Source organism: Equus asinus, chromosome 3 (assembly GCF_041296235.1).
Source record: "Equus asinus isolate D_3611 breed Donkey chromosome 3, EquAss-T2T_v2, whole genome shotgun sequence".
Lineage (NCBI taxonomy): Eukaryota > Metazoa > Chordata > Mammalia > Perissodactyla > Equidae > Equus > Equus asinus.
The window spans coordinates 8,442,631-8,586,809 of record NC_091792.1 but is presented as its reverse complement, the minus strand read 5'-3'; the positions used below and the strand labels follow the sequence as shown (position 1 = coordinate 8,586,809).

Sequence of the window (144,179 nt, the reverse complement as noted above, 5' to 3'; positions counted from 1 at the left end):
TTACACTATTTCAGCATTCAACAGCCAAAGATCTTGAGAAACGAGTGTTAAAATACTTGCTATAAAAAAGAATCCATCCCCAACAGTAATGGAAGCTGAAAATAGATGAAATATTAGATTAAAAAAATGAACACAGCTATATTTATTCCGCTACAGTAAGTAATGTTTACGGTCCCCACCCATCACCTGGAACAGCATCCAAAAGTTTTACAGAAGTGAATTACTTCATGTCCAACACCACTGGTTTACATTGTACTCTGACCTACTATAAATTTCAAGAAAGTGTCTTTGTAACTAGAAAATACATTTGCTCTTTCTATTTATCTCTACCCCACCTCAACCCTTCTACTTTTTTAGGAACATGGACCATAATAATAACCAGTGGCTCTTTTATTTACTGGCTTTTCACATATTTAAAGACAATAGGTGATGGATGTGAAAGCATTGGACAAGTACAGAGAGGCAGATAAAACTCTGAATTATAATGTCAGAGTGGTCCAGAGGTCCAGAGAAGGAATTTTAGAGGATTTGTTGGAACGTGTTGAAAAAAAGAAAGAGTCAGTGACTAGTAGCTGAGAGGGACCTTAGAGAAGAGTAATTCAATATTAAATTTATTTGTGGCATTATTCAAATAATTTATGTATATATTCTGTCTACCTGACCTGAAAAAGACCCACGTTAAAAATCTCCTGCTTTATTTGCTTGTCACTTCTCCCCCTCCCTTACTTTTTTGTACTTCTGATAGTTTTTGCTTTACATATTTTGGAACTATTACTTGGAACATAAATGTTTGTAATCTCTACATTTTAACTGTAGATTGGATATTTCCAAATATATACCATGCTCTTTGACATTTTAAGTTACTTTTTGCCCTGAATTCTTATATTATCTGTTACTAGTATTGCTGTCCCTGATTTCTTTGTGCTTTCAATGACTGGGCATATTAGCAATATTCATTTTAACCTTCTTTTTAGTTCAACATTTCATTAAGTGTGTCTCCTAAACAGTTTGTTGTCGAATTATTTTGTACTTTATTTCTTTTAATAAGATCTTGAACCGAATCGTATTTATTGTAAAAATTTTGAGGGTGGTTATCTATGATTTTATTTTACGTTTCCTTGGCTTTTGTGCATGTGTGTGTAAGGAGGATTGACCCTGAGCTAACATCTGTTGCCAATCTTCCTCTATTTTATGTGGGATGCTGCCACAACATAGCTTGATGAGTGGTACTAGGTCCGCGCCCAGGATCCAAACCTGTGATCCCCAGGCTGCTGGAGCAGAGAGCACAAACTTAACCACTACGCAACCAGGCCAGCCCCTGCTTGGCACTTTTTATGTTTGTTTAATTTTTGTTTTTATCTTCATGTATTGAGCATGGTTTCTTAACTCATGCTTTTTCTCTAATGATTCAGATGTGCTATATCTTGTTTTTAACTCTATTAATTATTTTCATGTCTTTTTAAATGTGAACACGCATTTCTCTAACATTAACAATAAAGAAGCAGTGACTACCGACTCCCTCATTTTAAGATAAAAACTTTATTCTACCCCTAGTTGTATAGGGGTGCATAGGGGAGCCCTCATACTTCTTTTTGTTGTGGTTTTTGTTGGAATAATCCAGGAACTTGGTTCCAGATTCTATTATTACTTTACACTATTTACCTTTACTTGTATAAACTATTTGGTGGCTGCATTATTTTGCAATAATATTATCAACCTCCAGACAATAACTTTGTTTTACTGGTCTCATTGTCTCATTGTCGCTTTCTTTTATCACGCTACACCTTCCCCAATCTTGAGCTCTTTTTTAAAATTTATTTCTCAGTAGGCATAATTTTTCAAGGGTTTCCTTTTCTTTCTCTCATTTCCAGAGAGACTATGAGAGTGATGTTCTTTCTCATTTCACGCATTCCTAAGAATGTCTTTCAATTGCCCTCACGCATGAATGATAGATAACCTTCAAATAATATCTTTCCCTCAAAACTTTGGAGAGATTTTTTTCCAAGGAATTGCATTCAAGACTGATACTAATTAATTCTTTCTTGTACAGGCGATCTTTTTACTGTCTGAGTGATACAAGATTTTCCTCTGCATTTTTTACTGTCTGTCTCTCCAGCCTGCCTATACACGTCTCCCACATATCTTCTGCCCTACTGCCTCTCTTTGGCCGCCATGTTATTCCACACACCAGAAATGTATTCTCCCCATAGAATCACAACTAGTTTTCAAAACATAGTTTATTGTTTCCAATAAGCCTTCTCCTACTGCTTTAGCCTGTATTAAAGTTTACCTGAGTCTGAATCTTCATTATGCTGATTGTTACTTGTGTGACTTTGAGCACATTGCTTAACCTCTCTGTGCTGCTGTTTCCTCATATGTAAAATGGGTATAATATATGCATTTCGGGATTGTTTGAAAGATTAGTTGAGATAATGGAAGCAAGGTGTCTTATTTACTAAAGTGAACTCTGTGATCACCTTCTTATAAGGGGAAATTATATGATAGTCATTATTGCTAACACTATCCATTGTAATAATAATGTCTGGCTATTAAATGGAAATAGAATTAAGCAACTGTAACAAAGACTTGTTGATTTAATAAAATTTAACCTAGTAACATTACCAAAGTAATATAATGTAGGAGTTTGGCTAGGTTGAAGTAATAGCTAAAATACTTAGTGCTATGTGGTATAACGGTGTTTTGTTTTGTTTTATTCCAATAAGAGTCTAACCATTGTGCCAAATAATATGCAATGACAACACTCGGGAACCAGTGCGAACACATATGAATGATGTAAACAGTATGATATTTGAGCCTAAGAAGGGAGGTCATAGCTGCAAGGATGCCTCATCTTCCTGCTCAGGCATCACCAGCAGAGAGGGACGCTTCGTGTTTCCACACTAGAACACAACGTGTCTACACTGCTTCTCTCCTGGCAAAATGCCACCAGACAAATCTGTTTGCTATTTCAAAACGATATGGATATCTTCCCAGAATTGATTTCAGAGAAGAGAATTGAGCATATCCTCAGGTTTTAAAAGATCATTTTCTCCAGTTGGTCATGACCAGATTTTAAGGATACTGTTATAAAAGTCTGCGGGGGGGAAAAATTTTCTCTGAGAAATCTCAGTTTAAAATTACTTCATCTAAAAGAAATCCCACTGCCATATGTTTGTTTGGCCTAGATTTCATTCAATAAGGCTTTCCTCCTTGTACATTCTTCAGAAAGAAACAAAATTAAGAGCAGTGTGGGTGCCAGCCTTTGAATGCCTATGTCCTGTGTCAATTTTTAATCAGATCTTGTCAGTAACATTTAACGGACTCTTGCTTTATTACTTTAAAACTATAGAGAGAGCAACGTGATTAGAATTTAAAAGTGCAAGGGATTCTTAGTCCTTGCTTTTCTTTCTGTAAAAATATTGCCTTCTTCCTTCCTTGCAGAAATTCAAAGTTCCTTTCATGCTCACAATCCAAGTTTGCTTATTTAAAATGCATATGGTGTCTTCTCCTTTCTTGCTTTAATGTTACCTTTGATGATGTGTTTACTTCCTATAGCCTTGGGAGGATTAAGCATTGCTGTGAAAGACAAGATATTTAATAAAGTAATATGTGTGACACCATAGTTCTTGACCCATAGTGTACATTCAACACTGAATGAATATGGAAGAGAGGGGCGGGGCCATACAAAACTAAAGCATTGGGTGAATGAATCGATGCTAAATTGACACTTCTACTTGAAACTAAATGGTGATGGACAAATTTGTGTGTGCGTGATTTAAAACAACTATTGTTTTATTATTTCTCATGGTGTCTGTGGGCTGGAATTTGGAAGGGGTTCAGCTAGGTGGTTGTGGCTCAGGGTGTCTCTTGGGGTTGCAGTAAGTTGGTGTCTAGAGCTAACTGTGGAGCTAGAAAAATGGGAGCCCCACGCAGCTGGGGGCTGCCCATCTTCTTGCAGTCTTGTGGCATCCATGTGGTTTCTCCTTTTGGGCACATTTAGGCTTCCTCACAGCTGAGGAATAGATAAATAGCTAACAGCTGAGTTTCCAGAGATAAATTAACATTACTATAGCTATAACTAATATAATTGCTTAAAACATAATTACTGTAAAATATGTTTTTTAAAGAACTTTGAAAATTGGTACAGCATTGGCATTGAAAATAATGTTTATGAAATCCAATTGCTGTTACTGCTGGGCTGAAGTTTACAAATAAAGCATCGTATTTGTTTGGATGTAAGTTTTAGAATGAGAGGCTGTATGACTTATCATGGCCATAACGATTATGTAATAAAACTAAATCCTATCGTTTCTCCTGAGCCAAGTAGTTAGTCACTGACAGAGTCAGAACTAGAACTCGGGTCTTTTGCCTTCTGATCCGGTGCCCTCCTCCACAACCCTGGTGGAGCCTACCAGTGAGAGGTCCTCTCAGTGTCTCCAGGGCAACTAAGCTCCCTGCATGGTCCTGTGGCATGTTCTAGCCTCACTCCCCTGATGCTGAAGTTCAAGTGTGTGAGGTATCAAGTCAAAGATACCAATCAACACAGAAAGCTGTTCAACAAGAAGTGAATTGAAATTGTAGTAATGAATCATATTTTAGATCTACATATTTCAATGTGATAGGCAAAGCTGTAAATTATTAAGTATCGGACTACATACTGGACTATTTCAAGCGTTTTGCATCAATGCACTCCTTTGCTGCTCACAACAAACCATAGAGTAGATACTCTTATGACCCCATTTTACAGATGTGAAAACTGGAACAGATGATATGATTAATTTGTCCAAGGTCACATAGCTATAAAGCAGTAGAATTAGGGTATGAATGCAAGAAAGTCTGCACAGGAGTATGTACACATTCTTAACCGCTCTTGCAAATTCCCAGTACTTAATCCATATTGGTGAATCAATGTGTCAAATAGATATTGGAGTTGGGGACATCATTGTGTGACATAATCCTTAATTCTTCCTTTCTCTCTGAAGCACACTTATGCTGTCTGGCCGCCGTGAAGGGCCAGGACTTTTCTTGGACTCCTCCATTCTCCTTACACAACCCCAGGCCATAAATACTGAGAATTTTCACCACAGAATTATCAGCTAGAAAGTTTTGGCTGACAATGATAATCCACCATCTTGCTATAACATCCGATCAGCTGTCAAGAGTCAGGGTCCTTCTGGTTTTAAGATTCCCTTTTATTATTAATAAGATCAGAAGCAGCTTCCCTGGGATGTTCTTTTACATGCTCATAAAGGCCTGCACGCTTTTTAAATTTTCTACTTCATTTCTCATCAGGATAATTTGCCCTTATAAAATTGAAATGTTCATAATTAGAAGCTGCCATACCTTGATACACTGAGATATCCCACAGGCATTCTGAAGTTGCATAAATGACTCTGGCACATGGTTTGTGGAGTACTGTAAGGACGTCTCCTGCATATTTCTATAAAACTCTCCTGGATTCTTTGGTGTGCAGGGGATTCAACCTAACAGAGTCGTGTTCCATGTACACTATTCAATGCTGACGTTTAAACACAGAGTGAAATAATCTGGCATTTTGTTAACTAAGAGAACCCAAAACATAATGTGTACTTTTACTCTTCAGAACCCAGGTACCAAAAGCTGGCCTTTCAACTGGGTTAATTATTATCTCTAAACCCACCTAAAAGACAAATGCAGAGGCATGATTTATTTAACGACCCATTCATATGCTATACTAATGCCAAAATACCAGTGATTTGCTTCGGGATTGTCTCTTTAGTCTCTGTTCTAAACACTCTTAGTTGAAAAGCATCTTCCCTGTGTTCTTTAACAAGGATTGAGCAGAAAGCCAGTTATTACCTGCTATCCTCGATGGAATTCTGTCTAATTGCATTTTGAAATTAACTACTAATGAAATGTGCAAATATACGGAGAGGCCTGGAAACAGAAGAAAAATTAAAACTGGGAGGATTTCTCTAAAGGAATGAAGAAAATACGAAAAGTAAGTGCACTCCAGAGGATTATATAAATAAAATATCACATAGTACAATATGAAACAAGTGGTTTATGACCAAATTGAATAATATTCAATGGAATTTAGACCATTGCAAAATAGGAAATGCTTTTTTTACAAAGGATTTTTTCTTACTCTTTCACTGTTCCTTCATTTATAAAGCAATAAAAAAATCATCACAAGCACTGCTTAATGATTAAGATGACCTGGGGAGCTGCTGAGCTCCTGTGGGACAACAGACAATTGCAAAGGAAGAGCCCGGAGAGAGTCACAAGGCAGGGAACAAATCAGATGTGTGAAAGTGATTAAAACACGACGATTTGCGGCAAACCACAATACTCAAAAGTCAAGTGTTGAAAACTTAGTTGATCTCTGAGGGACGTTCCTGACCATTTCTCTAAAATCTTTAAGTTTAAAGAAATTATTTGAGTATTGTGGTTTGCCGCAAATCGTCGTGTTTTAATCACTTTCACACATCTGATTTCATAAGGAAGTTATCAGAATGTCCATTTGGCCTATTGAACTCTTTTATGATGTCAATTCTAAGATGCTTTTTTACATTTAAAAATTCCCCCTTCTGGGGCCAGCCCCGTGGCTGAGTGGTTAAGTTCACCCGCTCCGCTTTGGTGGCCCAGAGTTTCACCGATTCGGGTCCTGGGCACGGACATGGCACCACTCATCAGGCCACACTGAGGCGGTGTCCCACATAGCACAACCAGAGACACTCACAACTAGAATATACAACTGTGTACTGAGGAGCTTTGGGGAGAATAAAAAAGAAAAAAAAAAGATTGGCAACAGTTGTTAGCTCAGGGCCAATCTTTAAAGAAACAGAAAACTCCCCCTTCTGTTATTTCATTGATTATGCTTTCTGTTCTGTATGCTTTACAATAGAATCCTGACAAATTATCATTCTTTTCAGATTTTTAGAAAAAATTTTGAATAGTAATATTAGTGAAAAAACCCCACAACTAGTTTTAAATGATTCTTTTTTTTTTTTTTTAAAGATTTGCACCTAGGCTAACAACTGTTGCCAATCTTCCTTTTTTTTTTTTTTCCCTGCTTTATTTCCCAAACCCCCCCAGTACATAGTTGTATATCTTAGTTGCAGGTCCTTCTAGTTGTGGGATGTGGGACGCCGCCTCAACGTGGCCTGACGAGTGGTGCCATGTCCGCGCCCAGGATCCGAACCCTGGGCCGCCACAGCGGAACGCACGATTAACCACTTGGCTAGGGAGCTGGTCCCCCTAAAATAATTCTTACACACAGATTCGTTTTCATTAATATTTCTGGAAAAATAAGGTGATGCATGTCAATAAGCAAAGACTGGCTTTTGAGAACAATGAATTTTTTAAAATTTTTATAACACTTTCCCCAAAATAAAATCAATGCTATGTGGGATGCCGCCTTGACAAAACACCATTCTAGAACATTCATTCACTCAACACTCATTAAATGTTATTGGGTACCAACTACGTGCAAGGAACTCTTCTAGGTACTGGATGAACAAGACAGAGCCCCTGCTCTAGAGGAAATTACACTCTAGTGAGGGGACACTGAAAAAAAATACAACAAATAAATATAGAATATATTAGTGGTGCTAAGTGGTAAGAGAAAACTAAAAGAGAGAAGACAAGGAGTGCTTGTGGTGTGAGAGGCAGAGGAGTCATCTCTGAAAGGTGACATTTGAGCAGGCCCCTGAGTAAAAGGATTAGGCTATGTGTATCTGGAAAGTAAGCTATGGAGGGAGCTATAGATACCTGGAAGCAGAACATTCCGGGGAAAGGGGGTAGCACGGGATCTGAGCAGAAACATGCTTGGTGTGTCTACAGAAGGCAAGTGTAGTTAAGCAGTGTGAAGGAGGATGCATTAGTTTGCTAGGGTTGTCATAACAAAGTACCCCCGAGTGGGTGGCTCTAACAACAGAAATTTATTTTCTCACAGCTCTGCAGGCTGTAAGTCCTAGATCAGGGTGTCAGCAGGGTTGGTTTCTTCTGAGGGTCTCTCTCCTTGGCTTGTAGATGGCTACTTTCTCACTGTGTCCTCACATGGTGTTTCCTCTGTGTGTGTCTGTGTCGTGACCTCCTCTTCTTGTACAGACACCAGTCATACTGGATTAACACCCGCCCTAGTGACCTCATTTAACTTAATTACCTATACTAAGGCCCTGTCTCCAAATGTGGTCATGTTCTGAGGTCCCGGGGATGAGGACTTGGACATGCAGATTTGAGAGAGACAAAATTCAGCCCACAACGGAGGGGGAGAGAAGAGCTGCTTTTGTCTGTTTGTGGTTTTGTTGTGGGGGGGTGTGTGTGTTGGTTTTGCTTTTGTTTTGCTTTCAAGTGATTATAGTGAGTCCAAGAGGCAAAGGAAGGAGAAGTGGGAGAGCAACTTTGGACAAGTCTTTCACGGAGTCTTGCTGCACAGTGGACCAAAAAAATGGGACAGTAACCTAAAGGCACATGACAAGAAGGGGAGAGCTTTTGTCTGCTCTGATTGAGAAAGAGAAGCGATAACTGTAGGGAAAAAAGTCTTTCGTACACAAGATGGCTGTGGGATTCACGAAGTGTTTAGACTTAAATAGGAAGATGAACAAGTGATTCCTTCTCAGTTCCTGCATTCTTGGGCTTCTCCATCTGTTTAAATGCATCTCTATCTTCTATTGTCTCATGTTTTAAAATGTTAAAAAACACAATAATTTAAAAAAAATAAACCAAAAAATGCAAAGAAGAAAGGAAGACAGGAAGGGAGAGAAGTTGGTTGTTTACTGATTTATGAAGTAGAACTTTTGTCTTACAGTTGCCCCAATGAGTCTTAGGAAAGGAACTGTATTTGAAAACTACCTGTTGGTGGGAGTAGAGCTGGGATTCTGAAGACCAGAACCAGCCAGAACAAAGGATTTAGAGAAAAGGAGTAACTACTATTAGAAAACAAAGGGAGAGGGTCCTTGCAGATTAGAGAAGAGCAGAAACTGGCCACATGAAGGTGGGAGGATAAGAACCTTCAGTGGCGAGGGAGCCAGAAGGCAACTTTTGATGAACAGAGAAGACGTAATACAAGATTTAAATTGTTTTTTTACTTCTTCTGGCCAAGATAGATTAACAGGGACCAGACTTACTCTCCTACCAAAAACAGTGAAAGAACTGGACAAAATAGAAGAAACAAAGATTTTTCAGGGAGTGCGGCACAGTGATCCATGAAAAAGAAGAAGCAAATGAAGTCAGCCCTTATGATTACCCTGGTTATTGACTGTAGAGGACTTTGAGGTGGCAGCCCAGGGAACAGGAGTCCAAGCAGTCCCCAAAGACACCGGTAGGAAGAGACAGAGTCGGGAGTCCAGAAAGGCCACACCAGCATTTGCAAGAAGAGCACTGGAGAGGAGAAAGCGCCAATGGACTCCCTGAAGAGCACGTGCTCATGAGCAAACCACACGCAGCCGGGGAAAGAACCACCAAAACCAACAATCACCAGAGCTCGCACAGGGCCTGGAATGGTTTCTATTCTCACTAGTCAGATGGGAAAAGCCTCCTAATTCATAGGGCACCAGGTAGAGCACCTAAATGGTACAGCAAAATTATCTCTAGACTAAAGGTGGCTCTTGGTCCCACTTTATAAAACAAACGAGCAAGAAAGCAAGCCTCAAAAAGATCAAACTGTTTCCACCTAACTTCGCTCCATCCTAGATCAAAGCTCAGAACAGCCAAGGGAAAATTCTCAGTGTCTGCCATCCAATCAAAAATCACCAGCCATGCAGAAAACTGGGAAACCACAACCCTTAATGAAGAGAAAAACATTCTGTCAATAGATTCACACTCAAAAATAACAGACATGATAGATAAGTGATCATAGACTAGGACATTAACTGAGTTATTATAACTTTTGTGGATTACAAGTGAAAAAGAGTAAAGATGAAGCATGTTAACTAGAGACAACAGAGAGATTAAAAAAGATCCAAATCAAATTTGTAGAGAAGAGAAAGACATCATCTGAGAGAAAAATATGTTACATGGGATTAATATGGGATTAAACACAGATTAGAAACTACAGAAGAAATGATTACTCAACTTTAAGACAAAGCAGTAGAAACTATTCCGAATGAAGCACAGAGAGAAAAAAAGACTGAAACAACAAGAAAAGAGCAGTGATCTGTGGGGCCACTCTAAGTAGCCTAATGTACATGTAATTCAAGTCCCCAAAGGAAGGGGAAGGGTGGAGATAATAGGGACCAAAACACACTAAGCAGTAATGGCTGAATATTTTTGAAATTAAATGAAAGTACAATCCACAGATCTTAAGAAGCCCAATAAATCTCAAGCACAAGATGTGAAGAAAACCATACCAAACTACATCAAAATCAAATTGCTTAAAAACAGATATAAAAAGAAAGCAGCCAGAAGGAATAAAAGACATATCATTTACAGAGGAACGAATAACCAAAGATTTCATGTCAGAACAAAGAAAGGGAAAAACACAGGAGAGCTCTATCTTTAAACTGTTGAAAGATAAAAAATTTCAACCAAAATTCTATACTTGGTAAAAGTTATTTCCAAAAAAGGTGAAAAAAAGACTTTTCTAGATATACAGAAGCTTAATAGACCTGCACTTTATTTTATAATAAATAATATGCTATATATAATAAATATATAATATAATAATAAATATATATAATAAATAATATACTATACAATATATTATTTTATAATTTAATAATATTTACTATTTTATATTTTATATATTATATATATATATATATATATACACACACACACATAAAATCCTTCAGGCAGAAGAAAGATGATAATAGATGAAAGTCTGGGTGCTGAGGATTGTAGAGCAGCAGAAATGGTAAAAATGTGGGAAAATATAAAGGACAAATTTATTTTTATTGAATTTAAAAAATAATTAAAGTTTTAAAGAAAAATAATAACAATGTATTTAGGGGTTTATAACCATCTGTAGAAGTAAAATACACTTACAGTACTACAAAAAAGCCAGCTGTGACCTCTGGTCTTCTGCATAATCTGGTTTACCTTCTGAATCTTTGTTGCGCTCGTCTGTCATATTTATGCCATTCTTTTGTCAATTATATAAAAAGGAAAAAATGTGTTCATACAAGATCATTTCCACACATATTTAACTTTATTGAAAATCTAGGAGTGAGTGAGTGGGTTTTGAGATGTGGTCCCACGGGGTAGTCACAAACAGCAAAACAGCTTTTGTTTCTTTTTCTTTTACAGTTTTATTGACGTATAGTTGACATAAAAAACTGTACATATGTAAAGTGTACAGTTTTATGAGTTTTGACATGAGTATACTCCCATGAAACCATCCCCACAATCGAGACAAGGAGCACATTCAGAGAACAGATCAGGCTGTGCAGGAGTCCGGAAGGCAGCCCTTGCAACTGATCTGTAAATGTGCAGAAAACAGGAGAATTAGGAGTCTGTAACAAATTTTCCAAGATATTAAGGAAAATGTGGCCTCCAACTGACCAACAGATTATTTGAAATAGACTTCAGTTGTTTCCTATGTTTTTCTTTTCAATAAGAAAGAGAATTTTCTTCCAGTTGTCAAATATTGTGAAGGGTCTGAGAATTTATCCCGCTTGTAAGCTAACAAGTCAGCCTGCTGGAATTTCAAGGACATTGGCAGAAGACTTGAGCCTTTGGGGTCAGCGACAAAGACTTGATTACTCAAGACGCTGTAAGCATCACAAGCAACAGCATATTTCATAGCAGTCCCTAGAGTCCCAGTTTCCAGAGGGTGATATGAAGGCTGAATACCACCTGCACACACTGTGGGTTGCAACTCGGGAGAGACACCCTGAGCTTAGGGAGCTCAAATCTTTTATCATGAGCAGGAAGCAAGCCTGCCCTCTGCTCCAGAGGAAGACACTATCTCTGTCTTCCAAGCTATTGCTATACAAACATCCTTATAGAGTCTAGAACAACGGGTAGTTAGTGCCTCTGCTCACAAGATGTTCAGAAATGTGAGACAACCATATCATCCCCCAACAATATCCACCCCTCACTTCTACATCCTCTTGACTTCTGGTGAAATTTTTCATGAGTACACCATTGCATCGGCCACTCCGATTAATCTGACCCAGAGGGGCTGGTACCAAATCCATTAATTTGTTCCACATAACATATAATTAGAGCCTCTATCACAGGAGGAGAACAATCAAGGGCCTTAACCAAGCCCTTGGGGTCCTAAAGGCCAAAGAGCTTAGCAAATTCCATAAGTTCTTGGAGTCTATCTTAGAAAGTGTATGAGTCAGCTAGGGCTGCCAAAACAAAATACAACAGACCGGATGTCTTACAAAACAGAAATTGATTTCCTCACAGTTCTTGAGGCTAGAAGTCCAAGATCAAGGTGTTGGCAGATTTTGTTTCTTCTGAAGTCTCTCTCCTTGGTTGGCACCTTCTCACTGTATCCTTATGGCCTTTCATCTGAGCCTGCACATCCTTGGTGTCTCTCTCTCTTCTTATAAGGACCACTCATATTGGATAAGGGCCTCACCTTAATGGCTTCATTTTAACTTAGTCACTTCTCTAAATATCTCATCTCCAAATACAGTCACATTCTAAGGTACTGGGGCTTAGGGGTTCAACCTACGAATGGAGTGGGACAAGGGGGGCCACAATTCAGCCCATAACAGAAAATAAGGTGGGTTTCTCTTTAACTTTCTGTATTGACCTTTCCACTTGTCCTGAGGCATTAATCCAGGTACAGCAGGATGTATTAGTGATTCTAGCCAATACAGGCCAACAAGGGTAATTCCATCATCTATAGCAATTCTGGCCAGTGAGGTGAGGCTAACCTGAATGACTTCCAAGGCTTCAGCTGAAGCCAGGCACAGATTTCTTAGCACTTTTTCTTTTCTTTTTTTCCCAGCTTAATTGAGATATAACTCACATATAACATTGTGTAAATGTAAGGTGTACAACTTGTTGAATTGATACTTAAATATTGCAAAATGATTACCAGCATAGCCTTAGCTAACATGTCCAGCCTGTCAAATAATTAGTATTTCTTTCTTGTAATGAGAACTTTTAAGATTTACTCTCTTAGTAACTTTCAAGTATGTAATATATTATTGTTAACTATGATCGCCATGCTGTGCATTAGATCTCCAGAACTTATTCATGTTGTAACTGGAAGTTTGTACCTTTTGACTCTAACTCCCAGTTTCCCACCCCCTCCAGCCCCTGGAAACCACCATTCTACTCTGTTTCTGAAGACAAGAAATAACAAGTGTTGGCAAGGTTGTGGATGAAAAGGAACGCTTGTGCACTGTTGGTGGGAATGCAAATTGGTGCAGCCATTATGGAAAATAGTATGGAGGTTCTTCAGAAAATTAAAAATAGAACTAACATATGATTCAGCAACCCTACTTCTGGATATACATCCAAAGGGAATGATTTTGAAGAGATAGCTGCACTCCCTTGTTCCTTATAGTGTTATTCACAAAAGCCAAGATGTGTAACAATGTGTCTGTCAACAGATGAATGGATAAAGAAAATATGGTATATATATGGTATATATATATCTCTATATATAGAGAGAGAGAGATATATAAAATGGAATATTACTCATTTATGAGAAAGAAGGAAATGCTGCCATTGGCAACAAGATGGATGGACTTTGAGGGCATAAGTCAGATGAGACAGATACTGTCTGACCTCACTTACATGTAGAATCTCAGTTCTTTTTCTAACTGGATGACTCACATCACAGGGATAACTGCCAACAGGATACGTGTAAAATAATGAGTCAGTTAACCCTCCAGGAAGCTCCCCAGAGAAAGCGACAGAACTCTCACTTTGGAGAGAACCCCACAGTCATCTGAGGACTACCTGATCTACTGATGGTGTTTCCTTAAATGCTGGAAGGTCTCAGATCACAACCTCAAAGGTATAAGTAGCTGTGCTTTCAAGAGGGAGGCAAATTAATACCTGACTTCCACACAAGAAGTTCAGCCCCAGAGACACACGTGGTGCCCCTGGAAAGAAAGTGTTTACGACTCTTGGGCCCTACATCAGTTTGGGGAGCACAGGTTGACAGTGCCTCTAATGTGACCTCATAACCAGCATGTGGGCCTTAGGGTTCCCAATTTAGTTCCAACAACTGAATCCAGTCCTTTTTTTTTTTGGAGGTGTTGTGTGAAAGCACTCAGTCCAATCTGTGATTTTGCCCTTCACCACCAGCTGGGTGGAATTTGTGTGCCCCACAGAATGACTGCGCAACTGCTACAGGACTGGGGCTGGAACAGCTATCTGGAGGCCCCCGTAGGTGTTTTGCATGGAAGGTTCGGGAACTGGGACCATTCTCTGCTATTTCCAATAAGTTTCTTAGTAAGATTAAGGGAACTGGATTAAGAGGAATCAGATTGTAGTCAGAGTTGTCTGGCAGAGGACAGCTGACCCAGTGGTAAGTTAAACATTATTACAACCATTTGGGGGAGGCTCGTTAGGTCATTTCTCCTTTGTGATAAAGGCTCTGGGACTGATTCTAAAAGAGAGAAGATCATCAGTGTCCTGCCCTCTCCTGGACCATCGAGGGATGGAGGAATTCCATTTCCAGGCGCCAAGGTTATTGTTCTTCCACTGCCACAAAATCGATGCATCCCATTCCAGTAGCTATAACTTTACCTTTTTCCAGTCGTTCCCTAATCATGCCTAGACCCTTCATCTACAAGAGTCAGGCCACGAGGGACAAGAGCATGCCTATAGAACTCACAGTGACCCCATTATGCCCCTTCCTTTGGCCCTGATGAGCCTCTGGAGAAGAACACAGCCAGCAGAAATAATCAACCAAGTATCATTCTTTTTATGACCGAGGACCGTGTCAGTCCCACAGAAGAAGGCAGACGGCTCACCCAGCATTAAGTGTGAATACTCCAGCCCCCTTTCGGCCAAGCTATACCTGGAAATCGTACCAATCAAGTCAACCTGGGGCTGCAATTAAGGGAAAGAAAGAAGCATCACATCCAGGAAAGGTCAGGTTGGAATCCCAAATTTTCAAAATTGTTTATAGAACCCTCCTCCATTCATCCTGGTCATTCTCCACTCTGTTAGTTTGCTAAGGCTGCCGTATGAATGATCACAAACCTAGTGGTTTAAAACAGCAGAAATGTATTCTCTCATGGTTATGGAGGCTAAAAGTCTGAAGTTAAGATGTCAGCAGGGCCATGCTCCCTCTGAAGGATCTAGGGGAAAATCCTTCCTTGCCTCTTCCAGCTTCTGTTGGCTCCTGGCATTCCCTGGCTTGTGGCAGCATAGCTCCACTCTCTGCTGCCACCTTCGCATGGCTGTCTTCCCTGTGTGTCTCTCTGTGTCCGAATATCCCTCTCCTTTCTCTTCTAAAGACACCAGTCATTGACTGTAGGGCCTACTCTAAATTCAGAATTATTTCATCTCAAGATCTGTAATTATATCTGTAAAGACTCTTTTTTCTAAGGTCACATTTTGAGGTTCCAGATAGATGTGAATTTTTAAGGGACACAATTCAACCCAATGTGCCTAGGAAGTGTGCAAGAGAAGATAACCCTTTCTAGGAATAGCCACATTCAGGACCCAAACTGCCTCACAGATACATGGACCAGGAGGAGGTAAGAGGTAAAATCAGAATACATTTTGAGCCAATTTTTGAAGAGGTCAGTTAAATTATACCACTTTAACTTAACCATTGGTGAGCCAGGCTCAGGCGTTTAGAGGAAACTGTGAATTGAGGGCCCCATTGAGCCAGTGACTTTGCTTCAAGAGTCTGAGTAGGAGTAAGCTTTCTCCTAAAGGGATAGTTGTCACTTTTTAATATAAAGCTGAGATGTCCCTGGAGCCAGGCCAGCTGCGGTCTTGGCCATTGCATTTCCACTTGACAAGAGAGGTGTATTGGTCCCTTCCCACCCTGTCAGTCAGAGGCTAGTTTATGCCTGCCAAAGTGAGACATCAGACCAGAGAGTCATGAGGCCTCCCTGGATCCGGCATTCAATTTCTATAAGACCACAGTAGCAAGCTAATAGCTGCTTTTTGAGAGATGGTGACCTGGTAGCCATGTCTTGGAGGTGAAAAATACAAAACCCCAAGGGATGCCTCTGGATGAAGGCTGTTTCCCATTGCTAGAGGCAAAATCAGCACAATAATCAGTCACAGACGCTAGTAGCCGAAAGGGATCACTTGCTCGTGGGGGCCCAAAGGTATTAACGTTTCTCTATGAGCAGCTCTCACTGCCTGGGGCCCTCCTCTCTGGCACCTGGGGAACAGGGATCTATGAGCACATAGCACATTAATCACTGCCATACATTCAGATAGGAATCTACAGCAACAGAACACTGACTTGGCCCCATAGAACAAGACCCACAAAGTCACGTTACCTTCCTGTCACTACTGTGGAACTTGCCCAGACCCCATCAGCTGGATTTGGATGCCCCTGCTGACGTGGGACAGGATAGGATGGAGGTTTGATTGTCTGTCTCCACAAATCTATAAAAGTTGGAGTTCCTCCTGTTTGTGAAGCTCCCCAGCAGACTCAGACAGCTGCATATTGCCTCTGAAACCCTTTAGGGACAGGGAGACCTTGGATCATCGTTCTCCCTAAGTAGCTGAGATCAGGTAAAGGAGAAGGCCAGGGGATGGGAGACGTGGAGGGAGAAAGTGGCTCCGCACAAGCAAGCAAGGCATATTTGTATTCACTCTCACGCAGGGCAGCGGCTGCTCACAGATCCATCAAACAGGCTTCTAGTGTTTGCATTCCACTCAAAGCCCTGTATCAGGAAGCAAGGTCGTCGTTACTGGTACCAGGTATTTAGATTTGAGGACCCTTGACTAAGCAGCCACAGCCACTTTGCTTTCTGGCTGGGGCCACTGGTTTGTGCCCTGTGGCTGACTTGGGCTTGACTCAAACGGTGTCAACTCTTGTCAAGGACTCCATCCAAACCAGGGCTTTTGCTGCCACATTGTCGTGATAACATCTCTCGAGTTTTCATTCATTTTAACATAAGGGATAAGGGAAGTTTGTAGGGCTGCAGATCTGACCACAAGAATCTACCTAGATTCTTTTGGATCAGGTACTCACTTCCCAGTGGTTCACTTTCATCAGCTTTATAAGCCCAATTCAAGGAAGTAAGAGCCCAATTACTACTCGACACCTCATTTATGATTTCCCGTGGGAGTTGACCTAGCTCATAGAAATCTTACCAAGAACACTAAAACTCCCTTATAACAGCCACAACCTACTGCAAAAAAATTCTGAGAACTTATGCTACTGGCTCTGAATAGATCTAAATTTGGCAGGATACACGGTGTCACAACACAGCCCAGCTCTTGCCATTCTTCCTTGACAAGCATTGCATGCCTGCTCCTCATCTCCCAGGTGAACCAATGAAAGTTATAATGATTTGCCAGGTTTTTGACAAGAGAGGTCATGAATTTCCCTCCTGTTGCACTCAGTGTAGGTACACGTCAGATAACTTCTCTGAAAGCGTCTGTATTTGTCAGGGTTCTCCTGAGAACTAGAACCAACAAGTGTGGGTGTGTGTGTGTATATACACGTATATCACTTCTCTCTGTTTCAGAGAGAGACTTATTTTAAGGAATTGGCTCATGGGATTGTGGGGATAGCAAATCTGAAATCTGCAGGGCAGGTCGGCAGGCTAGAGACCCAGGGAAGAGATGATGTTGTAGTCTTGAGTTCAAAGGCATCTGTAGGCAGAATTCCTTGTTCCCTCGGGGACCTCAGTCTTTTCTCTTAAGGCCTTCAACTGATTGGATGAGGCCCACCCACATTATAGAGGGCAATCTGCTTTACTCAAAATTTACTGATTTAAATGTTAATCACATCTAAAAAATACCTTTGCAGCAACATCTGGACTGGTAGCTGATCAGACAACTGGGCACCACGGCCTAGCTAAGTTGACACATAAAATTAAGCATCACAGGGGCAGAACCTTCTGCCTACCCATGAAGAAGCTTTGAACTGGTTGTTACAGTAGGGCAGAACTGAGACTGTCCACCAGATTGATGTGGAAGTCTTCCCACTCAGAGGAGAGTTAACAAGCACAAAGACACGATTTGGTCTGCAATGAACTTCCCCAATTCCTCCTTATAATCAACCAATAAAGTAGAGGATCATGCCACACCACTTGGCCAAGACATTTGCTAGAGATTCCTATGGATTTCTCTCAAATCTCATTAATCGGCCCACGTGGCCCTCATCCTTCTTCCAGAAAGCCACGTCTCTATAAGCACCCCATCTTCACCATCCAAACTGTCAAAAACTCTGAAAGCCATGAGACTTTATCTTACGTGCAAGTTGACAAGTTAGCTTGCTACAGTTTGAGGGGAGAAAAAAGGACTTTACTGCTCATGGCAGCATCTTAGTCCATTCAGGCTGCTATATGACAAATACCACAGGCTGAGAGGCTTATAAATGACATCAATTTGTTTCTTACAGTTCTGGATTTTGGGAAGGTCAAGATCAAGGCAGATTTAGTGACTGGTGAGGACTCGCTTCCTGTTTCATGGCTGTCTTCTCTCTGTATCCTCACATAGCAGGAGGATCAAGGGAGCTCTCTGGGGTCTCTTTACAAGGGCACTAATCCCATTCGTGAGGGCTCCTCTCTCATGACCTGATCACCTCCCAAAGGTCCCACCTCCAAATGTCATCGCACTGATGATTAGATTTCAACACATGAATTTTAGAGGGACGCAAACATCCAGTCTGTAGCACGCAAGTAGGCAGCATAGTAACATATTTGTGCAGCTTCCTCGAGCCCCAGTTCCCACAAGGTAATGAGTGTAGGCGCAGGCGACAACTGCATATGCAGTGGCTTGCATTGTAGGAGCGAAACCTTTAGTTCAGAGAACCTGAATCTTTTATAATGAGCAGTAAACACATCTCCCTTTTACTCAAGAGAGAGACACTATCTCTGTCTTCTAAGACTCACAAGACATGCGAAAAATGCAAGAGACCCACAGAGAATGGTCTTCAGCACCAATGAACAACCTGGACTTTATTTCTTCCCAAAGGTGGGCTATTTTTTCATGACTTTTTCTTCTTGAAGTAAATGTATTTGTAAGCCATCTTGGGAAAGAGTGCCTGTCATGGGCAAAAATGATAGATTTTCTTTCAATGAGTCTACAGTGTGTTAAGGATATAGTATATCGGGTCAAATTGGAAACTGACTTTTTTACTACATGATGAGTATGAAGAACCAGTGAGTGAGCTCAAGCACAGGGGAGAAATGGAATGTGTGAGGCAGATGAACAAGCAAACAATAGACAATAAAACTTTGTGAGGGAGTGAAGATTCAGACTCAAATGTGTCAGAACGTACAGAATTTAAGCCATGACACATAAAGTGGGGAATGAACTCTACCAAACATCTGAGGAAAAATAACATGTATTTGTCATTAGTCATTTGAAAGAAAGATCAATTGTTTCTCTTTCTAAAAATGGAGCTTGTTTTCTATAACTAAATGACACTTGACCTCTGAATTTGGTTGTAATAGGACAGTTTATGAAATACTTCAGCAGTTCAGTCCTGGCTTGAGTTTCATATTATTATTTTAAAATCTAATACATCTGCTGAAACAATAACTAAAAATGAGATACCAAAATATTCCCTCTTGTTCCACTAAAGTTTCTTTTTTAAACATATACATATACACTCACACTTTAATATGCACATTCTTGGTACAATTTACAACACTGAGAAAGAACATTAATTAAAATTAATTTATATTTTATTAATATAAAATAGCAATGAAATATAAATAAATATTAATGACACATTGGAAGAGGATCTTTTTTTTGCCTTTGATCCTTCCTTCCACCTTCTAAAGCAGACAGAGTAAATACCATTTTTTTGAGAAAATGAAACTGAGATCCAGAGTGGCTAACCAGGTCTAATTTCTCTACCAGTTAATCCAATGTTCCAGTCACTATATTAAGATCCTGGAAAATCAATTTATAATCTCACCAGTTTCAGAGGATAAGTGACTAAACATTGATATATACATCAAATGATTATATCACTGATCATATACAGATACATGGTTATTGCATTAGCCCCGCGACAGCTGGGTCAAATGTACAAGGACCGTGAAAAACCTGTCTCACATTAGTGCTTTATGGACCATGAAAATGCAAACACAAGTATATTTTTAGGAATGAATACCTCACAGCAATTTCACCAGCCCACATAGAAAACATTTTTTGGTAAACATTTACTTTTACATTACAAAAACTAGTAAACACCTTTGCCGTAAATTATGAAGTAGAATTTTCTCAAGAACTTCAAAATGAATGTTTTCTATATATTTTTATTTTATAAAACACACAAACATTAACTCTGTCTGTGATCTGATTTTTTTTAATTCCGTGCTTAAAAACATTTACTTTTACTTGTTATTTCACTACTTATGTTTCTCAAGACTATTTTGTGTCAACTCCGCTTTTTTGAGTAAAAATCTAAAGAAATAATTACAAACGTTAAGCTGAATTTACCTTTATTTTTTAGATTCAGTACCCTGTTGCCTTAGAGAGGTCATTACATCTCCTAAATTCATTACTGATGCTTATGCCACCTTCATTTCTTTAAAGCATAGTTTTGGACGTGTTACTGCCCTGCTTTTAAACTTTGAATGGTCCAAAGTCATACACACACACACACACACACACTTTTTGTTTTTGTTTTGTTTTGTCGTTTAATTTGGTATAACGCCTTTGCTCTCTCACGTGGTTCATTAAGAATCACTTCAGCAAGGATGGATGATAATGTTTTAGGTCAAAGGATTCCTGCCCTATGTGACCGATCAGCCTTCATGGTGGGCCTCTTGCCTCAATGTAAAGGTTTGCTTAAAGCCTTTTAACCAGAAAACTCTGCTGATCCCACTCCTTGACATCAGTTTTATTCCGAGTGGGACAATACTTCACAGAATCTGGCACAGCACCTCCCCACCCATTATTAATAAAGGAGAAGAAGGAATAGAGAAAGTAGAAAGGAGACAAGGAGAATGAAAGGGATGCCTGACACATCGTTCAGAGACCTTAAAGGCATTGAACCAAGGCAATAGAAAGTCTTCTTAAAAGCTCAAAGCTGCTGGAAGACCTAAGGAGGGAAGTCTCCTTCAACTTTTGGTGGACGAACCTCTCCTTGTTTTGTCAGCCAGCTAACCTTATACCTCTTAACATTTTAAAATCTGTCCACGCCTTCAGGAGTAAGCATCACCGTCCGGAAAAAAGATCACCACTGCTGCCCATTGCCCTCCGGAGCCCACCTCCTCAAGTGGGGTGTGGAGCCATAGCTAATCCATGAGTGAAAACATAATGATCACACTACCGAAAAGAGCAATCTGATCTATAAAAAGTTCCAGGCAGGGCTGCCAAGATGCAGTTGCATTGACTTTGAAGAAGGCAGTTACTGTATTTTCCATCAAGTGCCATTAGAAGATGCTAAAATTGAGCGAGCATTTCTGCAGTACATCATGAATGTAATAGGTCCTATAAATTTAGCAGAGCATAAGCAATATCGGCTAGACGAAAGACCAAATGTTACCCAATTTAACTACATAAAAATATATATGCCATATTTAATCTGTTAACAATTACCATAAAAATTATTCCAACAAAAAAACATCTATTTTTTGTGGTACTGTAGCTTTGCTTTGTTTTGTTTCTTTTATGGTATTACCACCCAGTCAATTTTAGCTAAGTTACTCTTTTATTTCACAACATACTACATAATTGTTCAAAGGTTTTTCTTAAAATTAATAGTATATAGTAGATATCTGGAGGGGCACTGAGTTGACCATTCATTTTAATAACAAAATAAACTCCTTGAAATATAGTTTTAAATTATAAAATACGTGCTGTCCTTAGAATGTACAATATATTTTGAATGTTAAAGTGTTTCTATTGCTAAAGAATAAATCATTCTACTGACTTTATAATACCATGGATATTTACATACTTAAAATAACAGTTATTGCTTTCTCCAAATGCAGTTTCCACAGAAACAGTACACTTTACTTATTAGACAAAGAAGGACCAAAATTCACTCTGCTACACTAAGTCCTTTTAACCTCTGATTTCACTGAATTCACATTTATGTTAAATGCATTTCAACATTTAATACATTTTGTTTTGAGATCATAAAATAATTTCATATTTTCTTGACAATATATTTAGAATATTTACAACATCTTTAACATGTATACACATTTTTCATACATATTTTCACAAATACACATAGAGGAAGTAGGTTAGATAGGGACAGACATAGGTAATAATGATATGCTTTCCAAGTCTCTTAGCTGCTTTCTAAGAATACGACACTTAGAAATGCATTAATGTAAAAACGCAGTGGTTTTGTTCTGCATATTTGAAGAGCTGAGGTTTTAAGTAATAAAGATATTTTTAGGTGATAGGCAATCTAAAGTTAGAGTACTTGAGTGTACCAATTCTCAATGAATGACATCGAATTCATCAGTGCTAAAGTGACGAATGTAGAAATGACTGATAAATATTTGTGACCTGGAAAAAGTGAAGGTAGGGAAGACATGGAAGCAGCATACTTCATGATATTTTTTTAAATGGCGCTTTGAGTTCCTTTTTTTTTTTATGCTATGACACATCAAGTGTTTACTTGATCACCTGGAAAGGGTTAAGTCAGAGTGAAATCAAACTAACTGTTAAAATCTGTAATATACATTGTTTATGAATATTCAGATGCATTTATCTCCATTCAATCATCGGTCCTTAGTCCAAGCAAAGCTCAGATTATCAATTTTTCACAGATGGAACCACCCTTCCTTTTTGGCATTCTGTACCTGAATGAAGAAGCATCCTGCACTGGAAACAGAGCAGTAAAATAAACAGAAATAGTGATGTAATTTACCTTCTGTCCTAAACACCAATACTTATTAGGAAATGGTTCGGTAGCCAAAAGAAATCTTTGTTTATTTTTAATTTGGTCTTGGTATGAAGTTAAGTAAGAAAAGTGTGTGTATTTGATCAAAAGAATACAAAGCCAAGTTTTTAAGTGTGACAATGTGTAGCTTATCAGTTCCCCTAGGTTAGGAAAAATGGCAAACTATTTAAACTTACAGAAGAATTGGTTCAGGCAAGGCATTAGAATAAATGTCTTGATTATGAGAGTTGTTGAATAGCAAATTCAGGAATAAAGGAAATCATGGAAATGTTGCTGCCCTAACGAGAGGAGCCAAAGGTACATTAAGCGAAGTCTATTTGTGCACCACACGTGGACTTCCATCCTTGACCCTCATTTTTCTATCCCAACCACTTGCGTTTCCCCACGGCTTCCCCATGAGACTCCACCAAGCAGCATACACTGATGGAATCCACATCCCTAATCCATGGGGTGCTATTCTCCAATCAAATTTAACGTCTGGTGAACCGTTCCCTAAGCTTACTCTCCAATTAGAGTGGGTTAATCAGAAAAATACACTAATGATTGCTGATGGCTTCAAACATATTTTGAACTGTTGGACTATGGAAAGAAAAAAAGACAATCTTCTTTCCTTTGGTAAGTGTTCAAGTCTCCCTTTAGATACTTTGATTCTCATAAAAATCCTGTTGTCTGATTTGAATTATCCCTAAACTGCGAAAGACTCAGTTTTGAATGAGATGTTGCTTGTATGCTGGTTGGACTTCTAAAACAGCAAACAATATTAATAGTAAGATGTTTTGTACCAACTCACTAAATAGCAGCCTAAATTCATCATTCTTTACGAATGTCCAGGGACTATAATAGATCTGAGATTTGATAAAACACACATGTTTTAAAATAGGAAGAAATTAGCAAAATACTTGGCCAGATTTTGTTATTTTGCTTTATTGGGTGATGCTATAAAAAAAATTATGGTTTTCATTGTGGAATTAGAAAATGTCCAAAATGATCCAATTTTCATAAGATCCGACAATTTGAAGTCATAAATCAGGCCAAAGAGATTATTTCCTATAAGCACTTTCATAGAAAAAAATTGAAAAATCATATTAGAAAAGACAGGGAGATTTCTATAACAGAAACATAAAACTTTACTTATTGTCTCATTTTATCTTCAAAGGAATAAAAGCAGATTGAATGAAAAGTGGACTGAATAAAAAGTAAAATAAAATACATTGAATAAAAGCAAACCCCATTTATAGGAACTCTAGTCCCTGCCCTGAAATAAAAATCTCAGCAAAGAGTCCACACAAGCACAAGTGTTGGCTTCCACATGTTTCCAAGTTACTAATAAGTTATGCCACTACCTGACATCTGCTTAAATAATTCATGCACAAACAAAGAGGGAATAATCAAAGTCCAAAATTCATTTAGTCAGAATTTTTAAAAAACACATGGGAGAAAAACCAAAATTGATCTCTGATCTTGACCTTAGCGTCTGCCTATCTCTTCTCTCCCCTCTCTGGATGTGTATTCCCTCCCCTTCAGAATTTGTCACTTACCTCATCAACCCTTCTCCACCTGTAAGTCTACCACAAGAGCATCTGGCTCCCAGACAAACCAGAACAGTGCTCCAGTCCTGAGCGTCAGCCTGTTGGGGATATCTAGCTCACAGAGCTGCTGGATTTCAGGATTTGGTTGCACACTGTCCACTCCAGATTGCCTCTCTTTGAGAGTTGGTGGTTCCAACGGTTAAAGTTTCCACCTCCTTTTGTGGGCTTAAGCACCCATGCTTCTCAATCATTTCCCTAAGCTCTGTCACTTTTGATAGAGACTTTTTACCACAGCTGGAGTTTCAATCTCGTGGTGCCCTGAAAGGCTGAACAGAATAGTTCCTACCATGTGTGGCCAAGGATACCAGAGTCTGAGCAGGAAGAGAGAGGATCCAGCATCTGTGGTGACCTACTACTTTCTGGGAACAGTCCTGGGCTCTCTATATGGCTTTCACTCAAAGCAACACGGTGAGTTATGATTCTTATTCCTTTTCAGTTTAAGAAATCAGGACTCAAAACAATAAAGTTTGCCTACTTTATGCTGCTAAACTGTCCATTGGAAAACAGAGGTTCTAGTTTTGCCTCTGCCACTGGGTGACTTTGGTCAACTCATTTAACTTCCTTAGTCCTCAACAGCCACATCTGTAAAGCACTGTCATCATATTGGGCTGATATATTGGAGACCTCATTATCTCTCAAATTTTCTGAAACTGTATAGAAAAAATTTAATTCTGTGCTCAAGATTGTGAAAGCTTGATGATGAGTAATGGGAGTTCATTATACTGTTCTCTCCTTTTTTATATAATTAAAATTTGCCAAAATAAAAAGTTTTTTAAATGGAGTTGCTCTTCACTAAAACACATAAATTAACAGTAATTTGGAAATTATCTTCATCTTCATATTTATTTTTCAAATGAAATAGATATGTAAAAACAGCTACTGATGGTATTTGAGTTTTTCCATCTGTTCCACATTTTGTAAACCAAAATCCTTCCATAATAAAACCAAAGAAGAATATTCTTCTTCATTAAAAACAGCCCCAAATTTTCTTTGTCTTCAACGTTGCAGTTTTCCCTGAGGGGATGCGCAAGCCTTTAATTCCTGCAGGAGCCCGTTCCGTCGTAACTAAACTCTGTTTTATTTACAATTCTGCCAGATCTTGCCCAAATTCCTTTCTTTAAGGGGTGCACTTACTGGACAAGAGTTCTGTGTTCCAACACACACTTTCACCCCAAGTATGGGTGAGTAGAGTTTGAGTCACTGAGAGCTGGAAAATCCACTCTGCAAACCACACCATTTCTGTTAGGGTAAGCAATGTTCACCAAAAATGCTTAAGCAAGTCAACTGAATGACGAGCAACAATTTCCCACATTACCAGGCACAGAACAATGCAATGGTCTTTTTTTAAAGATCAGCATAAGAACAGTAATAATTATCCCACTTAAATATTATTCATTCAAATAAGGAATGCTGGGATGCTTAAAATATCAAGAACTAGCAAAACTCAACCAGATGTTTTATCATGGGTGATTTCATTCGTTTTTTGTAGTCCAAAGTCCCTGAACCAACGAAGGAAGAAATAAATGTTTTTAAGTTTTAAAATGTTTCCTTTAAATTTTCGTTTAGTTGTTACTCTTAAATTATCATATACAAATTCAGAAAAGAATGAGTCTTGCCAATCTTAGGACTATCTTTCTTCTGGAATGTCAATTCCCCTGCACTATTCAGAATTTGATGTGTGGGAAACAACATTTGATTGGTGAGGGGCTTTCTTTGAAGTGAAAAAGTAAAGAAATACTTCTTTATATGTCTTAAAATATTTGTAATCTCAAATCAATTTATTATTTACAGCTTATTTCTGATTCAGAAATAATTGTACATTAGACTTCAGATATATGATTTTGGTATTTCAAAATCTATTAGCTCAAAACCCCACCCAGGAGCTGGCCTGGTAGCATAGTGGTTAAGTTTGGTGCACTCAACTTCGATGGCCAAGGTTTGCAGGTTTGGATCCCAGGTGCAGACCCACAGTCCTCATCAAGCCATGCTGTGGTGGTGACCCACATACAAAGAAATAGAGGAAGATGAAAACAGACGTCAGCTCAGGGACACTCTTCTTCAAGCAAAAAGAGGAAGATTGGCAACAGGTGTTACCTCAGGGCCAATCATCCTCACCAAAGAAAAAAACCCACCCAGAAACATAAGATAGAACAGACAGAACAGGAATGACACCTCCATTCCACAGCCACTTGGTTGGCACCAGCTCCCTCCAACACGTAAATGTAAAACACACATCTTTGGACATAAAAACAAAAATTAGTCAGAAGTACTCTAGTGTAGAAGCAAACAAATGGTTTTAAGAACAGCTGTTGCTGCTGCAAGGAGGGTAAATATTTGATTACATGACACAGAAAACAATAACAAACGAATATAGTTTAAGAAATGGCTGGGATGGGCATAAGGTACTTCCAAGTGGCATCCCCAAATATACTCATCCCACGAACGGAGAGAACAGAAATAATCTCTTGTCAATACTTAAGAGAAAAGACACAGATAAGAGCAGTTTTTAATGGAGAAGAGTTTCAGTCGAATGGTGTTTACCCACACAATAAGATATTAGAAATTAGAGCATTATTTTATTTGTTTATTTTTGCATCTTTAGACCTGGATGCTGCAAAAAGAAGCTATTTTGTAGGAAGGGATTCAGCTCTAAACAAAGAGTTAGAAGGATGGAAGGGGTGGCCCCAACTACAGAAATTCAAAACGGGATAGAAACCCAACTGAGCTCCCAGTGATGTGTGAGAATAGAGGCAGTAAATTGGAGACCAAGATCTGTAGTTAAAAAAAACTTGTAAGATGCTGTGAACTTTATAATTTTTGTTCATTTCCCTCTCTCTATTAGCAGCAATGTACTTAAATCGTGAAACGCCTGTATTCTGGCTATTTTCATTAATCAATCTCCCCACCCATCAAGCACTCCATCCTTATTTATTCTGCTTGTTCCCCAGAGGCTGATCTCTATGGCATCCCCCCATAGCTGCCACCCCCTCTAGCTCCTGGTGGGCCTGGCCCATAGGAGGCACTCCCACATTTGGGAGGATGGAGAAGCATGAGTTCGGGGCATTTATGTATTCTCCCAAGTCCCTCGCTGCTGGATGCTGGGAGTTAGTTCCATCTCCACCGAAGGTCACAGCTTCTGTCATGTGGTCCTCTCCACACAGCTACTCTCTCTGCTTTCAGCTTCCCTTCCTCTCACTCCTTCTCTCTCCACCCTCCTCAAAATACAGCAATCCAAAAGTGATACCACATGCCTGGGTGAATTGAAAATCTTAACTCCATAACAAAAGATTTTCAAAATGCAGGGGAAGTTGATTCATACCACATGTCCATTTAAATAGCCTGTTGGGTTAGTGCACAAGCTTGATAGGTCTTGGAGTGAGTGTGACCAATGACTGAGCATTATCACAAACTTAATCTGCAGTTCCAGGTGAGGAAAAATTACTCCAGTCCCCAGCAGCTAGAATAGAGCTATTGATTTAACCCATTTTTTAAAAATCTAACAAAGACGATCAGAAGCAGTTAGCTTCACAGAGACAAAAGCGTATCTTCACCACTTTGCCTCAGGCTCTCTGTCATCAAATCCCTTTATAGTCTTTATATGCCATAGAACATTAGGCTGGCTCATTCATTATACTGACAATGTTATACTAAGTGCATCTGGTGATCAGGAATTAAGAACCCTAGATGCCTTAGTAAGACCCATGCATGTCAAGAGGATGGAAACTAAACCCAAGAAGTTTCAAGGTCTGCCACATTGGTGAAGTTTCTAAAAGTCCAGCGTCTAGGAAATGTCAAGATATTGCTTAGATAAAGTGAAAAGATTTTCTATACTTTCTATTATCTACCACAAAGAAAGAGGCACAACATTTGGTGGGTCTTTTTTGGATTTGGGGGCAAATATACCAGATTTGAGTTGTCAGTTCAGAGTGGGTTCCACATCAAGAAATGGCTTGCAGGAGGTCCAGTTAACTTTCCCTCACAGGGTTGTTTCAAGAATTCAATGTAATAATCTGTGAAAATCACCTAGTATAATACAAGGCACATAGTAACTCCTCATTAAGATTGCTTGAGAGGAAGCCCCCTAAAGAACGGCATTCGGGATGGGGAGAGAGCTGAGGGCAGGGAAAGAAGTCATGGTGGTTCACAAGCAAAGATTTTTCATGATTCAACTTCCCCAACGCCTTCACTTTACTGTATTCTAAGTAAGCTTATCTATAAGTTGCATTTTTAAGAATTCTTTCAAATGCCAGATGTTTAGTTTTGAATTCAAAAACATGAGTTAGCACAGCCAAGAAATTAATTGCCTATCACCCCCGCATACAAAAATCGAACTCTTCTAGCACAAATATTTTCATTTAATGTACAAGCTTCCAACCAAGTCCCTTTCTCCTACAGTTTTCAACCCTGATGGTTTATTCCACTCCTCTTGTTTTTGTGTATTAGTTAATGGAGTAAAGCTTAAATGAAGTACAGAATATATTTTTGTCAAATTGTTATCATCACTTATTTTATAAAAGGAACATGATTATGAGAAAAAATTAGACTATTTAAGAATTGTAGTTCACAGTATTTTTAATAGTAAAACAAGTCCCACTCTTTTCTTTATTTCTTGGTAGAGTCAACTGTCCTGTAAGCGGACAATCACATCAAGATTGATGTTGTCCACCCCTGCCATCCCCTATGCAATTCTTTACAGCTTCACACCAAAGACAGTGTGTGAAGAAACACTACTTTGGGGTCTGTAAATATTGTGCTTCTGCCAATACTACCATTGGGAATACCTGGGACCCCGGGCAAGTCATTCACCTCACTTCGCATCTGTAAGTGTGAGGGTGGGAGAGACTCACCCACAGTGACTCATCCCTTTCTAGAACCTGCATCATGTATAAGACCTTTCTCTCACGTGTACCACAGGAGGTGTGTACCATGCCTACATGCAGGCCACAGAACATTGACTTCATTTATGTTCACCAAAGAAGATGTGAGACAATTTCAAATCTGAGAAGAAATAGGTAAGTAACACTGCCCTTCAAAGGCACTGAATGACTTATTAAGAACATTCTTTTCATTTTAGCAACAGTGGTCACAAGGTAACAGACTCTTAAGTGAAAAGCAAAGGTCTTGGTCCATTCAGACTGCTGTAACAGAAGTACTGTAGACCGGGTGGCTTATAAACAATAGAAGTTTATTTCTCACAGTTCCCGAGGCTGACAGTCTGAGATCAGGGAGCCAGCCCTGTCAGGTCCCAGCGACGGCCCTCTTCCAGGTTGCAGACTGCCAACCTTTCCTTGTATCCTCACATGACAGAGAGCAGAAAGAGGAGGCCAGCTCTCTAGTGATTCCTATAAGGGCACTAATCCCATTCATGAGGGCTCTACCCTCAGGACCTCATCTAATCCTAATTACCTCTCAAACGCCCCACCTCCTAAGGCCATCACATGAGGAGGGAGGGGAGGGTTTCAACCTATGCGTTTTGGGGAGACACGAACAGCCCATAATAGCAAATACCACTTCCCAAGACACCATCTTGAATATAATTTTGGTATCACCCATTGGATGTTTGCATACAACCTGGAGCTCATCTTTTACCTCTGGCCAGAGCACAAACACACAACAGCTTACACAAGTAATGGTGATAAAGCAGGAGACCTTTGTAATGAAGTCCAGCAAAAGAAGATACAAGTATTCTCTAAAAAATGTGCTTCTAACAATGGTTGTTTTGAATTCGCTGCTATTAATGTTCCTACACAGGGTAGGTATTCACCTTTATGTAAAACTGGAAGTGTTAGAAATCCCAGAAAACTCCTCTAGCAGTATAAAAGCGTCTCTGTTCCATGTATAAAATGATTTGTCCCTGGTGAGCTGAGCTAATGACGCTGTCCATAGCACAGAGGTGGTAAAGAGACAAAGAGACGCCTCCATGGGCACAAAATCACAAGGGGAAAAGAAGAGACAGTTTCTCACTTCAATTGCTGCTTATCTATAACCAAGAAAATGTAACTTCACCTGAGAATAGAACTTGGATTTATTGCACGTCTATGTCCATCTAAAACCCTTATTCGGGGAACGGCTCAGACATAAGCGTTATTACACAAAGTTCTATGATGACAAATAATGTTAATGAGTGACTGACAAGATGTGATGCATTCAAGGTCAAAGTACCAAAAAGAATTTGCTAGTTTTGGGATTTGCATTTATCTTTCGAGGAAAGGAGGACTAAATAGTGGCCTTTCTGCGATAGGATGAGAGTTGGTCCCTTCCTCCTGCTCTCCTCTTTTCCACGCAAGCAAAATTTGAATCCTCAAGGAAATGCTTCAGAGTTCTAAGCTCTAAGCAAAAAGTTAGCTTTCAAAAATTCTTGCTTATGTGACTGTAGGGACTTCTCTGAGGAGGAGAAAGTTCCAGGAATTACCAAGTGAGAATAAAATCAAGGTTCACAGAGCAGCATAAATGAAGGATTTCTCATTGAAGTGAAAAGGAGCTAAACTATCTTTTACCTAATTAAAAAATACTAGATAAATGGATTCTGTTTTTTTAAGACATGATCATGTACAGCTAAGCATGGTTTTTCAGTTCCTCCTAAGCATCACCCTAAAGGTGTTTTTTCAGTTTCTCTCTTGAGTGATTTATAAACACATATATTTTAAAGTGATTTTAATAAAACTAGAAACACAAATTTCTGGCTAGATATAGAGAGCTGCCTAACAATTATTGCTGACTAAAACTGAAACAGCTTCTTTAATGAGGTACCCTCATGTGATTCATATTGAGTATATTTGACCAGTGTTCAGAATGGTCCAGTGGCTGGGAGATTAGACATAAGTAACCTTTAATGTACATTCCATTCATAGCCGCACTTCACAGTAGACAAACAGTAGAAACAACCCAAGTGTTCACCAAGTGATTAATGGACAAACAAATATGGTATAGCCATACAGTGGAATATTATTCAGCCATAAAAAGGAATGAAATATTGACACCTGCTACAATGTGGATGAACCTTGAAAACATGTTAAGTGAGAGAAGCCAGACACAAAAGGTCACATATTGTATAATTCCATCTATATAAAATATTCAGAATAGGTAAATCCACAGAGGCAGAAAGCAAACTGGTGATTCCAGGGTCTGGGGAGAACAGGAATGGGGCCTGACTGATTAATAGATGTGGGGTTTCCTTTTGGGGTGATGCCAATGTTTAGGAACTAGATAGAGGTGGTGGTTGCACAACATTGTAATTGTTCTAAATGTGGCTGAATTGTATGTCCTAAAATTATTAATTTTATGTTATGTCAATTTCACCTCAATTTTTTAAAATGAAAAAGTTACAATTATTAGGACAGTTTGGTATTACAGGAGCAGAAATAAACAGCCCAATGATACAGAATAGAAAACCTAAAAAAATTCATATTCATATATGAAAAAAGTGTACATGAAAAATATTTCATTTCTATGATTCTATGATACACTTGTAAATTAAATTAAAATTCTGAATTAAATTTAGAATTACTGTTGTCATGTTCTCTGTAACAGAAGAAATTAAGTAAATTATATATAAAGTTACTCTGTTGATTTGAAAGAGAACAACTCACATCCCCAAGGTTTTGTCAAAGTGCTAGTGACATAAGCGTGAGAATACAGTTCAGCATGCCTTTCAAATGAGAATTACATATTACATAATTTCTTAAACGTATTGAGGGTCATAAGGGTGAGTTGATGGCCAGTTGTCAATTACCTATGACAGAGGAGTTATAGCAAATGACTTGATGAGTTGATAAGCTAAAAATCATTCACTTTTTGCTTTCAAAATTGTTATGACTACTTTCAGGATCTTTAACTCTGTTCTAAAATGTGTTTCCCTTGCTTTATTGTGGGATGACTCAGATGCTAGCTTGGAAGCAGGAGAAAAACAACTTAGAGAAGCAAACTTACCATGAAAGATCAAAGAGATGCCTGTAATTATTTCATTTGTGCAGGCCATCCCCTTGCCATGTCACCTTCTATGCACATGTCTCTAAGTCTTGCACTGAACTTAAATGTTTAAATTGATAGACCAGTGGTACCTAAGTCTCTTTTCACCTTTGTCTGCTTCAGAGTAAAGTTTAATTCTTCAGTTTTATTCATACAATAAATAATTATAATTGCTAACTAGGACACAGGCATTATTCCATGTGACAGGGACATAGCAATGAAGAAAACAGATTAACATCCTTGCGCTCACGCGTTTACCTTACAGGGGGATGCACGCTGATCTCACCAGCCACCTCTGTTCATCCGAATGTGCCCACTGGGAACTCTGCCCCCTGCCGGGTGGCGGAGCTTCAGTGCCAGGGAAACTTTATGACACAACGGAATGGGCTCCTCCTTCATAGTCAGGACCCGAGTTGGAGTCCCAGCCCCATAACTATAACTTGTGGGACCTGAGGAGATTATCTATCCTGTGTGAGTCTCCATTCCTACAACAGGGATTAACAAGACTAAATTCTCAAGACTGCCAAAGGGATTCAATTAGATGATACAAATGAAAAGAGAGTTTACAAAATTTAAAATTATATATATAATTATATATGAATTATATATAAAATTGTATTTTTATATATATAAAACTTATAGTTTTATATACATACCTCTATTACAGAATTGTTACATTGTATTTGGGACCATTTTACATTTCCATGCCTCTCAAGGCATCAGGTAAATGGAAGGTATTCATTAAGGTTTGAATGAATGAATAAATGATTCACAAACAACATCAAAAACTATGTGAATTATATCTTCAAAATACCAGCATTACCTTTGTTCTCTACATAGTGTCACAGTTGCCTACCATTATGTTTTCAAAAAGGGGCTTTTTAGCCATCAGGAATAGTTGCATCTACTTTTAAACAAAAACAACTACACAATTAAAAAATATGTAAGGCTGCCATTTATGTAGCACCAAAAAATATCAAATACTTAAAATAAATGTACAAAATATGTACAACACTTCCACGTAGAAAATTATAAACCTTAACGGACAGAAATTTTAAAAGAACTACATAAATAAAAGAAAATACTGTGATTATGCATTGGAAGAGACAATATTATAAAGAAGTTAATTTTACCCAAATTGATTTATAATGTCAATACAATCGCAATCAGAATCTCAGCAGGGTTTTTTTGGTTTTGGTTTTTGTGGAGCTAGACAAACTGATCCTAAAACTGAAATGGAAACACAAAACATCAGGAACAGCCAAAGCTCAAACAACCTGCCGAAGACCTTAACAGACACCTCGCCAAAGAAGATCTACAGATGACAAATAAGCGTATGAAAAGATGCTCCACATTCCATGTCATCATGGAAATGCAAATTAAAACAGCAAGGAGATACCACCACACACCTGTTAAAATGGCCAAACTCCAGAACACTGACAACAACAAACGCTGACAAGATGTGGAGCAACAGGAACTCTCATTCATTGCTGATGGGTATGCAAAATGGTACAGCCACTTTGGAAGACAGTTTGGAGGTTTATTTCAAAACTAAATGTATTCTTACCATACCATCCAGAGGTCGCTCTCCTTGGTATTTACCCAAAGGAGTCAAAAACTTATGTCATACAAAAACCTGCACACGAAGATTAATAGAAGCTTTATTCATAATTGCCAAAACTCGGAAGCAACCAAGATGTCCTCCAGTAGGTGAATGGATGAATAAACTGTGGTACATCCAGACAATGCAATATTACTCAGCAGAAAAGAAATGAGCGATCAAGCCATGAAAAGACCTGGAGGGAACATTAATGCATGTTACTCAGTGAAAGGAGCCAATCAGAGAAGGTTGCATACTGTATGATTCCAACTATATGACATTCTGGAAAAAGCAAAACTATGGAGACAATAAAAAGATCAGTGGTTGCCAGGGGAGGAAGGGAAGGAAGAGATAAATAGGCAGAGCACAGAGGATTGTTAATGCAATGAAAATACTCTGTATGATATTATAATGATGAATACATGTCATTGTACATTTGTTCAAACCCATACAATGTACAACACCAAGAATGAGCCCTAAGGTAAAGTAAGGACTTTGGGTGATTATGACGAATCACTGTAAGTTCATCTTTGGTAAAAAGTTGAGCACTCTGGTGAGTGGTGTTGATAATGGGGGAGCCAGGCATGTGTAGGAGCAGGGGATTTATGAGAAATCTCAGTATTTTCCTCTCAATTTTGTTGTAAACCTAAAACCTCTCTAAAAAAATTGTTTTTTTAAAAAAAGAAAAGCCAAAGCACTCTTAAAGGAAAATAAGGTTGGATTTGTTTTACTGAAATCAAGACATTAAAAAGCTACAATAATTAATGCAGTGTTGTATTAGCACAAGGATAGGAAAATAGACAAATGTAACAGAGCAGAGAGACCATAAACATACCCACTTGATTTACGTCAAAGTAGCCCTGCAACACAATAGGGAAAGGATGGCTTTGCCATAAACAGTGCTGGCTTAATTGGACACCCATATGGGAAAAATTGAATCTTGACCTCTACTTCGTACCACACACACAAAAAATCCCAGATAGAGTGTAGAGTTAAATGTGAAAAGGAAAGTAATGCACCTTGATAATACAAGATCGCATATTTAAACCTTGAGTTAGGTAAAGATTTCTTAAACAAGAAGCAAAAAGTCCTAACAATAAGGGAAGAAATGATAAACCACTTTAATATGTAGAAATGTGTTCATCAAAAGATGGCATTAAGAAAGTTATATGCTACACATATAACTAAGAAGGGACCCTTACTCAGAATAAATAAAATACACATTCAAATGTCAATAAGGAAAAAACACACAACCCAAAGGAAAAATAGGCAAGAGACTTACATCCAAATGACCGACAAATCTATGAAAAAGTGGAACAGTACTTGTCATCAGGAAAATTAAAACACAATGAGATACTACTGCATACCCATTAGAATGGGTAAAAACAAAAGGACTTTCAGTACCAAAAGATGGCAAGGACGTGGAACAACTGGAATTCTCATACTCTTTTGGTTAATGTTTAAATTGATACAAAGAATTTGGAAATCTACTTAGCAGTATCCTCTAAAACTGAACATATACATTTCCTATAAGATGTGAGTTCCATTACTTGGATACTCCCAACAGAAATGCTCGCACATGTATCTAAAGAGGCATGTAGAAGAATTTTTAGCATTATTCATAACAGCCAAAAACTGGAAACAATCCCAATTTCCATCAACAGTGAAATGGACAGCTAAATTGTGATATCTCTGTCAGGTGTAACAAAAACAGGAATGACAAAGAATGAAATATTGCTACTCATAACAACATGAATAAATCTTAGAGGCATAATATTGTAAGAAAGAAGCCAGGCATAAAAATATACATATCTTATGATTCGTTTATATGAATTTTCAATCAGACCACACTATAGCAGAGAAGGGAAAGAGCAGAAATTGGGAGTGCATGAGGGGATGGTCCTTCTGTAGTGCTGGGAATTTTCTATCTCTTGATCTGGAAAGTAGATAATTGTTGATCTCCTCATTCATATTTTGTGTACTTTTTGATGAATGGATTACATCTTAAGTTAAAAATTCAAAAACATGATAATTTTTTTTATTAAAAAGTTTGACAGACATAAAATACCATAGGGACAGGTATAAGTTAAGTTCAGGTATGCATAAAAGGTAGGTTTGTTAAGCATTTAGATAAAATTCAGTCTGTGGAGGAATATATTTCTGGTTTAGCAGAGATAAACAAAACTATGTCTGACTAATCTAAGCTATTTAAACTTCCAAAAACCACTGAAAATTTTCCACATCAAAGACTGAAAAAAAAATTCTACCAACATAACTAGGGGTTGGGGAACATTTGTCATGGGTAAGAAACTGGGTCAGAACAGGGGGTAAAATAAAGGGGAAGAACAAATTGTACTCTCTGGATGAGCTAACATAAGAACCTGTGCAATTCGGCATTTTTATAAATAATCCTAATGGGATAAACAACAGACTCTTTGTGTTTACTTTCACTAAACTTTGTTTATCAAAGTCTGCCATCTTCCCTCATCTTTTCCTCAGAAATCTTTCTCTATTGGTCTTTTTGTTCATTTACTTCTTTGTTTATTTGTTTCCTAAATATTTATGGGGAATTATTGTATAGGGTTAGGATGTACCGACACTGTGCTGGGCACTAAATTCTCAGTGGTAAACAAGTCAGCAGATGCCCACACTGATTTTGTGTCCTACTAGAAGATACAGACATATTCAAGAAAACAAACAAGTAAACAAGATAATTTCAGATGGTGAAAACTGCTATGAAGGAAATTAAAATGGTATGGGACACCATTAAAATGGTGAGAGATAGAGTGTAACTTATTCTGGGGTGGGAGCTATCACAGAAATAGGACTTAGGCCTATCTGAAGAGGGGAAATTTCAACAAAGATCTTAAGGATAAAATGTATTCATGCATTTAATTCAGTAAATGCATATTGAACACCTACTCTGTGACAGGAACCATTCTAGGTTCTGGGAAATCAATGAATGAGAAAGACAAAGATGCAAGCTTCATGGCATTGACACTGAAGCCTATAAAAGGACTTTCATTGATTCAACAATGACTGCAAATAATTTGACTGGGGAAAACCTTGATTGGCTTATTAAACTTAAGAGGCTGGAGTGTCAATAACAAAGTGAGCTACTGGGAGAGTGGCCTGCAGTGGATTTGAAGAGGTCGGCAGGGACCAGAGCAGATGTGACTGTTTAGGTCGTGGAAAGAAGTCTGCTTTGTATTCTTCGCATAATTAGACGCCATTGTATGGGTTTTAAGCAGAGGTACGGCATGATTAGATTTCATTTAAAATCATACTTGCTGCTTTGTGGGAAATGTTTTGAAGGGAACAACAGTGTCCTAAAGAAACAAGTTAGTAAACTATACGCCAGGAAAGAAAGGATAGTGATCTGAACTGATAGGAAAGTGGAGATGGAGAGAAGTTGACAGATTTGGAGAATAAATTGGGGATACAATCAACAGAGTTCACTGAGGGGTTGGTACAGTAGGGAAAAGAAAGAAAGAACAAATTACTCTTTTCCTTCCAGGAGAAGCAACTCGATAAATTTTGATGCCATTTGCTAAGGTGGCAAAAAGGAGAGGAGTTTAAGCAGAAAAATCATGAGTTTCTGCTTTGTAATAGGTCATGTTTGAGAGGTATATGAAACGTCCAATTGTGGTTTCAGATAAGGAGTCTGAAATACAAGTCAAGAACTCCAGGATTAACATAAACATTTGAGAGTCATCAGGATAAATATTGAATTTTTACCTATGTCAGTTGATGAGATCACCCAGCAAAAGCATGTTGAAGAAGCAGAGATCTAGGGCCCAGAATTAAGGAACCTGGAAATGTGAAGGCCTGTAGAGGAGGAGTAGCCAGCAGAGGAAACGAAGAAGATATTGCCATTAAGTTAAAGAAAATCAGCAGGATCGTGAAGCAGGAGTTAAAGAAGAAATTAAGGGAAACAAAAATTGTCTACTGTCTCACATAATGACGAGAAATTGAGCAAGATGTAGACAGTAGAATGTTAATACTGACCCAGCTAAAAAATTTTCAGAGAAATGCTGGGCACAGAGTGGTGGGCATAGAAATCCAATTACAGTGAGTTGAAGTGAAAATGGAAAGGGAAGAAATGAAACAGCACAATGATCAACTAAGAGTGAGAGACAAGAAGTTACAGGTGGTTTAGAGAAGAGACAGCATGGAAGTTTCATTGTGAAAGTGGAAACGATCCCATTAGACGAAATGGCAGGATCGATGAGTAGTATCAAGCAGAAGTTTGAGATTTTAGATCACAGAGTCATGTGATCTTTCTCTAGCAGACTTTCCCAACTGAAGTTCAGTCATAAAGGCAAGTGGCAGCATTTTGCAAGGTGATTAAAATGGAAGAACGAGGGACAAAGGACTGAAGGACTGAATTTGCAACAAAGTAGCTATAATGATGGACAGAGAAGGTAGGCTGAACACGCACAAAAATGAACTGTGGAGTTGCCTGCTGAAAAGATGTGAGTAGGGGTTGGAGCCTTGATGTATTTGAAGTATTGTGGCAATAGAGATACTTGAATAAACGTTGCAAAAAAAATAGACAGTGGTTATGGGAGAATGGAGTATTTAAAACCAAGATTTCAGAAGTGGTATATTTTCTGGGGCTGAAAAGACAGGGAGAAAGTGGTTGACCAAGAGAAATGAAAAGAAATTTGAGGATGAAAAGACCAAAGATCCAAAAAGACATCATTTTGGATGATTTATTTATGTGGATTCTGAAGTCACAAAGAAATACAGTGGATTTAGGAATCTATATTCTTCAATAAAGGGCCTTAATAAGAAACAAAATGGTGGAAGCAGTAAAGGTATTCTGTTTGCATATGGAACGTGGGTACATGTCACAGTGTGTGACTCAACTACTACTGAGTGCTTATCAACACTTTTTCTCAATAAACTACTACCTTCATGATATTACAAGTGAGCTCATAACTGAGAAAAGAATCTGCCAGCCAAAATATGTATAAAAGTGGTAGGCCCCATGGATGAGCCTTCAAAAATGATAAACTAAAAATTTAGACTTTGTCTAAATTATCATAGTTGGATTTAAAATTATTATTGTTGATTTATTCCCCCAAAAAAACTGCTACAGTTCTAATATGTATTAAGTACCTAGAAGATCTTAAAATATTTGTTTATACTGATTTGTATTTCCAATAGATTATACTCATCCAAAAATAAAAATTCAAATGTTTCTTCTGCTCTTTAACACACAAAAATTATTTTCATACTCAGGTATATAAGCAACAGTGGCTGATTTTAAAATAACAAACATGCAGAGGTAGAGAAAAAAATGAATTTAAGGGCTTGTCAAAATTTATTTTAAAAATACACAGCAAACACAATAAAAAATTATCACAATTTCAGTAGTACTAGAATATTCTATGAAAGATATCTGTTCCTTGGTTTCAATGATGTAATCTTGAGATTAAACACGTGTTTTAATAAACATTAAAAACCTAGTAGACCATGGAAAAAAAACCTAGAAGAGTCATGAAGAAACTAACAGTAATCAAAACAAGCAGGTTACAGCGTATGCCTTATTCAGTTAAAGTTCAGATAAACCAGCACGCACATGCTGCAAATGTAAGATGTCCCTAGGCATTAGTAACTTGTGTAACTAAACCTTCTGTAGCTGAGTTTTGTTAAGAACTCTAGCATTACCACAGTTTGTATTCAACATACCTTTGAATGAATCTTCTCAATTCTTGCTCTTTTCTCTCTTAGGTAAGTGAGCCAAGAAATTAGCCAAGTAACTGGCTAAAAAATAACTTAAAATGGTATTCATACTTGGTGTTTAAAGGATAAGATCAACACTGAAAGTGACATGTACATTGGGACCTAAAGCTTTAGATATGTTTAACCTCATTGAAAGAATTCTCATTTTAATTGATTTTCTAAGGGTTCATCATTACCTAATCTGTATCTACGTCCTAAATTAAAATGGATATGATAGAAAATAGATGATACATAGACAAATAACATATATTATGGGTTATCTCTAATATATAATTGATAATACACATATATATGCATGTATAATATATAGACACACATACAGAAGTCTTAACCAACAGAAATTTTAGTGGCATTCTTAAAGCATCATAATACTATTGCTTATTTATTTAGTGGTTCCCCCAATTTTCAACTTAGACTAAACTTGCATTTTGAATTAGGATTCAGACTTCTTCCTGCTTGCCTAGAAAGAATAAACATATCCATACTCATGAGAATAGAGAAATTTGTATTAAGACAGGAGGAAGTAAAACTTGCTATACTTATAGAGGGAGCAAAGGGTGGCAAACCTTCCCAGTCGGGCCAATATGAATGACGCCCTGCAAGAACACAGTAAACAAATACATATGATGGACTGGGTTTCCATTTCCATTCATTCCATGCTTATAACGTCATAATACTTGAAAGAAAAGAAAAATCTGAACCACCACTGTGTATTTAAGTTTCCATAATGGTGAATAAAACTTTAATAAAATATGCAGATTTTATTTGATAATTAAGTAGAGTCCATCCAGAACTAACATAACAAAGACAAACTGTGAATGACGCTGTGAGTTACTGTCAGAGAGGTTTCTCTTTGTTCTTGCAAAAATAATACCGATACAATAAATTGTCTAAGCTACAGCTGGTCTACTGGGAAGTTAAAGGCAAAGTCGGGAGAGTGCTCCCTTCAGCATCCTCATGCATCCTCTAAATTCATTCAGCAACTCTCTCAGGAAATAGGACTAATAATAAAAACTATAGTGAGTTCTCAACCGTGTTAGTTGTTGTATTAGTGTGCCAGGGCTGCCATAACAAAATACCACAGTCTGGGTGATTTAAGCAGCAGAAATCTATTTCTCACAGTTCTGGAGGCTGGAAGTCCAAGATCAAGGTGCTGGCAGGCATGGTTTCTTCTGAGGCCCCTCTCCTTGTTTGCAGATGGCCATCTTCTCTCAGTGTCCTCACGTGGCCTTTCCTCTCTGCTGGAGCATTCTTGAGATCTCCCCATTGTGTCCAAATTTCCCTTTTACAAGACTAGTCAGAGAGAATTAGGGCCCACCCTACTGCCCTCATTTTAACCTAATCCCTTCCTTTAAAAACCCCATTGCCAAATACAGTCACATTCTAAGGTACCGGGGATTGGCACTTCAAAATACAAATTTTGAGGGGCACACAATTCAATCCATAACAGTTACTACCGGTCTTATTATCATGACTGCTTTATTAGTCTGTTTAAGAACACTATTTTACTTAATCTTGATAGCTGTACTGAAAGGTCAGTATTTTCACCTCCATTTAACGAAGGGTTCTGAGAGCTTACTTAAGCCTTCTTAAACAAGAAAGTGGAGAAACTAGAATGCCTTCTTTGAAATTGTTTCTTCTGGACAGTAAGTACCAAGAAAAGTTCCAGTGTGGACTGACTTTCCCAGTCGTCACTCTTTCCAGTCTACAGCTAGAAAATTCGAACTCAAAGGCAAAGGGAATGCTCCCTTTAGTCAGGCAGAGCATCCACACACAAATAAACAACCAGAAATTGGTGGTCTAGCAAAATTCCACAATTCTTAGTTTCAAATTCTTTCCCCTCTGCTCAGAAGAACTCAAAGTTTCAATCCTGGGTAACTGGTGAGCATTTGTTCTTCATCACAGGACTTCTTGCATCAGGACTTGGGCTTTCATGTTTGGGAAGGAAAAGCCACCATGTTGAAAAATGGCCAAAAGAGTATCATTAAGTACATGAGACTGAAACACTGATACTTGCTTGGAAGTGAAGTGTGGTTTCCATGGCAACAGCTTTGGGAAGCAGAACAGCAGCTACAGATTTTTTTAACTGTGCTTTTTTTTTTTTGTTTAACATGAACCATATATTCAAATATATCATAAGCTATTCAATTAAGCTCAACAAATACACTTTGGGACCCTACTCTGTGGCCTCTATATTTGGGAATGTCTTTATTTTACTCAGACTAAGCTCTTTTCAGGAGTTCCAGCACTTTCTCAAGTCCACAGGGATCTCTCCGCAGGCCTCTACGTCACGTTATTCTATCAGACCACACAGATGTCTTTTTTTCTTGCTTCTCTTTACGCTCTTTATTTCATTCCCTTCTCTCTTCTCTAAGGAATTAAAGAAAAAAAACAACTTTCTTACATTTGCTCAGGCAAAAATCTATTGAGTTATTTTATTCCTATTTAGAAGCATTTAGATGTAGCCAAAAGCTGTTAAAGAAATACATCAAAAGCCGTGACTAAAATGGTGTATTTCATCCTCTATGTATTTGTGTTTTTTTGAAAGGAGTAAAGACATGATGTAAGAATCTCTAATGATGTAAGCTGGTTAGATATGTTTGCTTGTTTTGTCACATGATGTTTTTGCAAATTCAAGAACTATTAAATGATTTTATTGTTCTCTTGCTCTGAAACGCCATATAATAGAATAAGATTTTGAATTGATCCCTCTTACTGGTATACATGGATGATATCTATGGTATATTTTCTATATTTTTCCAAATGGATGACATTTTAGCAGATAATATCATTTCCTTTTAAAACAATATAACAACAACCAGAAAAACTAATTACAGAAAAACAAATTTCATTTCAAAATGAAAATCAATTCCACTACATAAGAACAAGTTAGGACATTTATGCCCAGTTTACCCATTCTATACTTCCACCACTGTATAAACTGTATCTTGTTCTTTGAGTATAAAAAGAGGGCAATGTTGGAGCCCAAGGTGACTTTCCGAATCTGCCTTGTACCATGTCACTCGTGGTCCCCGCGGCCTCTTCGCATAGCCTTCCTGTGAACTATTTTGTTTTCACACTTCCACCAAGTGACAACTCTAAGGCAGTTCTCAGGCTCCCATGTGGCACCATGCCTTCCAACGTGATTGATTTTTAAACAGCTTATTTGCCAGTTGAAAAGGATCAGTAAATGAGATTAGATCTGGCATATAAAATTTATATATATGTTGGGTTTTATTATGCCTATAAGTTTTCTTCATACTACAAAATAGTTTGCAAGGGAACCAACTAATTCGTAATGAAATTTTATTAGCAACTCTGCGAAATGGGGGATGTTCTTTTTCTACTTCTATGTTGAATTCAACGCTGGCATTAAACTCAATAATGTATGCAAAGATGTAAACTTTGAGGAGGTTATTTTTAATACAAAAACCCATATGCTGACCTTTTAAATTTTTCCAGTTGGTTAGAACATAGGAAGTCAGCAGTAAATTCTTAAATATTGCACAATCAATCTATTGGTAACATGTTTTCATGATTTCTGCCAGCTGGTGCTAACATAAGAACTTTACTCACAAAAACTTTTAAGCGAAAGTTTAGTAAACTTATTTAAAAAAAAAAGAGGTCATTACAATTTGAAGGAAGAATTAATCCATAAATCTTACTAAGTAGAAGTCACCACACATATTCTGAGGATAAAACGAGGCCTAAAAAGGAAAGCTGTGACTTCAAGAAGGTTGCAAGATACCTTAGGGGAGGGGCATAAATGTAAAATATACAAACCCAAAAAACTAATCACTAAATCCCATTATTTTGAGAAATGTGGTATTTGATGGATCAACAAACATTCTCTCATACTCTTTTGTAATGTGTCTTAAGATATGTTTTTTCTAAGAGGTTATCCTACATATGTAAAATAACATCACTCCTAGGCCAATTGTTTTTCCATAAATCTTTAAAAGCACTGAACCTTGGCCTTGCCAGATTTTCAAGACTTATAAAAAAAATTGGCTCAAAAATTTTAAAGAGAATTATAAATTGAAATTATTATTAACTGATAATAAAATGTATACAAAATAGTACATTATATCAACTATTCGACTGCATTGAAACTCAGTTTATTTAATTATATATAAATAATGTTTAATGTGGGATGTGGAAGCATCTTAATGTAGTTGACATAACAGAAACTTGACCTCTAAAAGTTCCTAGATTCCCTGAAGCTTTTAATTGGTCATGCCCCAACTAATGACAAATTAGTTGTCAAACTAATGACATTGCCAAACATTTTGAGTAAACAACATTCAAACAAGAAATCAATCTTTAATTCTATCGAGTACGTATACAATTAAATAGCATGACCTTCAAAGGAAATAGAAGGTCTCTACTGAATTAAAGTAGAAAGAATACAAAAAAAAATTTTTAATTTATAATAATCCTAATGATCTGGACCAGGTGGTAAAATTTCAGTAAATGCAACATCCAAATCAATGTAGCAGTAATATTCTAGTTGTTCCACTTTTATTCACTACCTCCACTTCCACGCCACTAGTAACTCTATTGGTTGACCAGTTCTCTCTCTGAAATGGGACCATCATTCTTACCTCCAAGTCTCAGTTCATGTTTTCCTTACAGGGAAAGTCTTTGCCTTTCTCTCTCAGATCCAAAGCCACCCAATTTTTCGACCTTTGCATTGAGACAAGAACTCCTATGCTAATTAATAAAAATGAATGTCATATGATTGTCACGAAAGACAGATGTATTTCTTCGATTTCTTTTCAAGTTTAAGAAGAATTTCAACTGCCTTGGTATTTTCAACAATTTCTTCATATCATAGCAAGGGAAGCAAAAGGGGAGATCTGTGCCATCCCCTCAGACACGGGGGTCCAGAACTGCCTGTGCTCACCTGAGATCCATAATTATGTGCTCTGCATTGCCTGCTCTCAAACCCTAAATCTAGGAGGGCTGCTCAACAGTAACCTAGTGCTGGACCACGTGCCACACTCTCTGGTGCTGGTCTGCCTTCCTGGGTTCTCATCTCTGCTGCCCAGGCTCTCTGCTTTGGATCTTGACCTAGGGTTCAGGGACTTTCTCCTTGAGTTCTGAATTGGTCCTCTCTCCAATCTCATCCTATTTGGCAACTTGGCCCTCACTCTCTCCACAGTCTGACCTCACTACGTCTTCATGCCTACCCACATCAGTGCCTCCCCCATCACTCAGAACTGCTCATCCACTTCCTCATGCACCATTTTCCTTTTTTATTATATTATTTTCCTCAGCTTCTGAAATCTTCTCTAGTCCTACTTGGCAAAGCTTGTTTTCCTGGTTGAAGGTCTTCATCATATATTATAACATTTATTATCAATCTTAAAATAATGGTTATCCTCTGAGTCACCATTTTTTGACATGTGTTTTACATATGATTTTCTCTACTCTTGCAGCCCTCCCAAAAGCAGGTATCATTTCCCCCTATTTAATGATGAGCAAAATGAGACTCAGCAAACTTGGACCCTGGTTTCTCTGCCTTCAGGTCTGCCCTCTGGCCATTACAATGGTAGCTCCCATACTAGAAAGCTTTGAAAAATAGGATTCTTGGGACATATCCTAGAACTTCTGATTCCAGCAGTTGCAGAGGCCACCCCAAGAGATTCCAACAATGAGACAGATTTGGGAGCCAATCTACTGCACATACTGCCACCACCCTACTGTCACCTCTATCGTTAGGCATCCCACCCCTGAATTGAAACTAGCATCACTTTTGAAACTGGCAGAACTGGCAGTGTGTTCTTACAGATTCATGAGGTGTAATTTTGCTCAGGCAAATTCCATGTTCTAGTCTGCTTACATGAAGAATATGTTACACACTCTAGATTGAATGCCACCCGCATTCTCTCTTCTCCTCTTTTGACCCAGACCTCCAATTTGAATAGCAGTTGCTTCACGTCAGGAGCCTTAGAATGGGAATTTTTCTTTGTAGGTCCCATAGTATTACACAAGAACCAAGATTATAACCATGAGGTCATAATCATGTGGACATCTTTAAGTTTCCATTATGTGTTGGTAAGAAATAATAATAATGTGACAGCATGGTCTTCTATAGTTATTAGCACAAAAAAGTATATGCAATTGTATTGCTCATATACAAAGATCAAACTTTAACCTAAGTATTCTAAAATAAATCTTTCTACTAGAAAATAACCATGAATACTTTTCATGATTTGAGGATATACTTTAATGTATTATACATTCCAACTAAAAACAAGAGGCAAAAAATCATTAACTCTTTCTTCTGAGGCCTTCTAGGCATTTTGCAGCTTGAAGTCAAGAACTAATTTTTAAAAATGCAAATTGAGATATATAGGGTAGTTGCAATTGTTTTTGTTATTTGTATCCTTTACACCAAATGTATAGACGAAACACTCAGAGGTTTTGGAGAAGTAGCCAGTAAATTTTCAGACTGATGGATTAATAAAAATAAGAAAAAAAAGCATCTAGAAAGTTATTTTACCAAACATAGTAGTGACCGTAATTTTTTCCACATTTTTACAAGGGATGGAAATGAGGTATGGCAATATCCAGTAACCCTCTGAATCAATTAAGGGTTTACTGGAAGATACAGGGAGAACACTTAGGATGTGTGACTAAAAATTGTTCACTGGACACAGCAGTGCCCCATGATGCTGACATTCATGTTCCTACAATGCTTTTCCATTGTTACAGAATCTTCTTAGATGTCAACACTATCAATTGTGGTCTTCCTATAAGTCAATAAAATAATTTAAAAACTGATGTTTAAAAGTCCAAAGTAAAGAAGACCAAAGGAGGTACATTGTTTCGGTCTGGTTGTTTTATCTGTGGTAGAGCAAAAAGTAAATGGGCCTGGGCCATGGTTGATCAAGACTTCACATAAAAATTCTAAGGTGAATATAGTTGATTTTGGAGTAAGTCCAAAGAAGGAAGAGGGGTCTACTTCTGAGATGGCAACCCAAGAAGGCATTATGCCAGGAAAGAGTTTAAAAAGCCAGGAAATGAATCAGAATGGTTGTGAATGGAGGGAGTCAAACACATCACTAAATCAGGAGGACCGGGCAGACGGGAAACCAGAAAAATGTACCCAGCTTTGGAAAATGCCCATTACAAATGAGATTGAGGCCAAATGAGCTGATGTTTTACTGGCTTATTTATCCGCCCCATTGTTCTTTTTACCCATAACATGCTGGGCCAGGTTAATTTCTATAAAGCAAGACATACCTACTCTATGGTGTTCCTTTAATAGAAAAACCATGTTTTCAAAATTCTGACCAGTCGTCTGGTATTGTGGCTTTTGTGAACTCTACAAAAATAGGCTAAGAAGGAGATCTCAAGATTTAATACAAATGGCATCTTAAAAAGATGGAAGGAAGGAAGGACCTAAGATGAAAATTTGGCATGTAAGCTAGTGTTGAACTTCTGACAATTATTCATTCACGTCTCCAACTCATGTATTTTCACTCTTGGCAAAGCAGGATGGTGCTAAGAGCTGGGGACTCTGAGCATATTACCACACAGCCGCAGCCTTGGGATTTAGTAATGTCAATTTAAAAGGAACAAGAAGTTCTCTAGTTCTCTACTCATAATCACATTGCTCAGAGCAAGCTGTTGGATGTAAATCTCGGAGATAAAAGACAGACCAATTAATCTATTTATACCTTGGAGAGCTAAGCAAAATGAGAATGTTTCTGATTTGTTTTGTTTTGATAATCTCCATGGGCTTTATGCCTTGTCAAAACACTGCCCTCTTTGTATAACAATCTGGTAGACAGTTTTATAAATCTTACATTTATAGTTTGACATTTGGACAAGGCATTTCTAAGAGGTATTTCAGGATTCTTATCAATTATTTCATAGATCATAAAATTAGTATTTGGTGACTTGCTTAAGATTTCTCTGCAAATCAGCAGTTAGAGTCAAACCCTCACCTGACTTAAACAATACTGTTTTCCTACACCATAAAAATTTTCTAGTTATAAAAAGTACATTTACTTTTTATCTGTCGCGTTTTCTCTACTGCAGGCTCTAGCATTGGTGGTGCTGGGGGAATCGGGACAGACGATGTCCAAGCTCTGTTTCATAAACCTTAGGAAAGGAGTCTGTAGGTGGAAAAACATTCCATTGAGATATTCATGAAACCCAAACTAAATTATAAGTCCCGGCATTGGGGGGTTTATTATTGTTTCTTTTTATTTAACAGGTAGTCCGATAAAGTAATACCTCTAAACCTTTGAAAGCCAAAAATGTGTTTATTTCTCTAACAAAAAGGTGGGGAGACCTGGAAAGTAAGTTTTTTTCTGTCTGTTTGTGTATGTTTAAGGCGTATTTCATTTCCTAATTCTTCAGTTTTCCTTTATAGTTTAATTTCACTGCTTATTATAATACTGTTATATAAAGCACTGAGAATATATATATATATATACTTTAAATCCTCACAATAACCCTACGAGATAATGAATCATTGTCCTTTTTTTATGGATTAAGAAACTAAAGCTCAAAACATGCAAATAACTTGCCATGAATATTATTGCCTTATATTTCAACAGTCACTCATATTCATTGTTCAAACAAGTAAACTATTTCTGGAAGAGTTTTCACATAATATAAAATAACAACAAGGGGAAATTTTCTCCCAATTATTGATTTTTTAAGTTAAAATATAATTCCTGATTTAACATATTCTGATTCCTTGAGGTTGAACAACAAGATGCAATGTACATATGAGTTGAGGATCAAACCTAAGCTAAGCATTTTCATTAGAAATTGACAGATTCAAATAGAAGTCATTTTTTGAGAATTTTTCACCTTATTTTATTTGCATAGATTTTTATATCAAGTGAAAAAGATACAGCTGTCCATCTTCTTCTTTCCTCTTTTCTCTCTAAACCTTGATTTTTCCCTTTTCCAAATGTATTTTTTAAATTATATTCATTGATTTTATTTTAGTACCTGTGAATACTTGTGTAACAGCAACTTCTTGTTGTTAGAGCGATCATTCTCAATGACTATTACACAACCAGATATGGTCTAGGCAAGTCTTTCACTTGTCAGTTTTAAAATAACCCAGTCCAACGGAGGATGTTAATAAGAGCACACCCATCCACCCAGGTGTGGGGGGTAGAGCGTGATCTTTTCCTGAGACAGAGTTTAGAGCCCAATCTTTCACATGGTTCTGTATTTTTTTTTGGCAGTCTTTTCTATTTGCTTTTTCCACAGGGAACAGCAGAATTGCAAGTGTCTCATAACTTTCAAGGTAGATCTTCTCATTGTTTGCAAAAAATATTGTGATTTTAAAAAACTACTTGCAACAGTTTTAGAATATTCCCTCAGAGCCCAGTGTGAATCATAGGGAATCATTTTGTGGCCAAAGGCTGACTCTAATAATCTAACTAGGCTAGTAGGTCATTGAAATTCTTTCCCCTTACTTTAAGCTAATCTTTCCGCGGGGTGGGGAGGATGCCATAACCAAATATCAACAGAATCAGTTTTTCTATAGTTTCTAAGGAGTAGCTAGAGCAAAGTAAGAGCGGCAAGTCTGTGAATTACGTTTTGGAGCTTAAAAAGAAGCCAATGCTTTGCCCATCTTCCTCCAGCTATGCTAGCAATGGTAGTGGACAGATGCTCTTTTTCTGCCCAGGTCCTCCTAACTTACTCTCTTCACTGGACCAATGTACAACGTAGATAAACATACAGCCTCTGTCTTTATTTTCTCATGGTAATGGTGAAGAATCCTCAATTTTCCCCCTGTTGCCCCGATGTCCTTCTGTATTTGTTAGCTCTAAGACTTGTGGGCACTTGGTTTTTCTATCCACACAATTCCATTACGAACATTTGACCCTGTTTGTTCATTTCAATTATTATTCACCTCCCATTTTAAAAATTCTCTATGAAGTTAAAATTCTTATGCTCCTTTCATTTTCAACTAAAAGATAGATAGAATTATTTTTTGAACAAGAGAGGAAAATGTAGCAAAATGTGGTAGAAATTACACCGGACCAGAGGGTAAGGGGCCTGAGACTAAAACGAAACTCATTTATTCAGACGTTGCCCACAGTAAGTGTTTCTAGATCTCAACTTCTGTACCTGATACTGAAATAATAGGTGCACAAAATATTCATTGTCCCTATTCCCATGACAGAATCTGGTGAGGAAGGCAAGAAGTAATCGGATAATCACACAAATCAAATGTAATTACAATATGTGATAAATGCGTCAGGATGTAAGAGAACTTCACTGCACCAAGAGGTCAAAGAGGGCTTCCTGCGGGAAGTGATATCTGACCCAGATATGAAATCTGGGGTGGGCGAGGGAGCAGGGAAGACTGGTCTAGGCAGAGGAAAGAGTTTAAGGGAAGGCCCCGAGGCAACAGAGTACTTTAAATAAGGAACTCTAGGCCTGTAAGGGAAAGAATGACTGTGCCTTATCTGTGGGGAATGGGTTAGAATGATGCAAGAACAGAATCTGGAAGAGACCAATACAGGAATCCAGAATGTAGATTATGGTTTTTCGGACAAGAGGATCAGAGAGGTGTTTAGGAGGAAGAGAGAAAAGTAAATGAATTCAAAATATACTTTATTGGAGAGTAAAATCAGTAGAATTTCATGATAGACTGGATGTAGTGGATGACAGCGTCAGCAGGGTCTGTGGCTTTGGGGCCTGCATGTTACCACCAACTGAAATGGAACATGTTTGCAAGGAAAGATCACAAGTTTGGTTTTAGACTATGTTTGGGATATCTTTGAACCACAGCTTTGACACTGAGGTTTGTAGGGCTGTCTATAAAATGAGAGAGATCATCTCTAAGATTCCCTTTCAACTGTATACTTTGATTTCATTCTGTCTCCCAACCTTACCTATAGGAGAAAGTGGGAAATTGAATGTCCTTGATCCAGTAAGTTTCCTGATGATAACCAGAAAATTTCAGAATTGGGAAAGAAGCAACTTTACCCTAATCTTGACTAAGTGTATTTTCAAAGAGTATTTTAGAGGAAAAGATCTTTGGGGTTCACACTGTCAACTATAGTTTATTGTTTTGGGGTCTAAACTGAAAACGGCATTAAATTCCCTATCCAATTTCTTCGCCAGTGGTTTTCAAAGATCTTAACAGGTCTCTTTTCCATTGGGGTGGGGAGGGGGTAGTGATAACAAAGAATTGGTAATAACACAATACCACTAAAAATAGAAAGGCAGTAAATACATAAAAATAAAAGGTAAATTTAAAATAAAATTAAAAATAAAAGTAAATTTTAAGGTCAAGTTACAAATGTACTAAATAGTACATGCATATCAGCAAGTGTAAATCATAATTAGCTCAAGGCAGCATCACCTTTGCAATGATAACACAGAGTCCTTCCTGAAAATGGCAGGAATCCCAACAATTGACCTGGGCATGTTGGAATTAGGGATTCAGCTACTGTGGTAGGCAGCCTCTAAGATGCCCCCAATGATCCCCACCTCCTGCCATTTCCACCATTGAATGAAAGATGGTCTTTCTGGATGGCACGCCATACCTAACTCCATATCTAACTCAAAGCCAAGAGCCCATCAGAAAAATCTTACTCATTTATACCATATGCATAGCAGATCATTCACTTTTCAGTTGTTCTGCAAAAGATTCAACTATCAGTAGGAAGAAGCAGTACAAACTTCAGCTACAACCCAAAGCACTTAATTTCCTACCCAATAAACATTATACACCCTAAATATACCTCCATGTCTTCTTATGAGAGCATCATTCATTGCCCCCCGCCCCCCCCCGCCTCCCGACAGGAACTATATCTCCCCACCTGAACTTTGAAAAGTCTTGGGAGGATAGAAATAACATGTTAACATGGTAATCACACTTTGAAGCTCCTGTGATATGCCAATTGTTTCACATAATCCTCACAACAACTTTATAAAAGACATTAGCCCATTCATAAAGAATCTGGGACACTTAGACAAGTTAAGCACATTATTCAAGGTCTTATCTAGCAATTGATAGAGCAGGGCCTATATGCATGTCTGTCTATCTGATTCTGAACTGCCGCATTCCCATGGCCCATTTCCACCTCTAAGATGTATTGAAGAAGCAGCACCCAACCTCCCAGGGAGTCTGTATTCAGGTCCTTTTAGATGTCACCAGCTGTCATAAATCCATGTTTCCTTACCGGACCAGCAGCAGATTTCCTTGCATCTTTCAGGGTTGGGGATGTTTCCTATTGTTTTGGAATTCTCCAAAAAGTTTGGATTGTCTTTTTAAAGGATGAACCCCTTCAAAGGATGTCTTCCCAGTGGTACAGAATGGCTTTTCTTTGTACCATCTGTCAATTTCTTCTCTCTTTCTCTTCTTCTGTTGCCAAATACGTATTCCTTTCATATTATTGAAGTCTTCACGTTCTGTTCTTTTTTGGTTTTACTTCCTCCATTAACTCCATCAACTCTTCCATCTCTGGACATGAAGAGTGTGTGGAGAAGTGCTCCTTAAGCCTTTTCCCTCTCCCAAGCATGCTGTGCAGTCTGTTTATGATGCTGGTGTTCACCTTTGGTAGGAAGAGGAACTCATCTGCCAGCTACTCAAACAGCCTTCCAGCTTCTGTCCTCTTAGTTAGGGATGACACTCCTTATGAAAATCTTGTCTCTTGGAGCACAGCTCTTAACAACTTGCTTGGCTAACTCTGCAATAAGAGATGGATACATACATTGCCTTCTATTTAAGTTGATTTGAGCAGGGCTTAATTTTGAGTTTCCACAGGCGGATGGAGCGGTAGGGATGGCAGGGTTATTTTTCCATTTGGGTTCCATATTCCTAAAGAGGAAAGAACCTCTGCTCAGTCAGCTAAACTGCACATTAATGCAGAAACCCGACGCTTTCTGGAAAGGTAACACAGACCTCTCAGGTGAGAAAGCCCTCAAGCAAGGAAACCGGCCTGTGAGCCAATGCGCCATTGCATTCTGCTGTCATATTGTCAGTTGTGAAAGAAGACTTGGCCAAATAGCCAAAACTCCATTACCCTCTATTTGAGTGTTTGCCAAAACATACTTGGAAATGGAAGAGTAAATTAATGAATATTAGAGTTAAGTTATCTCAGTGCACCTGTGAGAGACAGCAACAATTTTTTCAGCCAGACGTTTGATGGAATTTAGCAGCATCAAGAGCTTCTCAACCAATCTCTTATTTCCAAGGGTGGAAGGGGAGGAGATCACTGAGGCGTTTTTAGAAGCTATGAGACAGTATCAAGTATCCTAGGACTTTCATATTCACTGAAGATAATTAGACACAATGTAGGAAGGACCCTTGTTCCATGCAACATCAATTTCCAAGGCCCCCCTCCTTCAGCTAATATTTATTAGGTACTTGCTATGGAACAGGCACTGTGCTAAACCCTGGGCCTGGACTAGTGAACAAAATCTGACATAGTCCCTACTCCAGTTGGGGGGTGACATCAATCAAATACTCACACTACCTTTATAAGCTAAAATAGACATTCTGGACCAAAGGAATATGGGGTAGATGGAGGGCAGGACTGGGACATGACCAGATTTGTATTTTTTTTTAACATAATTGCCGACAGTAGAAAATCAATTGGAGGAAAGCCAAGTAATTACTCAGTAGTAAAATGTTTTGATGTCACTTTGCAAGGGAACCAACTTTTTTGTTTTTAAAGATTGGCACCTGGGCTAACAACTGTTGCCAATCTTTTTTTTTTTTTTTTCTGCTTTATCTCCCCAAGCCCCTCCTGTACACAGTTGTATATCCTAGTTGCAGGTCCTTCTAGTTGTGGGATGTGGGATGCTGCCTCAATATGGCCTGACGGGCAGTGCCGTGTCCGCGCCCAGGATCCGAACCCTGGGCCGCCGCAGCGAAGGGTGCGAACTTAACCACTCGGCCACAGAGCCGGCCCTGGGAACCAACTTTTTATATTAGGTTAATAAAAATATACCTAGAAGAAACCTCATCTTATGTGCACTTGTCAGGAAATTTGTAAAAGAAGGATTACATTCTATGTGGGAAAACATGTAAGCTGGGCAAGGTTTAGGCAAAGTTAGTCTATGTTCATGGTACTTTTGATGTTTTGTGTCTTCTTTTCATGCATGTTGTTTTAACTTGTGTAAGGTCTGAGTGGGTGGCAGGCAAATATACTTGGTTAATACTTGCTCTAATCATTTGCTTTATAAAGTTTCAGAATATGGTTACTGGGGGACTAGATTCAACTAGCTGTTATTTCTGAATCAAAAGATTAGGTCAACAACATGGATCCTTAAAAGAAATCACAACACAAAATATACTTTGTCATAATAGATTCTTCTAGTCTTTTCCAGAAAATAACAACTGACAAGAAATTCAGCTAATAGACATGACACAGAAATGTTAAAATTATAATAGCATGGAAAAATGATACCTTTTTATTCTTTCTGAGAAAGATTCATCCTGAGCTAACATCTGTTGCCAATTTTCTTCTTTTTGCTTGAGGAAGATTCACCCTGAGCTAAACTCTGTGCCAATCTTCCCCTATTTTGTATATGAGTCGCTGCCACAACATGGCTGCTGACAAGTCGTGTAGGCATGTGTCCAGGAACCAAATCTGGGCCGCCAAAGTGGAGCACACCAAAGTGGCCCCCAAATGATACCTTTTTATTGAAAGTGATTTAAATAAAATACATTGCAAAATGTATACTGAGACAACTCTCCCATTTCTATTTTTCCATCTTTATATAATATATATTTGCATATGCATTATCTCTAAAAATTCCATTATTCCTCCATTATTCCTCTACAATCTTTTCCTGTTCAACTTCAGATTATTTGAAACACCACTATTTGTTTATCACTCCCTCTACAGTCTAAAATTACGAAGGTTTTTAACATTATAAAGTATTTACTTCCTTCCTTTGCATTGTGACCTTTTCTACTTCACAAGGTATGAACTAGAAATTCTCTCATTATAAATGTCATCAAAGTTTACAGCAGTTGGGAAAGAATGCTTAACCAAAATCAGAATTATTTTCTACCCATCAATTTATGAATTTAAAAAGCTCCAGTCACACTAGCTGTACACAGAGAACTACTGGTTATTTTACATTAAATTCAAATACATGTAAATTAATTGGATTGTTCCACAGAGAGATAGTGTATGATTAATGTATGATACTACATGGATACAATTTTTTGCTAAAACTATTAACATATCATCATAAAGGAAGTACAGATTCCTTAAATTAATTCATACCAAAAGAAATTTATGAATGTTACAAAACTAGTTTCCATGTGGTATTAAGCTGAAAGAGAGAAAATAAAATGCATTTATTTCTAAAAGTTTTTAAGGTGGATATTTTATAAACTACAGTCAGACTTATTTCTCTGAATTCTCAGTATGCTAATAAAAACATCTGCAGAGAATCTAATTTTTTATTAATTGTGGCAAGTGAACACAAGATAGCCACGAGGGAAAACTTGTCCTATAAAATCGTATTTTTATGAGCCAATCTTTGATATCAAAAGGAAATTATATTACAGTAATGTTTAAAGTGATGAAGTAACTTTCTCATGGGGTTATTTTAACATGAAAATCTGACAAATAACATTTTAAAAATGAAATGAAATATGAAATTTTAGATATGACAATGCATTTTAAAAAAATCTTATTAGCAAAACTAGTGTTCCCCATTCTGGACAAGAAAAATTGCAAGACATCTGCGTTTGTTTTAGTATTGCCGAAAGATGGTGTAATCGCCTCAGTTGACCCAGCGACTTCAAATCAAATGCTTCCGAAGAGGCTGGGGTGGGGGGCTAAGCAGAGAAGAGAAGGAAGGGTGCTCCTCAAGACTTCCATCATAGTATAAGAGCAATTCATTGCCAATTCCACTTATTTTCTGAAAATTAAGTTCCTTCTGAATAACTGAGTGTAAGAATTGACCTCATTAATAACGTACATATTATCGAATGCTATGGTTTTCAATTTTTTCCAAATTAAAATCTTCTAGCATTTAATTTACAAACAAGAAGGAAGAAACTTTAAAAAATAGTAATCAAGAGCATGTCGTGATCAAAAAAGAAAGCATTAAAGCAGAGGCAAGAGGCTGGCACTCTCACTGCCTCTTTAGTCACTGATTCGCTATGTGACCTTGAAAAGTCCACTAACAGCAAAGGGTCAGGATCAATGCAGGCTCTTCTTAAAGGAGAAGTGAGGATGGAAACACCAACAAGGACTAATTCCAGGGACCAAAATGAGAAAATGGGGAGTTGGATGGCTTCTCGGAAAGGAGATGCAAAACTAGAGGGAAGAAGTCTCCTGGGAATATAAGTTATGAGCATAATGTATACGGTGGAAAGTTAATTCTGATCCTTTTTCATAAAATAAAAATGACTTTTTGAAAGAAATCCCTTCAGTACTATGCATACAGAATTTCAGCATATTTTTGGCACATGTCAGTAAATATTTGTGGAAAAGAAGTGAATTCAATGGAGTTTTTTCATTAGGATATCTTAGGATTAATACTCTCCAATGCTATCCACTTTTAAGGAATTACTTGATGCCGGATATTTTTGAGTCACAAACATAATACCATCCTCATAATATCTTGCTTTAAGACAGCACCAATTGCCAGATAGCCTTTTTGCCCCAGAGAACATTAGTTGACCATGGAGAATGAGATGATGCCGTGAGAGTATCATGCACAGTACCTGGCAGGATGTGATATGCTCACTGTAACTAACACTCATTGAATGGCTGACTGGTGCTGGGCCCCGTCTTTGTGTTGTGCATGCATTAACATATTTAATTCTTGCATCAGCCTTATGAGTGGGTAGTATCTTTACCTCCATCTTATAGCTAAGGAAACTGAGACAGAGGGAAGTTAAGTAATTAGTTACGTAGCTAATATATTGGAACAGAAATTTGAGCCTAGTTAGTCTAGCTCCCAAGCCACCTCTCTAAAACCAACAATTTTTTGAGCACTTTCTTATTTCAGGAATCTTGCTAATTTTCCAACAGGAGTCAAGTTCTCTAATTCTCATAGTTTCTCCCTGAGGTACTACTGCAATCTGCATTTTAAAGCAGGTGTTCAAACTGTGCTAGTTTTGTGTCCCTCTTTTTTCTCTTTTTCTCCCCCCTTCCTATTTCTGCCCTCTCTGCTCCTGCTTGTGCAGTGCCTGGAAGAGGGGTTGAGCCCCGGGGCACCCAGCCTTTTTCTGCACACTCTTACGTGAGCTGCCTGGTGCCTCCTTTCTTCTGCTTCATCTAGTCTGCTGATGAACTCCTTTAGCGCATTTTTAGGTTCAGTTATTGTATTCTTCAGCTCTTTGACTTCTGTTTGGCGCTTTCTTATATTTTCTGTCTCATTGCTGAAGTTCTCACTGTGTTCATCCATTCTTCTCCCAAGTTCAGTGAGCATCTTTTTGACCATCACTTTGAACTCTTTATCAGGTAAACTACTTATCTCTGTTTCATTAAGGTTTTTTTCTGAGGCCTTGTTCTTTTGTTTGGAGCATATTCCTTTGTTTTCTCATTTTGCTTGACTCTCTGTGTTTGTTTCCATGTGTTCCACCTCTCCCACTCTTGAAGGAGTGGCCTCGTGCAGGAGATGAACCTTATCATCAACCCTGCCCTAACCCCTGATTGTCTCTTGAACCTTTGTGATTGTCCAAGCAAATAATGTGTGAGCAATTTACACTAACCAAAACTATGAGAAAGTGATCCAAAAATCAGAATGCCATTTTATTATTTTGAACTGGATATAGCTTTTCCGTAGCCAGACAGGTTGCATTTGCTAGTGAACATGACTGCTTTCTGTTTCCTCTTGATGTGACTACTGCTAATTCAAGTTTAAGCAGTAAGAAGCAAATCAAGGCAGACAGATGTAATGATTCTCAGGAGACGTTTCATCCAGGCCTCGATAGAAGCTGAGAGTATGAAGGCTACAGTATGAAATGAAAAACCTAGGCCTGTCATGTTTTCTCTATTAAATTTGGCTGTACCCTTCTGGCAGGAGATCACCACACATAGGCGACAATTATACCACAGCCTATTTTACACTGATTACATTTTAGCCTTCCTTTACTCCCTCTAAAAGCTATGGGAGAGAACCTTCAAAATCATTAAAAGGATAACTAAACAGTGAGGAAGACCAAGCTGAGATTGAATAGCATGAAATTAAGCAGTACTTAGCAGCGTGGAAGCCAAAGTAAAGAAAATAAATAGAACTATTTACCTAAAGTTGGGGAGTAGTTGCACCCACACTGCATTAGGACCCCCATTTTACACTCTCATAGAACATCAACTTCATAGCACTCATCACAGTTGGACTAATCACCCATTATCCATTCTCCCAGAAAACCACATCTCAATGAAAGCATGGACCTTGCTTGTCTTATGCCCTGCTGAGTCTGGCCAATGACTGACCAATTGACCAATAGTGGACCCTAGGTAGGGGATAGTTGAGTGAATATCAAGGCAGAAGGAAGGAAAGAACAAAATGTAAAGACATAGCATATCTTTGAAACTAGTTGAGAGGATGTGATGTGAGTGAGGGAATAAACAATAGAGGGGCCTGCCCACGCAAGTTAACAAAGGAAATGATCATCCACCGAGAGCATGATAACAAATAAAGACATGTTTGGTAGGAATGAAAGTAGAAGAAGGGCATGAGCCAACATTTCCCATTTTAAAGAATTAGGAGGCCCCAGATGAAACTGAGCCTAAAGTGTAGGTAAATAGGAGATTGGGCAATTAAAGTGGTTGATCAATCAAAAGCCAGAGCAGTACAGTAGACCTGGGCAAGACAGGGAGCTGATCTCTGGCCCTCCTCCAGTCCTGCTCCTTCCCAAAGGGGAGGGAGACCACCCAGAGTCTACACAGCCCCTTTTAGATCATATCTGGAATATCTGGGCCCCAAAATTCCATGCAAAGATCCCTTCTGCAGGCCTGTCCTTCTGAGGGAGGACCACATAGCTATAGTATGCTCCCTGGATCAAGGGGAGAGCAAGACAGAGCTGTTTTAGAGGGGTGTGGACAGTTTGGTCTTGTGGTGTAGAGTGTCTACACACTTGTATCCAAGGGCCTTGTGGTGCAGGAATAGAGACAAAGAGAAAGGAGCGAGCATGGGCCGGGAACCAAACTACCAACAAATGACATGGAACTCTGACAAGCTCAGGAATTCTAGTCTTGAATCCGGCTTCTAGATCATTGAATCATTGATCATTTGAAGGTAAATATACCTTCTGGCTCTCAAATTATATCTTTGTCTCCCATGTATGTTCCTTTGCTCTCCTTATAATAAAAGAGAATGCAGGATTTCTAGGGCAGAAACAAGTGGACACCAGTTAAATTGATGAAGTCAGAGATTTCAAATCAAAGCCAACTAGAGGAATTCATTGTAGATAGGAGGATAAGAACCTGTTTTAGTTAACAATTTATTAGCTTGATTTGTTACTATTAAATATTTAAATGTATGGCAGGTAGGTTTCCATTTTTAATCTTGACACGAGCCCTGCAATGTAGGGGCGGGTCTAGCCAGGATGTTTACCCATGCTAGAAAGCTATGATTCTGAAATGATCTTTCACTACAGGTTGATCTTGGCTGGTTGTAGACTTCTTAGTATCCATAACTCTTATTTTTATGTGGAAAGTTAACAGACTATTCCACAAATACTGGCTTAGGTTTAGAGTTCCACCCACTCTTTTCAGATGGACACTGAGTCATTCATTGCTCAGGAGTCTCCAGAGGCAAGGGGTTTTCTGAAGTCAGGGAAATGAAGAAAACCAGGGAGAGACGAAGAACCTACAGATAAAGGGTGCCTGATGGTTTCAAAACACTTTCATGAATCTTATCTCAATGTGGTTCTTAGAACCACCCTGTACAAGTAGATAAGGAAGGTGTTATTTTCCTTCTTGACGGTTGAGAAAACTGAAACTGAGAGAGCTTGCACCATGATGGAGAGCAGAACTAGAACCTGAACCTAGTCTTCAAATATTCTTTTATTTTTCAAGCAAGGAAAGAAGCGACATATTTGTAAAATTCGAGGGTTTTTTTTTTTTAACAAGATATAGAAACCTACAGTGAATGTAATTTTACCATGACAAGATGGTGTAGTACTCTTTGAAAAGACATAAATTCCTCTAGTTGGCTTCTGTTTGAAATCTCTCTGACTTCATCAATTTAGCTGGTGTCCAACTGGCTTATGCCCTAGAAATCCTGCACTTTCTTTTATTGAGGAGAAGGAAAAGGAATGTAAAAGGGAAACAAAGGATATCATTTTAGGACTATAATTAAGCTCTTAATTTTTACTTGAGGTCACTGAGGCTCAGAAAAGTTAAGTGAATTGCCCTAAATCACAAAGAGATAGACGAAAGAGCTTGACCATGAAACCTCATCTGATTCGGAACTCTGAGGCTGCCCTTCTCTCGGTGTCCTGTGAAATTGTCTTCAGTCCCTCCAGTTAATTTTATTCTTTCTTCTTTAATGTCTTGTCACTCTATTCTTTTTAACACAATCTCTGCCCAGTTATTCAAACTTTCGTTTGAAACTGTATATAAGATATACAAATATATCTTATATATAGTTAAAATATATATATATTATATATAGTTATAGTTCTGGTGTACAAAATATTTCCCATTTTTATTTTCCCTATCTCTTGTCCTCAGTTCCCTTGACACGGCAACAGGCAGCTCCAGCTGTAATCTGGAGAGTTAACCCCTCAGACTGGACAGCTACCTCTTGATTCTCCTTATGGAGCCTGACTGAGCCTGCAGGAGGCCTTCCTGAAGAGGACAGCAGACCGTCCCAAGGCTGCCTCTTTCACACCTGCTCTACATCTGGTTCCCAGGAGACACTCAAGCATCCTTTGCTCTGACAAACTCAGGGAGAGCGGGCCAGGCCCTGTAAGCCCCTCTCGTCCTCTGCTTCACTGGCAGCCAGTTCTGAGGCTTTCTCAAGTAGCAGCTAGACACCAGACCTCTGAATCTCAGGGGGTCAGCACCGCCTGCCTTGGGCCCTTGTAGGCAGGTTTAGATGTTCTCAGGGCACAAGAACAACTTCATAAAAATGTCTCTTCACACACAGTCTCCGGCCTCCACACACTCTGACCATTTTATTACCACTGCATGGGTAAGAATGTTAAGAGTTGTCGAACTGGTTTTTAAGAATCTCCTTTGAAAACTGGCATCTTGTTCTGGCACACCTCTCTGGAAAATGACAGCTCTGAATCTTGGTACCTCAGTTAGAACTTCTGATTTCACAGTGAGTTGAAAGTATTTCATAATCAGTCATTTGCCACTGAAATTTCTATATCATTTAAAGACCAAAAATAAAATATTTTCCCACAAATGTGATATACAGTCAATTAAATTTTCTGTTGAGCTTTCTTTAATTTGTTTTTTTCATTAAGCACTCCAATTTCAACTAGACGTGTTTTTCTTTTGGTGCGTGCTACAAGATTTGGATTAATTATTTTTAGTGTGATTATATAATTATCCAAATGTTATGTTCATCAGTCTGAATGCTTACTTTTTTTTGAAAAGTTTCTTTTTATATATTGTTTTTCTATAGCGTCAGATCAAGTTTTGGCCTCTCCTGTCTTTCATTAATCAATATTTAATTATTTCTGTATAGTAATATGTTCTACTATGTGATAATGTCGGGGCCTTCATATTACTCTTCTTATAAAGATTACTGTATGCTGAGTTCTGAATTATCATCAGATTGAGGTTTTGGTTGGAATGACATTAAACTATAAATTAACTTAGAAATAATTATAATAGGAATAGCAAATTCAAACAAACATTAATAGTGCTTTTAATGGACCAAGCACTCTTTTATGTGCTTTCAAATATTAGCTCATTTAATTTTCAAAAGAACTGTGGTCAGTTTAATTATTGGCCCCATTTCTTCACCTCTTCCTGCATCAACAGCTTTCTTATGACCACATGCTGGGAAGAGTGTATTTCCCACTCCTTGACTCTGGACTTGGTCATAAGATTTGCTTTGGCCAACAGGATTTAAGCAGATAAACTGAGTCTTGATATGCGCTTGCTTGGTTGGGCTTGCTCTCTTGAACTTCAGCCACTGCCCTGAGGAGAACATGTGTCTATCCCACTGATCCTAGGAGGAGATGGGGAACACTTGGAGCAGAGTTGGCCCAGGAGATGCTCAGATCCGTAAGAATAAATTATTATTGCTTTAAGCCATTGAGTTTTGGGGTGACTTGTTAGACAGCATTGTTTGGCAATAGCTAAGTAATATGCCACACTATGAAATAGGTACTATTATTATCCATATTTTACAAATGAGAAAATGAAACAAAGAGAGATTAAGTAACTTAGTAGCTAGCAAGTGGGCAGCATGACTCCAGAGTGCATACTTTTAATTATTTTTACAATACTGAGTCCTTATAGGATAAGGTGTTCCTTATCTCCCCACCCTCTTCACTCTTGACTCTGCTGACCTCCCCCACTTCCTGGTGTGCTGGTTCTCTGGTCCTTGGCCATTTGATATAGCCAAATTTGATATAGCCATCATATCAAATTCTCTTATGATGGTCTTCTCTTGCTTCCCTTCCCTTTGTTCAACCACCTGGTGTAACTTAATCTTGGTTTCTTCACACATATAATGGTAATAATAGCACCTACCTGTGTAGGTTGTGAAGAGCACTGAGATAGCTCATGGAAAACCACTTAGCATAATGCCGGCACCATGCCATTATTGAGTAATATTCGATAAATGTTGCCGTGTTTGCAGTTACATTTTTCTCCCTACTTCTTACTCTCCTTGTGGGCCCCATTTAATCTTCCCTATCCTTAAATAGATCTGGCCTGGTCTCCTTTCTCACTCCTAATTCTCCACCTTTCCCAGGGAAATTTTACCCACCCTATCTAGATTCGGCTGAAATTTTCTGTCCTGTCCTGTTCCCTGAGGTCCAGACCCATGTATCCCCCTATCTCCTGTACTCCCCCTTTGGGATGCTGCACAGACCCCAAGTTCAACAACACCAAAGTAATTTTTTCATCTACTCCTCAAATCTGCTAGTCCTTTCATGGCTCCTACCATCATAAATGGCATGACCATTCAGGCAATTTCCCCAAAGCAGAAACTAGGTATAATAATTTATTCCTACTTCATCCTTATCCTCCAATCACCAACTTCTGTTAATATCTTATAAACTCTTATGAGTTTTATTCTTACAATTCATATTATTCTTATATTCTTTAATTCATATGACTCTTATAAACTCATTATTGGGAATATGCCACTTCCTGAGTGCTAGATCAGGCACTTAACTCTTATTCACTAGCCTTGACTCTGGATTTCACATCTGTCTAGCATCAATGACACCAGATATCAGAACACTTCAATCTCAGGAGGTCAGCACCTTATACCTTTGCCCCACGCCGCAGGAAGAAACCAGGAATCTTGCCCAAAGATCTCACTATGGAGAAGCTGAATTCAGAACTTAGCTTTTCCTCCTGGTGTTTCCTTTGAGGGTACCTGTGTCCAGCAATGCCTGCACAGACTGTTGCCCCTGGCATTCACCCACTTCCGCTTTAATACCTCTGCCTTCTTTTCTCAATCCTAGTGGCTTGGCCATATCCCAACTTTAATTCTTCCTGCCATCTTACAGAAACTGGCTGCTCAGCCCTCAGATGTTCTGACTCTAGACTTAGCCACCTATTTTTCAGCTGTGTTTCCCATATTATATTTGATAGATGGTACCAACTGCATCCATTAAGCAATCCCATTGAAACTTTTTGATGCTTTAGATCCTAAATCAGTGGTTTTCAAAACTGTATTCACACCAGAATCACCTGGAGAGCTTTTCTCTCTGGATATTTTGATTTAGGTCTTGGGTGCAGCTGGGAATTTCCTTTTTTTATAAAAAGATTCCTAAAGTAATCAATGAGCAGCCAGGTTTAGGAATTGATATCTTAAACAGAAAGTAGAATTTTACTTACAATTTAAGCAATAAGAACAGATTTCAAAACTGTGGAAATTACCAGATTTCCCCATTGTAAAAATTTTGTTTACAAATCTACTTTCACATAAAGATATTTGTTGTTGAATGAAAGAAAGATCTCTTCTTTGACAGTTCAGGTTTTCTGAGTTTCTAATGTCAAAAGAATTGTTACTTTTGGGTGGGTACATTTATACACGGTTGAAATTTAGGGTGTCTCACATTACTCACCTTTTCTTTATAAATATTACAGCTTGTTTTAACAGAGACTTCCCCAAAAAGGGAAGTGATCTTTACTTAGCAATTACTAAACCAGCTCCTTCAGCATCCTACTTTGTCTGATTCAGAGAGCTCTTGTTTCTTATGAACGGCCCAAAGCACCCTCTGTCCCAGAGTCTAATAAAGAGTTAATAATGGGGGCCGGCCCGGTGGCGCAGCGGTTAAGTGAGCACATTCCGTTTTGGTGGCCCAGGGTTCGCCAGTTCGGATCCCGGGTGCCAACACAGCACCTCTTGGCACGCCATTCTGTGGTAGGCATCCCACATATAAAGTAGAGGAAGATGGGCACGGATGTTAGCTCAGGGCCAGTCTTCCTCAGCGAAAAGAGGAGGATTGGCAGCAGTTAGCTCAGGGCTAGTCTTCCCCCCCCCCAAAAAAAAGGAGTTAATAATGTTTAATAAGGAGTTTATTAAATGGGATCCACATCAACATGACTCTATTAGGACAAATGCGTGTTTTAGACTACTTGTGCATGAATTTAAACTTGGTGACATTCCTTCATCTTTAAGTACTTAATGCACTTATAAACCCAAACAAGCAGCACTTGAGTTTTCAATCTTTTTAATAGTCTGTAAATCCCTGTTGACTGTTTTCACAACTTTTTTAAATCTACATCTAAAAGTTAGCTGTATCTTTTAAACATCTCAGTACAAGTTTAGTTGAAAACAAATACCTACAGAAGAAAGGAGGACGGTGTGGCAGGCATGCTGTCTTACTAGGCGAGAAAGTGTGTTTAGGTTTATGCAGTTGTAAGCTGGGGCAATTCTGTCCACGCCTCCTGGGGAGGGCAGGAATATCTTTGTGGTGAAGATTAATATGGATGTTTCAAAGAAATACTGTGCATCTAGCCATTCTACTGCTCGTCTGTGATTTTCTTAGCTTCTCTGTTTACTGATAGGCTCCTCATATGCATTCTCTCAGCCCACCCTCCACCCCTGACTGTCCACCACCCTTGGTCTACCCCCTGAAGAGCCTCAGGCCACACTATGGCACCTTATTCTGATGTCCCTTCTCTGGTGGTGACCATCCTGTCAATTACCCTACTCCTTCCTTTCTTTTTCTACTATCCAGTCAAAGAAGGTCCTATCTTGGGTCTCTGATTCCTTTGTCACTTATTTGCCTTTTAGTTGATTAATTACTTCTTTCCTAACTTTTAACAAATGCCTCTTTCCCATCACATGACATACTCATAGCGTCGTTCTTTAATCTAAGGAATATAGGTGCGGTAGAAATTTTACGCATCGTGGCAGTGGTGTGATTCTAGTCTTTACTCCCTCAAACCTCTCCCTGAAAATGTCCTGGGATATCTTTTCCTTTATTTTTCATCATGTCTTGCTCTAAACAAAAAACTTCGATAGACTCATTACTCTCAGGGTAAAATTACAACTCTTCAAACTTTGATGAACTGAAGCAACTCATTTTGAGCCTCTATCTCTGTAAATCCATCCCGGGAATGACCTTAGTAAGATTTACTGAAGTATTTTATCATGTGATGTCCTGCTTGAAGGACCTCATGGCTGCTAATGCCCCCACAATCAAACTGATACCCTTCATCTCTTTTCGAAGCCTTTTAATATCTGGTGTCACTTGAACTTGTTAACATGATTTCCCATACTTTTCCAGTCCAAACATGTCTCAGTCAGCTGGTCTTCTCTTTTCTTCTACCTGAAATGCCCTTCCTTTACCTTCTTCTTTCCTTTCCAAACTTTCTTCATCCTTTAAGGAATAGCTTCATTCCCACCTCCTGATTAAGCCTCACCTGAGTAATCAGTCCACATTAATTTCATCTCTAAGTAATTCTACTTGTCTCGTTTTTTAAGCTGAATCAAATAGTACCTTTAATGTTTATATAATCATTCTATATCTAGAGGAGTGTGTTTGTAACGTGATCACATGCAAGCCAAAATAAACCTAAAATGTGATTCCTTAAGGAAAGCTGATGCCTAAACTCCAAAATGCTGTCTTGAGCAAGTCAGGAAAGAACTACTAATTTATAGAAGATCTTTAACTTGGGATTTCATGAGGATGCGAAAACTGTTGTGTAGAGTGTATGAAACCCAATCCTATGGGAAATGAGTTTATGTACTTATAATACCAGTAAATGTACAACAAAGCATGGCATTCAGCAGCCTCTGATTTCACTCTCAAGATCTTCTTTACACATGTGGGAATAACTCTTATTACCTAATTCCCACTGTGGGTAGGGCCCTCAGCTGGTGGATTTTCCCCTCTGAGTCACAGCTCATTTGGTCTAGCATGGCATGACCATTCTTGTTTCTTGGCTCTCCTGACTAACTGTCAATAGTTCTTAGTCTTCCTTAGTGTTAGTCCTGTTTACTCCAGAAATGGCTTCTTACGGGCTGGAGTTCTGCCCTTCTCTCCTGAGTGTGGAGAGTCTTCATGCCTCATGTGGGGTTTAGAATTCTCTAACTCTGGCAGCTCTGTTCTGTGTGCTATGGGGCCGGAAAAGATCTTAAAACCCACTCGTGGGAAGAATATCTTTTGAAAAACATGAGTTTTAAAGTCAGAGGGATTTCTAAGTCTAAATTTTCTGCAAAAGGGGGATAACAAATAAAATAACATCTCCCTCATTTTAAAGGTCCCTTTCCTGTACCATCTCACCCCCTAACGACACCCAGTCTAGTCAGGATTCTTTAAGATTTCTTTGAATTTTGTTCTTTTTTTCAGAACACTTGTCTGAATACTTATTCAGAATACTACAGAATAGTAGGTGACTGCTGGAGTTTTGGGGGACTCAGCTGCTCGGAACATTTCTCCCCCGCGACAGTGTAAGTTCCACCAGAGCAGAGGCTGCACTGGTTCAGCTCACCATCACGTTCCCATCAGTGTCCAGCACTGGCCCAGCTCCTCAAATATTTGTTGAAGGGACAAACGCCTCATACGGTGCTGGAGAAGGAAGGGAGATAAAGTATATAAAGCACTATAGAGATACTATATAGCATATATGTGTGCACGTGTATACGTGTGTGTATGTATCACTTTATGGAGTATAATGGTTAACACATGGTAAATATTCCGTAAATGTTGAATGATTATTATTTTTTATTCTTACTTGAAATCTCAACTGAAAATGGCCATCGTTCTTGCACAGCAAGATGGACACTTCTTGTGCTATGTCATTGACTATCCCCAACTAAAGTCCCTGGACCCATCTGAAGGTTTGTTTGCATCTTTTCCAGTCAAGCCCCTGGTTAGGCCTACGAAGCCCGGAGCCTTACTTCACAGTGCTTTTCAATCTCCCAATAGTGAGGTCACCCGTTACGTATTTGATGATTTAACTCACAGAATCACCAAGAGCACATTTCCAAACAGGTCTTCTAAAACCGACCCTCACCCTACCGACTAACCAGAATGGCCTCGGGGAAGAGAATAAACTAGTAGGAGGCTACACTTGCTAGTGAAATTAACCACATGGAGCACATTGCAAGTTTCAAAGCAGCTAAGTTTCCATTTTACAAATGTTTTGCCTAGAAACTCAACAGGAGCTCTAACAACAGGAAGGAATTAAAATAAATGACTAAATGAAGCCTAGGTTTATGCTTAGGCAATGGGGAGAATCTGACATTTTATGCCCCAGCCCATAGTAGGTGTTCAATACGTAACTGTTCACATGGATGTAAAGATTAGATTGGTGGCTACCAGAGGGGGGGGGGGCGACAGGAGTAATAGGGCACATGTATGGTCACAGATGGTAATTAGTCTTCGGGTGGTGAACATGATGTAGTCTACACAGAAATTGAAACATAATGACGTACACCTGAAATTTATATAATACTACAAATCAATGTTACCTCAATAAAAAAATAAACTTTAAAGATATATAAATAATAAATAAATAACTGTTGAATGAATTTTGGGGGGAGAAAAAATATCTCAATGGCTCTTGGCATTGATTACTCCTCTATCGATGTTATAAATGCCTTTCCTGCCTTTGGGCAGGGCTTTAAAAGCCTATGATTCTGGTAAAAGCAGGCATATCTTCAAGATCAGGACAAGCTTTTACAATGGTTTTACTCCACATAGTTAAAAAAAAAAAAAAAAAAACGTGATGAAGTTCCTGGAATTCCCGGAATTACTGGATGGGAAACGGTGGCTTCCTTACTGCAGGAGCGCAGACTGGCCTCGCGGTTCTGGAGGGTGAACTGTCTTCCCTCTTCTTCCCCACCTTCTTGGCTGGAGACACCCTGTGGGTAAGTTTAGGGAGAGGTAATAGGAGGGAGCAATCTCAATCTCTTCTCGTAGGGAGAAGCTAATAAGGAAGTCAGGCCGGAAAGGCCAGCAATAGGGAAAGGAAATTCAACTTAAAAACTTGTGGTCGCGACTGTTAAAAAAAAAAAAAAAAGAGGCGGGGATAGAAGGAGTAGGAAAAATGGGGGAGAGGCAGGGGGAAAAGGGACTAGTAAAGGAAAACCAGAAGAGGAAGAAAGGAAGAGTGTGCTACGCAGGCTGCTGCTTCTCCTGTTCTTCCCCTCTCACTCCCTCCAAAGCCAGGAAAAGTTTGCAAGCGCAACATTCGGGACGGGAGAGCGGGCTCTTCATTCACAGACCCAGGAAGAGAAGCGCCCACCTCACCCTTCCCCATTCGCGCCGCCTTGGGTTTCCCTCTCTCCGGATGATGGAGGGCAGCCGGCGCGACCCAGGGAGGCGGTAGCCCTGGCGGATCCCCCGCAGCTCGCTCGCTCTCCCGCAAAGCCACCCCTCCCTCCTCCATCCTCCTCCCGGAAAGGAAAAAAGGAAAGGTCGAACCTCTAAACCGACCCCCCCCCCCTTCCTGGGGGAGCTAACGCAGAAAGTACAGTTCTGTGATTCACTGGAGAGAAAAGAGGGAGGAGGCAGCAAAGAACTCCGAGTGCCAAAACTAAGTAAGTTAGCTGACAAAACGCACGCAGCTTGCAGCGCCTCCGCCGGGTGCACCAACTCTGCGGAGACCAAGCGGGCTCGGTGTGGAGCGGCCACGGGGGCAGGGACCCCGCTGCGGTCCCCACGCGCTCCAGCGGCCCGGAGAAGGACTCGCTGCCCGCAGTTCCTGCAGAGGAGGGGAGGTAGCGCCGGAGGGAGGTCAGGAAACGGCCTTCTCTCTCACTTCGCCGCCTGGTGAGTGTCGGGAAGATTGACAAACGCCTTGGAGAGGACCGGGAGAAGAGAGAGCCCTGTGAAAGTGCAGACGGTGATCGGGCAGCCGGTCCGCTCCGGGCAGCGCCTCATCTGCCCGGGTAAGAGCGAGGCGCGGCGGCTCAACTTCCCAGTGTTTTCCAGGTGAGGGGACCGCTGGACGGGCTGATGACCCACCGCCATCCGTGCGCGCGCCCTCGGGGGAGCCCCGCTCCCCAACGTTGAGAGCGCTCTGGAAAATCCCGCGCCCGAGGGGATTCTCCATTCCTTAGTTGAATTTTTTCTCCCAAGAACTTTTGGGTGGAGGTATTAACTTTTTTTGTGGAAGCTGCTCTGGGGAGCGAGGAGGAGGAGGAGAAAGTGAAATCTGATGGAGAAGAGCGACTCCTTGCTTTCCCGACGGCCCATCCGTTAAGCCATCACTTCTGGAAGATTCAAGTTGTGGGACGTGCTGATCCTGAGAGGAGCGTAGGGCTTCTTTCCGGGTGGAGACCCTCCGCCGCCTGCTCGGTCCACCCCTCCCGCGTGCATGTGTGCGCCGGCGGCGGCGCGGGGTGCGTGGTTCTGCGTGTCGAGCGTCAGCTGGGACCCGAGTGAATGGCCCCCAGGGAATGCGCGGGGCATCCGCCTCCGCCGCCTCCGCAGGCCTGGGTCTGGCCGGGAAAGATGCTAGCCATGGGGGCGCTGGCAGGCTTCTGGGTCCTCAGCCTCCTCACCTATGGTTACCTGTCCTGGGGCCAGGGCTTGGAGGACGAGGAGGAAGCGGCCTTCCGAGCTCAAGCTGGAGAAAGGCCGGAGCCCAGCACAGCTGCCACCTCCCAGCCCCATCTCATTTTCATCCTAGCCGATGATCAGGGATTTAGAGATGTGGGTTACCACGGATCGGAGATAAAGACTCCCACTCTTGACAAACTTGCTGCTGAAGGAGTTAAACTGGAGAACTACTATGTCCAGCCTATTTGCACACCGTCCAGGAGTCAGTTTATTACTGGAAAGTAAGTGTTACTGCTTCATATATTTATTCCTTGGAGAAATCTTAAGCACTTAATTAAGATCCAGCTCCTAATTTAAGGGAGTAGCCGAAAATACGGGGAATGAATGAATGAATGAATGAAATGTGGTATTGAGTTATGGTGGGTGTTAAAATGGATGCCCTATTAATGATCTGGAAAGTCTCCTCACTAGTCTAGAGCGGCTTTGCTTCCTCTCAGAGCCTGCTGTGAAGTCCCTTCTGAGTTTTTAAATGAAATCAGTGCTTGTAAACTCATCTACCAACCAAAGATGACCGGAAGTGGTCTCCTTTTCCAAATCGATTTTGGCTCTGGAGCATGCTCACATTTTGTTTTAGGTGTCACAATCGAATTCACAGTCACTATCACCAAAAAGAAAGGCCAAAAATTTTATGCAACTCTTGGTTTGTTCTTAAATCTAGAAGTAAATAATCAAAGCCCTAGGTCATGGCAGAGAAGAGAGGTCAAGGAGACAGCTATAAGGCCATGTAGAATCTGACCAGGGTACACCTGACCCGGAGTCTCTGATAGGTTATTTTCTTTTACTGGATCGCTAACCAAGGCCATATGTATTTGCCAAGGCAGTCCTTCAAATACAAGGAAATTCAATGGTAAATGCTCAATAGGAGTCAAACTTCGTTTGAAGTTTTCTGCTTCTCCTCATATGTCTGAGAATTTTCTGAGTAACTCTAAGAGAAATCAGACTATTTGGATGCTATAGTGTTTTTAATATTATTGTCGCTTTGACAAACAGCTAAATCTTCTACTTAAAGTGTTGGCTCATTTTCATATTTTTCCTCTATCCTATCGGGACATAGGTTACTGTAACTGATTTGGGTGTCTGAATTCAGCCTGTGAAACGAGATACACTAGTAGATCCGGGGGTCAGGCTACCCCTGGACAGAGGTAGAAGAGAAGCCTTAATGGTTTCAGTGTGTCTTGTGATCTCGGTGTTAGGGAACCCTCGCTTCGGTGAAGTTGTCCTTGGAAGTGGATCCTATAACAGTAGCCAGTATCCATTGGAAAAATAAAGACTATTTTGTCAGAATCTCTGTCTTGCAGACACTTTTGCTTACAGCATGATTTCCACTGCTTAGCAAACTGTTAGAATTTAGCATCACTGCCAGAAAAGAAAAAAAAAAGCCCATCCTTTCCTTTCTTGATAGAAAGGGAGAAAAGAGTCTTGTTGTAGTTCAGTCATTTTAGAGGTTAACTGTGGCATCAGAAAGTCAAGGGCATTTGATATTTATAAAGGAACAGATTGTTGGCTGGAAAATATCAAGTCCATCTGGTGGCCTGGAAGTCAAGTTCTTCATGTCTAATCCCAACCACTCTTATATTTGTCTTATGAAATAAATGTCATGAAGGCTCTGAACCTCTTCCACTAATTTATAGAAGACGGATTTACTCAGATAGCCAACAGTAGTTGAAAAAATGTGTAACTGAATTATACGAATTTATCTTTCACAATAAAGCATATGTTTAAGGCTTTTCGCCAAACAAGACCATTTAGTTCCTAAACGTTAACAAAACTGATAAAATATCTGGGTTTTATCTTTTAATCTTTATGTCTACTTAATGACATGAAACAGAAACGAATACTTCCTAATTTTTCTCTGTTGTCAAAAGTTGATTCTCCTGTGCTTTCAAGGAATCAAACATCTCAGGGGATTTATTCTCCTATTGCAACCTTCTACTCAATGCAACAAGTTGTGTAACTGTTTTATGGACAAAAAGTTCAAATAGCTACTGTGATTTGATTTAATTTCTATTTGAATTAAACAGTTGAAGCCATTTTCACTTGCAGTTCTCCTTTTAGACAAATTGCTAGAACTTTCCTTTAAATGAACACAGATATAAGAAAGAAAGTGGTTATGGAAGCCTAGTTGTGGGTCTAATGGTAATAATGCAGAGCCCAGAGAATGTGGTCATTTGTCCTCTCCATGAGCACATGTCTATGCTTTCTGGATCCTCAAGTTAAAAAAAATTGAAAAGAAGCAGTAAAAACCTAAATGGAATTATTTTAAGGGGAAAAAAAGGTTATGTGAAATATGAGAGGATTCAAATGTCTGCACATTTATAAAAAAAAGAGTTTAAATAATTGAGACGGAAGCTACTTTTGATAGTATTAACAAAACAACCTTCCCTTTATATTTTGCTGGAGTCAAAATATGAAAATCTATTCCCCGTACTGCACAAATGTATAACAAATTCCGGATTTCTTTAATAATTTACACCATACCCATCTGGCAATATTGAACATCAGTCAGCCCATCAACAAACATTCATTGTGTGCAACGAGAAACAAGTAAGAAGTAAGCCCTAATCTCTGGACAGTGGTTATCAAATTTGAGAGTGCAAAAAGAATCACCCAAAAATACTGGTTAATGCAGATTTCCAGGCCCAACCATCAGTTCCCCTTCAGTAGGTCTGGGTTTGAGCCCAGAAATCAATAGTGATTTACCAAGCATGTCAGGTTATTCTAACGTTGACACTATTAATATAAATTGAGAGTATTACACTACACGCTAGCATCTGTGGAGCAGTTACTATGTTCCAGGATAATGTGTTTTTATGTCATTAAATCTTGACGACAACTCTATGACATAGTTGCTATTGTCACCCCGTTTTATATAGATGTGACCACAGATTCCAAGAGAGGTAGTGATTCGGGGGTTCTGTGCGCTGGACTTTGAGAAACGGTACCGTAGGTGTCAAAGTTGGCCTGGTGGTAGAAAGGGCGAGAGAAAGTGACAGCCTGCGTTTGATTTATTTCATGATTTATTTCAAAGTCATTTTCTCACCTTTTTTTTTTTTTTTACAATTTTGCAGTAAAGACATGGAAAAATGACACCATCTCTTTAAAGAGGATACAGTGAAGGCTTCAGAAAGAATTATAAGTTTTGCAAAATTTACACATGCGTTTTATGTAGACTTTAGTGAAGGAAAGATTGGCAATCTGAACGGAATTTATACCTTTGGCAATAATTTTGTGTTTTTACTATTTTGTTTTTTATTTTTTCCACTTGGAATGCCATGATGATCATTTTTAACAAATGCAAAGGTAACTCAAATCATGTGCATTTGTTATAGGATATTTCATAAATTCATTTTGTTTTAAAACAGCCCCTACCTCTCACCTAGGGTAATCACTCTCCAAACTTCCAACACCTTAGATTAATTTTTGCCTGTTTCTGAACTTTATATAAATGGAATTATAGAGAAGGTACTTTTTCATGTCTGGCTTCTTTCTCTTAATATTATGTTTGTAAAATTGATCCATGTTGTCGCCTGTAGATACAATTCATTTATTCTCTTTACTGAATAGTGTTCTTTTGCATAAATACACTACAATCTTTTCAGCCATTCTACTGCTGATGGACATTGGGTTGTGTCCAGTGTTGGGTGATTACGAATAGTGCTGCTGTAAAAATACTTGGGTATGTTTTTTTGGTGAACATGTGTATACATTTCTCTGGGATATCTATCAGAAAGTGAGATCGCTGGGTTATAGCTGCGTGTGTTCCGTTTTGGTAGATGCTGCCCAGCAGTCTCCCCAGGCGGTTCTACCAGTTTCCGCCCTCAGCAATACGCATTCTTAACGATGTATGGAGGGTTCTTTGCATCACATCTTTGCCAACATTTGGCATTGTCTTTCTCATTTTAGGAATTCTGGTTGTTAGGCACTGGTATACCATTATGGTTCAAATTTGCATTTCCCTAGGGACATAAAATTGAGCCTCTTTTCATATTTTGTGGACTGTTTGGGTATCCCCTTTTAAGAAGTATCTATTCAAGTCTTTTGCCTATTTTCCCGTTAGGGGATTGCCTTTCCGTATTGATTTGTGGTAGTTATTTATATATTCTATTCCTTGGTCAAATATTTGCATTGCAAATGTCTTCTCTCACTCTGTGGCTTGCTTTTTCACTCTCTTAATATAATAGTGTTTTTTGATGAACAGATAGTTCTAATCTTATTATAGTCTTGTTTATAATCTTTTTCTTTTTATGTCCTATTCAAAATATCTTCGACTAAATCTTATCAATGGTCTTTTTTTCCCTAAAAGTTTTATTGTTTTATTTTTATATTTAGATCTACAATTCATCTGGAATTAATTTCTAGTATGGTGTGTCAGAGTTCAAAATTTTTTTCCATGTACATTTCCATTTGACCCACACTGTTTATTAAAAAGCCCATACTTTCTCCACTTCACTGCAATGCCACATTTTTCATAAATCAGATAAATGTACATGTTTGGGTCTGTTTCTGGACTCTGTTCTGTTCCATTAGTCTCTTTGTCTGTTCTTGTGCCAATACTACATTCTCTTAACTCCTATAGCTTCATAATAAATATTACTGTTTGAAATGTGAGTCCTTATAGTTGTTCTTCAAAATTGCCTTAGCTGTTCTTTACCAGTTCATTCATTTTAATATGAAAGAAGGGAAGTATGGATCTATAGACGCAAATTGGTTGAAAGACTTGGTTTTGGGGAATACGAGATAGTTCTCTTCTGAATTATCCTATTTTCTACGTTAAATAACAAATGAGGTCATTAGCTGAAACTGAGGATCTGGAGACAGAGATAGGAAATATTCTTCTAGGAGAGTGAGAAAGTGAATTAAGTAGGAAAATGCTGTAAAAGTCCTGGGCAGCAATAAGAGCCCACTTGAGATTTGTGGTCATAAATTTAAACAGAGACCAGTCATCATTTGTTTGTTTTTCTCGCTCCACGTTCAGGTGCTTGTGTGCAGAAGAAGCGCCATTGAAGAGGTGGATTTAACTAGGTTTGGGGCTTTTCCAAATGAATAGAGCAGGATTGTGGACTCTCAACTTGGCAAGGAAAAGGGGAAGACTGTAAGGGATTTATGTTCTCCAAAAGAGTGCCAGAGTCAGCGGATCGACTGTGCGGCTGGGGTTGAAGTGAGGACACTGCAGGAAATCTGAAAAGATGGATAATGGTAATTGGAGAAGTGTATGCTTGGGATCAAAATTTTGTAAGTAGTGCAGTTTTGGGCAATGATAGAGGAAGGAATGCTAAGGGGAGATGGAGGAAACGTCTTTGGAAGTGAGGAAGGCAGGGAATTGGATAGGCAGGGTACTGGATGGATCGCTTCGGTGGATATTGAAATCATTAAGAACAATGAGAGGAGGAGTGGTAAAGAGGACAGTGAACCAGGTGCTAGAATCGTCTGTGATTTAGGGGTGAGGGAAGGGCCTGGAATGGGGTGAAGGACTCTAACAGGAAAGATGGTGAGTGTATAGTTTGTTGCCTTTCAAAAGTTGAGCTTTTAAAAGGAGACAGGAGCAAAAATTGTCTAGAAGTGCCAGTGAGGAACTAGGAGGACACCCGTCCCTCTTCAGAATCAGTGACAATTGGGGTGCGGGTAAAAGAGCAGTCCCAGGGATAGCCAGCAACGAGCTAGAGCAAGAAGGTGGAGGGAGGGTCCAGGAAAGGGATGAGGTCAGAGAGGATTTTGCTAATGACAGACTTGCAGTAACAAGATTCCTTGGAAAGAGTTAGGGAGTTAGGAGGGGAGAAGGATTGAATCAGAGTAGAGGATGTACAGAGATACGTAGCGATGAGAATCTGAGGGAAAGCAGAGACATTGGAAAGTTTGGAGTCATGGTGAAGATTCAAATAAGCGGTGTTGAAAAGCATGGTGGAATTTTTTTCCAGATGATCTCTTAGGAAGTGGTAAGTGTTCGGTCTTAATTACAGCCTTTTTCTGGGGATTGATTGAGCTGGCCTCCTGACTGGCCGTCACCAACTACTGCAGCCACGCAGCCAGGAGCTTGGGGGACTGGTGTGGTCCAGGAAGATGGGATCCGTATAGGCCTCCTCTGTGGACTGCAGGGGGCGGTAGAGACAGGGGAACGTGTCTCCCAGGAGTTTACAGAGTCTTGCATTAGATGTGAAATCACCAATCAACAATTATCCTGGTGTTGAAACCCTAAAAAAGTCATTGAATTCTTTCAGGCGCTCTCACAGGAGAAAGATTCAAGGCCGCTAAGGGGAGCAGAGTCTGATTGTTCCATTTCATAGGCACGTGGGCAGACACACACACATTTTCTCTGGACCAAGATTGTAAACGTCAAGGGTCAGCCCTGCTCCCCCTTCCATCCACTTCTTTTACCCAAGGCCTAGTCTTAAGTAGAGTTATAGAACACTGGGTGTTCTCAACACACCAGAGAGTACTCAATAAATATCTGTTACTAAGAGTTCACTTCTACATTCATAAATATTTAGTTAATACACAAACATTTAGAAACATTTAAATGTTTATGGTTGGAAGTTTAAAAGAAATAGGAGTTTTTTTCCCAGCCTTGCTTTGGCTTTGGCAAACGAATATAATATGTGGAGAGAGTGGCTTTCAAACCTCACGTATCCATTTCCAAAAGAATGACTCCTTCTTTTCCTACAAAATGCTGTTTGTGCACTCTGCACATTTTGCTTTTATGTGCTTGACAAGTTTGTTATTGATGTTATAAGTTGCATGCTTTTCCCCCAGGATGCTCAGGAGACAGTGTTCACTCTTCACTGAGGTCGGCGGTGAGCCAACTTCAGAGACACTTTGTTTAGTAAATTCTTAGGTCTTTTGAAGGAAAAAAAGGAAAAGAATGACTCCATAGACCAGACCACTGGACAAACAGCTGCCTCATATTTGACCAGATGGACTTTCCTGACAGTGGGATCATGGTCAAGTAAGCTATTGGCATACCCTCATGATCAAAGTCCCTAACTTTAAATGAATCTTTTTAAAAAGACACCTTTTGAAGTGAATCCCTACTCAGGTAATTCGGTCGAGTTTCCTGAATAGGTGTTCTGAGAGGTGGAAATTTATCCAGGTGCAGAGGGTTGAGAAAATTTTGTTTCATCCAAATGACCTCTCCTGGAGATCAAAGATGGGAGGACTGAAAGACTTGGAGCCCCTGCTTCTAATATGAGCTCAGTATGAAAGCATCTTTTATTTCAAAGTTTGGTTTCATTCGGATTTTTTCCTATAGAAATATTCCAGAATCGATTTCGATGTCATCTTCTTCTGCATTTAACTTTGACGTAATTAGAGTTTGTGGTAATGTTCTTTCATCATTCTAGATATGAAATATTCCCAGAAGTGTTACTTCATTGAGACCTTCCTTTCCCTGTGTGGTCTATTGCAAAAAAGACTTTTTGCCTGTAATCTTTGCTCCCTCTCTCTTCTAATTCACCCAGCACATTCGCTTTACTCCAACCTGACTCTCATTACATCACCACCCTCAGCAAACACCCCCGGGGTCCCCCGCCAACTACCCCAGAATGGGAAAATAAATGAATTTTTACCGAGGACCTTCTTGTGCCAGTTGCTTCTCAAACATCCTCTCATTTGATCCTCACATCCACCCTGAAGGTAAAATATGTTTATTATTTTGAAAAATATTTATGAAATATTTAACAAATGTCCTCATTTTATGGATGACATATGAAAGCTTTAGAGTAACTATATCCATTGGTCAGAGTCACACAGCTTCTAAGCAGTGGGGTCTTATATTTGAACCTAAACTTGCATGGCTTCAACAAACCCTGACTGTTTTCATCACCCACTTCTGCCCGCTACGAAAATTGTAAGCACCTTCTCCAGTCTTTAAAAAAGTTTTTAGCCTTGTCTTCCTGTCTGTCTTCAAATGCTCTGCTCCAGAGAAAAGATGCTTCGCTGTTTCTCATGCACATCTTGTGCTTGACTTTCTCCCTCCCTTTGCGCATGCTGTTCCCACTCTTTGGAATTCACACCCTGTCCCTCTTTGCCCAAATGCCAACCTCTAATTAAGATTTAGCTAAAATACCATCTTCCCAATACAGCATTCCATGACTCCTCAGCCAGAAATATTTATCCCAATGATGACTTACATAATTTTTTCTATTACTGTCTTGTTAGACCTCATTTTCCACCGTGTGCACAGCTGTTTGTGAACCTCTTACCTCTCCTGCTGGTCCCTCTGACAGCGAGACTGTGATTTATTATCTCCATAAATCTCACAGCACCCCATCCAGTGCTTTTTACTAATAGGCACTAAATAGATGTGTGAAGAATGAAAGAATGAATAGATGAATAGACGATTGTTTATTTCCCTCTGGAAGGCAATGTGTATAGAATTTATTGTGAAGAAATCTGAATTACAATGCTGATTCAACAAATGCCTGACCGTGACTTTGAATAAGTAGTTTAGTCTTTCTGAGACTCCATGTTTTCCTCTGTAGAACAGGAATAAGGATATTATTTGTCTTACCAATCTCAAAGGTTATTCTGCTGATCGATTGAGGTAACATATGTGAAAACAGTTTGAGGGACCACCGGCCCTATGGTATAGTGGTGAAGTCCAGGGCACTCTGCTTCAGTGGCCTGGGTTTGCAGGTTTGGATCCCAGGCACAGACCTACACCACTCATCAGCCATGCTGTGGCAGCAACCCACATACTAAGTGGAGGAAGACTGGCACAGATGTTAGCTCAGGGCTAATCTTCTTCAACCTACAAAAGAGGAAGATTGGCAACAGATGTTAGCTCAGAGTGAATCTTCCTCACCAAAAAAATAAAATAAAATAAAACAATTTGAAAACTTTTAAGTATTATATAATTTTTAAGTAAAAATTCTTTTCAATTTAGAGCTACATCTTCATCATTTTAATCCTGTATGAATTTTAAAATAACTATTTGTTCTTTTTAAAAGCTTTCTGGGAGTATAGTCATATCTCTTTTCCAGTTTCAATCTTTTAGTACAAAGACTTAAAATTAAACCCCATATGTTTTAATTTTAATATATTTTTTCCACCACGATTTTTCACATGATATTTTTAGTTCTGAGATTTCCAGGAAGGTATTTTTTTTTAAGTTTCTGCACTTGGAGATTGTGTGTGTTGTTGGTTGTCATGCTTGGCAGAATCTGATGGAAGCCTGCTAAGCCTATGACAAGTGAAAGCTAACGTATATTTAAACAGTGGCATGAAGAGTGTAACACTAAATGACGAGAACTGAAAATAGGGTAATGGGAAGCCAAGTGATTAATTACTTCAGATTCCTTCAATCCACAATAATTTTAAAACATTTTCTTGAATATCAGTCATGTATTAAGATACAGCTTTGAATGCCAGCTCAGCCCAGGGAACACCACTCCGTAGGTATGCAATCAATTATTTGGAATTGAGACATTATTTTAGGCTTCTGTGGGATTGGAGTGCTCTGTGATCACTGTTTCAGCAACCTCCTAAGTGGTTATATTCCCTGCAGCATCTGAATCCACACTCCTCCCCAGGACCTGAGGGAAATCTCTGCAGCACAGTTGAAATCATGCCACTCCCCTGCTTCACATCTTTGAAAAGCTGCCGCCACCTGTAGACTCAAGCCCAATCCCTAAGCAATCCGTATAAGGCCTTCAAAATCTGGCCTCTGATCTATTCTGGTGGAGTCTCCCAACACTTTATACCCTCTTTAGATTATCACTGCCAGGGTACTTGTACCTTCCCACAAGAGCTAGGCCCCCTAAACTCCCTGTTTCCTTCAAAGCAGGATTCCTTTTGCTAGAATGTTCTTCATTCTCCTCTGGGAAAAAGCCAGTGCACCCTCTCAGACCCTCTCTCACCCTCATCTCCTCTCCCGTCCTCCTCTGATCATTTATACACCTTTACACATTTTCTTGGGTACGATAAGATGTAGGGCCAATGTAGAGTGATAGAATTCTTAGGATTTAAAGGCATGTTGCACGTCATTTTTTCCAACCCCTTCATTTTGTGAGAATGAATGGAGCTCTTCTCTCCACTGACCAAACAGAATCTATAGTAGCATGTCTCCATCATATCACCCACACCAGTCTACCAGCCACCTGGGCCTGGTGGGAGGCAAGCCAGAAGATGATCACGAAGTCGTTGTCGCCTTACTGATGCATACATTGATATGCTTTTCTCAAGACTTGGCTGTCCTCAGGCTTGATGGAGAGGGTGGGGGAACCAGACCTGGATGAGAAAGAGGCCAGGGAATCTGACAGGACCCTGTGAGAGTACTGGATTGTTCCATGCACGATGTGCAAACAGGCTTGATAAGCCTGGTTTGGCAACATTCATTGTCCAAGAGGATCCAACCAGGAGGTAGACACAGAAGCAGGAACCTGAGTGGCAACCAATGCTTGATTAAATTAGATTCATGACTACAAATCCCAAATTGGCACTCAAAATGCCCAGCGATCCTTTTACCTTCCTCTAGGGTGTGTCCCATTCTTCAGAGCTACTATTTCAAAATTTCTCATCTCAAACTGCCAGTATCCTCTCATCAGCTCAATACCTTACTTCAAAATTCCAGTGAGAGAAAAGAAGCATTAATGAGCTCTCTTTCATATTAGCAACATAAAAGTTACCAATCCACTGGCATTGATCACCTTCTTCTCTGCCTTCCTTGGTCCAGTGGGCGTTGAAGCACACACACCTGTCACTGACTCATGCTCCCCAGGGCTACTTCTGCCCTCCTCAAGGACTTGATTCCTATACTTTTACCCTTTCTCTCCTTCATATTTAATTGTTCTAGCTCTATGAAATCATTTCTATCAGCATGTAAGTGAATTTAAGTTCCTTCTATCTAAAAACAAACAAAAACAAAGCAAAAACTTACTTGACTCAATTTCTCTGCTCTCCTACCTAGAAAAAATTCATGAGTCATCTATACTTGCTAACTCCATTCCAATAATTAATTTATACTATATTAATCTAGACTATAATTATCTATACTATAATTTTGATAGTATAATCTTATACTACAATATTCATTATATTAATGTATGTCATAATGTGTATTCTAATATCAATATATACTATAAATTATATATAATTTTAAGATGTTTAATAAATCTATAATTTATTAACAATTTATAAAAATATTGTGCCATAAGCTTGAATCTGAAGAAGTCAACAATTTTTAAATTGTTTTATCAGACTTTAAAAAATGATCTTTAGAATGAGTATCATGAGGTTAAAGACTGTGTTATATCCTTTGAACATGTCAGATTCTTGCACAAGATAAGGCCATAATAAATGTACGTGAACTGAGTAATTCAGACTCATCAAATTAAAGTTTAGTTTAGTTTAGAAATTTTTTAACTCACTTGAAAATGTAAGCGCAAATACTTGAAATCAGTTTTTTACTTTGATCCTAGTTTGTTTGTCTTAGCAATGCTATAAAATCTAATGTAATCATACCTCTTTCTAGCTCAAGGATTTAGTTGAAGATAAAATCTTGGTAGTAGAGATGTAACATTTATTTGGCACTTAGCAAGTGTTAAGGAATATATTTTATATATATATATGATTCTCTAATATATATTCTCTAATCTATCTATGTAGGTATATATCTTTTTCTCTCTCTCTATATATATATATTCTCTAAGCCCCATAACTCAGGGGTAATTATTATTATCCACATTTTACATGTGAAAGAAATCAAGCTCGCAGAAGTAAAGTATTTTGACAAAGACTCAGTAAGTAATGAGGCTAGAATCCTAATCCCAACACTATGGTTTTTCCACAACATTATTCAGACGGTTGACAAGATGGGTTATCTTTAGAGCAGAAATAAATGAATATCTTATTCAAAGTAAATAAGAGGAATATCTTCATTCAAAGTAAAGCAACAACAGGCTGAATAGATACTTATTCTAAAAGCCAGACACTCGTTTCAAACTGGCTTTCCCATACAATCTGGGGAAACTGGAATACGCTCTTGTTCCTCATTTGCTTTATATGTAAATTACAGATAACATTATTAATTTACCTTTCAGAATTTGTAAGAACACTTAAATTATTAACCCCCTGGAGAATTTGTTAAAACATTCGTTCCTCTGGGCCCGTCCCCAAGAATTCTGTTTCGGAAGGTCTAGGATGGGCCCTGAGATTCCACGTTACTAACAAACCACCTGGTGCTCATGTGATGATGAAGTCACTGGTGGTCTGGGAACCACACTGAGTAACACTGCAATACAGTTTTTCGTTTTTTTGAGGACGATTAACCCTAAGCTAAGATCTGCTGCCAATACTCCTCTTTTTGCTTAGGAAGACTGGCCCTGAGCTAACATCTGTGCCCATCTTCCTCTACTTTATATGTGGGACACCTGCCACAGCATGGCTTGACAAGCAGTGCACTGTCTGCACCCGGGATCGGAACCTGCGAATCCCAGGCCGCCGAAGCAGAATGTACGAAATGAACCGCTGTGCCACCGGGCCAGCCCTCTGCAATACAGTTTTTATTGTTTTAATGCTCCATGACTGTTTATTACCATCTCTATCTCTCTTAGTTTTCACCATTTATTCAACATCTACCATATACGTATGACTGTTTAATTTGAGTACTCTCCATATAGTAAGCACAGTTTTTCCTCCTACTCTAGAATTGAAAGCTTGTTTCAGGTCACATAGATCTGACTCTTGAAGGAAACATCTTCTCTATTAACATGCTCTGCTCTCCTATAAAGTGAATGATAAAAAGCTTCTTATTTTGAGCAAAGCAATTGGCTCAAGAGCAAGAGCAGAATCAACTGAATTTCTGAGAACTAAATCATGAAATCAAAGATGCTAGGAAATAAAGACATTTTGGCAAATTGCTCTTTTCTTTTAGAACCTTTCTAACGCAATGCCAACTTGAAGAAAATGGATGTTTATTTCGGGGTCTTGTTTAAATCAGTAAACTATGAATTTGATTTAATTTGCATCAATTTCAGGACACGTACATGTATATGCTAATTTTCTGAAGGCTTATAGCTAGTCTGAATTAGCTGGGGAACTCACTGTCATCATTTACCTTTAAAAGAAACTTGGGTCATTTGGGTCAACAGTCTTGAGATTTGCTAAAATAATTCGATGATTTGGTTCTAACGATGGAACTCTTCTGATCTCTTTTCTTTTCCTTTGTGGCTCTGAATGATCCCAGATGACAAAATAACAAAACAGAAAACACAACTAATTTAAAATAGAGTTTTTTTGAGACAAATGTTAATATTATGTCATTTAATGCTCACCACAAATCTGTGAGGCAAGTGAGTGTTATTATTTCTCAGTTTTATAAAGGAAACTTTCAAGGTAAATGTACATCCTTACAAGTTCCACAGGGGAGAAAACTATGCATTAACTAGTTTGTCAGACTCATGTGTAAACCTTCATAAAGCTTCCCATTACCAGTTAATGAGATAATGACCCCTGATTTAATTTGGCTTCTTGTTTTCCTTTCCCTGAAATTCATTCATTATTCATTCATTCATTCGTTTGGTACTGAGCACCTACTCTTTGCCAGGTACTGCCCTAGGCACTGGGAAACATACTGGTGGACACAACCTACAAAAATCCCTGTTTTCATGACATTTATATTCTAACGCAAGGAGACACAAATAAGTGAAATATATAATATGCTAGAGGGCGATATGCTCTATAAAGGAAAATATAGCAGGAAAGGGGACAGGAGTCACAGGGTTAGGAGGGTGATATTATGGAGGTCAGGGAAGGCCCCACTGAGTAAGCAGATGAAGGAGGGACCTTGTATATCACTGCTGCAGGAATGCAGGACAGTAAATGCCTAGACCCTGTGACAGGAGCATCCCTGGTGTGTTCAGGTACCATCAAGAGGCCAGTCCAGCTAGGCTGGATCAGAGAGAGGGCAGGGGAGCGTAAGAGGAGGTGGGGCCAGAGTGGTTAAGAGAGCCAGATCCTGTAGTGCAATATGGGCCGAGGCAAGACGCTGACTTTCACTCTGAGTGAACTGGGAGCCATTGGAAGGTGTGTGAAGCAGAGAGGTGACGTGACCTCACACGGGTTTTAACAGAATCACTTCTGTGGTTGTGGTAAGGGTAGATCCTAGAGGTAAGGTTTGCAGCAGGAAGACCTCACAAAGAGACCATCCCTCTAACTGGTGTGAGAGATGATGGGTATGGAGAAGGGTGATAGGAAGAGGTGGCTTCTAAGTATATTCTGCAGGTAGAGCAGACAAAAGTTTTGGATGGACTGCAAATGGGTTGGGAAGAAAAGGAGGAATCAAGGACAACTTCAAGGTCATTCACTTTGCTATTAGCAAAAATAAATGTGCTCACTCAAGCAGATAAGTTACTGCTGATCACAAATTACAGGAACCTCTTCAGCAATTATATTCACACTTCAAAGCCCACCAATAAATAATAGCCTTTGTTTCTCTCTCCTCCTTTGCCTAACTCCCTGAGGTTGTATAGTTTGATGGGTTGCAGTAATACTATATATTTTTTTCATTTACAACATGGTTCAGGGAAAAGAACATAGTAGGTAGGTAGGAAGAGCTGCATTTGAGTTCAGGTTCATCCAGTTACTAATGTTGCAAAAGAAAGACCAAGCGGCACAAGCGAATGTGGAGGAGGGGCCTGTGTCAGGGCGAGGACAGCCCTTGTCTGGTCCAAGGCTGTCCCAGGATGACGTTAACTGGGTGAATTCTCCATTCCCATCACTTTACCACCTTAGCTTGCAGGCAAACCCTGCACGTTATTAGCACAACAAGAGTTGCTCAGATGGTTGGTGAAAAAAGGCAACCAGCAAGAAGAGCCAATGTATGAACTCAACATTCCTCTCTCTTTCCATCACATTGAAAATGCCTCTACTCAGAGTGAATATCCACTGCACACACACAAACACACATGCGCATGCGTTTCTCCCTTCTCTTGGATGAGTATCAAGGCCAGAGAGTCTGGGCAGTCCTTGGTGGCTGGCTCTGCACCTATATTTTTAGAGTTATGCTTTTTAAGGATTTACTTCTGGTAAGATTTTTTTTAGTTTGAGGTACACTCATTTTGTTTCTCAGTTTAAAATAGCTAAAAATAGAACATCTGCTTTCATTTTTAAAAAACGGCCATTTTAAAAAACTTTTCCACATGGGTGATCTCTTCTTTTTGTTCTCCCAATCAGTGAAGCGCTCTCTAGACGGTTTATGAACCACACCGCGTAAGTCACAGTACTGCTGGCTTCTGCTGTGGTTTCTGGGCCAAGGAGCTAACAGCTGTGCAGACGCAGAGAAAAGCTCGCTTTCAGCACGTTCACCTCCCTCCCCCCTGCTACGGAGATCAAAGGTCCCCCCTCCCTCTGATGTAACTGTGAGCCCAGAGTTTCCGTTTCTTGGATTTTGAGGACACAAAATCTCTTACTGGTGCCAAAGAAATGTTTTAATTATTCATTTCTTAAAGATGCTGAATCTCAAGAATCTTTTACAATTTCAAATCTCTCCTCTAAATCCCTTAGTTTTGCAACTCTGTGGAACTTTGGTCAAGCCGTGTTGTCTTGTCATGTGAGTGTGACTTCACTTCCCAAGGGCTGGAGGGCTTCCCCAGCTCTCCCCCAGCAGATTTAGTTTCACCTCCCCGGCTATCTACGCAGGAACCACAGTCGTCTCTTTCTCCGTCACTTATTTTTGACCTCGTGGAGCTGGCCACTTCACACTTTTGTCTACCGTGGGGAAACTGATTTATTTCCTTGTTGGACTTGAAACTTGTTCTGTGATTTACAAACATTTTTTTTTGCTCTGGAACTTTTTATTCAAACGAATTCTTTGATGGAAAAGCCCAGTCTATAAGACAGATGAAGGCAGGACTGCTGGCAGAGCCTCAACCTCTCCCTTCCAAGGCAGGCTGAGGGCGCTCTGCCCGATCTCCAGCGCTCCTGCATCGTTGTTTGAGATAGTCAGGCCTATCCAATCTACTCTGAGAGTAACCGTCCAATATATCCAAGAAGATAAGCTACTGACTTAATGCTACAAATGAGTACCTTGTTGATAATGCAGTCATTCTCAAGAATATAGGATATAGATATCAAGCTACAAAACGTAAAAATAATGACACAGCAGCAGCAACAGCAAAAAGCCACCAATCTCTTAAACACATCTTTTATAAGAAAATGCTTTGATTACAACATTTTTTAATAAATTATGATGTTTATTTTGATGCTTTTAAAGAATCGATTATAGCTTTTAAAGATGAGGCAGTTCAGTAATTATCTTGAGGTGTTGTAAAATGCCACAGTGGAAGGGGCATGAAAGACTTCAGCATCCAAGTAAGGTGCATGGAGGTACGTGGAAAATAACGATCGAACAACAAGGTCTGCACAGTGGAGATGACTTCTCAGGTAATACTAAACTCAAGATTTTCCCTTGTCATCAAATACCATTTCAGTAGCCCGACAGAAAGAAAAGAGTACAACGAAGCTATTATTCAGTGAGGAAGTTGAAGGTAAGCGTGCTACAGCACAGTTATCCGGAACTAACACTTAAAATGTGTTCTCCTTCTGTGTGTGTCCTATAAAATGCCCACTATAACTCCACTGCCTCATTAGTATTTCTCTAACTCTGCAGCAGGGAATTAGTAGGACATGGTCCAATGAGAAATGAGAAGCTGGAGAGACATAATAACAGTAAGAATGGAAAAGAGAACAAAAATTCAAGAGACAGTCAGTCATAGAAGGGACATTACTTAATGCCCGAATGAGCATAGCTTGAAATGAAGAAAGGGGAAACTAGAAGACGTTCAGAAAAGTTCTGTTTGGGTGACTGGTAGGTCACAGCAACATTAACCAAAATGCAAGGTGGGGCATATTCTGACCTTAAACTGTGCTTTTTGGCTTCATCTTTGCATTCCATCTTTCAAAAACCAAATACCGCTTAATAATATGCAGCCATGTAAACACATTCTGGTGAAACAGTTAATCCCATGTTGACTGCAGTTGCCAAATGGCTTAAAAAAATCATGCTAAATAAAGATAAAGTGAAACAGCGAGCTTCTGTAAAACGTTTAAGTGCTACACAGGATCTTTGTACCTATATAAATAAAAAGATAGCAAACGGAGGTTCCTCTAATAAATGTTGAAATTCAGGAAAGGTAAGACATAAAAACAAATGAAGTGCCATCTCTCTCTTACCATGGCCTCTCCGAAAAGCTAGAAGTTCTGTCTCCCTTGAGACTGTGCAGTTGCTCACAGCTTCCCCTCTGCCCTCACCTTCTAACAGCCAAGCGTCTCAGGGAGCTTTATTACTATAACCCGTGTTTGGCCAGAATGATTCAATATTAAGGAATTGATTCACTGGGTCAGAGCTAGTGTGTCCATTTGAAACACTCAACAGAAGGTTTGTTAAAGGAAATGTCTTGCATATTTAGAGGTAAAGCTGTTAATGGGACAGGACACTGCACTGAGGGTAAACAGAAATTGTTTCCCCCACAGTGTGCTGTTGGCGTATGAGGTTTGTGTTCTGTGTGAGCCACTCAGAAACAGCAATCTGAGGCAGATTACATAACATTTGCCTGAAAAAAAGTTCTTTTCAGACAGTTCTAGTCAGTATTAAAATTTTTATAGTGCTTTTAAGTCATTATTTTAAGAAGGAAGACATTGTTTTTATCACCCGCTTCCAAAACACAAATGGCTTGGGAAGAGGTTATTTTAAGGGCTGGTGGAGTAGAAATGGAGAGAGTGGGTATAACCTGTGTGAGGGGGTCTGGCCTTGAAGCAAAGGCAAGAGAGAAATATTGTGGTATTTAAAAAGTAGCAGGTTCAAAGAGAGGGTATTTTTGAAATAGAGAAACGCGTGCTTAAGATGTGGGTGAGGGCACAGCAGAAAATATAGTGGAAATTAGTGGAAAGGGAATGAGTTAACAAAGAGGAGAGGTAAATTTGAACCACAATCACCCTCTTCTCAGTCTATTTGAAATCTTATTTATCCTTGAAGATCCACATCAACGTCTCATGGTTCTCCAAATCCTCTATGCCCTAAGCTCTGTTATCTGTACATTTGTATATCTGTAACAGCTAAAGACAAAACATCAGGTTAATATCCGTAGAGAAAAATATAGCAAATCTATGATGTGAGGGCCTGATATCTGTCAAAGCTAACGGTTTAGAGACCTTCTTTAATTATCTAAGTTGTCTGGTTTGGAGAACGTAGTACAAACAGAAAAATAATGAATGGATTCCATAATTTCTCCACACATGGGGAAACATTAGACCATATTCTCTCTTAAGTCATAACATCGATAACACTGTTCATGCTACTGGTTATGCACATACTGTTTTACTTAACACTAATTTGGCTTCTATAACTCTCTGCCCAGTTAGACTGGATTTCCACAGCACAATGCTTTCTGCCCAGGAACATTCAAGAAGGTGGCTGCTTTTTCTTCTCCTTTTTCACCAGGCCGCCTCACTCAGTTCCAGCTGCATCAGGGGAACTGCTGTTCAGCTCTCCTTTCCGTGGCAGTTTGGAGGGAGAGTAAAAGGAAACAGAGGCTCCAGGCAGTGGCAACAGCTGGAAGGCATCTCTAATTAGATTCCAGGCGGACTTGGGCTGTATTTATAACTTTCCATATGCTGGCTTACGGTTCCTTTTAAAAAGGCTCCCAAAACACCATGCAAATTTCAAAAGATTTGCTTACTTGTATATGTCATTCAACATGAAGTTGTTTTTCTTGTGCCCCTTAGCATGGAGCATGGAACCGTAATCGCGGAGTCCTAACTTAGAGGATGTTCTCAAGAGAGGATGTCTTAGAAGGTCTGTGTGTTTGACTGATTTATTATTTATTCATAAAAGTTTTAAGACTGCCATTATGTCATAAAATTAAAAGATATATTTAAGTCTTGTAGATGAAATTCTATCTGACTTTTAAGTTTTTTCTCACATATGCGATTTGTAGTCTTTTTTTACAAGTTAATGTTACTTTTTTCTTAAGAAGCATAAAAGAAGCAAACCATTGTGTTCAATATACAAGCTAATCAGTGGCCATGAACTGTGAAAACATATGTTGTGCATTTGTGATTATGGTTTTGTGCTCAACAGTAGAGACAGGGCTTGGAGTTGTTGCTTCTACGTTCCCTCCTGGAAAGATTGATTTCAAGTTTTCCTACTCAATGGAACTAAAAATCACATTTGTTGCAGAAGAACTTAAAAGGCCCATTGCCATTCTCAAATACAGGGTCAGTCTACTTAATTTTACAATTTGCCTTCTGATAAGATGTATTTCTTATTAGCTTTGCAGTCATAATGGATTTATTTTTGTATTCACTTTTCTCAGGAGAGCTCTCTGAAATTAACTTTTTAAAATAAGATTTTTAGAGGGCTGGCCCAGTAGCGTAGTGGTTAAGTTGTCTCGTTCTGCTTCAGTGGCCCGGAGTTCACTGGTTCAGACCCTGTGCACGGACCTACACACCACTCAACAAGCCGTGCTGTGGTGGTGACCCACATACAAAATAGGGGAAGATTGGCACAGATGTTAGCTCAGGGCCAGCCTTCCTCACCAAAAAAACAAAGATGTTTAAAGATGCTAATAAAGATATGTAAACAAAATGGTGATAATACCTCTTGGAAAGCTGAATGAAAAAGAACTGTCACCATCTCAAGGCATCAGACATCACGTTGAAGCCTTTATTGCTATTAACTTACTCTGTAATGAATCCCCCTCAAAGCTCTTCCCCACCAAACCTAGCCTTGCCTAAAAACCTTTCATAATCATGAGCTGCCAAGAGTTATTAAAAACATTAATTATTCTAAAGTAAAATGCAGTCTTTAATTTATGATAAGATACATAATTATGTAGTTTCATCTTGCCATTACAATTGCAACAGCCTGTGAAATGGTCCACTGCCACCATTCTCTTCCTTCCACCGTTTTTCTCCACTCAGCCCCTGGAATTGTCTTTCTAAATTGCGTATCGGATGGTGCTCTTCACAATGTGGAGCCCGAATCTTGGCACAAAAGACTCCTCACAAACCAGCTGCTCGCTATCTTTCCAGACCCCTTTCTCACCACTCTTCCAAGGACCCTGTCATCTGCTTCTGCTGAGCATGTCACCACTTCATGAACTTCTCTCTTTCTCTTACTTCTATGCCTTTTCACAGGATATTCGTTTTGAAATGCCTTTTATCCCTTTCTCATCCTGTGTATATGTGATTCATCCTACAAAACTCAAATCAATTTTACTTCTTATGCTTATTCCTGCAGATGAGTTTCTCCTTTTTATTCACATATTTTATTTACACTACTGGTGCCATGGCACTTATCGCCATGTTCTCCATTGTGATCTGAGCTCTTCAGAGACACAGGCCTTGTCTCATAGACTTAACCTTGCCCTGTATCTGGCATTACATGGCATTCAATAAGCTGTCAATAAATATTCATTAAGTTAATGTGTGTCCCACTGATTTCTAGTATATTTGTAATATTTCTAAATATTTTTTATTTTAATGTCTTAGTTCCCTTTCTCCTATAATTTCTGTTAAATGATGAATAATTAATTCTTTATGTTCTAAGAGAACAGTATATTAACTATACCCATGTGAAGGGGAGGCTCCTTTATTATTATGAATAATTGGGATCCTAATTTTTTTTATTCTGAGTGTAGGTTTTCATACAGTACGTTTTACCTCACTTTCTTTCAACATCACTATCCTCCCCAATATTATCCTCATATTTTTAGAAGAAATTAAATACAATATTTTAAGTGGTTTTTTCCCAGCTTGGGCATATAGCTCAATGAATATTCAATTCCAGTGCTGCTTTGAAAAATTACTATGTTTCAGTACAAGTCTGTTTTGTTAACTTGTCCCATCTACTACTCATCCAGTCTTGTTTAAGAGATGGGGTTCAATGAACTTTTGGCTATAGTTTAAATTACATCTTATTCCAGCTAATTAGAGAGAAGCCTAAGTCAAGTCAGCTGGAAATGCAAAGACAAAGAGAAGAGAAAGGGAAAAAGAGAAATTGTCATCAGACTGTAAGCCAAGTAGCTACTGTTTGGGTATTGTTGGCAAAGAAGCATAAATATATGCTGTGCATTTTCCAGATATTTTATATCCATTTGGGTTTTATCATTAAAAAATAATAATAAATTAATATATCCTCTGGAAAAAGTAATCTTATTTCTCCACCATAAATTTCAAATCAAATCTTTTAAATTTATAAAATTGCTTTGTCCTTACTGAATAATTAATTTTTACTAATTATAAATCATAAGCTCTTTTTGCCATATTTCCTTAAATATATTCCTTAAATATATTTCTGATTAAAATCAGGATGCAATGGCCAGAGGCTGAGTTATGTACTTAGTCTTTTCATAATTAAGATGACGTATCATTATGCTAGAACAATTAGGGAATAGGTTTTATTCCTTCTGGAGCAGTTTGGACTTAGTCCATTTGTTTATATTAAGTTACAGTTAAATGATAGCTAGACAAACCCCAAAAGGTAATTTTCCTTAAAAAAAAAAAATCTAGAGAAGAAAATTCCAAAGCCTTTTCTGATTTTAAAAAAGTCATAGTTATTTTCAACCACAAAAGCAGGAAAGTTTCCTTTATAACCAATTTGAAATTCTAGCTAGACTTCTTTTGTCCTTCCTCATACTCAGTGGGATTAGAATACTTACCATAATCTATCATTTTCATAATTTATAAATACCTTATTTCATTCCTTAGCCTTTCTTTCCTGAGCTTTTGTTTTTGTGGAGTGCTTGCTGTTCCATCATGATTGGATTACACATGTAAGGAGAGCTCCACGTGATGAAAATGCTAGCGAAGCACGTAGTTTTTATCAACTATAAATGGTTTATTTACATATATTTATATTATAGTTTATATATAATAAATGCATTTTTGTAATGCAAAAAAGAGCATTTTGTGACAATAGCTAATCTCTTGACTTGAAAAAATAACAAGATAGGGGCCAGCCCGGTGGCATAGTGGTTAAGTTCACGTGCTCCGCTTCAGCAGCCTGGGGTTTGCAGGTTCGGAACCTGGGCGCTGACCTATACACCACTCATCAAGCCATGCTGTGGTGGCTTCCCACATACAAAGTACAGGAAAATTGGCACAGATGTTAGCTCAGCAACAATCTTCCTCAAGCAAAAAGAGGAAGATTGGCAACAGATGTTAGTTCAGGGCCAATCTTCCTCACCCCCCAAAAAATAATAAAACATTAAAAAAATAAACAAGATAGATAGAATAGATAAAATAGGGTAGACTAATCCAACCAACATTGCATTCTTCCTAATAGAAGTGAATTTACATGAAATTTTTTCACATAAATAAAAAAGAGATCAATGAAAATCAACAGGTTGCATGTATATCTACTAGGTGATATATCATTCAAGTTCCTAATATTTGGGCTTTTGTAACCTATAAAAATGATACTTTTGTATCCAGTACTTTAATAAAAAGATGATACAATGTCAAGAAGTGGTAAATACTGTGAAGAAAAATAAAGCAATGTAAGGAAAAAGAGAATGAGAGGAATTGCCCTATTTCTATAGGGTCCTCAGGGAGGTGTCTGTGGAGAGGCAACATTTGTGACCTGAATGAAATGAAGAACAAGCTAAGCCACGATTGGTCCAGGCTGAGGGAGCAGCAGTTGCAGAGGGCCCGGGATTAGAGCTGGCTTGGAGTGTTTGAGAACTGGCGGGTGAGCTGGTGTGGGGCAGTTGAGCAGAACTGGTTAGCGAGCTGGTGTGGAGTGCAGGAGCAGAGCATGGTAGGAAATGGGGACAGACACAAAGTCAGGGGCCAGACTATATACGGTCTCGCACTCATGGTAAGGACTTTGAAACTTAACCCAAGGGTAATGAGACACCACTGAAAAGTTTTGAGCAGAGATGTGACATGATCTGATTTATATTTCAAAATGATTTTTCTAGCTCTCAGTACCTCAGTTGAACTGTATGAGGCAGAGGATTACAACCTCTCAGAATAAAGGATACCGTGTCTCCTGGGTAGAGTAGAATCTGCTTTCTCTACTTATAGCCACTTGCATGTTGGGTTAGGTCAAAGGGAGCTGGTCCACAGAGGCACATGTTGACCTGCAAACAAGCTTCTATTGCAAACAATGGGCTCATGCACCTGCACAAATGTAGTCTGACTCCCTGTTTCCAAGGCAGGTTTCCCCACTCCCACCCCAAACCTAGCCCAAGTGTTCATAAGCAGGGAACATCACCACATCTCACTGCAGTGCCCAGGAGCCTCCACAGCTTATTCCTCTAACGCTGGCCAGCTGGCGAGTGTGGGGCCTTGTCCCCGATCCCCAGCCCACTGGTGGAAGAGTTTAGGGGAGTTAGGGCAGCGTCTTACATAGGCAGCTCCTAGGCCACGTACAAGCCCTTCCCTCAGACACTTGTCCACAACCATCAAAGGAGCAATTAGGACTGAAGAGTCCATTTATTTTGGCCTCAGGACAAGATCAAAATCTATAAAAAAGAGACTTGTTGATTGTATTCTTTGTTTCTGATAAAATTACAAAATTGTCACTTGCAATGTTCAAAAAATAGCACTATTTTAGCTATTTTGACCTTATAAACTATTCCCTATTCAATAAATATTTTCCTATTTTGCCCCAAGAAAGACTGAACATACTTGCTTTAAAAATTTGAGCAATTATAGGGGCCGGTCTGGTGACACAGCAGTTAAGGGCACGTTCTGCTTCACCAGTCTGGAGTTCACTGGTTCGGATCCTGGGTGCAGACATGGCACCACTTGGCACGCCATGCTGTGGTAGGCGTCCCACATATAAAGTGGAGGAAGATGGGCATGGATGTTAGCTCAGGACCAGTCTTCCTCAGCAATTTGAGCAATTGCCTTCAGCTTTTCTTGAATTTTTCCTGTAGGAATATTTCAGGCCCGCATATAATAAGTATGAGCTCAAACATCTTAATATGAAAACATGTTAACTATCCTAGAGATGACATTGTCTAAGGAAATACATGGTTATCTGTTTTTCCCTCATCTAAATGAATATATATCTTTTATCTTTAGTTCAGAAACAATGATAATTGGGTCAGCATTTTAATCAAAGGTAATCAAAATTCTTGTGCTTTAAACTTAATTTTCTTAACACCTGTGGTTTAAATCAGTGCTCCTCATTCTGAGGGATTCCGTCATTCACAATGTGCTGGCCCATTTGGGTGGAGTGCATATCTGTAACTACGAGGATCCCTGGGTACGGTTGTAGGTATTATCTATGGCTATCTCCCTAAACTGCAAGTTTCAATACATAGAAAAAAGTATTTCTCATCAAATAAAATCAAGTGGAACCAAATAAAAGTGTTTAAATAGATTTCAGTAACATTTCCAAATTCTCAGTTTAAAAGGGTCAGTTTCCATACTACGAATGGCTCAGAGATATTATCTTCATAAAATATTAGACCATAGCTTCTATTGCTGGAAGATACTAAAAGGGAACATTTTCTAAAAATTACATTAAAAAGTCTAGTCACAACATTATTATTCTTACAATGTAGAATCGGTTAAAAACATTTTGAAGAGAGGCGGCACAACATTGTAGGAATAACACTAGATTTGGAATCAAAAACCTCATTTTGGAATTGAAAGTTATGGTTTAAAATGTTGTCTTTTGCGATGTGAACGTAAGTAATTCGTTTTACCTCCCTGAGCCTCGGTTTCCTAACCTGCAGACGAGGATTGTAACAGTTGTGAAGGTTAAGCAAAGCCATGTGTAGACTGGAAGCCGCTCTGCAGATGTTACTCATTAGTATTTTCACGTTATTTGTTGAGTTGTACCCGTGTGAATCTGGTGCTTGGAAATACCACCAGACCACATCCGAGTAGTTGCTGTTACAATAAAAACTCTGGCACAGGCCCTGCTGCATGGCCTAAACCTGGGCTTCTGAGCATGTCTGTTGATTTTTTCCCCCAAATTTCCTGTTAAATTATATAATCATTTAGATTACCGTGAAGAGTAGATGGTTAATTGGTTGAGTTGTTGTGTAAATAATAACCAGTCTGCGCCCTTATTTTGATAGATTTTAATGAGAATTTGGAGCAGGGGAGGTAAGAGGAGTACATTTGCCATAACTGCTCCAGGACTTTCTCAGACTAGGTGTCTGCAATGCTGTCGGGTCTGGCAGAACTCTGAGAAGTGGCTTCAGTGTGCTCCTGACAAGGAGTGTCTGTTTTTCAGCTCCTGTTCCACCCTCCCATTGTCTCCTGCCTGTGTTAAGAGTACCTTGATCTCCCTTTCCTCAGATTCCTCCAATAATTAATTTCATCCATCTGGTATAGACTCAGAAACAGATGCTGTGTGCTCACATATGCTAAAGAAAAGAGTCGACAAGTTGGGAGGGGGGATAAAAAAGAACATAGCTGTTTGTAGGGGGAGAGAAGGGGACCAAAATAACACAAGACTGGTAAATGCACAGAGCATAGCAAAGAGGAAGCATGGCTGCATTAGAACAAATTGGAAATCAGTTCTAAGAGGTTCCGGACATCTGGCTCCTGGGGTATAGGTGTTGAATGTCCATGGACATTTTAGAAAGAGCACAAACTTAAAAGGCATGGCTCTATTTTCAGCAAGTGGACCATTGGTGGATTGCTGCCCAGTGTGAGCTGGCTTCATCTGCCTCTCTGCTATGAGATAAATTCCCGCCTATTGGTAATACCCATACATCCAAAATGCCCATAATAACCACAGAAATCTTTGTCCTTGGGACAGCATGTGCAGTGAGAGTTAAAGGAGATAGATGAGAACTTCTAAAGTACAATCTGTGTCTAACTTTAAATCAAATAAAGGAAGATATTTTAGTTTTTTGAAACACAGAGCTTCCTAGGTTTTTTGTTTGAGACAGAATTTGAAATAAACATTTCACTTATTTTCTTTTACAAATATTTAAAATCTGTATACCTCATAAGGGATGAAAATATAAGCAAATAATATGTGTCATAGATTTATATCCCATAAGCCCAAAATTTTCTTGTATTTCATACTCCTTGCAGATTATATTTTTTAAGAACAGACAGAGCTACTATGGAAACATTATATATTAATTTCAAGGAAAAATCTGTCTTGATTGTAAGGGATATTTTTTATACGCTGGGAAGAAGGGAGACAGAGGAGGGAGATGGTTGTTAATAGATTTCCATACATTCAAATATCTAATGGATATATTCAGATACCTAATGAGATGTCAGTGACTCTAGGAAACCAGAGAATGTCCCTTCAGAAAACCTAAAATAGGTTTTGGTGGTAATACAGTATTTTAATTACTTCTCTGCTGAGAAAATCATTAGAAACCTAGGGCCATAAAGCTATAAAGAACCATACTTGTTTACTTAGTCCTATAACTTGCTCTAGAATGCTTCCAATATATTTAGAAATATTGCCTTTTCGAATTTCATATTTCTTGAAACAATTTTCTCAAACTTATGTCATGCATCTCTGACATCAGTGACCTTGCCATCACTTTTGCTACCTTTTGAATCTCTTTTTTCCCCAAAACACTTTATTTCCATCCAAGTTATTTAACATTCAGCACTTTCAAAATCCTTTTTTTATGCTACCCTTGATCATTTTTTTAGTTTTATAGATACTAAAATTGAAAATATTTGTTTACCCCTTTAAATATTTCCTCCCTTAATTAAGCAGCATGCATTTTTGCTAGGTGGATCAGGTACCAGATTTATGTGGCCAATATTCAGCGTTAAAAGGTGCAGGTCCTATTTGAAGTTCAAATTATTACTGAGAATTTTCATTGCACTAGATTTGTATTAAAGCCATAGATCTAAAAAAGAAAGCGATTTATCAAGTTTGCAAAGTATACATTTGCCTCAAGAGTTTAAAGAAAATAGAATGTATTAATAGAATACATTTTGTTTTCATCCTCCTTAAAAAGCAGAATGAACTTCAAACTGTGAAGGATTGATGAAATATGATTACTAGCAAATAGAAGCCCAGGATCAATGAGAAGATGTGTCAACTCTCCACAAGTTCTAAGAGAGAAGTCCAGGTCTTGGAAGCAGATGGTCACAAGCTTTGACAAGCTCTCCTCCCAGAATTGTAATTCTTCAATCAGGATCCTGTGCAGTCTTTCAATAGAGAGAGTACTTGCTTTGGAGCTCAAGAGACCCCTATCTAGACCCCAGTTCTGCCATTTAAATTTCTTAAACCCCAGTTTCCTTTTTATGAAATAAGGATGACATTACTTTCCAAGGGTTGTTCCAAGAATGGGAGATGTTGGTTTATTGCTCCCTATGTAGTAGACACTCAATAAATTGTAGTTATTATTGCTGAATCCATGCTCTTTTGATCTTTGCTTTGGATACAGACTTTAACCAGACCCCAAGACTCATGCTATCAAGACTGTTTTCTGATATTGACATCCAACTTCCTAAAAATGTCATTGCTGGGTCCGCCAACTGAGTGCTGACTGGCTGACCCATCTTGATTGTGTCCCAGTTCTGTCCCAGCTCTTATGTGAACCGTATCTAAACTGGAATTTTTGGATAAGCCTAAGTGGTTTGCCTCTCCTACAGCGGGGGGCCTTCTCTGCCTGTAGGTCTCTTGGTCCTTCTAAGCAGCTGGCAGTCTGCCCATACCTATTTCTCAGCCCTCTGTTGCCCTCTAGTGACTGCCTTCAGCACTCTCTCTTCCAGGGCTTTATCCTTGTACTGAAGCGCTTGGTTCCCTGGGTGAAGATTGTAAGAACAGTTAGCTGAACTGAGAATCCACAGAGGATTAAGTTGCATGCCATATTTTCAACATTAATATGTGAGTGAAAAAATTGAACAGCAGCCAATGAAGACTCCTGGAAAGCAAAAATGTCAGGACATTGAGGACGTGCAGTATGTCAGTGTCAAAAAGAGAAAAGTCAAGATTATAGAAATGGGACCAATTAATTGATTATGGTGCCCTGATTAAAAAATGCTATGTGACTAGGCAATTGATTGTTATTGAGTAAGTTCGTAAAGGATCATTAGAATCTACCTTAGGTTCATTGAGAAGAAATCACGCCCCATAATATCCTTTAACTTTCTTCTGGCATGCCAACATCAGGGGAAGTTATAGGTGTGCTATATCTCAGTTTCAACAAAGCCTATGGAGAAGACAATCCTTTTAAATTAAAAAAAAATTAGATTGAATGGTAAGTGAAAAGTTGAATGAGCCATTCAAAGTGAACTGAGTAATAAATCAAAGTGAACCTGAGGGCAGGTCTCCAGTCGCAGTTTATAAGCCTTTGCTCTGAGTTCGTGCTGTCCCCTCTAAATATTTAACACATGATCCAGATGAGGACATATATTTACCAAAATTAACAGGGGCGGAAGAGCTAGCATATTGGATGACAAAATCAAGCATCTTCTAGGTCTTTAAATGGCAGGAAGAATGAGAGAAAATGTCAAGAAATGGAAAATGTATAGATTCACAAATCAAAGTGTTCTCCCACAAGATGCAGGAAACCCGGCTAAAGAAAAGTATATATGAAAAACAATAACTTAGGGTTTTAGCTGCCTGCAGGCTCACCACGTGCCAACCGTGTGATGAGCTGCCAGATAAGCTAATGTGAGTCCTAATAAAGTGTAGATGTCAGGTCAAGGAAGGTAATAGTCTCTCTGACTATTCAGTCCATATCTGGTGTGTTGTTTAATTCAAAGTGCCAGATTTCTAAGAGGGACACCGACTGACTGAAGTACGTGCCAAGGAGGAGATCTGGCAACCACAGAGCGTGAGGATTGGCTGAAATCGTGGAGACAACTCAGAAATATGGTAACTCTCTTCACGTATTTGAAGAATTGTAGTGTAGAAGAGATGCTACATTTATTAAGATTCCAGACAAGTAGAGCCTGGATTCATCCAAGGAAGAACCTGGTATTAGCAAACTCTTCAAGAAATAAAATGAGCTGTCTGATGGGAAATTGAACTTCCCACCACTGGACGCATTCTGGAACAATCTGTAAGACTAAGAAACAAGTCTGGCTCTACAGCTTTACTGTTTGGGGTTTCTAATGCCTTTCTCATAAATCTTTAGCTTTTATGACTCTGGTTCCTTTCCCTCTTTTACATTTGTTTCTTCAAACTTAGAAACTTTCATTTATTTTCTTTTACTCCCCAATCCCTCCTCCCAAACTTGCTCAAAGTTGGACCAGGAAGTGCCATAAACAGAATGACAGGATACCGTGGCCAAAACAGTGTGCCAGTGCTTCACTTGTCTGCAGATTTCTTTAAGTACAGGATGCCGTCTCAGAGCAGATTCCAGAGAAAATAATTCCCATTCCTGTGCCTAGTCATGGTATAATCAGAAAAGCACAGCCTCTTAATATGCAGGCCTTGAATATCGGTGGCTATAAAAATAAAGAGAACACAGCCACTTCAGCATCAGCCGAAGGAGCTGATATGCAAAATTTTGATATTCGTATTACAGAACCAAACAGAATTTATCTAACTCCAGAACTTGCAGGCCTTTTGAAGCAAAATGAGTTCTCTCTTTTTCTCTTGTTCCCTGCATCCCTTCCTCCCTCTTTTTCTCTCTCTCTCTTTCAAGATTTATCTCACAGCTGTTGCATAACGTTTCTCGGCAGAATGATTCAGGGGCTGGTTCCTGTGTTTCTCTGGAGCTGTTTCCTTATTACAAAGCATACCGATGCCAGGTCGGGGCTCATCTGGCTGGTGTGTCTACATCTGCTGTGCTAGGAATAGCCTTCCCTTCACCAGCTGGCAGTCAGGCAGCCCTGAGGGGGCAGGGAGGCAGGTTTGGGGGAGCATAAATGGAATGGAGAGGGGGCAGAGCAGAAAGGTCCTTTCTTCTCTGTGACGGATTTCCTTCAGGGTGGCTCCGGGCCGCTGAAATGGCTTCAGAGGGAGGGAAAGGGAGAAGCTGTTCTTTGAGGAGCTGATTTCTCCTTTCAGCCAGCCCAGATTCCTGCTTCTGTGCAAACGCTTTTCAGTACATTTTATAGAACTTCTTATTTCCTGAGAAACCGTATAGTTTGCATCTGTGTAGCATGCGTTTCTGTGGCCCCCTCTAGTTTTGGCATTTAGTGTCTGACTCCATTCCCAATTAACGTAGGGAAACCCTAGGAAAGAAAATACCCCACACTTTTTTTTTCATCTAAAGAACCTTAAAAATCTTAAAAGTCAAGTGGAGGAGAGGCCATGAGCCATGAAAATGATCGACTTCTGCTTCGCAGAGGTGTTGGGGTGCGTGAGGAGCTAACACAGTACATGTGGAGTAGACACTCTGCAGATTTCAAAGCGCATTACTACTGATGAGACCATCAGCTTCATCTCTTCATTGCTTCATATTTAAAACAATGCTAATATATCTAACCCATGGGGTAATTAGGAGGATTAAATAGGAAGAAGGAGTAAACCCCTTCGCACGGGGACTGGCGTGGAGCGAATCCTCAGGGACACTCGGCTCTTCACATCATTCTGTCTGATTTTAACTTGGACGTTGAAGAGGCCATCAGGAAATGCCTGTGGAATGAAGGTGGGCCCGTTGAACATCAGTCTTAGTTCAGTGCATGCAGATCTTGACTTTGTTCAGAAATGGCAGGTTCTAGTGTGGGCTTCCTCAGCTTTAGTCCATGTGCCTTGTTTTTTCTCTTTTGATGAAAAGTCAAGCATAAAGGAAAAAGATGGTTTCTGGTGTTCACTGTGTCTTCAGTAGCCAGAAAAAAGTGCCATCAATGAGGTAGCACATTTCCTTTAGGTGGACTTTAAGAAACTCTTCAAGCATCTGTTGCAATGGAGACAGACAGAAAATTCTGAGAGCGAAGCCAAATATCATCCAAGAAGTCTGGAAAAGGATGTGGAACAGCTACATCCAACGCGTCCATGGACGTGCACAGGGCTGCACTCCTCCTTGTGCCCCTGAAGTAAGACAATTGTCATATTTCCCAGTATATACTTTGGAATTTGGTTCTAAAATGTGATTGCCTAGACCCAGATAGATAAAATCAGGGAAGCACAGTAAAATTCAAGGCTATAAGGATACCATTAACAATATGCTTGGAAAAAATCCTAGAATACAGCGTTCTTGCAACTATTATCAGAGCATTATAAAGTATAAGCGTTTGGTTTTAAAATAAAACTGCCAAGATATTATAAAATATGACATTTCATATTGCTTTAGGGTTCCAGAGAATGCTCAAATCTTTGTTAATTGTAAAGAAGTTTCCGAAGAAAAAAATAATAATTTTAAAGTTTTTCCTTGTTCAAATTTCTTGGTGATTATAAACCATCTGGGTTTACTGATCTATAGTTATGAAAGAACATAAATTTCAACAAGTAGTTTCCCTGCTTAGGCGCATATAGATAAGATATTGAACGAAGCCATAAATCACTCACAGCATATTGCTTCCGTAGGGGAGGAAGAATTCTCCTCTACTCTCTTTGGGTCTCTGGCCGGGCCTAGGAATTAAACTGACACAAAACAGATTAACAGGAGAAAAGAATACAAATTTTACTGAATTTTTACATGGACATGGGGGCCTTCACAAGAGAATGAAAACCAAAGAAGTAAGCAGAGCAGGAAGCTTTTAGACAAAGAAACAATATGTTTGTGAAGGATTGATGAGACAAAGGGGTTTAGGCTAGGGGTAGTAAATGGTGAAGAAGCAACAGCATTTGTTCTTACAGCCTTTTCCGCCCTGAATTCCCCTTCTCTGATGACAGAGATGTCTCCCTTCCTCCTGGTCCCGGGAGGGCACCTTTCACACTGAAGCGTCATCTCCTGCTTTCAGGGAAAAAGGATGAAGTCAGAGGGCCCTTCCTGCATCTGCCAGTCTCTCAGATCCCTTCAGCTTAAGATATTTAGTACTCTAAGAGGCCATATTTTGGGGTAGCGCATCCTGAGCCCCATCGCTTCATAATATAATGAACAAAATACTATATTTTAACATATTTTCATTGATAAAAAGTTTTAAAAAATAAAGTTTAAAGACTTACTTTCCAAATACTATAATTAAATGCTCTATATCCAGATAAATTTGGGGATATGTTTTACCATATTACACTTATCCAAAGAAAATATAAGGTTTCTCAAGTTAAATGATCAAAAGGAAAAGGCAAAATTTATTAAGTAACTTACAAAATACAGTCCATATAACTTCTTTATTTAATTGTTAAGCCAGTTTATTCTCTGCCAAATAAAGAAAAAACTGTTTTTCACTCTTAAATCACAAAGTACTTAACATCACAATTTGAAGATTTTGAATATATATGAACATTTTGAATATATATGTCAATATTGTATAAAATATCTTATTAACAAAAAAGTCAAATGTTTTCCACCTAGTTCATGAAATTGATGAGAAGTAAATTCATCAATTTTTTTAAGTGAATCATCCGATGTTGGATACTACTCCATTTTGCTGATGCCTTACCTCTTATGCATAAAAATTTGCTTATATTAACTTTTAAATTACATAAATAACTTTAACTGTTATTACAATAGCCTTAAAACTTGTATAAATGAAAAACAGTAAATATGTTTAGCAAGAAAAAGTAGGAACCCAGAAACCACTGTATAAGAAAACAAAACAGCAATAATTCAAATCACCAAAATAATGCTAATACTGCATTTGTTTCCACATGGCTACCCACTGAGCTCAACTGTAATAATGTGTGTGAAAATAAATTGCATAATTTATGCAAATACAAAATAGAGATGCATCATTATTGCTACTATTAAGGTCAAGGAGAAATGTAAATTTGTGTAAGTTAAAATAGAACTTGGCGAGTTTGGCATATTAAATATATAAATCATATTTGCTGACTTGTTTTTGTGCCCATGCATGTATGTGTGTACTGTGTATGTATAATACCACCTTTCTTGATTTCTTTTTAACTCTAAAATGTTCAAAGGAGACCATGTGCAAAATTTGGGATGCTGATCCACTGTAAAACATGACCTGTTTAAATAATCTTCAATATCTCAACATTCTTTTCTTTCTGGTACAATTTTTTATACTCCTAAAGATGCCACTTGATGTGCAAAGGAGTCTTCTCCGTGTGAAACTTCTACATGTGTCTGCACTGTTGTATTTACACATAGTGACGTGCAAGTCATGAAAAGATGGTGGTTACATTTAGGATTTCTTTTCACTTTAATTTTGGAGAGCAAGCCCAGTCCCTATTGTTTCCAGTTCTAGGAAATTATAGAGGAGGTGTAAAGAAAGTGGTGAAAAAGACAGTAAGAGGAGTTGAAGGAGTAAATTCTGGCTCATGTTTAGTTCCTTTCTCCCAACCAGGGGAACATAGAAGTGATTTACACCTCCTTTATTTTAAGCTACTCATCCCAATAACCACAAGGCACATTATATTTATACCAACAGGCAAAAGTGACTCTTATGGAGGAAAAATTTAAAGAGTAGAAAGAAGGTATTTTGTGAGAAATTTCTTTCCTAAATTACTCTGCCTGCAACCGTGAACAGATTGACATTTTTAAGCCCCCAGGATACTCTGCCAACAGCCAAGATAGTTGGTTCAAATTAGAAAAGAAGCTGTGTGGAAGTTACTTGGGAGAATTATTTTTCTTTTCATTAGGAAGAGAGTAAGCAGAAACCAAAGAACAAGCAAACTGCAAGTATACAGGGCACTTCTAAACAATGGTGCTTGTATCTATTTTTGTGAGTGTCAGATACATAAAAGTAAACTGCATTCAGGATTTTAATATGAAAATGGAGCAACGGGATTTATGATAACAATGAAACTAGTTTTCTCATAGTTGTTCATGATGCCTTTTTTGAGAGAATGACGAAAAAACAAATTTCCCCTAGAATCTGAGTGTCTTGGGAACATACCATATATACTCAATCACAAATAATGATATCACCGATATCTCTACTGGTCAATTGTAATCTTAACTATTCATAGTTTACTTATTTCTGTCCTCTCCTTTTTCATTGTCAGAAATGGGCATCTTAAGAGAGACCACCATAGAACTAATCACAGCAAATAAGTTTCTATTGGGACTTCAAAAATGTCCCTTGATTTTTAGTGCACTATTGTTGCATGTGTTTAAAGATCAGCTGAGGAATATTAACAATTTTAAGAGTTTATTTGAGCAAAAATGTATTCATACTGGGCAACATCCCATCTAGCAGATAGACAGGAGCTCTGAGAAGCTGCACAAAATGAAAGACTTTCACAGGCAGAAGGGAGCAGGAGCAAGGAAGTAACGATACTAGGCAAAGAGCGGGTTGATCATTGGAAGGTTACTTTTCTTTAGAGGATGGCAGGGGTCTATCAGGCAGATTACCTAACTAGTGTTGGTTAGCTGACTCCTGATTGACTGGTTAAAGATTCCATTTCTGGGAGAGCCGAAACTGTAATTAAGGTGTGTCTTGGTTTGGTGACATGGAGCTTAGCATAAAAGACACCATTTGGGGCTTGTTCTCTTGTTTTTAGCATAGGTAATTTCAAAAAATAAAAATATTACTGTCATTCAAATATGAAATAAACATGTCAAAGATTTTAGTAAACTCATTAATTAAGGAGAGAACCGTTAAGATGTAAATATTAGTTCAAATGAGAACTTGAGGAATAATATATGTGCAATCACGAATACGGAAATGAATTTGTTAATAAGTGGAAAGCTGGTTAATATTCATAGGGCAATAAAATATAATGTTTGGTGTCCTCTTTTCTATAGGACAGAAAACAGTTGTATCTCTACAGGACAAAATTCATTTGCACTACTGTGGACAAGAATCACTAGTATTAATTTTCTACCCTATATAGTTAGTCAATAGTTAGACTCACACCCGTATAGAATTGATAATCCCCAGAGGATCTGATAGAGCACTCACCTCCCAGTGTCACCCCTGAAAGGACACTCAGAAATCTCATTTGCCCATTTCCAGGCCTTGGACAATATTTCCTTGATAACGTCTATAATTTCATTGAACGTGGTGGTCTTAACTATTTTTCTTTTAGCTAATGGATCCCTTTTGGTGACTAGATGACTCTAAAATTGTGAGACCATTTTTCTTGAGGAAATCAAAGAGATTGATGTAGTAGTCTCAAACTTTTAAGACAGAGCTATTGATTTCTTTGTACATTTCTCTCCTACTTTTCCCATTGTCCACACAGTTGCTTAATCCCAAATCCTAGAAATCATCTTGGTTCCTGTTTATCCGTCTGCTCCATCCCAAACACACAGACCCCACGGATTTATACATGTACATACTCATACACACACACCCCCGTCCAGCCCTGTCAGTCTGCAAGCAAATCATTTCCTCAGCATCTCTTCTCTGAGTCTCGTGGTTCCAAGCCTTAGGCCAAGTCACAAACATCACTTGCCTGGACTAGTGCAGCAAAATTCATATTGTTTCCTCTTTTGCCACCAAAATTACATTTTCCCCAATTCAGCCAGGGAGATTTTGAAAAACTTAAATCAGATTATATCACTCCCCTGCATAATATTTTCCAATGGCTTACCATTTCGGTCAGAATAAAATCCAAATTCCATAGCATAGCCAACACAGCCCAACGTATCCTAGTCCATACCTACCTCCCTGACCTTGTTTCCCACCATCTTCCCTAATTCCTGTGCTCTGGCCACACTGCCTTTCTCTCCGTTCCTGGACCTATCTCTCTGATTCCTAGCTCAGGGCCCTTGCATTTACTGTTCCTTTTGCTTGAATGTCTTTCCCCTGGATATGTTGACTAGCTTCATCTCATCATTCAGGTATCATCTCAAAAGCTACACCTTCAAAGAAACCTTCCCTTTTCCCCCTATTTCGTGTACCTTTCTCTAGTTACTCTACCATCTGCTTGTTTTAGTTTCTTCCATAGCAGTCATCACTGCAGAGAATTTTCTTATTTGCTAATAGGTTTAATTGTGTATTATCTGACCCCACTGTGGGGAGTGAGTAGCCCTAGCTCATGTATACTCCAGTGCCTGGCCCAAAGTAATGCTTAATTAATATTTGTTAAACGGAAACATAGGTAACCCCAGTAAAATATGTTGGCAATATTTATAGAGGAATTTCTGCTCAGTTTAGGAATCCAGACTGCTACACGTAATGTGATGGAGCATCACGGAATGGCGCTCAGGACAATAATGGATCTAGCCCTCCAAGTCACTGTAGAGCATAAAAGTGGCAGAGATTCCTGCAGAGGGCTTCAGTGAATGCTTTAGGACTAGGAGGCACAGGTCACGTCCTCAGATGTGGGCTGCGGTGTGAAGCATGGATTCAGGATCGTAGGAGACGCAGGAGAAGAACACGAGCAGGGAGAGTTGAAATTGGAGCCTGTAGCACATGCTGACTCCTCTCTGTCAACTTTTAAATAGTTTCTGAGCATCTCTGAGCTCCCAGCAATGAACTTTGGTGAAAAGGATGCTAGTGACCTCCAGATAAGCCCTGACACTGCTCAGGATTGAGGACGTGTTGGAATCCACCAAAGAGATTCAAAGTCTACCGTTGTGAATGAATAGCTTGTGATTCTTAGCAGAAAGATGTTTTGCACTCCTGGTTGTTATTGACTATCTAGGTAAATTTCTGACTCATTAGGCAAGATATTTTCTTCACGTGTATCTATTAGCTGCACCAAAGGGTTAATCATTCTAGGCCATGATGAAACATATGTCTTGGGTGCTATTTAAATAAACATGTGGTAAATTGTCTTTGTATTTTTATGACTCTTCCATTTTAAGGAAAAGCTCTGGAATTCTAGCAGCACTGTCCATTGTGTCTTTGGCAACTTAAAGTGAAGATCCGAAAAGATCTGTCATATCCACTGCTTGCCAAAATCTAAGAACATCCCTTAGTCATTGTTGATTGTGTTCTACTTTGTGCTTGAGGGAGACAGGAAAACTCCATGGCAGGGGTGGCATTTGAAATGGGCCTTTAAATATGGAAATGGTTGCAGAATAAGGATTCATTTTGAATAAAGTCACAGGAGTATGTTGTGTGGGGTTTATTTGGAACAGTGAGGAAACTGGCTCTTGAGGAAATGAGCTCTTTCGTTGCTTGGGTGTCTGAAAAATCGCAGCCATCATTTCAAGGGCTTCGTATTCTGAGATGTCTATACTTGTGTACTTTCTAGGTAACTGGTTTTTTGGCAGCAGGATTCTATCACTGGGCTTTATTTGTAAAATATGGACCTGGAAACTGCTTGATAAATTAATTTGAGCCCAAAGACATGGGAGGTGAGAAGAAGGAGTGAAAACATGAATTCAGAGGATATTAACCTAGTTTGACCAGGTCTTCAAGTCCTCCATGATCTGATCCTTCTTTGCCTTCGTTGCTCACTACTCATCCCTTATGTTACAGATAAACTTGACTGTTCTTGTGCTCTTCAAATTCAAGACATTTACTTAAGATTCCTTGTAACCAGTATCCGGTCTTCTTCCTTCAGTGTCTCAAGAGTTTAATCCTATTTCAAGGAAGTCAGGTCCTTGACACTTTCTCTAACCTGCTCCCACCATTATCCCTACAACCCCACTTTCTGGAAACATGACATCGTTTCCTCACCTCTCTAAACCTCTAATTTCTAGTCTGTAATAATAATAGAACCCACCTCAGACTTGTGCTGAGGTGATAATGAATGAAAAGGTTTTGAGCATTCTTGTTTTGAAGTGGTGCACTCTTAACTTGACAAGATTGACTTAGCATTCTGTCTTCTTTACAGTAATTTGTATACACGATTTATTGCTTCATCTAGATTATAATTTAATTGAAAGTGGAAATGGTACATTATTTTTGTTACCAGCAGAGAGTTCAGTGTGATGCTTTGCACATTAGGCATTTAATTCATGTTTTTAATTTTAATTAAGTGACATTTTATAAATTTTAATAGCACATTTGTCTTGAATTATGATTATTTGGGGACTTCTTGGCAACACACCAATACCAGATACTCTATTTTGTTGCAAGTTTTCTGCGGGAATACAGGCCATGCCTTCCCATCTTTTAAACTCTTAGTAGGTTTTCTTCCCTCTGGTAGCAACCAAATATTTGCTGAACTAAAACATAAACACAAAGGAAGTAACTGTGGTATTCTTTAAAATTCTCTGAGTTGCCAGAGAGCTAACTTTGGCTTGCTTTTTATGTAATTGACAAGGGTTTGTTTTGTTTTACTGATTTTCATGACTTAGGAACTCTGACTAGTACATCTTATTTTCAGGGTATGAAGTTTGTTTTCATGTTGCTATGTACATCACATTTACATCTAGAAAGAAGTCATTCATTTCTTCTAGAAATGTCTGTGAGCCCTACAATGTTCCTGGCCCTGTGAGGAACACAGAAGTTGAGAGGTAGAACCAAGTGGAAAGATCTGATTGCTCTCTGTTGGTGAACCTTCAGAGGCTCCTCAGCTGCAAGGTGTCTCCTTTTCCCTGTGACCCCGGGGGTGTACTTCAGGGAGAGCATTGAAGAAACTGGAAGAGAACAAGGAAATCGGTTATGTAAAGCACTCCTCAGAACCTTACTCCATGACTAATCTGCTTTAAACATAAATACCCAAATTCAAGTATGCGTGCCACCTGTCAGAATATTTGGACTTAATGTGAATTTTTTTCTCTTATTTTTAATTTATAACCCATTTTGAATTTATTCTTTAATGTATCTCTCTCATAGAGCCAATTCTAGGCCAATTTTTAAAGTGAGTGAAGTCCATCTTTGGTAACTCCACCCTTCTCTGAGTCCTCTGTCTTTATCCACATTTTCCAGGCATTCAGGGTTTTCCTGTTGCTTTAGTCCAAGAGGATCTAATTCTCACTAAGGTTTCAGTGTCCTTTAGATTCAGTAATCTTCCTATGTTCATAGACTTCAGTGCAATATACCTAAAGGTGGGGATGTGAACATATGAACAGGCAATATTAAAGATACTTTAATATGGAAAAATGAAAGACCCCCGAATAGCCAAAGGATTCCTGAGAAAAAAAAAACAAAGCTGGAGGTATCATACTCCCTGATTTCAAAATATACTACAAAGCCATAGTAACCAAAACAGCATGGTACTGGTACAAAAACAGTCACACAGATCAATGGAACAGAATTGAGAGCCCATAAATAAACCCACACATTTATGGACAGCCAATATTGAACAAGGGAGCCAAGAGCATACGATGGAGAAAGGAGAGTCTCTTCAATAAATGGTGTTGGGAAAACTGAACAACCACATGCAAAAGAATGAAAGTAGACCATTCCCTTACACCATGCACAAAAATCAACTCAAAATGGATTAAAGACTTGAATGTAAGACCCAAAACCATGAAACTTCTAGAAAAAGCATAGGCAGTACACTCTTTGACATCGGTCTGAGCAGCATATTTTCAAGTACCATGTCTGACCGGGCAAGGGAAACAAAAGAAAAAATGAACAAATGGGACTAAATCAAACTGAAAAGCTTCTGCACAGCAAAGGAAACCATCAACAAAAAGAAAAGACAACCTAACAATTGGCAGAAGATCTTTTCAAACTATGTATCAGATAAGGGGTTAATATCCAAAACATACAGAGAACTCATATATCTCAACGACAAAAAAACCAACCACCCAATTAAAAACTGGGCAAAAGATGGGGCTGGCCCCGTGGCCGAGTGGTTAAGTTCCCACACTCCTCTGCAGGCAGCCCAGTGTTTCGTTGGTTTGAATCCTGGGCGTGGACATGGCACTGCTCACCAAACCACCCTGAGGCAGCGTCCCACATGCCACAACTAGAAGGACCCACAACGAAGAATATACAACTATGTACTGGGGGGTTTTGGGGAGAAAAAGGAAAAAAATAAAATCTTTAAAAAAAAAAAATGGGCAAAAGATCTGAACAGAGATTTCTCCAAAGAAGATACATGGATGGTCAACAGGCACATGAAAAGATGCTCAACATCATTAGCTATCAGGGAAATGCAAATCAAAACTACAATGAGGTATCACCTCACTCCCATCAGAATGGCTATAATTAACAAGACAAGAAACAATAAGTGTTGGAGAGGATGTGGAGAGAAGGGAACCCTCTTACACTGCTGGTGGGAGTGCAAACTGATGCAACCACTATGGAAAGCAGTATGGAGTATTCTCAGAAAATTAAGAATAGATCTACCATATGATCGAGCTATCCCACTGTTGGGGATTTATCCAAAGAACTTGAAAACACAAAGGCATAAAGATATATACACCCCTATGTTCACTGCAGCATTATTCACAATAGCCAAGACTTGGAAACAACCTAGGTGCCCAGCAAAGGACGAATGGATAAAGAAGATGTGGAATATATACAAATGGAATACTACTCAGTCATAAGAAATGATGAAATCCAGCCATTTGTGACAACATGGATGGTCCTTGAGGGTATTATGCTGAGTGAAATTAATCAGAGGGAGAAAGTCAAATACCATATGATCTCACTCATAAGTAGAAGATAAAAACAACAACAAACAGACACATAGCAACAGAGACTGCATTGGTGATTACCATTAGGGGAAGTGGGGGGAGGGCAAAAGGGGTGATTAGGCTCAAATGTTAGGGGATGGACTATAATTAGATTTTGGGTGGTGAACATGATGTAATCTACACAGAATTCAAAGTATATTACGATGTACATCTGAAAGTTGTATAATGTTATAATCCAATGTTACTGCAATTTAAAAAATAATTAATTTAAAAAAATGTTTAAAAAGACATTAATATTTCATTTGAAATAACCAAATACTGCATTCTTAGAGGTTTTTTTTTTTTAATTTTGCTTCACTATTATTCTACTTTTATGAGCTGCAAAATAAAAATGGTTTGGTATTCGAGCTATAATAAAATATCTTCATCTCTATGATTAATGACAGTGCCCCTCTAATTACTTTTAGATTAAAGAAAGCCTACAGTGAATCTGATTCAGATTCTAAAAGAATGTGTGCTAGTGTTTTTTAAAATTTTAATAACTATTTTGTGATCAGATTATTTCAGTGCAGTATAAAAAATTGAAACCAGATTATTTTTTTTTTACATTTTTTTTTCTTTTCTGCTTTATCTCCCCCAAACCCCCCTGGTACATAGTTGTATATCTTAGTTGCAGGCCCTTCTAGTTGTGGGTTGTGGGACGCCACCTCAACGCGGCGTGACGAACGGTGCCATGTCCGCGCCCAGGATCCAAACCCCGGGCCGCTGCAGTGGAGCGCACGAACTTAACCACTTGGCCACGGAGCCGGCCCCGAAACCAAATTATTTTTTAAAAATTAGTCCATGGTTTCTAATTCTGGCTATTAAAAATTTGTCTTCTTTATGTGGTAACATTCTCTAATCAATTCTTTATGTTTAATGAAAATAATATTTTTCTGTGTTTATGAGTTATAGTGGGGAAGATCATATTATTGTCTTCATTTTATGAACAAGGGTTAAAAACACTATAATTTTATATCTTGTTTGTCTGATTTTCAGTGTATAAATCCCAAATAGCATCCTGCCCAGTGCCACATAAACTGTGAATATTCAACAAGTATCAGCTCTTAGTGGTGAGTCCATTTTTCAAGGCAACTTTCCTCAAATATGATAGTTAATGTTATTCCCTTCTCCACTCTGCCATGCCTCTACATAAAGCGCTCATGCTCTACTATTTCAGCCCGATGCTGTGCATCAGGCACTGTGCAATGCACCAACAATACAGTGATGAAGATGTCAGAAGAGGCCCTCACCTGCGTGAAATTTACATTCTAGTTCTAGTAGGCAGCAAATGGGGGACAAGTACCAACCCGTGAGTAAGATAATTTCAGGTTATGCTAAACAGGAAATAAACAGATTAATTCACTAGAGAATACTATTTAACAGTCAACCTTCACTCATGCATGTATTATCCAACTTACTTATTTGTTAAGTAGCTATTATATACACCAGAAATTACGAACTCAAGTGCCTGTGTGAAGTGTGTAAAGCAGCTACCTAATGGAAGTTACAGATGTGTTTCTCAAATGCTCTTCAAATTTTTTTTATTGGCCAAACCAGATTCCCCTTTGGAATACATCTGGCCCGCTGCTGTCTACCTCTACCTGCAAATATCCTATTTATTATGGTAGCAGATCCATCCTCTTTCTTTTGAATGCCAATTTGATCCCTAGACATACAAGTACACAAAATTCACTCATTTATTCATTTTCCCATTCACTCAATAACTTTTAAAGTGACATCTTTATTTCAATCTGCTTCTATGAAGCAGCAAGGCACCACTCAGACTCTGCCCTCCAGTAAGTTGTAAACCATGTGACATATCTTTCTGTCTACCCAGCCAGAATGTTTCCTGCTCTTCAGAGCACCCAGAGAATTTTCTGTCTTGCATATATTTCTATATATGTCTTGTCCTCCTTACTTGGCTCTTTATTTCTTATACATCTTGGCATTCTTCATGACATCAAAAGTTGTGCCTTACCCACAGAAGTTGCTCAGTACATGTTAATTACATGAGCGAGGAAAGGTCAGACTAAGTCAGAGCTGTTGCCCATATGATCACGATGTTTTCTGTAGGTTAGGGCATCATATTTTTGCATTTATTTACATTGAGAATTATGGTGAGGATATAGTAGCACCTTCCCTAATGATCTGCTCTTATTTGACATTTAATTCCCTCAGTTTATATCCTGAATTAATTACTTAAGCTTAGAAAGAAAATTTAAAATACGTTTTAAGTTTTCAGAGAGATTAACTTTCAGAAGGAAAGTAATATGAAATCCAGATACTATTAATTGACATTTTAGGGAAATTTGAGAATCATGGTCTACACTTAGGATAAATGGGAAAGTAGAGGAATCATTGAGCAAGTAGTCAAAATAAGGACATAGAGGATTCCTGTGTCAGATTTGCTCTGGAAAACTGGCTTTCTTTGCTCTTACTGTCTTGGACCAGTTCACATTCCAGTACAGTAGAAGATAAACACCAAGGTTTGAATACACAATTTTATATTGTTTATTGTTTTGAATAATTTACGTCTTTCAAGGAGGGAGGTAAATAAAAAGTTTGATTTGGGTCTTGTTAAGTATGAGGCACATATTAGACGTTAAAGTGGAGTTGTCAGGGAAGCAATTAGATACAAGAAACTGGTTTTCAGAAGAGAGATTGTATCTGAAGATATACATGAAAGACATTAAATGCCATGAGACTGTATGGGATCCAAAGATGAACCCCAGACACTCCAGAGTTAAGAGTTCTAGTGGATGAGAGAGAGTCAAAAGGATACTAAAAAGAAGCAGCCAGTGAAGTAGGAGGAAAAGCAAGAGAGTGTTCTAGAAGCCAAGTGAAGAAAGCATGTAAAGGAGAATCAGATGATCAACTTTGTCAAAAGCTACCCAAGGATCAAGTGAGAGGAAGACCGAATATTGACCATTGGGTTTAACAACATGGAGGTCAACAGTGATCTTTGAGTGGAGTAGTGGGAAGAAAAACCTGTTAGAATATTTTCAAGAGAGAATGGGAGAAAACTAGATGAAGACAAGTATCAGTAAATATATCAAGGAGTTTCAATATAAAAGTGAAGTGAAAAAACAGGGCAGTACCTGGAAAAGGAAGTAGGATCAGAGAAAGCATTTTGTAAAATGGAATGAACAGCAGCAACAGCATATGTAAGCCAATGGCAATAGTTCAACAGAGAGGCAAAATTTGCTGATGCTGAAAACAGAGAGGCAGAATTGCTGGACATATGTTCCTGAATAAGCAAGAGAGGGTGAGATCTAGTGTGCAAGGCAAGGATTGGCCTTAGCCATGAACACAGGAAGGAAGGCAGAACATATGAGCACAGAGACAAGGAGATGGTAGATTGGGGTGGGTACCCTGTGGAAGTTAGAATAGAACCTGAGTGAAGTAAGAAGTAACTTTACAAGCTGAGAGACAGGAGTTGTTAGAGATCTGAAGAGAAGAGTATGGGGTATGAAATATTTATCTAGGAAAATGAGAGAGGTGATGAACAAGGAAAATAAAGTAGGATTGGTGGCCAGTGCTAAGGGCCCACCTGAAGTTAGAGAGTGTGACTTTAAAGTGAGATCAGCACACATCATTTTAGATTTTTCTCTGGGAATGGCTTAGGCAGAGAGTTGAATTTAGGCATAATTAGGTTTTTACCAAAAGAGTGTGATAAAGTTAGAGGGAAGGAAAGAGAGTTGCACACATATGCATGGAGGTAATTACAATGAAGGCACTTGGAATTTAAACTAGGCAATGGATATAGGGATAATGCAAAGTAGTAGAATCAATGGATTACTAGTCTCAGTGGGCACAGGTTTTGTTTTTTAATTAGGATACTAGAAGGCATGAGCAGGAAAAAAAGTCGGAGTCAGTGGTTAGAGAATGCAGTATTTGAGATTGTGATTAGAATGGGGTTTCCATAAATGGTGATGATAAGATCTTCTACGGCAGGATCCCAGGAGTTGGTAGCTGGGGAGACAAAATCACGGGAGGAGAGGATGTCAAGGAACCAAGAGTCCAAGGCATTGGAGAATCATTCATGTGGACATTGATGTAGAATTGAGGAGTGTTTTACAGTAAACCAAGAGCCAAAAATCTTCAAACACTGAAGCAGAAGAATGGTATGACAGGGGGCTGGAAAAAGGAGGTGCAACAGATTCTACAGTCTGATCCACGGGATTCAAAGGCCCGGTTTCTGGAGGGGAGAAAGAGAGAATTGTTTGGAAGTGGTAATGAAATGCAAGCAGGACATTTACCCCTCTTCCAGGTCCAGTGCTGTGAGAGGTGTGGGAGAGAAGAGCCATCACTTGACAGGGCTACGGGGGACCGAGTGTCTTCAGAAGACAGCCAATTCTCAGTGGCAACAAGAAGATAAAGGTCACTTTCAGAAGAGCTTGAAGATACAAGGAACTTTGCTTATGACTGCTCCAAAGGACAGTGTGTTGGGGAAAAGCCAGAAATGGGAGCAGAAAGAGGCATATACAGAGTCTTAGGGGAATTACAGACTAAGACATGAGGAGACCCAGGTTTCATCTGGTGTGACTTAAATAGGAGTAAAGGACAAATGGGATTGGGCTGAGGGGCTGGCCCCGTGGCCGAGTGGTTAAGTTCGCGCGCTCCGCTGCAGGCGGCCCAGTGTTTCCTTGGTTCAAATCCTGGGCGCAGACATGGCACTGCTCGTCAGACCACGCTGAGGCAGCGTCCCACATGCCACAACTAGAAGAACCCACAACGAAGAATACACAACTATGTACCGGGGGGCTTTGGGGAGAAAAAGGAAAAAATAAAATCTTTAAAAAAAAAAAAAAAAAAAAACAAATGGGATTGGGCTGAGCCAGAGAGCAGTGGGGACTGTCAGTGTTGTAGGGGAGGGTCTTGCTGGTGGCCTGCAGAGCTGAGAATATACTATTGGAAAACAAGTGTGTTTAACAAATGAGATAGAGTCTTGATGTTTATGAGTGGAAAGGTAGAGTGTGAATAAGAGTAGGGTTTTAACTTTTGCTAGCAAAGTCTGCCTTGGGTCATTCACAAATTGATAATATTCTGTAGAAATTTAGCCTAAGATGATTCTTAGCTTATAAAAGAAAAAGCTTGTTTAGGGAATGATTTTTATGAGTTTTGTCAGATCTAGGCTGATACGGTGGTTCCAGGAATTCAGATATGCATTGTCATTGACTTCTTGGGAAAATCTGGAGTTTCACATAATACGATTTATAGATAACTTCCTTTAAGTTCCCCAAAGTCTAAGCTTCACTAATAATATTTAGCTTTATCGTGGTAATGACAGGGACTTAGTACTCTGGGTGAACTAATTTTCTGGTCCATGCATCAGCTTTAATTATTTAAAAATACGCTTACATTCTTAAATCCCTTGCTTAAGAATGAAGATTAGATAATTGCCAGCTGTCTAAGTAATAGCACATTAAGTCTCTGAACTACATATTTTCTTTTTCTCTCATTTCTTGCATCCCTTCCTTTTCTTCTGACTTCTGGTGAGTTCTCCTCATTGCCACTTTTGAGGCTGTGATGGTAAGTTCCCATCCTGGTTGTTGGTTAGTTATTAATTCTCATCATTCTTTCCTGGTTGAGATTAATAATTTCATTGCCCCTATGTTTGCATTTCAGTTTGTTTTGATTCAGATATTAAATTGCATTTTAATTTCTCCTGGATCATATTTCCTGCTTTTCAATTCAATTCTAATTTTTATCTGTTTATTTGTGCTTACAATTATTACTTTATCTTGCAAATATTCTGAGCTCCTTGGCATGAGTCCTTAGGTGCATGTATAACTTCCTCAGAAGAGAAGCATATTTAACCTCTCACCATTCCAAAATAGTCTAAAACTTATTTTTAATCATGACTAGGGAAAAATAGTTTCTTTGATACATTTACTTTAAACAAATTTCAGTAACATAATAAAATGAGGAGTGGAGCAGGGGAAAGCACATCCATTCTTGCTTTAGGATGGCTGTCCTCTCTTCTAAGCAGGTGGAAGCAATGGCCACTCCCTTCGTAGCTCAGTTGGCCTCTTTCATCTCTATCCTTGTTGGCTTTGGTTATCGCATTCATTTCTTTTTCCTTTTCTTTTTACTTACTCTAGGATTGTGGTAGGTCCAAGAGGAGATTAAAGTTGTTAATGAAGAGGAAAAATTCATTCTTATTATTTTTCTTCTTGCTCAAAATGTTGAATTTGGGCCAAAGCGAAAGCAGCTAAACCATTGACAGTCTTTTATTTTTATGCCTATTTATTTATACTTCTATTAGCTATAGTTAATAGACTCAGAAACATATGTGGACTACATTGAAAAATCACATTAAAAAGCAGTACTTAATTGTTGGTATTTAATTGAGTGGTATTTAACTTTTAAGCTTCCATGATTCAGAGTGTGGTATTTGAGTTTTCAGCCACTGCATCAAAAATAGATCTTTTTCTTAGAAATAGAGTCTTAGTAGCCAGCATCATAAGATAAGGACATATACCAGGTTACTTATTTATTAACCTAAATAACAAATTGCGATATGGTGTATAATGCTAGTGTGTTGGCATAACCACCACATTCATTCTCTGCTTGAATAGAAGCCAAATTATAAGCAGAAACTGGTTAGTGAGCCTGAACTGGTGGACATGCTTATGATTCTAATGTTTCATGGTTTTCAAAATTTGTTTTCTTGATTTCAAACAACTTTGAATTAAAACATTAGCAGATGTTCCCAATGTATTTATATGTATTTATTTAATCATGTGTTAAATATGCAAGTAATATTTAATATGCATTATAAAAAATAATACCCCCAAAACGAAATTTTATAAGAACAATAAAATGTATATTGTTTGTATGTATAGTGTTTCTATCTTTCCTTTCTGCCTTATGCATGCCCTGAGATGAGCACATCCAGTTTAGAGACCACTGCCCAAAACTTACATCTTTGCCATAGAGATAAACTTGTCACAGGAGCTGGACAGATAGAAGAGTCTGATAACCGAGGCGCCCAAATGACAGAGCAGTTTCAGAGGCACAAAAATAAGGACTGCCTGTCTGACTTCTTTTTCTGGATGACTTGCAGATCATTGGTCCTCATTCTGAGTTACACCTTCCTTTTTATATAGATGCTAACATCACTGGTAATTAACAGTGGGTGTTTCCACCAAATAACTTTTATATATACCAAAATTCTTCCCTAACCTGGTTAATGTGTAGTTTAATTCTCACAAGGTACATCTTTTTCTTCCACTGAGTTTGTGAGGATGTTGCTGTTACACACCCCTTCACAGCAGCCTACACGGTTGCATTGTGTATAGTGATGCTAGTCCTCATTCTATGGAACTTCCTCTGATTGAGCAGACATCGTCAAAAGTGAGGTGTATGAGGTTGGCTTCTGGTGTTCCAACCTTCCATTTCAGTACTTCCCTCGCTCATCCTGGGCTCCTCTGCCCTGCTGCGCAGTCCCCTCCTGGTATACCTCATTTCCTAGTCCTGCCTTTTGTGGACAGCTTCAGGGCTCTATACCTGTCTTTCCCACATTCAATTTTGGAAACTTTATGGTTCCCCATTCCTTACTAGACGAACTGTCTCCTTGCTGTAACTTGAAAGCTAGAGCATCTTGATACTATAGAGTTCTACTGGCAAAGTCACATCAGCAGACGCTCCAGTTAGCTAGTTTTATCTGTCCTTTTATTACACAAAACCCTACCCCACATCCTGAACCCTGGTTCCCTACCGTATTGAATTACTTAAAATTCCCCCATTGTGCCTATTCACATCATTTGGCCTCTGCATGAAAAGTTCTTTCCCACCCTTCTTCAGCTTTCTATTCTACACTCAGGTCTCAGCTTAAATATTTCCCCAGGGAATAGCTTCTTGAACTGAGAACATTTGAATCCCCATATCACACTGTCATCACCCCTATTTAAGCACTTAACACACTGACTTGAAATTATCTGGACATTTACCTTAACTTTTATTATTTGGCAATAAACTCCTTGAGATAAGCCGCCATGTCTTGTTCACTGTTGTTGAAGCAGCACATTGTTGGGGAAAGAAAGAAGGGAAGGAGAGAGGGAAGGAGGAAGTTAATCACAAAATTAAAGAAAACTAAAGAGCTCTGGGTCTTCCATTTTTAAACAGACAAGTAAGTATTTGCTGGAAACCTTTCATAATATGAAGGATAGGGACATAAATTTGAAGTTTTATAGTTATAACATAAAAGCAAATTATCTTTGTTCCAAGATATTCCTCTCAATGTTTCTGCCTAATTTACTTCTTATGGTGCTTTTAGAATTTTGTATCACTTTGATATATAGATTTCAAACATATACATTGCTCTGGGGATATATTTCATATTTTATTGATTATAAGATGCCATTAATAGTAGAAAACCCAATATATTAAATAAAACCATATTAAATATGTAAGTTAGTTATAAAGTACATCACAATTTTGAAATTAAGTTGTAAAAAACGTGCATTTTAGAATTGGTGACTGTGGTAATATTACTAATAGTAAAATCTAATAATATATAATAATATATTTCTAAGACACTCTTAAAGGCATCTTTCTTTATTCTAAGTAATAGTTTGTCTTAGTGAGGGTTCTCCAGAGAAACAGAACCAACAAGGTGTGTGTGTGTGTGTGTGTGTGTAGAGAGAGAGAGAAAAAGACAGAGAGAGAGACAGAGATTTATTTCAAAGAGTTGGCTCACATGATTGTGGAGGTTGGCAAGTCCGAAATCTGCAGGATAGGCCAGCAGGCTGGAGACCCATGGAAGTTGATGCTGCAGTTCAAGTCCAAAGGCAGTGTACTGGGGAATTCCCTCTTCTTCAAAGAAGGTCAGTCTTTTTCTATTATGGCCTTCAAATGACTGCAATATGCCCACCCACATTATGGAGGGTAATCTGCTTCATTACGTCTGCTGATTTAAATGTTAATCTAATCTAAAAAATATTTTCAGAGAAACATCTAGTGACCAAGTGGTTAAGCTCGCGTGCTCCACTTGGGCTGTCCAGGGTTTCACCAGTTTGGATGCTGGGCGCAGACCAAGCACCACTCATCAAGCTATGCTGAGGCGGTGTCCCACATAGCACAGCCAGAAGGCCCTACAACTAGAATATACAACTAGGTACTGGGGGCTTTGGGGGAGAAGAAGAAGAAAAAAAGAAACATCTAGTATGTTTGACCAAATATCTGGGTACCATGGCCTAGCCAAGCTGACATATAAAATTAGTCATCACATAGTTCACTCAACATTTTTGTATTCAGTGAGACAAATTGCAATTTTCCATGGAGTACAGTGGAAAGGAATTTGACTAGTACTAAAGCGAATTGCTATAATATAATCAAACAAAACTGACATGTTTGATAAATCATCAGATAGAGCATTCTAAATTAACGTTACATTGTTTCAGGGTATTTTAAAACTCTTTGACAGTGTCTAATTATTATCAAACACTACTTTCTTGTTTTCCATAATATGTGAGTAAAAGTATGAAGACTGCTCTAAATATTATCATTTTCCCCCTAGTGAAAATATAACAATGATTAGTGGGAGTTGAATCTACCATTAGTTCCATCAAATAACTACAGAACGTATCTAGTATATTTGAAAAAAAAAAAAGCATAACGATAGAGCTGATGGTATGATATTATGTTACCCATGCCATAATTAATCATGGAACAATAGCTAATCATGAAAGAATAATTCGAATATTTGTTAATAATCCTCCTGTTTACATTTCAAATACGAAAATTTCTTCGATTGCAAACTCTTAGCAATTGAAACTATTTAAATTGAGTAACAATATTTGATTTGGTCTGGTTTTTAATTTCACACCAAGGATTTCAGCTTAGTACTCTCCTGACATAACATCTTTGACTAAAGCATGAGGTTTTACGTAAGCAGAGGGCAGCCCTTGGCAAGAGAAGCAAACACAGAGACCTTTCCTGCATTTTAAGTGTTCTTGCCTGCAGTAGACATTATTTTCCTTTCCTCACAAACTATATTGTTGATTTTGCTTTCACCTTTGGATGAGGAAGATGGGTCACAATGTAAAAATCATCTGCCCTATTCATGCTGTACAAGCACGATGGTTGTTATTTGGTTTATTCTGAGAACTATTTGAGAATTCACTGATATTTGCCTACTTGTTTGGACTCATCGCCCACCTGAAGTTTTCACTAAGGCACCCCATTCCTGGTTGCTGTCCGCCAGGCTCTGTTTGTGGCTATTGTGAAAGATGAAATTTTGTGTTGCATTTGGATTAGAAACTATTGAGTGCAGCCTCTATTTTAATAGTTTGCAAAACAGAAAACTAAACTCTAAGTGACCGTAGATTTCTGACTAAGAAGAGCAGCTACGCCGTGTGGCGAGTTTAATTAACATAAGGCTGTGAGATTATTCCTGGAATGATGGGGTAAAATCACTAAGCTGCTGGTTTCGTTCATAGACTAGATGAGCAAGCCTGTTTAATCAGCTTTGTGGTTAACCCAGCCTCTTGGTTAAAAGTTACATTCCTGATAGATTAAACAAATTTTGTAGTTTCAGGTGAATAACTGAGTATCTCCAGCTCCTTCTCCATGAACATTAAACAGAGGAACTGCCACTCAAGATAATAAGAAAAAAGAGTGCGTCTAAACCAAAAGAATCTTACCTAAATCCTTTGCACACGCCTCCCCCCTCCCAGGCTCCTAAGAAGTAGTCAGGTTCTTTGTACTCCTCCTTTTGTTACTGGAATGAGTAATCAGCCCAGTTTCTGGAAGTTGCAGAGCACTTGTGTCAACAAGATTCTTTTCTCTCAAGGCTTGCCATCAAAAATTGTGGTTTCTTTTCACTTTAACCAAAGCTGACTTAAAATTTAAAGCTTATAATTTTTCTTTCTACACTCTGGTTTCCCAGTGGTTTCAGTTATGGAAATTTAAAAATGTGTGTCTGTGTATCTGTTTCAGAAAATTTTAAAGAACATTCTGCTCTCTTTGATGAATCTAATTCAACTCCATACAATGTCTACACAGTCCAGCCGTTTCATGTACTAAGCTCAGCTTTCATGCTCCAATATGTCATTATTGGTGCCATTGCTTTTTATCTAATACCTTCTAAGCTCGTCGGTAGCCCAGATTAAATTGTTGAAGAATGTGAATGTGGTTATCTTGGACCTTAGGGCTATTTAAAAATTTTTAAACTTCATTCTTATTCTAAAGTGTGATAATGTACATTACATACCTACCAGATTGACTTTCTCATAGTCGACATTCAAAACAGGCAATGGTCATAACTCATGAGCCCTCATGGATTTCATTCGATCTGGACTTTCACGCTAAGTGGGCGCCACTCCTCAGTCAGCCTTCAAAAAGACACATAGGTCCCTGGATTCTCTGCGATTTCTCTCTTTAAACAAAGTTTTCATTTTAGGAGAATTGAGTCCATCTTTCGGCTTTTACTTGCTAATAAAAGTTGGTGATTCATAGAACATTAGAACCGAAAGTCCCTGAAGGCTCCCTAATTCCAGACTCCTTATTTTATATAAGAAGTTTTACAGTTTTTTGGAGGGTTTCCTGATGGTGGCTACCATGTTTCTTTGGTTGTGTGACCAGTAGTTAGTCTAAACTGTTTCTGCAAATGTATAAATAGTCCACAGTGTACAAGGATGTTGCAAAGTGATCCCGGATAATTTTTATGTTTGTACTTTGTTTTATGAATGTGTACTTTAAACCAGCTCACCTATACCTAATAGCTACTGAATACTTTTCTGAGAATATTTTGATATTTGAACATTCATTCAAACATCAGCATTCTGTAGAAGCCTTTTCATCCACACAGAAACTGCCCAGTTATGAGAGCTCGAGAATAATGATGATCTTTGGCAGAATGGTGGTATTAATTTTTCTAAATCTCAGAAGCCAGCTGTTGGCTTTATACAAAAGAATATGAAGCTACTTTCTCTTATTAAAATTCAAAAGGGTATAGAGCACTGTATTCAAACACAATAGGAGGTGCTTCCTTTCTAGAGAACACATTTCTACTTCCTACTTGAAATCTTTAATAAAACTTTACCTTATTTTACTTTACAGAACATGATTCTTGTTCGTAGGAAACTTTTTCAACATCCAGATTATCTCTGTGGGAGGGAGCCACAGGACTCTCTCTTGCTCCTATCTTACTTAATAATGATAACCAAACTTGTGTAATGCTTCATTCTTTGTAAAGGGCCTTGATACATGTTATCTTACTTAACTTTCACAACAACCTGAAAAGAGGCAAGTGTCATGATTACAACCATCTTAAGTAAAAGTCAGATGTCATTTGGGGCAGAGCTTTAGTCAACCATGATCCCCAGCCCACCTCCATAATCAGGGCAGCCAAGGCCATTCCCATCATTTCTTTGCCTATCTCCGACTGCACTCTTACATTTGCCCAGCTGCCAGCTTCCTCCCTTGTCACACCGAGCCATGAATCTCTACCTTCTCCTTTCTCCACGAGATTCTTCAAGATTTCATACGATTCTCCTCAAGACGCTTTTCTGAGGCACTAGTAACTTTTCTAAAACTGTGGGGTCATGTTGCCTAGCAATAGTTTTCTGCCATTTCTCTGGCTCCGCACCTCACAAACTACCCCTTCCTGAAGCCCACAAGCATCATGCATGTCCCTCCACCTCATACTGATGGTGAAGTTAGGTTTAGGAAGGGTAAGTGATGGATCCAAATGATGGAGCATGACCTGAAAGCCATGGGTTCTGACTACAGATCCAGGGCTCCACTATTACTTCAACAATATCAGCAACACCATTTGTTTAGTAATCCTCATTTACATTATCTGTGTTAATCCCTTGAGTAACCCTGTGAGGCAAGTATTATTGTTCTCTTTTGCAGAAGCAGATGTGGATTCAGAGGGAATTGACTTACCTAAGGCAACGCTTATTTGTTGTCACTCAACTTCACCCTTTCCTTTGAGATTTCTTTTACTTAGGGTAGAATTGATTTCAACTCCTAACCCACATCCTGTGGGAAGTCTCCCAGGGATTTCTGTTCATTACTAGCGGTTCACAGTCTCATGGGCACCTCTTCCTACAGCTGAGCCCTTGATCTCAGCGGAAGCTCATCTTCTGCTCTAGGACAATATACCTCTCAGCTTCGGTGAAACCCAGATTTGAAAAATAGTCCTTTTTTATTTATTTATTTTTGACTTTTTGTAAAAACCGAAGCCAATTATTCCAGAAGTTGAAGGAAACAATATAGAAAATTTTCACCACTGATAAGAATTTTGCCAGAATTGGCATACTATTTTGACTTTAAAAAATGATTTTTTTCATCTTGCCACAGAGTTAATGATGGATTCAGTATTGGAATGTTTGTTCCTAATCTTGTGTTCTTTTTGCTACAAACTACTTTTCATAAAATTATTTCTTATTTAGGTTTAGTAATGGTTGATAGATGTATTCAGAAAATTTTAACCATAGAATAATTTAGACATCAGTGGTCCCCAAACTTTTTGGCCTCAGGACCCTTTTGCACTCTTAAAAATCACTGAGGACCCCAAAGAGCTTTATATGAGTTAAAACCAATTGAAATTAAAACTGAGGATTTTAAAAAAGTATTTATTTATTAATTCATTTTAAAATAACAAACCAATTAGATGTTAACATAAATAATATATTTTTATGAATATAACTATATTCTTCAAACAAATTTAAAAAATAGTGAGAAGAGTAGCACCATTTTTAATTTTGCTAATCTTTCTAACCTCTGGCTTAACAGAAGACAATTGGATTCTCATTGTCATATTTGTTGCTGTTGAAGTATGTAAAGAAAATTCAGCTTCATGGTTGGAAAAGGGACATGTGTTTGAGCCTTGTTTTCAGATACATGTGGATATTCTTCTTTGATGCCACACCAAAATTTGGCAAGTGGTCTTTTCTTAGAGATTCTTACTTATTACTGTTAGGACAACAACCAAAGGCTGGAAAATGTGTTAAGTCTGCCAAAACTTTAATCATCCCATTGAACTCTGTAATTTTTTCTATTCTGTTTCTACGTGCCGGATACTGTCCAGCACTTCGCATATGTCAGCTCATTTACTCCTCAAAATGACTCAGTGAGAAAGGTGCTGTTATTGCCCTCAATTTATGGAAGTGAGGAAACTGAGGCATAGAGATGCTCAGAAATGAGTTTGCCTTTTTAGTTCTCAGCTCCATTGTTTTATGGGATAGTAAAATAAACCTAATAACAAGGACAGGTAACAGAATTGCTAAGTTATTGATAAGCATGGGTCATACTGAACACTCCAATAACATACCGATAAATTACAGACCGAGCTATCTTGTCCTTTAGTAGGTCAGAATCACTGGTTATTCCCTTAATATCGCTCCAATGATATTGTCATGAAGGATCTATTTTTGTTAACTTGTTTCTAATATAATTCTTTCTGAATATGACATCTAAGAACTACATTAGTATAGCTTCTGAATGTAATTTTTAGCTAATCATTACACTTTTGCATGCACTTTCCCTTATATTACTATAAAAATATCATTAAAATAATTTTGAGAATCTGTGTTTTGAGATCCTAGTAGAAAGACAGCTAAAACAACAGTTAACATAGCTTTTCAGGATTGCATGACAATTCAGGATGTTATAACACAAATTTTTAGAGGAGTTGGCGGGCAAAGCACAGCTCACCAAGACACATGATTCCTCTTGATGGTACAGGAGAGGGGGCAACAGGCACTAGGAGAAGCAGTATGGAAAAGAACAAGTTTTGCTGCCATAAGTCTTGATGGTACTTTCTGGGAGCTTTCTCAGATACGGTTGTCAGCTGAGAAACGTATGATCAGTGAGAGGTATGCTTTCCCAGGCTCATACGTGCAGTATTCATGTGATATTTTGGAAACCTATCTGTTATGGTATGAGTAAAGAATAAGAAAAAAATTGGGTGGAATATCCCCCCTCTGGGAGATGAAATAAACATTAATTAATAATACTAAAGTGCTCCAAAGACAATTTTGGGGAACAAGTTTGTCTCTCCTGCTGAACTATATCAAGATGCATGTACTAAATTAATACTGGCAAGGATGACTCAGGCAACTAATAGATTGGCTGGTTTTTGTTTATAAGTCATTACAACTCAGCATGCCGTAAATATTCCTGTAGATTCAACACCCATCCTTCTTTTTACAAACTATCTCCTTTCAGAATATTTCTTTTGTAAAACTAAAGCTAAGTAATTGGTAAATAACATGGGTCTCCCTAAAAAACAATGTAAATATTTCTTTGCATCCCTCATGGACATTTAAAGAAACTGACACAGGAGTCGAGTAAAAGGGGAAATAATGCAATTGCATGGGCTGACCTTCAGTCGACAATTGGAAATTCCCATCTGACTGCCAGGAAGAAACAGAATGGGCAGGAGACTGGTTCACAAGTCCAAGCTATGGTATCGTGCATTGTCTTGGTTTGGTTTTGGTCTCATCACGTGCACATAACAGTGCAGTGGGAAGAGGAGGACATGGAGTTGAAGAATGATGGAGAAGAAGGGCGTGAGAAGAGATGAGATGTAGTAATAATTAGTTATAACCAACATTTGTGTAAAAGTTTATAATTTACAATATGTTTTCTATATTTTACTTCATATAATCCTGATTAAAAAAAAATCCTGTGGCATTGTTGTGTTGCTCTTACTAATATCTCTTTTAAAAATGAAGAGACAGGTTCAGGTTAAGTGGCTTGCTCAAGGCTTCACAGCCAGTAAGGAGCAGGATTTGAATCCATGCATTTTGATTCCTAGTATGGTGGGCTTTCCTCAATACCACCACATGGGCTGGACTGTTTCCACAGTAGATGCCAGAAGACTTCCTATGATGTCAAGCCAGTGGGCAGAATGTCCAGAGATAAAGTAACCTTCTACTAACCACCCCCACCACCAACCTGATTTCTAACAGATGTAAATTACACATTTTCCCACATGCCACCAGGCACTGGGTAGTTGCCCTCCAAAGTGATGTTAGACTGTGGATCCAACACTGACCACCAGGGACAAACCTTTTGCAGAAAATAGAGTAGTCTCCCTGTATCCACGGTTTCGATTTTCTCAGTTTCAGTTACCCAGGGTCAACCACAGTCCAGAAAGACTAAATGGAAAATTCCAGAAATAAATAATTGATTAGTTTTGAATTGTCGTGTTCTGAGTAGCATGATGAAATCTGCCACCATCCTGCTCTATCCCACCCAGGACGTGAATCATCCCTTTGTCCAGCAGATCCATGCTGTATCTGATACCTGCCCGTCAGTCACTGAGTAGCATCTAGGTTATTAGACCAGCCGTCGAGGAGCTGTTATTTTACTTAATAATGGCCCCAAAGCACAAAAGTAGTGATGCTGGCAATTTGGATATGCCAAAGAGAAGCTTTAAAGTGCTTCGCTTAAGTGAAAGTTCTCAATAAGAAAAGAAAAAAAAATTTACGCTGAGGTTGCTAAAGTCTAGTAACTTTTTTTTTGGTCAGGAAGATTGACTTTGAGCTAACGTCTGTTGCCAATCTTGCCCTTTTTGCATGAGGAAGATCGTCCCTGAGCTAAGAGCCATGCCAGTCTTCCTCTATTTTGTACATGGGGCACTGCCACAGCGTGGCTGACCAGCAGTGTGTAGGTCCTCACCTAGGATCTGAACCCTCACACCCTGGGCCACCAGAGCAGAGTGCATGAACTCAACTACTACACCACAGGGCTGGCCCCTACAGTAACTTTTATTACCTATATTGTTATAATTTTTCTATTTTATGATTAGGTATTGTTGCTAATCTCTTACTGTGCCTAATTTATAAACTTTATCATAGGTAAAAACGCATAGGAGAAAACACACTATATCTAAGGTTCGGTACTATTCGTGGTTTTAGGCATCCTCTGGGATTGGAACATTTTCTGTGCAGACAAAGGGGTACTACTGTACAGAAAGTTGCCAGAACGAGTGTGAAATAGACACTGTGATCCTTCTAGTTAGTGCCCTTTCCAGGCTGTAGGCAGTGAGCCCTCTCCTGAAGAAAATGATCTGCCTATGTAATGATTGCTTTCCACTTTACTAGTAATTTGGGGATAACTTTTCTGGAAAAAAATTATCTTTATCATAGAGAGAGAGCTGACCAACTGCTTTTCATATTCTGTGATGACAGAAAAGAGGAAACTACTTCACCTGCAGCCGGAGGGATCCAGGTGAACCATGATGAAGATGTGCTGGGGGCGGCAGAGTGGCGCGGCTTTCTGCCCGGGGGTGCGTTTCAAGGCATTAGATTTTTATCTATCAGGGATCTTCAGGGCATATTTATTTTTATTTCCAGTTTTAAAAATTATTATTATTGCCATTGTGAAATATTTTAAACGTACTAAAATTTCTTCAGAATAACACAACAAGTACTCTGGATATTTTTCTACGTAAAGGAGAAAGTTGAATGAAAAGAATTAGTTCATAAAATTAAGGCATCTGTAACACGCTGCTTTGCATGTGGATGAAACATGATCTATAATAATTATTAGAGCATGAGATACATTCTAATTTGCTAAATTTCTTTCATTTAAAGCTACTTATAACTTCAACACTTCAGAATATATCAATTCCACATCCTTATCTGCCAGAACTAATTGCTTATTAATTCTGCCATTTTAATAATAAATCCTAAGCTATTCAAAATAGTTCAATATCTGTATTCAGGATAGGCCCAATAGTCATCATTGTTAGAATTTAGGAACGTCACCAATAGAAGGTCAAAGTCGCAAATAGATTAGAAGTCCATGAATTTATCTTTTAGGAAAAGAATTGTTTAATACATGTCAGTTGGTGGCTGTGTCCTATATCTAATGATGCCTGCATGAAAATGCAATGGCTCTAGCCTTGAGCATTTGGTCATACCAATTAATGCAGTTTTTACTCAGTCATTCTCTTTATTGTATTTGAGATTGCTTTATAACGTGGATTTTAAGACTTCCTTTGAAAATAATGCTAACTAACTGAAAGTGTAGTAAACCCAACTGTCCTAAGGAATAAAGTACATTCTTTTCTAAACTTTCCCTAAAACATAAAAATTATTCTGTATTTTTGATACTTCCTATATCGTGTGTCCCACAGAGTTACTTATCATAAGTTCCCACCATCCTTTCTGTTCACCCACAGGACAGTGCCTGGAACATTGCAGGTTTTTAATAAATGCCAATGGTGGAGACTGCCACCATTTTCTCTGCTAAGCCATCTTGAGCTTGTTTGTTTCTGCATGGCTTGCAGCTAAGACATTGATGACTTCCACATGAGTCTGACTTGAAATACTTTTGCTATGTGTGGCTAACTTCGGGTGCAAAGATACTCAGTTATTTGAAAGATAATCTCTAATCTTGCCTAAGAGGAAGTAATTCTGATCAAGAATGCAAGAGTTCGTCCTACCTTGTTGTTGGGCCAGTTCCTAAAGGAGCCATCTGGGGAGCATAAATGTCAAGCTCTTCATTTTTTTTCTTCCTCGAAGTAAGAACTACAAAGAAAATGTTGGACTTCTTAAACATGGCAGTCCTATTTCTAGAGGAATAACTAAATTATGGATTGATGCATATAGAGCAAAGTGAAAGATGACATTTTCAAAATAATTGAAAGGATTTTTTCCCTAAGGAATCTATATCTTAAATTGGGAATCCTAACTAATATCATAGGATATTGGTTAAGGATATTTTCCCTAACACATACACATCTTGTCTCTAGGGCAAAGTTGGTAACATGAAATGTGGTCTAATAGTTAAGCTACTCTCTGGTCTACACCTCTAAGTACATTTTCTGTTTAGAATAGAGGAGATAACTGCACACTGTTTAAATAAATTGATGTAATAATACTCTGTGGTAGTAGTGAGAATAGCAAGAAAAATGGAAATTTTATTTTGACAGTATGTGTACACTTTGCTTTATGGAATACATGTGTCCTTCAAACACTCTCTGTAAATTAAATAATTTCAAATGTATCTCTGGAGTTCCCTCTTAAATTTACTCTGTAACTAATTTTACAGATAAGAAATCCATTAATCATATAAGTGAATGTTCACTTAGATGTTTGGTAGTCTTTAATTTATGTATTGAACTTTATTTTTTTTTAATAATAGAGTGTAGAAAGTATGGGTCTTCAAAAGGAATAATTCTAAAAGAGAAAGAGAACACCAAAAAAAAGAGTCAGGAGAAGATCCTCTAGTTGGGGACTAAACTTACTTTTTGATGGAAACTACCAAGAATTCACACCCACTATAGATGAGGTTAAAAAGAAAGTTTCCAGAAAGAAACCACTTAGCATGTGATTTGCAGCCGTGTGTCTAATGAGACCAGGAAAACTGTAATGAGGTAGCAAAAGCTTTGATGTCATAAATGTTAACATATTGTGCATGAGCAAGGCAATTGCAAGGACAAACAGCAACTCTGAGGACCAGGAAAGATTATTCGAAGGCAGGCATTTAAAAATTACTTGACAAGTTATCCTTTTGCTTGTGTGGTAAAAGGGGGCATTTTCTCTGGCTTTTAGGGGGTAATTACAGAATTCATTTAGCTCATCCCATCCCCTTTCTTCTGGTCTAAAGGTAGTCTCCTGAGTAGATGTCCCTACTAGAAAGAACATTCCTTGATGAGATGAATGAGCATTTCCGTCCATTTAGCATTTAGATTTCTTTTTTCATTTTAAACTAATTAATCACCTTGGTAAAACTGGTTCCACATTAGTAAATTAGTCTGAGTAGAGTAAGCTAGTTATTTTGAAAAGCAATCATCTAAATTTCATTTATATGTAAATTTGTAAAATGGAAATCGAAAGCTTCCTCTTCTCCCACAATTGTTATCTCCCTGGGAATAACCATGTCTAGCAGTTTGGTGTATATTTTTACATTTTTTTCTTTCTCTTTCTCTCTCAGTGAATACATACACACTTTAGTACATTCATTCATTCAAACAACATTTATTGATGTCTTGTTACAAGCCAAGTATGGTTTTAGGTGATGCAGATCCAGCAGCGAATAGTCCCTGCCCTCATGGAACTTACACATTTTTTATTATAAAAATGGAATAATACAGTCGATACTCTGCCATGGCCAGATGTCTCGCACTCAACAATGCACCATAATCACTTCTCCACATCAGCACTGGGAGCTCTGCCATATTCATTTTTTTCCTTTACCATCTCCATGTCTTGAAATAGTCTATGCTCACCATCTAGATGTTTTCACTTTCCATTTATGTCTCAACTCACTAAAATCTGGGCTTCTTCCCCCACCATTCCGCTAAAATATAGTTTATCAGGTCATACATGCTTATTGCCAAAGCCAGTTGGTGCTATTCAGCTCTCACCTTCTTTGGCTTCTCTGCAGTACATGATGCAGTCGACTCTGTAGAACTCCCCTCCACTACTGTAGCTCCCACGGTCACTCAGACTCTCTCACTGGTGCTCCTTGCTTCTCTTCTAGATGAGGGTATTTCCTGGGCTCCATCTTTGCCCCTCAGTCTCCATTCCATCTTTAGATAGTGTCTGTGCTCCCATCAACTCACCTGCCACCTGTATGCTAATGAACCTCAAATCTTTATGTGATTTCATCCTGTACATCCCCAGATGGATATTGTACAGGTGCTTCCAACGAAATGCAGAGCAGGACTCATCATCTTCCCATCCATTCCTCTTCCTCTTCCTGGATTTCTTAACTCAGAGCAAAAAACTTCCTTTCACCCAGCCACCCAGACCAGACTTTTTGGACTCATTTTTAACATTCCCCTCTCCCACGCTCCCCATGTATAGTCTGTAATCCTATCAAATGTCCCTCTTTGTAATCTCTGATCTTCTCCTTTTCTCATCCACTCTGTCTACCCATCGCAGTTTGGACCATCAACTTTTATCTCTTACTTAGATTAGGGCAAATTCCCCACCTATGTCTTGTTCCACTCCAATCCAGCCTTCACATTACAACCAGAATGATTTTTCTAATAGAAAAGTTTTATTATGTTATTCTCTTTTCCATAGTATTTCTGTGGCTTCCTATGAGCTCTACATCAAGTACAAAACCCTGAGTACAGCCGTATGCTGTAACATAGCTCGCCATAATTTGGTACCTACTTGTCTCTATCGTCTCATCTCCCATCAAGATACATCTGAATCTCCGTTCTCATATTCTGAACTGTTGATCCACAGGGTGCCAGACTCTCTCTCTCTCCTTTTGCGTTTGAACATTCCACTCCTCTTCCTGAAACACTCTCTTTGCCTTCCCTTCAACTCTCCCCATGGATGGCTTCTCCTCCCTCAAGAATCATCTCAGATTTTACTCCCTTGTGACTGTGCTTTTGTCTGTGTTGTTCCAGGTGTTTTAAATATCTGACTTTTCCCCACATTCAGCTAGATACTCCTATGAATGCACTCAGATCTTACATGGCCCCCTCTGAGAGCGTTTCCTGACCCGCTATGAGCGTTCATAGAATGCTGTGGTTGTCTTTGTTGAGGTTTTTATTCCTGTCAGGATAATCTTCTAATTGTTGTCTGTCTCTCACGCTGCACTGTGTTCTTTGAGAGCAGGAACCATCTTACTCAACTTGTGACCCCCTAAGCTAGCAGTGTCTGGCTCATGGCAGATGAATGGGTGTAAAATAAGTAATTCATTCTAAACCATGCCCAGTTTTTCATGGTGAAAACTGAAACATCATGAAAACATGAGATGAAAAACTAAGCATAGGCTTTTTATGACACCCTCCCCCACTTCCAGCTTCCACCAGAAGATATAATTATGCGAAAGACAAAATTAAGGCCTATAAATAGAGTTACAGTCTTTGAGACAGAAGAGTCTTTTGGAAGGAAGTGATAAAGGAACACCTTTCAGAATATGGAAAATTAGTTATATTTTTCTAACTTATAAATATCTGAGTGACATTTGATTTGTAAACTACAGTCTCTTCTACCTGTTTCTTTCCCTTCAAAATATCAGGTCCTACTCCACTATTGGCTGGTTTGGTATCTCTAGCCTTCTGGACTTTAGAGTCTGCATGGAACTATTAGGATTCATAGTTTCTCCTATAAGTATTTTGTACTTATAAGGGCACATTAAATATGTAACTGGATTAAAACAATAATATTGTATTAGACATCTTAGATGAAGGAGAACTCAAAAATAACTGCTACTACCCTCCCCCAGTGATATAAATTAATATTTAAAAAGATTACAAAACTCTTTATGTATTCTAACACCAAGCCAAAAGGCCCTCTTAGCTTTTTTCTTTTAAGTTGGCAGGAAAGTGAGAATAATGGCTATTGATTTTAACAGATTTGGCATTGACTCTCGACTTACAATTGTTCATATGGAATTTTCTTCACGTGGTAGCCAGATGGTGGCAAAAAAATCCACTAAATTTCAAAATTAGTTTTTTGGCCAACACGATGATAGCATTCAGAATATATTATGTAAAAAACCTATTTTTAAGCTTACTTTATATTATTCAAAGAAAGAAGTTAAATATTTATTGATGCATCATGGAAACTTCTTTATCAAATACCTGTACATATTATCCACTTGGTTTTGTAAAGCTGCTTGGAGGCGGCATGGAGTTCTCTATAGAGACGTTAAGATATAGTTCTTGACCCATGGATTCTTATAGGTAGAAGGAACCTTAGAGGCCACCCAGTACTTCTTTTCCAATTCAGGTATATCTTTTATAGAATCCTTGGCAAGGGGGCATCCAGCCTATTTTATTGGGTTTTGTTTCTTTTCTTTTCTTTTTAAGAATTTTCTTTTTTTTGCATTGAGTTGAAATTTGCTTCCATGAAATGTTATCTGTTAGTCCTAATTGTATACTTTGGAATAAAACAGAGATCAGCTGGTCCATCCACTATTCACCAAATTATGAAAGCCACAAAGCTAAAAGTCATTCTTGAGTTTTCCCTTTGCCTCCCCAGCAACCCTCCCATCATTGACTTATTTAGTCCTATCCTCTCTAAATCCAAAGCATACATTCGATCCATCTACTTACTTCCATTTTTACTGCCACCAGATGGTGGTCCAAGCCACCATCATCTTTGACCCAGACTACTCTAATAGTCCTCTAAACAATCTCTGTGTTTCAATTCTCACCTCTCTGCAATCTCCTTTCTGTACCAGTGGTCTCCAAATTGTAGTCCATACACTCTAGAGCAACACAGGATGATTCATTAGGATGCAAGAAGAAATACCAGAAATTATATTTGTATTTACTTTTATCTCATCTTTTTAAATTTCTATTTTGTGTACATTTTATAATGTTTATAAATTGGTACAATAGTTCACGTTTGTAATTTATAAGTAAATAAATGTATATATATTGGAGGAACACGCTTAAATATTGAATGCTATATTCCAGATATATTCTGATTATCAGAGTGGTATTATTACTTCTCAGAATTTGCACACTGTGTTTATATAATGTAGGATCTTATTAGCATTTTAGCTCTCATTTTTCTCTTTTGCTTTTTATTAAATTCATAATCTGATATATCCAACTTCCCAGATCCGTTTACATAGTCTGAACTAACTAACCTATAAACAATTTATTTTTTTAACTAAAATGTAACATCTTCCATTTATCCCAATTAGGTTTTATTACACATTTTTAAAATGTTTTGAAACAATCTCATACTTATAGAAAAAATTTAAGTACAACACAAATAACATTTTTCCTGAACCATTTGAGAGTTAATTGCCAACCTGAAGCCCTTTCATCCTGTATATTTCCTACAAACAAAGATTTTCTCTTACATTAGCCACAAAACGACTATAAAAATCAGGAAATTAACATTGTTATTCCCATGTAATCCTCAGACCTCATTTAAATTTTGCCAGTTCTCCAAGTATGTCCTTTATTGTACCCATTCTAATTCAGAATTGTGTGTTTCATTTACTTGTCATGTCTCCTTAGTCTCTTTCAAATCTGAAAAGTTCCTGGTTCCTTCTTTGATTTACTTACCCTTGACACTTTTGAACATTTTAGGCCAGTTATTTTCTAGAATGCTTCTCAGTTAGGGTTTGCCTCATGTTTACTTAGGATTAGATTCAGATTATGCATCTTCAGCTGGAATAACACAGAAACAGTGCTGCATCCTTATTGCATCCTATCTGGTGGCATATGATGTTGACTTGTCCCAATTTCTGATAATGTTAACTTTCATCATTTGATTAATATGGTGCTTATCAGGTGTTTCCACTGTATAGTTACTCTTTGTTTTGTGGGGAGATAACTTTGAGACTATCAATATCCCATTCCATACCAAACTTTTATTTACGTATTTACTTATATTAGTATGGACTCGGGGTTTCCTGTGTCATTCAGTGGGTATAATTTGTTACTCTCACTATTTATTTTGATGCTCACGTTGCCCCAGATTTGGCCAGTGAGAGCCCCTTCTTCAGGCTTCTGCATCTTTTTGACATGTTCCCTTCAATCTTTGAGCCCTTTCTTAACTTTCCATCCATAATTCATCCTCTTTGTTTCAACAACATTTCAGGTCACTTTGATTACTTTGAATCTTGATTATGGCACTATTCCCCCTAGATAGTAAGCATTTCTTCTATTTATTTATTCAAGTCATAGATAATAATCATCAATGAGTTGAGGCCAAAAAGAGGGCCCAGTTGTGCTGTTCCAGAAATTACCTTGCAGATCAGATATCCTCAAACACTTAATCAGGATTTTGTAGTATATTTTGAAGAATTATTTGATTGGTCTTGAAGTTAGTTGCTGCTGCCAAGTCGAAGTCACTATCAAACCAAAGACTCTATAAAGCTCTTGCCTAGATTCCAACCAGCTCCTTCCTGCAATAAAAGAATTTGTCAGCATTTGGTGCTGTTGTCCATGACTGACAGCACTGTCTCTATCCCCATCTGATCCCAGGGTTGACAGAAGTCATACCTTCAAGACACTCCCATTGCTGGTAGGATCTTTACTTCACACTTAGTGATACCAAGCTTTGGGGAGAGAAAGGGAAAACAAAATAAAACAAAAACTTAGTTCCCGGCACACTTTATACACTCAATAATATTGCTTAACAGAGCAAATTAATAAATACTGAAGATTAATCCAAATGAATTAATCCAAATTTTAAATGAGTCTAGCTGTTCAGTTAGCTGTCAGTGTACTATGGAAAAGTCTCCAAAGCCAAAAGTCTGGATTCCGGTGTGGAACCTCAAGACTCATGGCTGTGCTATGAAATTACTCTGAGCATCAGTGTCTGTTGTTGCTGTTGCTGTTAGATGGAACTAATAAACGAACCCCCCGGCCGGCTCCACAGAGTTGTGGAAGCCAGAGAAGATCACGTAAATGAAATCTTTCTATATGGTATTAACTAGATTAAAGTGTGAGATTGTCAATCTTATCACCAGTCAATAGTGCTATTATACAGTTGATTTTCCGTTATTTTATGAGAAAAGAATCATGGGCAAATTTTGCAAATGCCCATTGGTTTTCCAAGTTATTTACCTAATACTGATCCTTTTTAAAAAAGAAAGTGAAGCTAACTTTTCAGGACTTTTCTTTTCTTTTTGACTGTACCTAATTTGTTCTTTTTGAAATGCCCACAAATCATCTACTTAAAAAACTAACCTCAAGTTTTTGCGGGATCAGAATAAGCCTCACTATGTGGTTTATAAATCCTTCCTCTCTTTAATTAGGAAGTTAGAATAGATTCACTTCCCAAGACTGATGGCGTCTTTCCTCTGCTCCTTGATTTTTCGAGAAGTAGTGATATTAACTCTTACAGAGAATAGGGAGCAACAGGCTTAGGCCCTGTCGTTCAAGAACTAGTTTCCCCACCTGGTGGGGCAGGCTGGAGGAGTGGGGACATCTCTGTATCTCTATTCTCCCATCCATAAAATGGACATAAAGAATCCCGCATCTCACTGTTGTAATGAGGATTGAATGCCATAGTGCATGTGAAAGAGGGCCTACAAATTATAAAACTTTATATAAATATGTTAGTAACGCATGATTCAGAACCCTGGGATAAGGATCGTAAAGGCTATCGTTTATTGAATGGACTCTGCTGACCAGATTCTGTGCTCTCTTTTGATGCTCCAGCAACCCAATATATATCATTATCCCTATTTTACAGGTGTGGAAACTGAGGATCAGAGGGGTTAAGTACTGTCCAAAGTCACACAGCTAATAAGCAGAGGAGCAAATTCAAACCCAGGGCTGTCTGACCCTAAAACCAATACCCTTAACCCACGCCCCAAATTCTACCCCAAACTCCCTCCCATTTGGCCCCAGAAGCTTGAAATCATTTAATTAGGTGCTGCCCTGAAAATCTCTCTTCTGTAGGAGCTGCTGCCAAAACTTTCTGCTGTTGGTTCTAAATTTTCCAAAATGAAAACCATTCTACTCTCCGGAGAAGACAGAAACCGCATAGTTGATTAAAGGCTCTGAACTGTCTGACTGATCTGCCAGCCTTACACCATCTTCTGAAAGCCGCAGACCTCTTCTTTTGTACTCTTTTTTGTGTGCACGTTTCCTGTATTTCACACTTTTCAAAAGCCTCAGTTCCTTTGCCTTTAGTTCTAGGTGAGAAAATGCCCAATTTAATTAGAAAGACTCGAATTGGTTAGCGGTTCCATAAACTGAATCGATACTCCAGCCAAGTACATTTTCTGCGTAAGATAATTATTTAGTTAATAACACATGCCCATAAATCCTTCCCTAAATTCTTACCCATGTAGATATCTCTTTGTTAAAATTTCATCAATGTTTGTATTGATTAGTGTTACCGATTTCTCCTGTCCTTCTACAAAATTAGTGGTTTCACAAGTAAAGGTTTTGGATCCTGAACCGGATCAAAAATTATCGAGGACAATAACACCTTCTGAATTTGGTGCTAAATAATGCTTATGAAATGCTTATTTCTTTGGGGGCTTATTATGTTTTAAATTACCACCACTGTGATAATTGTGAAACTCTGACAGCTAAATGATCAGCAGAGTAGACAGGGCCCATCTGGATGCTGCTTGGCATTAGTGACCAGATATCTCGACAGCTACTAAAAACCATCAACACGTTACTGCGATGGATGCCTCAAAAGAGCTCACAGTTGCATTATGCTATCATTTGAACATTTAAAAATAAATTGAACTATTCACCCAAGGCACCTATAACACATTGGCCTTTCAGGTTAAATCAATTTGAAAAAAGTTTTGTATTTGACCTCAATATTACTCTTTGTAATTTGATTCCAAGAATATTTTCACATTTACCCTAACACTCTCTGCAACTTTCAGTTTCTCAGATTTCTATATTTTCTATTAAAAAGTCTTTTCGAACTTATATAATAAGTATAGAATCAAGGGCTTTTAAAATGTCATGAACTAATAGGCACATCTCGACCCAACTGAAAATTCACACTCTTGTGTGATAATAACCATTCTCTGGAAAAAAGCCCTTGGGAAAAGAACAGTGAGAGAAATTAACATTGACTCAATTTTAGTGTATAGAAAGTGTTAGGGTACCATGTTTTCTTAGACTATATTGTCAGTGAATGTCAGTTTTTTAAAAAGGAAACGCTGTGGGAAACATATGAAAGGATTCATTTCCTGCTATTCTGGGGAAAATGTAATCCTTTCTCAGCAGCAGCTAAAACATTTACTCTAAAATGGTTTTTCAACCATAATGTATTTGAGTCAGAAACATTCTCTTTCTCTTTACAGAGATCTAACAGGTTGGAGACTAATTATAAAATATTTTTGACAAACAGATTTTTGTATAATTTCTGCGTGTATTTTGAGTACTTCAGAATTAGCTTGACATAAATGATCTCAGGAAATGATTTAGGAGCTAATGCGAGGTCCCTAGACTAAAAACAATAAAAATAATAATGGTGCTCTGAAATTTATATATCCTTTCTCTTATGTTAGTTTCCTAAGTCATACAACTAATTTTAGTTATAATTAATTTTAATCTTTTAAGATTAAAGTTTACTCAAATTAATTCCGTTACAAGAACTTGAAAAACACTTTGAGATAAGTGATGAAATCTTAGTTTTAAAAGTCCTGATTTAGAGTTAAATGTATTTCGAAGGTTGGATATGAAGCTAATTAGGGAAAGACTTTTGAGTCAATAGTAGAAATGCTAAATTGGTCATATTTTATTTGGGTAAAGTTTCTCTTCATAGAAACATTATTTAAGAATCATTGTTTTATGTAGAATATCTGTTATCCTGCACTGACAACATTTTTACTCTTTCATCAAGGTATCAGATACACACCGGACTTCAGCATTCTATCATAAGACCCACCCAACCCAACTGCTTACCTCTGGACAATGCAACTCTACCTCAGAAGCTGAAGGAGGTTGGATATTCAACACACATGGTTGGAAAATGGCACTTGGGTTTTTACAGGAAAGAATGCATGCCCACCAAGAGAGGATTTGATACCTTTTTTGGTTCCCTCTTGGGAAGTGGTGATTACTATACACACTACAAATGTGACAGTCCCGGGATGTGTGGCTATGACTTGTATGAAAATGACAATGCTGCCTGGGACTATGACAATGGCATTTACTCCACACAGATGTACACTCAGAGAGTACAGCAAATCTTAGCTTCCCATGACCCCAGAAAGCCTATATTTTTATATATTGCCTACCAAGCTGTTCACTCACCGCTGCAAGCCCCTAGCAGGTATTTTGAACACTACAGATCCATCGTCAACATAAACAGGCGGAGGTATGCTGCCATGCTTTCCTGCTTAGATGAAGCAATCAACAATGTGACTCTGGCTCTAAAGACATATGGTTTCTACAACAACAGCATTATCATCTACTCTTCAGATAATGGCGGTCAACCCACTGCAGGAGGAAGTAACTGGCCTCTCAGAGGCAGCAAAGGAACATACTGGGAAGGGGGGATCCGGGCTGTTGGCTTCGTGCATAGCCCACTTCTGCAAAACAAGGGAACGGTGTGTAAGGAGCTTGTGCACATCACTGACTGGTACCCTACTCTGATTTCACTGGCTGAAGGACAGATTGATGAGGACATTCAACTGGATGGCTATGATATCTGGGAGACCATAAGCGAAGGCCTTCGTTCTCCCCGGGTGGATATTTTGCACAACATTGACCCCATTTATACCAAGGCGAAAAATGGCTCTTTGGCGGCAGGCTATGGGATCTGGAACACTGCGATCCAGTCAGCCATCAGGGTGCAGAACTGGAAACTGCTTACAGGAAACCCTGGGTACAGTGACTGGGTTCCCCCTCAGTCTTTCAGCAACCTGGGGCCAAATCGGTGGCACAACGAACGGATTACCTTGTCCACTGGCAAAAGTGTATGGCTTTTCAACATCACAGCTGACCCGTATGAGAGAGTGGATCTATCTAACCGATATCCTGGAATCGTGAAGAAGCTCCTGCGGAGGCTCTCACAGTACAACAAAACTGCAGTGCCCGTCAGGTACCCCCCCAAAGACCCCAGAAGTAACCCTCGGCTCAATGGAGGAGTCTGGGGACCATGGTATAAAGAGGAAAACAAGAAGAAGAAACCAAGCAAAAAGAAGGCTGAGAAAAAGCAGAAGAAAAGTAAGACAAAGAAGAAAAAGCAGAAAACAGGCTTCTTTCTAAATTGCCCTTCAGGTGTTACTCGAGGATAAGTACCAATTTTTGACTGTCTGGGTAAACTTATGTCAATTCGTTCACCTGTTTTCTAGGGAAACAAGCAAATTTGGCTCCATAATATCACTGCCATAAGCATCAGACTTTTCATGCTGTGCCACTCCAGAGACTTCTGCCACGTGGTTGCCACATGGAAAACTGTTCTTGGTGCCAAAGGTGCTACTCTTGTGAGCCACACTTGTGAGGAGAATGGAGATGCTTATTTCTCTTGCTCCTTTATAGAAGGTGGTCAGGAATGAGTTCAACTGCTGTGCCTCAGTCCGTTGACCAAGCACTAGGCTTTAAATCATTACAAGGGACAATAACCTGCAATCGATGAACATGCTAATTGGATGGGTATTTACAGGGTAGCGTGATTAAAAACTACCTTTGATAAAATATAGTCAAAGACTGCCTCACCTCGAAGGCCTTGAAAAATATATTTTCTTAGTGAATTTTTGTATCTCTATCATATGACACTTGAGTTTTTAAATTAACTCTGTTTCATGTATCATTTCCTTTCCTGTGAAAATAAGCTGTTTTTCTCACGTGTGAGCAGCTTGCACCTCATTTGATCATGCATGAGAGAATGGCAGATAAGAATGTTCGAGCACCATGCCAAAACGTGAATGTAACGATTTTCTAAACACTTTAATAGAAAGACATTTCAGCATAAAGTATGTAATTTATTTTTACAGAAAAAATATTAATTATTTTGTTTTCATAAAAGTTATGCAAATGATTTTTAATTATTTTATTTTTATTTTCTACACACCATTAGAAGAATTTTATTTCATATCTTCGAGATTAACAAGCACTGTAATACTATGTTACTGTAATACTGTGTGAATTACAGACTATAAAATGAAAATCATTCAGAAAAAAGGGTAGTCATTATTGTTTGACCATTATTTTGAATGTAATAAGATGAATATATTCCTTACAAATTACTTGGAAATTCAGTGTTTGTACAGAATTGAGAGACAACTTTATTGTTTCTATCATAAACACTTTATTTATGTATCTTAATTATTAAAATGACTTATTTTATGGCACTAGCAAATTTAGTGTGGCTTTTCTGATCTAACTTCTAGATAAAATTGTATTATTCATCTTAACAAACAAAACTCTTTACAAATAGGCAACTGAAGGTATGATTTGCTAACAACCATAGTAATATAATATGGAGTTTGCAAATAAGAGATGTTTCCACTTAGCTATTACATGGAGAAAGATGTTCTCTTGTTAATAAATAACATTTCTAATGATCCTACTCTTTAACAAAGTGGACATGGTGGGGAGATACAGAGAGAAGAAGATATGGATCCCACTTGGGGTAGTTAAAAGTCCAGTCTGGAACTCACACATGCAAACATGATGAGGAGGATTAAAAGAGTAAGATTTGTAATGACAGGTGTCATGGGTCGTCAAGGAGGATAGATAGATGTGGTTCGTGCCGCCCTGGCATTTTCTTTAAAGTGCCCTCTCCTAACTCAGAGGCCTCTAAGCTCATAGTTTACCCTTGAAAACTCACAGAGACCAGGAGCTGTGGCGTGTGAAGTGACACCTGTGATAACAAAATGTGTGTGGTGGTACAGCAGCATTCTGTTAGATACGTTTGTATCAGAATTCGCAGGACTGCCTCTCACAGTTTATAGAAATCTATACAAGAATCTATAGACCATACTGAAATTACTAACATGGACAAAAATGATAAAAAATTGTAATTTTAACATTTCACTTCTAGACTATATCTTTCCATTCATTATATAGGATAAAGTACTGCATCTTGAGTTTGTGTTTTGTTGACTGTATATTTAAATAGCCTTAAAAATCAAAGACATATTGTCAGTGTTGTTTTTCCTTTCTTAGTGGCACATAGAATAATGATGTGGCTACAATAGATGGTATCTTATAATTCAAAAAATAGAGTTACCATTACATTACAAAAGAGTTCTGGGGAAAAATAAGTTCGGGAAATGTGGAATTAAAGGGGTCACTCTAACGCAGACTTTCTTAGAGTTTTGAAAATCCTAGTTTGCCTTGTAAGTCTCTAACAGAAGGAAATTTTTATATGGTATTTTCTAGTTTATTTCATCATGAAACCCTTCTTTATAGCTCATTGCACAGGACTAGGGTTCTGTGGAAGTGATTTGAAAATTGCTGGTGTAAATGTAGAATCTTCTAGAAGTCTCAGCAAGACAAAAAAGGAGCAAAGAGGCAAGTTAGGATTATGAAAATTAACTCACATTTGAACACAGTAGGCATTATGTAACATGTTGTGATTTTTAAATTCTCTATAAATGACCATAACTTTCTCGATGAAAATAAATTAGCCCACAGTCTTCTACATGGAAGTGGCTTCATGGATGCTGTTCACTGTTTCAAAAAGAATATCTGCGCATGATGCTGGGTAGACTGCGATTTGAGAGAGGTGTGTGTCTTGCGCTTGTGAAACTGAGATCCAACTCAGTAGTCATGTATAAATAACGAGCAAGAATGTTTCCAAAATGCTGTCAGCAAATGACTAGGTTTTTCAAGATGTCCAGGAAGGAAAATACTGTGCACTTGACGTTTACGCCCTGATCATTAAAACTATGTGAATATTGGACATTTATCCTCAGGTGTCATTCTCCTAAACTGTGATTCTCAGGCTGCATTTCTAGAGCTGTCTGTGGCTCTTTCCAGTGTAAAATGCACCTCTTTTAAAACCTCTGATCCTTTTGTTAGGGTAACAAAGGAAACTTTGATTGAAAAATAAGTATCCCATTTGCTTTGTCAGAAAATAACTTGTGGATAGGACTACGTGTCTTGGAAGAGAAAGGATATAAAACATTTTATTCAAATAAAAAACAAACCAACAAAACTTTGCAGTGCCTTTCAGTGGCCTAAAACGGGCACCCAGGTCTGTCAGGCCTGTCCAAACGACTTGTTGCATCTGCACTTACACACTCTTTTATTGCTTGTTTAAAAATTGAGTAAATGTTACAGTTCGCTTGACCAGGTCTCTTTAAAAATTTTTAAGAATAGAGGAGAAACTGTGCCATTGATAGTCGATAAAGTATACAGTTAGTACATTTCAATATTTGATATCTCAGATACATGAATTTGGCATCAGGAATAACTTTCTAAGCATTTTATTCATGGGAGAATTGAGCACACAAATTGTGAATTTGTCAGTAGCAATCAGACAGTGTGCTGTTGGCAGGAATAAGCCGGCTTGCCAAAAGTAGCAAATAAAATTCCTATGTTATAAATTAATAACTTCATTGTTCCCTCTTAGGGAAAATTACTTATTAAAATTCATTAATTCATTCAACAAATAATTATTAAATCCTAGTACTTGTCAGGCCATGTTCCAGATGCTTGGGATGCATCAATGAACAAAATAGATAAAAATTCTTAACCATGTGCAGGTTGTGTGCTAGCTGAGTTAGGCAGACAGTAAATAGTCAACGTAACTAATTAGTGCATTATATACACTATAAAGTAGCATGAGGGAGAAAGAGTAGATCAGGGTAAGAGGCGGACTCATTCAAGGCCAAGTGTATCCATCCACTCATTCAACGTTTATTATGTGCCACATGTAATGACACACGCTGGATATGGTGACAGGTAACATGGAACAGGGTCCTGCCTTCAGGTCGTGTACATCCCCTGGGGGACACAGCCACAAATCAATAACCAAACACCCTCCTCTCCCCCACCTTTCTTTCCTCCTTGATCTTTCTCCACAGCACTCACTACCCTTTACTATATTTCATATTTCATTTACACACTTTCTTGATTCTGTCGCCAGAGGATGAGCTTCTTCAGAAAAGTGATTCATGTCTGCTGTTTACATCTGCATTGCCAGGATATAAAACAACGCCTGGCTCATAGTCAACCCTTGATATATATTGGTTGAATGAATAAATAAAATAATAACAGAAAATATCCATATATTCAGATATTTGCTGGATTTCCATTTTCCATTTCTTACACAGGATTTCACAGTTGAAAATAGAATTAATCATCCTTAGTAACTTTCTTCATAATAATAGGAATGATGTGAAATGCAGACATTTCTAACACTATAAAAACATGTCTAATAATTTATGGTTACAGGAACAGAGTGTTATAGCAAAAGCCTAGTAAAAATCACACAAAATTAAGAGCAAATTTTATCTATACAAACTTTATTGCCCAACA

General features: G+C 38.5%; 1 protein-coding gene across 1 annotated transcript; it reads left to right on the top strand.

Annotated features, from left to right (window-relative positions):
• Positions 1-64,570: 64,570 nt before the first annotated feature.
• On the top strand, positions 64,571-142,844 carry ARSJ (arylsulfatase family member J). The gene is made up of 2 exons (XM_014859931.3): positions 64,571-70,195; positions 138,589-142,844. Exons 1-2 carry the CDS (start codon positions 69,798-69,800, stop codon positions 139,985-139,987), a joined length of 1,797 nt encoding a protein of 598 aa, XP_014715417.3. The 5' UTR covers positions 64,571-69,797; the 3' UTR covers positions 139,988-142,844.
• Positions 142,845-144,179: the final 1,335 nt, after the last annotated feature.

What these genes read in the sequence shown, in the direction of transcription:
- ARSJ (XM_014859931.3), top strand. Translation starts at nt 69,798, where the DNA reads ATGGCCCCCAGGGAATGCGCGGGGCATCCGCCTCCGCCGCCTCCGCAG. An exon ending in AGTCAGTTTATTACTGGAAA is followed by an intron (nt 70,196 to 138,588) that starts GTAAGTGTTACT and finishes TCTTTCATCAAG; the next exon opens with GTATCAGATACACACCGGAC.